Source organism: Hoplias malabaricus, chromosome 2 (genome assembly GCF_029633855.1).
Source record: "Hoplias malabaricus isolate fHopMal1 chromosome 2, fHopMal1.hap1, whole genome shotgun sequence".
Lineage (NCBI taxonomy): Eukaryota > Metazoa > Chordata > Actinopteri > Characiformes > Erythrinidae > Hoplias > Hoplias malabaricus.
Genome location: NC_089801.1, coordinates 36,597,256 through 36,741,434, shown reverse-complemented (window position 1 = coordinate 36,741,434; position 144,179 = coordinate 36,597,256). Strand labels below are relative to the sequence as shown.

The window sequence follows — 144,179 nt, the reverse complement described above, 5'->3', positions numbered from 1 at the left end:
ACCCAGTAAAAAAACAGCATCTTAAAGATTGACATTGTAGTGATTTTATATTTAGGTCTAGAAATAAAGTAATGTTCTAAAGTACATAAAAAATTATTTAATAATAATAATAAGAATAATAATATATTCTCCTTATGGGTGGCATGGTGGCGCAGCAGGTAGGTGTCGCAGTCACACAGCTCCTGGGATCTGGAGGTTGTGGGTTCGATTCCTGCTCCGGGTGACTGTGAGGAGTGTGGTGTGTTCTCCCTGTGTCCGCGTGGGTTTCCTCCCACAGTCCAAAAAAAAAAAAAAAAAAACGTTAAGTAGGTGGATTGGCGACTCAAAAGTGTCCATAGGGGTGTGTGTGTTGCCCTGTGGAGGATTGGCGCCCCCTCCAGGGTGTGTTCCTGCCTTGTGCCCAGTGATTCCAGGTAGGCTCCGGACCCACCGTGGATAAGCGGTTACAGATAATGAATGAATGAATATTCTCATTATAACAAATGTAGTAAAGATAACTATTCTAAATTACATTATAATAAAATTAGCACCTAGAATGTGTTATATTTTGAATTTGGAAATTAAATTTATTTCATAATAAATGATATTAAAATTATATTTTCTTAAATATTGACTAACTATTTATCTATAAATAATCAATAATGTTGTGGCGGATAGTTATAGAGGTCTTCCCTTTCCAGTTGTATTATATAACCACACCTCAGTCTATAATTTATAAACCAGAGGTGCCATAAACACCAGTATCTTGTGTGTTAAGTGATTCCAAACTTTTGCATGGTGGTATCTATGGGAAAGCTCCTGCGGACACAGCTCGCCGTGGGCTTATTCTCAAACTGTCGGCTCTGTACTCGTCTAAAGTACGGAAAAGAATGAGAAGGGATGAGAGGAAGGAGTGAGAAAAGAGGGAGAAGTCTCGTTTCTGCGATTACATCCGTCTCGGTTAAAGGAGCTGACGGAGCGTCGCAGGAGATGCTGTTTCTTGGTTTTAGACCTAGTTTGATGGTGGTGCTTTTATGTTTTTGTTTTATTTATTTTTTTTGCCAATGAACATCACTTGATTAGGTATTCTCACTTCTCTGGAGGCAAAAATCAGGGAAGCAATGTTTTTTTTTTTTGTTGTTTTTTTTTTTTTAGTAGTGAGAGTTTACAACATTTGGCCGTTAACTTAATCAGGGCAAGATCAGTTGCTGAAGATTTCTTATTAGCTTTCCACTGGAGCTACAACGTCAATTCATTCACCTTCTGTAACCACTTCATCCTTTTTAGGGTCCTGGACTTATTGAGAATCACTGGCACTGGGTAGAACACAACCTGGACAGGCTGCCGGTCCATCACAGGGCATAAAGGAAGGCAAAGGACACTGATTATCACTGTTCAAACAACTCCTGAGCTGCATTAGCCTAGTAGCTTCCACATCAAAACAAACCAGGCTGGCTGATTAAATCAGCGCCAAGGAGATCAATGTGTAAACTTGTTTTTTGGGGGTTGAGCTAACCTAAGAATTTATCATTGGTGTTTGCATCACCTCTGTTATCAGAGATGTGGACTAAATTCGTTCCCAGGAATTTCTGATTAAACCCTATGTGACTACATCAGATCTGACAGGATTTACCACTGCTGACCGGAATTACCTGAACTGTCCACACGCACGTACGACCAGAGGAGGTCAACAAGAACAGTTAGACATCAAAAAGAAGCAAAGAGGTTGTTTTCCTCTGACCGATCCCATCCGTTCATCTACGCTAGAGGAACAGGTGAACCACCATAAAGCCACTAAAGCCAATAAATTCATTACCACACACTCACGCAACTGTAGCTATCTGGCATAGAGCAGAGCCAAATCCATCAGCAGAGCAAATCCCACCTAATTCTATTAGCCAAGCAAACAAAGTCATATAACACAGCTCCGGGCACACGACGAAGAGATGTGTGGGTTTACCCCAGTGTATGATACTCTCATGACTGAGAGAGTCAGAGAGAGATTCACTGTCATTTGAAATTATGAGATCATACAGCGTCTATACAAACACATGGGGATAATGCTCTCCGCTTCAGGAGTGTTGTCAAAAATACATGCACCAGCCACTTTATGAAGCATTTCAACTCAGTATATTCATTCATTGTCCTTTCTCTCAGCCCCACTGACCACACAGGAGCACTTTGTGTAAACTGCATTCTAATTGTACTACACAGTGTCCACTCACTGACCATATTAGTCCACCTTGTAGATGCAAAGTCAGAGTCAGCTGCTCATCTGATGCTGCAGTTTGTGTTGGTCATCTAGTCCATCAGTGGACACAGGACGCTGTTGGGTACAAATTTTTTGGGCGGTAGATTATTCACTCCAGCAGTGACACAGAGGGTTTTAAAAACTCCATCAGCACTGCTGTGTCTGATCCACTTGAACCATCACAGCACACGTCACACGACCACAGCAGTGTCATTGCAGCACAGATTTATCCACTAGCCAAATGATACCTGCTCTGCACATGCACAGCAACAGATGAGCTAAAGTCTTTAATTGTAGAACTACAAAGTGCGTCCTTGGACAGCTCTCATAAAGCATGAATGTTTAGGCCAGTCCAGCAAACAGAGCTGAACTAGACAGAGGTGCACGTGTCCATTACATTCACTGGACACAGAGATTGTACCCTCTGCTGGACATATAGGGCATTGAAGACACACACACACACACACCCCATCCTCTCCCATTTAATTAAGTGCTAAATGTGTAGTGTGGTGGAGGAGCGTCTATTCATAGGAGTCTATTATTAGAGCTGATTAAGAGCAGACTGCGCTCCATAAAGGAGGAAGGGAAAGAGCCGTTAACACAGTCTGAGTTTCCGCCACAACACTTCAGTTACACGCTTCTCTACGGCTCTGTCCAGCATCAGTCCTTTAACCAGTCACACCTACATACATCCAGCTCTGCATATCTATACAGTGTTTGACACCACAAGACTGGTCTCAGCCTGAGAGGCTCCTCCCATACGTCAAGTCTGACATCTGACGTGGACACACTGTCAGGGCTCTTCTATTCTCATTCGCATGAGAGCTAACTTCACTTCCGGAAATACACACTTCAATGCATCCATTTATACTAGTCTCTGTAGCTGAGGCTACCAGTGCCAAAATAACATGCTTGTGATTGGTCATCGTGCATGACAGCTGAACTTCATTCTCTGTAATAGTAGGCAGTACTTGGGCATCTTAAGTTGCAAAACCTTGCAGACACGCCTGACAGTCTGGCAAATACAAAATACCCCGTAACTAAACAAACTTACACTTGACGCAATAATTAATTATTAGATCCTCCTTCCAGATTAAATGAGACTGAACCAACCAACCAATACACAACAACCAACCAATCATAAGCCTTATATTGTAGGGGCTTTGGGCCGTAGGGGAGGAGAGAAGGCTTTAAATCATTGACTTAAAGGTAAGAGTAGCAGGCCTGGGAGTGAAAGATAAAAGATCTGGTTCAATCCCCAGTGAAGCCACAGTGCTGTCTCTTCCCTCAATATCCAAGCCCGAAGTGTCCTTGAGCAAGTCGCCCAACTTCCAACAAGTCTCTGGATCCCAAAGTGTTTATTGAACCTTTAAATACCAGAAAGATCAGAAAATGTCTTTAGCAAGACAGACCTGTACAGACACGCATCACGTAAAATACAACTCGTATGGCATCAAATAAAACTTGTGTGTGTTTGAACTGACACAGATCAGATAAATTCAGAGTTCAAATTTCACTGTAGTGATGTGCAGTGATGATTAAAGCATATTTTCTGCTCCCTCATGTTTCGTCCACATCAGTTCATCAGTAGATATACAGCAACGACAGCTTAAAACATTGGTTTCAATGGGCTTTTCTGGACTTATTCTGTGTTATTTGACATTTAGTCCAAAGTATTCTTGCTTAAATTTATTACAATATATTTACTTCTTTCCCCCCAGTTTATTTTTTTTTGTAACCCTTCCATTTTTCATTCACTATCTGTAACCACTGATCCAGGTCAGGGTGGGTCCAGAGCCTACCTGGAATCATTGGGCGCAAGGCAGGAATACACCCTGGAGGGGGCCTCTCACACACACACACACACACTTACACACACTTACTTTTTGGACCGTGGGAGGGAACCCACGAAGACACAGGGAGAACACACCACACTCCTCACAGACAGTCACCCGGAGCAAGACTAGAACCCACAAACTCCAGGTCCCTGGAGATGTGTGACTGTGACACTGCCTTTTTTTTTTTTTTTTCCTCTTCTATTTTTAAAATTTCCTGCCTTTATCTGCTTCCTTTTTGTCAATCACTGTGACCTTCATTTTATTTTGAATGTATGTGCGGCTATATAAATATGTTTATTTATTAGTAGTATTATTACTTCAAGAGGATGAACTGAGTGCACTGGAACAGGTGAGGCCCTCAACTCTGTAATGTGACACCTGCAAGAGATAATATTTCAGCTGAGAGACGAGATCCTTAACTATTCATTAACAATCAGACTATCTGAAAGGCCTTTAAAAGTCTGGACTATTTTGATCCCTGGTGGACGTGCACAATCAGAGCCGATACACGTGTTAAAAGACGCACATCATTACGAAATAAAAGGGACCGTAAATCTCTACGATCACAGTCCCCTTCTGAAAGCAGGCTTTAGCCTGTACGACAGAGCCGTAGTAAATACGGTTGCTAATCAAAAGCAAAAGACTCAGTACATCCAGTCTCATTAGAGAGCCCTGGTTTGACAGGAGCGCTGGACTTCAAACAGGATTTCCCAACATTTCACAGAATTTTAACTGCTCCTGACAACGTGAAATTAGGAATTGCACTAGAAATGGTCCAGAAAAGCATAAGACATGGTCTCTCTCTCTATATCTCGCTCTCTTGCACACAATAACAGTGCCGAAAAGAAGTGAGACAGATCGACATGTTGGGGTAATACAGCGGCACGCCGGGTGACTTTGAGCGTATTTTTGGCAGGGCTCAAAGAAAATCCACAATTAATCCGCATTTATCATTTTCAAAGCGGTTCAGCAGCTGTGGATAGAGGGAGGTAGAAACGAAGAGAGTGAGAGAAAGAAAGAGAGAAACTCACTCAGAGCGCTTAAGTCCTTAAGGGTGGGGAGAATAGGCCGTCAACAGAACAGCAGGAGAAGCAAACAGACGAAAAGAAGGAATGAAACAGAAGAGTGGATTTGAGAGAGACTCTCACTCTGAACAGAGTCAGAGTGAGTAAAACAGTAATAAATTTCTGATATAAATCAGCCATTAGCTCATAAGCCAGCTGCCTAACCTCATAAATATAGACAGAAATCAACAGCAACACTGGGCAGCCCAGTCCAGCCACTTTCATTAGCTAAAGGCTAACACCAGGGTGCATCTCATCAATATTAATATACTTCTGTGTTCTGTTGTAGGAGATCAGGGTGATTTACTATACATCTGTTGCTTTTCTCTTTTCTGCAGGTAACTGAACCAGTGCGGAGAGAACTCAAGAAAAAGTTCCTCACTCAGCACAGGACCTCACCCTCTAATCCAGCCACCCAGCTGTGCCCCAGGCCGCCTCGCTCAACCAGTGTTATAAAAACTGCTGTGCTTACAATTAACGCTTCCTCCAATTTGGATCAACAATAGTGCTGTACATTCTCAGAAGGAAAAAAAAAAAGGGTACTGCAGAGGAACATTACTGGTCACTAAAGGTTCAAACAGTCTAAACGTACCTTAAAAGGGTACAACAGTGGTGTTAAACTCAAGTTGTTGTGTAAGGTACATTACATTCTCTTCTGGAGTTGAAATGTGGCATATGAAATTAACACCATTTTAAAATGTACAATTATAATAGAATAAGTACATTAGGTTCATTAAAGTGCACAGGAGTTTGTAGTGGTGTCTAGATACATCTACATGTTTAGTTTTTTTATTTTTATATTTGAATAAATCAGCTTATCTGTCACACTAACTATACCAACAGTTTCCTGTTTATTTCGTTGTGCTCACTGTCAGACATGCACGCAGACTAGCACGGTGCCGTGTTCAAAGCCAGTCGTGCTCTCTAGGACTCCCTGCCTCTGAGGCACCACTGGGATCGAACCAGCAATCTTCTGATTATAGGCCAACGCATAGAGCCACCTCACCACTCTGGAGCGCAGAGAGTTTTATTGTTGGAAAACATCTGAATTTCAGCCTCAGGTCTGTGGATACGGATTTCTGATGTAATTTGTTGTCATTAATGAGTTAACGACATGATTATGTAAATGCATGTAAATAAACTATAAATCAAGGCATACGAAAGAAATAATAACACAGAGGATGCTGTTGCCATAGAAACAGTGACGCATGGCAGGAAACCCACAATTACTGTGTGTGACTGGGTGAGTGTGTGGAATTGTCCACAGGTGTGAGTGCGTAATGTGATGTGTTTCTGCCTTGAGCCCCACGATTCTGTGTAAGCTCTGGACCCAACGCACCCCTTAAACAGAATGAACCGCTTACAAGTATGAACAAATGACTGAATTAACATATTAATTCTTTTTGTCTCTCTGTATGTGTCGGTCTCTCTCTCTGTCTGTGTCTGTCTCTCTCTCTCTCTCTCTCTCTGTCTGTGTCTGTCTCTCTCTCTCTCTCTCTCTGTCTGTCTGTGTCTGTCTCTCTCTCTCTCTCTCTGTCTGTCTGTGTCTGTCTCTCTCTCTCTCTCTCTCTGTCTGTCTGTGTCTGTCTCTCTCTCTCTCTCTCTCTGTCTGTCTCTCTCTCTCTCTCTGTCTGTCTCTCTCTCTCTCTCTGTCTGTGTCTGTCTCTCTCTCTCTCTCTGTCTGTGTCTGTCTGTCTCTCTCTCTGTCTGTGTCTGTCTCTCTCTCTCTCTCTGTCTGTGTCTGTCTCTCTCTGTCTGTCTGTCTTTCTTTCTCTGTGTAACAGAGGGAAACACACACACCTTTCGAAATGGTGGCAAATATTGCTTAGCAACATCTCAGAGACAACGAGGAAAAGCCACATGAGGACATTGATGACGACAACGACACACACAGTAGATTTAGATTCTCTGCTTTAAAGTGATTTAAAAACAGCAGCAAAAGGCCTAAAATTAATAAATGACAGAAAGAGAGAGAGAAAGCAATAAAGAGAGAAAAGCAAGATGCAGAGAAACAGGGAGCAAGACAAAGAGTTGAAATAAGAGCAAAATGATAGAAAGAGAATCTACATCAAACTTCAGAACCCCACACACACACACACTATACTTGTGTAAAGAACCAACCATTAAGGTCAGTGTAGTAACACGGAACTTTCAAGAACACCCCAAAAAAAAAAAAAAAAAAAAGCAGATGTAAATAATCCAACACACACACTTACTTAAGGGTCTGAGTCACCACTTCAAAAAGAGGCGCACACACCAATATCACACAGAAGCACAGTGATCCAGTGCTGGAGTGCATCTCGAGAAGCTGTGGAGGATAAACAGTAATCACAGCTTTTAAACTCAATTCATTCAGGCCTTTATTAAAGAAACGCCTTTGTTTTGCCTCATGATGAGGATCGGCAGCTGAAACATTTCTCCAACACAGCTTCATCAGCGAGGCTGAGTCGCCTCTTCTTACTCAAATAGAGTAACTACAGCACCACTTAAGGTGGAAGAGAAACTTCTAATATGAAGCGTCATAAAACATCACTGATAAACATAACTGTCTAAACAAAACCTTGTATGTCCGAGTGGTAACTTCACAGACACATCCTTAACTTTGAAATTCATGGAACAGGTCTAAATGTGTGTGGCTCCTTTCTGTCCAACGACCATAACGTTTTAACACATAGAAAACGACAGCGGGAAGTTTGAAAGTCTGTGAAAATAAAAATGAGCGGAGATATGAGGATTTGGTCCAACAGCAATGAATCACGCATGCTCTAACAAAAAAATATTTCTCCATGCTTTTTCACATTCACTTGGGTGTCTGAAACCTTCCAAGCCTCAAAACTAACATTGTACCAATTCTTCAGAGTATCTTCAGTCACAGAGCCAGACCCACTTTAATGGGAGAACGCAAAAGGTGGGGCTAAACTGCTTAAAATATAGACACAATGAGAGAACTGAACAAAGCTGAGAGGTAGGATAACAGAGCAAAAACAACAAAAGGAGAGCTGTGAAATCAAACTGCACAGTGAAAACAATAATAAGAACAGCTGAGAAATAAGAGAACCAAGCAAAAATGACAAAAAAGTAGAGTTGAGAAATATGAGAACTGTGCAGAGTGAAAGCTCACAGTTGTTTTTGGAACAGGATCTGGAAATGAACAAATGGACCACAGAAAACAGAGAATACATTCTTGAGCTTTCTCAGACAGGTGTGGTTCACCAGCCCAACACTCGCGTTACTGTTGGTGATTGTCTGGCAGGCTAATTAGTCCAGCAGGATAAGGTACATGGTGTCTGTAATAGTGCAGTTGGCAACATTGTGTGTGTGTGTGTGTGTGTGTGTGTATAAAATAGAGAAGTAGAAGCAGTAAAAGGACATACATTGCACAGTACCTGTCGTGCAATCCCATGGACATTGTCTCTCCTCGATGCACAGGGTAGTCCATGCTGCCTGCGCACTCAACCACACCGACCTCTACAACACACAGAAAAACACCAATGAGCATGTGCAGAAATACACTTTAACATTCTCAGTACTACCTTTTCAATAAGAGGCTGGTGATCAGGGCAAGAGTAGAGCATCTTAGTTATTGCAGTGTATCATAAACTATAGCACATTTGTAGAAGTCTTCATGAAACTGTCTGCTCTGCCTTTAGCCCCTGCATAATGCTGTGACACTCACCATCCTGGTGTTTTTCATCATCTTTCATGATTGCCATGTTTAATTTTAAAACTGTAGCTAAAATAATCTACCCAACTAAACTGGAATTAGCATGTAATGAACTCAATGTGTTAAAGCTATCTGCATTAGTCAGGCCCATAGTGCAGTACACTGTATCTGAGCCTGATCCGCCATAAAACTGGCACCTTCAGGACACGTTTAAAATAAGCCCAGCACCATGAGCCGGCTCTATAATTGGAGGCCATTATATGGAGATCTACAACCTGGCAGAGTTTAGTACTGACTCTAATGTGCCCTGACCCTCAGCCAGGTGTGGGTTAATTCAGGGTCAGTACCAGGGCAGATCTCCAGCTCTCTCCCTCTCTCATTTATTTGCGGAGGCTTGACAGCGTATGGCATTTCTATTAATATTTTGCTGCTCATATTTTTGGGCGTTGTTCGCCATCTGCGAGTCAGCGCACCCCGCCGAGTTACACGACCCAGGGTTCACCACAGGGAGCGAAGGAGGGAGGCAGAGGGGGAGAGAAAGAATGAATGAACAGGAGGAAAGCATAAGTAACTCAAACTGAGAGGAGGCCAGCACCAGAAAACAGTCTATAGTTCATGGGTCTTCAACTGTGGTCTAGGGCTTGGCTGATACAACAGCTGACGCTGATACCTCTTATGTTTTTTATTTTATTTTGCTCATTATTCTTTACAGGAGCAGGTGTTCTGAACAGGGCCAATTAGACAGGGGGGCGAACGCTGCAGTGGTGTTTGATCCTTGTGGCATTTTGAACAAAGCAGGTCACAGAGCAGCACTTGAGTTTCTGAACCCAAAGTTTACACAGTGCTCATTGGCAGAGTTTAAGCTCTTATTACCTTCTTTACTTGTGTCCTACATTAGCCTCGTGCCAACGCAGAACTAGAAACTTAAGAAGAAACTCAAGACATGTCTAAGCTGTTTAACTACATTTCAGGTAAGTTGGGATACAGTTTAAAATACACATCCGTCATCTTCTCCAGCCAGTCATTTTCATTTTCCCTCCTGGCCCTGAGCCCTTTGGATCACTGGAGGAGATGAATAATTTGAAGCCGTGTTAATGGAAGACTATAATGGACTGCTTTATTTATAACGTGTGTCTCTGGACAGTATTAGAACAAGGAAAAAGCTACCAATTTAGACTCAGAGAGGAAGCAGTCTGTTAGAAGGGTCACTAAAGGTAATTCATATGAATGCTCACTACTCAGTGCACTCAGAACTGCACTGCTAAATGTCCACAGAGTGAATCAAAAGGAAGCATTGAGGTGTTCACACATTTTCCCACCGATACTGTCAATGAGACAAATCATAAACAAGGTCCAATGTTTGTTTGTTTAGTTCTACACTGGAGCTGGGTCTAACGTAACTAACACAAAACAGAAGTTTATACCCCACAAATTAATTTATGTAAATGGCATTCCCCAACTCTTCACATACTCTTCTTCAGTAATCTCCAACAGAACTGATCATGTGGTTCCTGACGCTGTAGGACACACAGTTACCTAGAAAAACAGATCAACAGCACTCCAGATTAAGGTGGTCCCCTTGACCCACCGATGATAAAAATAGCACACTGGATGATCAAGTGGTGTGTTAACACCTAACGTCTAAAATACAGTCATAACATCATTTGTGCCCACCCTAAATATACCCCACTGAAGCATTTAACCCATTCAGACCTGAAGTGTTTTTCCAGGACACACTCGATTTTATCACGGGTCTATTCCACTTTGAAGTATAACCATAGGTAATAATCTAATGATAATGCTCTACACTGGACAACCGAGCTGTGTGTGTTACCACTTAATGTCTAAGACACACTGTCATAACATTACAAACATGCCAACAGCTCGTGCCCACTCTGGATATAAATAACCACAGCAATTAACCTTTTCAGTACGCATGATTGAGGAGACTCATGCAACAGCTATTATGGCTTTATTTCACTTTAAAATACAACCTTAAATAATACTCCAATGATTATAAAGGTTTACAAGCACTAAAAGTTTCTCATTTCTGCAGGACAACAGATGTGTATGATTGAAAAAAAAAATGGTATATGGCGCTCACAACTGATGCCAGATCTAGGTAATTTTGGTTATTAAAAAAGTTCCAAAGTTCCTTGTCCCTAATTTCTAGAATATAATTACAATTTAAAAACTGCAGTCACAATACTGATCAGAAACATGTCAAATCTTTCAGCCCTAGTCTGGAGTCCTGGAACACAGCACATCATGTTTGTACTCTCTGCTTTAAAACTAGTGAAGCAAACTTCAGACACACAAGCCTGTCTTGGCTGATCAACTTCTTTGGGGTAAAAGGGGAACTCAAATGGTTCATTTAAAAAAAGAAAGAAAAACAGACCATTCACACAAAAAGCCACTGTACTGGACTCTCTGGAAAGGGATTTGGACGCTTCACCCACATCGCCAGCTTGTGGACGTTTCTGAATCGTCTTGGCAACCACAGTGCCTTGGCAACGGGCAGAGGTCATGGCAGAACAAGGATAAGCTCCGCTAAACTAGCTGGGGCTTGACAAGCACGCGAGGCAGCGTGAAAACCTGGCTGCTTTCTCTGCTGTGGAGAGAGGATCGACTGAGTCCAACACATGTGTAGACACACACAATAAGAAACACACACACTTGATGCAACTGCTGTTTAAAACCAAGCGATTGGTCTGATCTCTCTCTTACACTGTGTTTCATGCCACCGTCCACTTTGTTCTCACTAGCCATGTTTGCACTGTCAAAACTGAGTCCCAATTAGACAAAAAGAAGTGAAAAACCAGACGTTCCTGTAATGGACGGCTCTCCAAGACAACAGAGCGACTGACGTAACGATACTCACAGGCTGAGAGTCTAAGGGAAGCTCATTAAGCATTTTTTTCCTTTTGTATTCTGATGTGCTACACCTACACAGCTCTGATTCAGCACAGGAAAAATAATACACTGCTACAATTAGGCTGCTGCTGCTATATAAGCCTATTAGCCTATTATATTTGATCAGAGTCACACTTTCAGTATATGGGGCAAGTTTTGCGTTCCTAAGCAGCTTAGCTATCAGGAGCTCTACCCAGAGCAGGCCTGCGATATGTCACAAGATAATACTCCTTACACTTCTGATGTACACTGGGGTTATGATTTTTCAGCAGAATGAGGAGTGATGGGACAGACTTGGGTAGTTCAGTATGGACAATATCAGCAAGAGTAATCTTATCACTGAAATGACTTGTAGCTCACAAGCACGCATATACCAACACTCGCTCACCCACGTTTCAGAACTGTTCCACAAGAGGGTGCTATTCATTCAGGGCTTCACATCCAATACCACTGTGTGGCCTTGTGTTTATTATATTCATGTAACATATGATTATGCATTTGTCAATAACACATAGACAAACCAATACATCTGGAGCTGTGAGTGGTCAGGGTCCTCACATAAGTCAGAATAAAACTATTTAAAACTATAAAACTATTGGTATATATAATAGCTTAGTATCTTAGGATATCATAATTGCAAAAAGGCAATATCACAATTAAATCAATAAACACAAACATGGCAAGTTCAATGTTTCTGTTGTTACACCATTTGGACTCCTACACAATGGCATCTGGTATTCAGTGACCAGCCCCTCGTTCTCCCCAGCAACACGCTGACAGACACCAGCACGTGGTCTGGGTCACGGCACCAGATTTCAACTTGGGGCAAGGCTTGTGTTTAACAGGGAGGTTTACTGGGAAGTAGTTTCACTCAAATAGAATCTCAACTATGGGACAGAGCCTGACAGTTACATATAACAACTAACCAATAAAAACAGCGTAAGGAAGGCGAGAGATTGTGGTCCCCACTATGCTTTATGAACTTCAGAATAGAAAGCACTGACTCTGATATAGAATATCATTCTCAGTGTAATTCATCACAATAACAAACCGCTATATAGTCCTCTCAAAACAAAACATGTTTCTAAATGTCATCTCCTTATGACACACACTGGACATCTAGCCTAATATTAGCAGCTTAAAAGCCAACATTATATAAATCAATATCTTAAGATTTCAGAGTTCATAGGGCTTGGTTTGCCTTGCACCGTCTACAGCCATGACTAACAAACCTCATGTTGTTCATGACCATTATTCATCTTCCTCACAGGCGACCAAGCGAAACTTCTCTAAATGAACGCAGCGCTCTGTGGAAGCACTTTCAGCAGAAATAAAGACCAGAAGAGAAAAGAGCTTTCACTCGCACGAGATCATGTGTTCGTCTCCTTTTTTTTTCTCCAGAGGATCAAGTGGCAGCGCAAACTCCACAGAGGCACATGGCTCGTATTCTCTGAGCTCGTTTGGGCCAATGGCTCTGGGTAGAATAGCTTGTTTTTAGCTTTCAGGGTTACGTTACCACCTCGTCATGCCCAAAACAACACATGGCAGACACTAACTTCCCTGCTTCAGCCATACACAGCGTGTTTACCTTTTAGGAGCCAAAACTAAGCAGTCCCACATGGATTATATAAACTAGAGATGTATGGTGTGAATATGTCTGTGTCCAAAACGGTCACATATATCACCACTATAACGGCACTAGGGTAATAACACACACTTACATAATTTTGGTGCATGTATATACAGATAAGCATTATTTAACCTAGCACATTTCTTTATAACACTAAAACAATGAACAATTTACCATAAGAAAACGTTAACATGCAATGTGACTGTTTACAGCCCACAATATAAGCACATAAACACACAAGGGTGTGTGTGTGCCGTGCTTGGAGACTGTGGCAGTAGACAATATTTACTTTAAAATAGTTGTTGTAAAAGGAAATTAATCGTATGCTGTTATCAGGATCTGAAATGTTTGCCAGTGGGTTTTAAACTGTGGTACATCATTATCAACAGTTATAATCACAAAGCTAGAGCCCCTACATAGACTTGGACACAACAAACAGATACGTCAGACTAACGCAGCCCAAGTTTTCCAAAGATTTTTTTTTACACTTAGAAATACAGCGCCGGTACTGAACCTTTAAAATGTACACAAGGCAATTTAACTCCAACACAAATTAACTTTAAAATATGAAGGACATTAATAAAAGTAGCTATTTTAGCAATGGCATTTTGTCAGAGAAAACCTGTGTGGAACACTGTACACCGGCCCCTAAATACTTGTCTTTTTTGGTGCGCTTTGACTACGTGTTGCGATTCGGGTTGCTCTAGTGGTGAGGTTGGTGAACTACAATGACACGTTGGAAAAATTGTATGGTGCTCCTTTAATATAAGGAGACAAGAGGAAAAGAACCAAAGTGTTTTGATGTGTCCCTCAAAATATAAGTACTAGCCCATCCAACACACTGGCTTCACCTGAAAACACAATAAGTGTGATTTTCCAAAGATTAGAAATCATGCTAACATTGGTGAAGTCAGACATTGTCTTGTTTACCTGATGTAGTGTTCATACATTTTACTGCATTTGCAAAACTAAAGAAATAAGGTGTTTCTCTAGCCCAGGTGGACCTAGTTCTAATTCCCAAATGATACATGTTTGTATATCAGTAGTAACACTGACATACATAAAAAATATCAGATATCAGCGTCAGTCCCCAATTTCCATAATCCAAATTCCCTAGAACGAGCCAGCCTCCAAGTTTGCATACTCTTCCAAAACTAATAAAAAGGCTGTGGGTTGGTTTCCTGGACAGGGAATAAGCCTAGTCCTGGACTAACAACTATTCAAGACAAGGATCCTCCATCAAAAAGAAAGTGTGGTTCAATATTAAGGTTAATTCCCTGTTAGTGAGATCAACTCTGCGTGTATTTAGGATTAAACCCGTCTCTTTTTAATTTTCCTTTCCAAGGCTCAACAGCCACATGACCTACTCAACCCCAGCAGCCCAATACAGGCGGTCACAAAAGGCCAGCAGATGAGCAATAACAGCAGATAGGCCACAAACATGAGTCAATAAAGATGTCAGCCTAATTCACCAGACAACTCGTGGGGTCAAACCATGTTTGTCATGGTTCTTTTTCCCACCATTGACAGTTTTTGGAGCTCTTTTATAGAGCAACAATAAACTGGGATTGCTCTGCAGGCCAAATAATTGCCGCATCTCAATTTGAGTGACTCACATGGCTTCACTATAAACAGCAGCCGGAGGGAAGTGGGCTAGAGATGTAGGCAGCACCCAGCATCCACCGATCACCACTGCACAGCATCTGCATTTAATAACTGGGGCATGAACACTTTTACGTTAATCAAACACACTTCCACCCAGGCAAGCTGAGCTTTAAATCTGGGGAACACTTTACATAGAATAGTGTACAAAAGTCAGAGACCTCTCTTCATTTCTTTAAACTTTAAGTCAAAGCACAGTAGATATTAACATAAGTAATAAATAGCAAATTAGTAATAGATCATTTAGCTTTATTTCTGCTACTTCTATATGGCAGTGGCTATCATGTCAAGTTCAGAAACACTCATAGCTGATAAGCAGAGGGACTTGGCCAGAAAGAAGCAAACAGTCGCTGCTAGTGTGAAGTCAGGATGAAAAGTTGGCTGCTTCTCACAATGCAAATGATTTGAAACTTATTCAGCTACATTCAGGTTTGGGCCCTGGCACAGCCAGCAACTTTGTCCTTCTTGACTTTTTTGCTTTGACTCACAAATGTTCAGCAAGGGCTTTTTCACAAGATCACATCCTTTCAGACCCATAGTATTGGTATGTCTTCTCACAGTGAGAGGACGGAAACAAACACCTGTGGATTTTTCTTTTATTTTAATCTGAGACACAATTTCTGACTGCTTATCAAAGATGAAAGCTTTAAGTGCTGTTTACGCTATGGGAATGGTTTTGGGGGCTGTTAGACAAAGCATGAGTGAGCTAGATAACTTAGCACTAGAGCTGAAGACTGTTCATTATGTTTTACCTCAGCTCCTTTCCTTTTGGGCAGTTCATTTCAGACTTAAGTTATCAGGCTAAAATAAATATTCCCAGTGTGGTTATTCCACACAGCTGGATTTCTTTGTTTAGCCAGATAGCAAAGACTGTCTTTTAAGAAAAATCTCATAGACAGTTCCCAATTCAGCCCACCCCATCATCTACAGTAGGTCTAGCACAGTTGTTAGAGAGTCACACTTTTCTAAGATTTAAACATTCCCTTTCCATATGCAAGTACATTGTATTATACTGTTCTCTTCAGAAACACCCCCTGGAGTATTCAACAGACGCAAGGTGCTCTCTGACTCTACCACACTGCTGTAAGGTATTTTAAAAGCCAGATTTGTCACAGAGAGCCTATGTTTTCGGACTTGCTCGTGTTTACTGGGAACTTCTCAAAGTTAGCTGGCTAGCTTAGCCAGGGCGAGAAAACAGAACAAAACCCGAGTATAGCGAGACAAACGCGTCGGGTACAAACCGTGACAAGTGTCTGAGTCAAACCACAACCGCCAACAACCCCCAGAAAATCACGGCACTAACTTTGCGAGTGCGGAGGGTTTTGAGGATAAAGCACAGACCAGGAGCACGGCTGCGTGTCTGCGCCTTTAGCCTCACAGCGCCTTCATCTCCCTGCACTTTCCAGCTTTAACTGTATATACACCTACACATGACAGTTAATGGAGCGTTTAAACATTCACCACCCGATATAACCCGGTAAATACTGAGCTGTGTTATTTACCTCCAGCGACGGCTTTTCTCTCTCCTCTCTTTCTTCTTAAACCCACAAATCCACTCCACTTATGAACCTCGCCGGGTCCCGCCCCCCACAGGCACTCTCATAGGCTACCACCGAGAGAGAGCAGGGTTATTCTCCCTGTTGATTGGTCAATATAAGCGTCATTCAAATGCACACGCTCAAAACTTCCGTTGCCAAAAGAAGTTCGTTGCGCAGCCGCGACGGAGCGCTGTGATTGGACGATTCAACAAGCGCCCAGTAATAATAATAATAATAATAATAACAACAATAATAATAATAAAAGTCGCAAATATTGATGAATACACAATACATAATAATACAAAAATAATTATATTAAAACATTCAGCCAAATGATTAAAAATACCTCCTTGTTTTCACACACACTGTTCATTCTCTCAGGTCCTCTGACCATACTGGAGTATTCTGTAGTTCTACACTTAAAGACTGTAGTCCATCCGTTGCTCTGTATACATTGTTTGCCCCCCTTTACACTGCTGCAGTGACACTGACGTGTTGGTGGTTTTAGTGTGTGTTGTGTTGGTATGAGTGAATCAGACAAAGCAGTGAGTTTTTAAGTGCTCTCACTGAGCACTCTGTTAGACACACCTACCTTGTTGGTCCACCTTGTCGATGTAAAGTCAGAGAAAGTAGCCCACGTTTCTGCACATTTACACACTACAACCACCTCAGTGTAACTGCCATGCCCAGAATGATCCACCACACTCATAATACCTGCTCTGTAGTGGTTTTGACTCTTGAATAACAGAGTGAAAGGAGGCAAAGTATGCAGAGCAATAGGTGGGTCATAATAGACTACAAAGTGCTCTTGTATGGTCAATGATGTAATTTTAATAAATACTTCTGCGTAAAGACCTTGCAATAGTACATAAATTAAACCTAATAAATCATATAACTATTACACTTCCATCAGTCTAAAGAGTTCAATGTCTTGTTTTATGATTCTTTATTTTATACTAAACATATTGTGATCATGGCTGCCCTCAAGTGGGGGACCCGTCCTGTGGGGATTAAATTGCTTTGTCCAAACACTCCAAAGCAATTGATTCTCACGTGCTTTGATTCCAATGGAGGGGGCGCCCTCTCACACACTCTCACACCGATGGGCACTTTTGAGTACCAACGTGTGTTTTTGGACTGTTACTACCCACATGCACAGCAGGTCTTGCTAGTTGCACACTTTTCTGAGGTTTAGACATTTCCATTTCATTATGCAAGTTATGTATTATAATGCTCTCAACACACTGCTGTAAGGCATTTTAAATGTCACAGAACTGATAAACGAATCTTTTCAATTTGGTGCTTTTGAACTACAGGTGAATGGTGGAGGGGTGAAGAGGACATAATTAAATATTCATAGATCAAAGTGAGTAAAGGTGAAAGTCTAGAGTTACAGCTAAACCACTTTAAGCTCCTAGGGGTATTTGTTCTTGGAAATTACTTCTACATCTGTAACTCTGAACAAAGAGCAGTATTTAGGGGCTTAATCCGTGGCCGAAGGCAGCTTAAAAACACTCTCACCAATCAACAAATGTATCTGTAAATACATCACTGATTCCAGATCAGCTGTCAGAGCCAGTGGAGAGTCGCGTACAATATCGCGAGAGTTCAGCGCTTCGTGAGAAAAATCAGTTGCCGCTCCTCTTCCTCCTGTGTTCTGCTTCGTGTTTAGGGGTTAAAAACCTTAATAGCGTCCGAATAACAGCACCGACAGCTGCTCGCAAAACCGTGGAAGAGTTTCCGTAGGGGCCGAGGAGGATTTACAGCGTCAGAGTGGGTAAATTTGGCTGTTTTTCTCAACCTCCCCGTCTGTTTGTGTTCTGTGTGCGCCGTTAGCTCTCTGCTGTCGTTCACTGGCAGAGAGGGAGCTACTGCAAAAACAGCGGACGTGTCAAAACCTGTCCTTACTCTGTGTGTTTGTGCAGTTTCTGCTTGAAGTTGGGCTCCTTCCTCGCTGTAAAACGGACCTCGGGAGTGTTTAACGGTACTCCACCCCGGGCCTGTGTATGTAGCCCCTGGCTTTAGGAGTGAGCTCTAAATGGCGTCGGATACAAGCGACACGGAGGAGTTTTACGACGCTCCAGAAGATGTCAACTTCACTCCCTCCCCAAAAGTGTGAGTAACACCCAGACGCTGAGGCACACAGAGAAAGGCTTTATTATATGAGATATTATATAATATATATAGATATTATATGAGTACAAAAATTATCGAGTAGACAGCTGACAGGTTAGGGATGTGATAAAACACATTGCTGTGCAAACCTCATTGACACTAAAGTTTAAATGCAGTAATTAGTTTGTCTTGAAATTAACATACGAGTGTTAGTGCAATGCTAATAATTAGTGATATTTTTTGTATCAATTTACGCCTGAGAGTTGTCTACGAACATCCACTTTATCTGCTCATATACTCAGTGTGTCGCTGATAGTGTTTAAAGTCCCTCTCCGTTCATCGATTAAACCCTAAACATCCTTTTCTGTCTAGAATGAGAGGTGTAGATGTTATTTCCAAGATAAATGTCTGATACCTTGGATGTTGCTTAGCTGTAACTCTACACCTTTGTCTTCATTCTGTATGTATTGCGTTTTTCTGTTGTTGAAATCATTTTTTTTTGGGCTGTTTTTTATTTATGACCCTCTATATGAGATGTCACACTCTGTTCCATCAGTACAGATGGCCTTAACATCATTGCTAACACCCTGTCATATTATGCTATTCTTTAGAATGAAGTCTTCATCTTTTTCACTCTATTTTGACGCCAAGGTCTGCGCTAGTCTCACTATAGCATGTCTGGTGGATTGTGTTGATGCCTTGACAATGGCCAGGTAGTACTTGAGTCATAAGCATGTGAGCTAAGATTAAAACAGAAGGCCTGGTCACTCTAGGCATGGCTAACTCTCACTGGAGTTGTTAATCATTGTCTGACAGTAATCTTTACCAGTACTCTGGGTAAAAGAAGATAACCTTCCACTGATTTTGGAAAAACAAATCTAGATATTTTCTTTACGATTCAATACCAGCAGCAAACCTATAGCTGTCTTTATGTAAAAGTCATGCATTTAATGGGAAAATAGTGGTGAATTTTTAATGTATAGCTGCACAATATATCAGTTTCAGCATCATCATCACAATGTGTGCATTTGCAATAGTCACATCACAGGACATGCCATGTTTCCCCAAGTTTTGTCCTTGTCCAGGTAAGAAGGTTTACCTCTAACAAAAGCTACATTCAAAATTGGTGTCTGCTCACTATTTCCTACATTACTCACTACGTAGTGCATCATTATAGGAAACTGAATTCACAAGTTTGTGAAGGATTTCTGACCATAACTCGTGTTGTTTTACCAAACAATGCAGTGTATTGTGGGAATGCATTATCTGTTATTGTATATAGGTTGTACTCCATTTAATGCAGTGCATTGTGGGATTGTTTGAGTGCACTGAATTTTCACAGTATTTTTCAAACACAGATACAAAATGGCAGAACACTAAAATAGTGCACTATATAGTAAATGTGGCACAGTTTCTGGGCACAGCAACTGTTTTGTTTCCACAGTGTGACTGGGGTCAAAGGGCATGTGATTACATGAGAGAGAGAGAGAGAGTAATGAACAAATGCCTGCAGATGTTTAGAGTAGTGGTATTGAGTATAAACGTAGTGTGTTTAGCCCACAGACGTTTTTGTGTGTACATCTTTAGCAGTTGTTTTTCAGGACTGTATGTGTTGATGTTTAAAGAAAAGCTCATTCAGTCCAGCACTTTTCAAAGAAGAAAGTAATTTAAGTATTTCTGAGTCATGCATGTTCTAACCTGCACTTAATCTGCTTTGGGTCTCTCTCTTCAGGTCACCTGCAAAGTTTGTTCTTCCCCAGCCAAAGGTGAGCTGAGCCTGAGCTTTTATAAATTTATTACTTATAAGTTTTTATTTTTTATTCTTTCCTTTACAATATTTAGTTTATGATCCAGCTCTAGGACTTAAGTACGGGTGGAAACATCATGCCAGGACTTCAGGATATAGATTTTGTAAATGCCTGTTGTTGTTTGAGGGCTGAGTCAGCAGAAAGCAGAGGCACTGCCCACAGAATACTTTAAGTTAATAATTACTTACAATTACTTCTGGAGAGCCATTTTAAAAGAACAATAGCTTGATTTAAAATTTAAAACCATGATTGGTGTTGGGACATAATGATATTCATTTTTAGGGCCTATATTGTGCAATGTAAATTTATAGTCTGGGCTGGTCACAGTGTTGAAGGGCTTAAAGGATGCAGGTATAAACAGCTATGAAACAGTGAAACTAGTTATGTCTGTCTAGCTGTTCGTCAACCAGTGCTTAAATTTAGATATGTATCTTCATCTACCAGCTACAGCAAGCTAACAGAGAAATCAAATTCTATGACAGACTAAAGTACACACTAGCATTGCACTTTTTAATGAGTAGAACAAGTGACAGTGCACGACACATTTTAGGGCACTTTAAAATAACTTCTTAAGGACTGACATATATAAAGTTAATACCATCTGTTATTTATGAACAGTCTCTAAATCTCACTAACGTAATATTGCAAATTCCATAAGCGTGCAAACCGAAATGTTAATTTTAATAATACATTGTCCATAGCCCAGACTGGTTCTCTGTCCCCTTTGTTCCTGCCTTGCACCCCATGATTCTGGGTAGGCTCTGGACTCATCACAACCCTATTTAAGATGAAGCCTTTACAGATTATCAAATGTATTTATTAATAATAGTATCCTTTATCCTGCTAGCATATTTACATCAACTGCCCTCTTGATTTAGTTTATAATCTCCTATTTGTTAGAGTATTGAGAAACACTGCTGTTGATAAATATTTGTGCCCAGTGCTGTGAACATGGAGCTGAATATGGCAAGTTTTTATAATTTGCAGTATATTATATAGTGTATATGTACATTTTAACCTGTGTGATTTGTATGTTAAGTGTCTGTAGGTGTTTCTTCTTACAGTGTCTGAATTATTTCTGTCTTGTTGGCTGCAGGCCATAGATGAGAACCTGCTCCAGGAAGCAGCAGCTGAGTTGGTGCCACCAGAGCCTCGTCAGGATGACTCTCTCCAGGTCTGTGTGTTTATGAACCAGAAGTGTCTCTCTCTATCTCTGGTATCTCAATGTCAATTTGGCAGTGCTGACAACATCCTGTTGAATCTAATAAATATGCTGCCTAACAAGTAGCTTGTTACATATAATACATACTTATAAAATATTATTAGGTATTGATACTTCCATAAAAATGATACATATGCAAAATGTAACTATTACATATACATAGCGAGCACAGGAATCACAAACAAGGTAAAAAATAAAAAAACAAGCGAGAGAAACCCACCCTTTAAACCTTCCTCTGAGATCTTTTAAACTGCTTGTAACTTTGTGTTGCTGGCTGATTTCCAGGCTTGTTCCATCAGTGCCTGTGTGCTCAGAGATCCTTCCTGGCCGTGCCAAGGAACATAAAATCCTATTGTTTCTATAGTGGCGGTCTCACGTAAACATCTGTACTGCCTTAACCAACCACCACCTCTTCACTCACATTTCACAACTTACAACATGAGCGCAGATCCACCGTCTTCTCCACTTGGCTACAATTAATGGCTGCACAGCTTCAGTTGTGGAGGACTGGGGAAAAATAAGCATCTGATTTACACCTTTTAATTTGTAGTGATTGAAGTTTACTTCTTTATTGGAGCAAATGTAACTAACATGTAATTAAGGCATGTTTATGGTCAAGGTTAACTGTGGGTTTTGGTGCTGTGTGACATTCAGTTGAAATTTTAATGGACAGAAATACAGAAAAAAAAATCTTATTTTGTCTGTGCGTTGTAATTTTGTCCGTCTTTAAAAATAACTGAATGTTTAACAGTGTCATAAATGGTATAAGCCAAAACTGCTGCAAACACTATGAGATGTAAGCTTGTGTTATTATTTAGCTAATTGAAGTGTAAAATACAAGATGTGTTTCATTACACTGAACATGTCTTGGCTGAAGGTAAGAGAAAAATGATTAAAATTTGTGTTATTTTGTTTTACATGAGACTTTGCCAGGGTGAAGCTGTACAGTCCTGGGTTATGCCCTAGGACAAATTCTTTGTCTTTTTTAAATAAAACCATGAAAATACTTAGTCAGTTTATACTTCTGCAAATATTTATATAAACCTGTGTGTTGTAACACGGGCATTTTACCATAAAAATTTAGCATGGAAGCAAGCCAACCAATTTAAATATAATGTGAGTGTGTGCACAAGAGGTCCGCCTCCAAAACAGAAAGTGTAAAAATGAGCTCTCACTGTGTTGTGCAGAATTAAATGAAGCAGAAATATATAATAGAAAATGTAAAGATTACATTTTTTTTTACAATTTAACTGGGTGTTAATTGGGTCTGTGTTACCCTCTTGTTACCCTCAGTACCTACTGTGGCACTGATCCACAAGTGTTCTGTGTTGTTTTCTCACTAGTCTGAGTTGTTGATGTTCAATCTTGACCATGGCTCTACCTTTTTGTTATTAGATCATCGACAGCATCATAGAGGAGAGTCAGAAGGAGAACGGTGAGGCTGAAGAGCTGCTCGGAGTAGAGGAGAGATGCTCAACCCCTTCTGTTCCCAATCATGGGGTTCAAGAACCAGTTGCAGTTCAGGGACCCTCAGAAGATTCTGAGACCCCTCCTGAGGACTCACAACAACAACAACAACAGCCTGGCGTCAGGCCGCGGGAACTGAGTTCACAAGATGTACAAGAAGTTGCTCCAGATGTGGCAGGTGGAGATCCTTTTTCTCAGGAGCAAAATCAGGCTCCTCCTCCCCCAGACATCACAAGCACTCTGGGACCGTCTCCGTCTCAACCCGCCGTCAGCCCAGCCGCCTGCGCCGCAGAGAGCCCGGAAAACACGATCAAAACAGCTGACATCCTAGAGCAGGTTCCTATAACAGATAAGATGCTCGAGACAGACGCTTCAGGCCCATCCAAACCTCCCAGACAGTTCACAGTGGAGCCAGATATTGTAGCTAGTACAAAGAAAACCCCACCCTCAAGGCCGCCCCCTCCCGGTGGAGCACCGCCCCCCAGGCCACCTCCCCCAACTCGCCCTACCCTCCCACCCAGCAAGAAGTCACTGGAAGTGATGCGGCCCACAGGGCTGGAAGGTGAGGCTGCATGACAGAATGTTGTATTATCTTATCGTCTTGTTTTACCTTGGTTTACCTTTTAATTAAATAAAATACATGAGCAGGATTTAGAAAAGCGTTGTAGGGAAAGGGCATGTCCCCATAATCTCTTCGTGGTATGTCCTCTATATGTTGTGGCCTTTTTTTGAAATTGGTTTAAATATCATTTCTTATTTAGCATCATTACTAATCACCTATTAATCTTTGTTAACGTATGCTGTGATTGGTTAGTTTCTTCAGAGCCAGTGGCAGAGCCGTGTGGATTAATCAGTCCTAACTCCACGGTGAGGGGCCTGACTAAAGAGATGCAGCACTCTCTGGACCTCGCCAGTGCCACCAGTGGGGAGAAAGTAGTAACTGCACAAGTGAGTGGCTCCTGCATATAATATCAGGTTCATTGAACAGCTTCTGAGTATGCAAGTTGTGATTAAAGTGCAATCTTCATATTTGTAACAGAAACATATATATTATTTGAGTTTTTTGAGAAAATACATTTTGTGGGCGTGTTTGTGTGTGTACAGGAAAATGATGAGCAAGCGTCCAGTCCTAGTGGTAGTGAAACTCCTGGACCTCAGAGACCGCGTTCAAACTCAGGCAGAGAGCTCACTGATGAGGTATTGTTGTGTACATGTATATTTGACATTATACTTGGTTCACACAAGAATTCCGATGGGACCCTGTTTGACTTTTGGCATTTGCATGTGTATCTGTGTGTGTTTGTGTTTATATAGGAGATCTTGGCGAGTGTCATGATTAAGAACCTGGACACAGGTGAGGAGATCCCACTGATCCAAGCAGAGGAGAAACTCCCAACTGGAATCAACCCGCTGACACTGCACATCATGAGAAGGACAAAGGAGTATATCACGTAAAAGAACTACATTACCCACACAGCACCAGTTTCGCTGTACAAGTCTAAAAGAACATCAAGATGTATCATTCTTTACCTAGGCCTTAGTTCTAATACTGTTCCAAAGAGGAAAGTTGGGGCCCCTCTGGCACAATAGCTTGATATGTTCTCCTTGTAAATGAAGACAATTACACCTCCACATTTGTCCACAGTTGAAAAACATGGCTTGTGATGCTGTAATAACACATAATACATTTTTTTTCCTGCAATATTAGTTTCACTTAAAATAAAAAAAAAATGATCCACCTGGAGCACTGTGTACATTGACTGAGAGCTGGTAGAACACACTGAGAACTTGAATAAGGAGAGCAGCCTTCTGCTATTGACCTTTTTATGCTTACCATTCCTTACATGATTTGAAATGCAGCATTGATTCTGCATCACTCACTTCAGCAGGGCTCCCAAACCTGTCCTCAGGGAAACACATTTGTTTTTGCTCCAGTTCTTAACAGGACTAAACCAGGTAATCAGTGTTCAGCAGCTTGTGATTACTCGTATGGGGAAGGTTCACAGTGGGAACAGAGGATCTGGGCTGGAGTCCTGAATAGAGAGTATTTTACATTAGAATTCAAAACATGAAGAAAAGCCCAGGGGTCATGGCGCGCTAGGGGTAAGGTAGTACATTGCCTTCTTGACAGAAAACAAAACAAATAAAAACGTCCTGTAGTGGCTTCAGTGAACTTGTTTTCTACTGAAGGGTGTGTGCTGTAATTAGTATCAAAGGGAGTTGTTTGTTTTAAGTGCTGTTGCTAATATAAATCTAGTTACTCTTTTTGATGCCACTGTAGTAATAAAACGTCATATCTCAGGCATCGTAACATAATAGCGGAACAAAATATTTAGAGTAGTGAGCTTTTAGTCTTGGTAATTTTGGTTTCACTGAACGTATGACATTTTTTAAAACCGACTGACATTAATGATGCATAATATGCATTAAAAATAAACAAATTCAGAATAGCTAAGTGCTCCTAATCTCTGTCCTCTGTGAGGTTATAGCAGTATATGCTGCCAAATGTGGTGAGGGGATGTTTCCTGTTGGTGTCCTTCTGATATTGTTGCTCCATGAGATTGGCCCGTGTAGTGTTGTAGATGTGGTGGTGGGCCTGGGGGCTTTCCAGGGTAAAATGTATCAGTAATCCTGTTCTCCACACTCCAATCTGTCCTCATTTTACAGCGGAACGAAACTCAGACACACGGCTGCTGCCCTCCAGCGAGGAGAAAACGGTGTTAATCTTTCTCTTGCCGCCGCAGCTCGTTTTAAACTCCACTTAGACATTCGTTTTTGTTTTAAACTGCTGTGATTCAAAGGGACATTTCGTACAGAAGTGAATTACAATGACTCAAGTGGCTACCAGCTAGCATGGTCCCACTTTATTATGTGCTAGCTGATTCATGCCATCCTTCATCATGTTCATCAGTGTTAACATTTATGGGCTATGTTCTCTTTTGTCTTTCGCTTTGTTAGTATTTTGGGTCTGTAGATGGCACCGGTCAAGGATGTGTTTTGCTGTTCCTCTTATGATTCGATTAAGGGTCAGTGGTGCTGGTTAACGTACAGGGTCACTTATATATGTTATTCCTGATGTAATTTATGTGATATATAATGTTCACAAAGTAAGCATGAATTACTCTGACTCCTTTCTCCACAGAAATGATGCTGCTCAGTCGGATGATGATGATAAGAGTCAGGCTCCTCTGTCTGACACGGATGGAGGGAAACTCAAACAGAAAACGTAAGGAAACCTGCACTGCTGTGTTTAGTGGTTTAATAATATATAAATACAAATATATTTATGAGATAATTGAAAACATAGGTCCTTCCTTATATGCCTTCATACATCCCATGTTTAATACTGTCCATTTTTCTTATCTTTATTTGTCCCTTCTTATCCCTCTCTCTCTCTCTCTCTCTCTCCCACTCAGCACTCAGTTGAAGAAGTTTCTGGGGAAGTCTGTGAAGCGAGGGAAGCACCTGTTGGAGGAGTATGGAGAACGCGCTGTGAATAAAGTGAAGAGTGTGAGGGATGAGGTGTTTCACACGGATCAGGACGAGCCGTCCTCCAGTGACGATGAGGGAATGCCCTACACTCGACCAGTGAAGTTTAAAGCAGCTCACAGCTTCAAGGGCCCCTTTGACTTTGACCAGGTCAGGGTGGTGCAGGACCTCAGTGGAGAGCACATGGTGAGCAGAACAGCTGTGTGTGTGTCTGTCTTTTGTTTTTTATAGACAAGGCTACAACCCAGATTATCAGAAGGCAATTTGGATTCAAGCCAGTGTCTGATTATTTAAGTAATCGTCATTAGTATTTTAGTTCCAGGTCAAAAGTAAAAATTGAAAGATGTCTTGGCAGATGTGTGTATTTTTATTCACGCGTCTCATGTTCAGGGAGCGGTGTGGACGATGAAGTTCTCTCACTGCGGCCGGCTGCTGGCTACTGCCGGTCAGGATAACGTGGTTCGGATTTGGGTCCTTAAAAATGCCTACGACTACTTCAACAACATGAGGATCAAATACAACACGGAGGGCAAGTACACACACAGTGACTCACAATATTGATGCAGTGCATACACGTGTGAAATAGAAAATCTATACACCAAGTGCTGAGCTTCTGGTAGCAGTTCTAATTGATCAGCTGGGAGTTAATGATATAATCAATGATTGTCAGAGCAGATTCAGGACACCGGCTGCAGGATTGTTGTCCATTTTTGTAGGTTCCAAAAGCCTTAGGTCAATGTAAGTGCTATTCATCCACTTTAAATTATGCTCAAATATTCTGCACATACCTAATTAAGAGTATTTTACATGAATATAAACACATTTAGTTATTAATTAATTATTGTTTCTAAGATTATTAGTAATAAAGAAGTGGATACTACTTTTAATAACATTCAAAAAATGTATAATTCATCATATAATATTTGCTGGCTAGCATGGGCAAGAACATTAATTCAGACCTTTTAATGGTCGTAGGTGAACGCATGTCTGAATGTATGAATGTCAATATAGGAATTTGTATGCGTTTGTTTATTGATGTGTGTCAGTCTTTTTTGCAGACTAAATTTGTTTGGTTGTGTATTCTTTCAGGTCGCGTGTCCCCTTCTCCATCTCAGGAGAGTCTGTGTTCGTCCAAGTCTGATACTGAAGGAGGGGTAAGATCATTTCCTGTATGTTATGGTTTATATATTGGTCAATCTACACCAGTCAATGTGAGAAAGAAGTGTAAGATTCTTTTGAGTTCAGTTCAGTATTGTGAAGTTTGTATTTTCACGCCATGGCTTTAGAATTATATTCATCATATTTAATCATACACTATACACAGTTATGTAACTGGAGGAGCTGTTTATACAAGTTTGAGAAAGTTATTTAGGCTACAACATACACGTACATCATGGGATGTTAACATGATTACCAATTTTTAACTTGCAGTCAGAACAATGCATTACAACTGTCTGATATGTTTTACACTCCTGTGAAATGTATCCTACAGAAGTGTAAGTTTCTTAGACAGTTGTTTAGAGTTGGAGTGGAGGGGAAGGGAGTGGTCATATATTTCTAGGTTTGTGAATGGTTGTAGGATCCTTCATTTGTCTGTTACACCCTCTGGTGGCTCTATATAGAACTTCAGTCTACTTCTGCTGTGCACAGTGCTGTATTCATTTATATTATAAAGTCATTGATTTGTGTTCTTAGACTATTCAGATTTCTAAGCTAAATCCTATATATTTGTTTTTCTGTTTTCTGCTTCTGTCTCAGCTGGGAGCGGTGGTAGAAGATGCAGACACTGAAGACAGAAACGTTCCCTTCCGGCAGGTCCCCTTCTGCAAATACAAAAGCCACACTGCCGACCTTCTTGACCTCTCCTGGTCAAAGGTGAGCCCTCCCACTCAGGCCTTATTAAAATTAAACAGTCATTGTTTTCAGATTCAAGATTCTTGGGAACGGAATTTGTGCATCATTGAGTGTTGTATTTATTATCTTTTAAAGGACAGTGATTAAGAAGATTAACCTATTAAATTAGCTACTGTTTACACATTTGTGATGCACAGGCTATTAGTAACAAGTCACAAGTTCATTACAATCTATTAAAATACATAAGGATTGAAGTTGGATTGGCATTGACAACTCTAGTAATGACCTCTGTTCATCATTCAAGGTGATTTCTCACATAATAAAATGACAGGAGTATAACAAAAGCTATGGAATTTTTTGAGAGTGCGAGAATGTTAAACTTTACTGTTTTTGTTAATAGAAGTCTTATCCCTTCTTTTTACAGAACTATTTTCTATTGTCGTCCTCCATGGATAAGACGGTGCGGTTGTGGCATATCTCCCGAAGAGAGTGCCTCTGCTGTTTCCAGCATGTAGACTTCGTCACAGCGATTGCCTTCCATCCACGGGTGAGAGAAAGAGCTCTCCTCAGCCAAAGACGGAGCCAAGCCATGGATTAGAATCATTATTTTTTGTAACAGTAGTAATGAACAGCATCTCTCTCTGTCTCTCTGCCTATGTAGGATGACCGGTATTTCCTGAGCGGCTCTTTAGACGGCCGGCTGCGTTTGTGGAATATTCCCGATAAGAAAGTGGCTCTGTGGAACGAAGTGGACGGTCAGACGCGGCTCATCACCGCGGCAAACTTCTGCCAGAACGGCAAATATGCCGTCATCGGCACCTACGATGGACGCTGTATCTTCTACGACACAGAGGTGTGTTCGTTTGTCTGTCTGCCTCTAACTTCTAGGTGGAACTGATTCTGTAAAACACACACATCATTTTCATGCAAATGAACATTCTGTGATGGATACAGTAATCCTGACAGATTACAGTGCTTTACGTGCTTTGTGGAATTGGATTAGGCTAGAACGGTGGTAATTATTGTTTTCCTTTCATTAAAAGTATTTCATTTGGAGGTAGAGTGCTCTCTTGATATGAAACAGTGGAGGTCTCGGATATAGGATATATCCATGAAAGACAGATACAAATCTCCTGATCTGTGTTTATTTATTTTTCTTTGCTTGCCCAACAGCGCCTCAAGTATCACACACAGATCCACGTCCGCTCCACAAGAGGGAGGAATCGCGTGGGCCGCAAAATCACTGGCATCGAGCCTTTGCCTGGAGAGAATAAGGTACTAACCACTTAATTATGCTTAATGCATGCATGCTTATTATTAAATAAAATAATACGAATCTTAATCCTTCCTGTGCTAAAATAAGCCACAGGATGCAGTTTATTTCGGGTTAGCGCATTTTTCTTCTGTACAACAACATGTAAATTATCAGCTCATGTGGCTAATATGTAATGGTACTTTAAGAGCGATTCTGATTGGTGAGGCTTAACTACATCAGTCTCGTCAAATCTGGAGCAAACTAAAGAAGCAAATTTCAGACATCATAACGGTCTCATGTATTTGACTCCATTTGGGAAAGAGGAAGCATAAATGTAATATTTTCCCTAACCTATCACTTAAATGTTTTTTAGAACAGGGAAAGGTGCTTTGTCTTTGGTCTGAAAAGTTGTTTTTGTTGTTTTGCAGTTTTCCTCCAATTCTTTGAAGCAGTGAAGACACAAACGTTGAAAAAAGTGCATTTTTCTTTTGACAGATTCTAGTGACGTCAAACGACTCGCGGATTCGCCTCTATGACCTGAGGGACCTGTCTCTGTCTATGAAATACAAAGGCTACGTCAACAGCAGCAGTCAGATCAAAGCCAGCTTCAGGTGAGGACAGAGAGAGATGCCCTTAAAGAAACAGTACTTCAGAAAAACAAATCTAAAAGCCGAGATCTGCACTTTTTTTGTGACTTGAAACACATTTGTATACCCTTAAAAATGGTGTGTATTAATAGCACATAAGTACAGTATGCCAATGTTATAACCCTGTGTCATTTAACCTCTTAATGTGCTGCCTTTCCTTTCACTCTTGTAGTCATGACTACTCATTCATTGTGAGTGGTTCAGAGGACAAGTACGTTTACATTTGGAGCACTTACCATGACCTCAGCAAGTTCAGCTCTGTGCGAAGAGACCGCAATGACTTCTGGGAAGGAATTAAAGGTAAAATTTAAACACATTTTTATTTCATTCCTGATGAATGGAGAATGTTGACAAGTGTGTGCATTGATTTGACATTAACTAGCATTGTGCCCTGTACTCTTTAAAAGTAACATAAAAATATGAGCCACATGCTTTAATAGAAATTATGTGCATTTGTTTGGAGAAAAGCCTTCTGTGTATTTCGTACAGAAGTGTATCCTCATAACATAAGCTTATAGTGAACACTTTTTATTAGAAAGAGAACCAAAGAATGCCCTTCTTTGAGCTTAAAGTATCCGACTAAAATACTCCTGAGACGTTCAACACAAAGAACAAGCTTTAAATCATCTGCAGGAACTGAGCGTACTCTGATATTTATGTTGCTGTGTCATTATGTTTCTCAGCCCATAATGCAGTGGTGACATCTGCCATCTTTGCACCACACCCCAGTTTGATTGTGCCTCAGGAGGCAGGGCAGGAAAAACCTGACGCCGAATGTAAGAGCAGCGACACTGACGACTCCGAGACCATCCCATCAGGTAATGGAGTAAATCCTTGGCCATCAGCTTCATAATAGAGTTACAGACTTTCCACAAGTGTTTAGGTTATCGATTAGAATTAACGAGAATTTCTGACCTCAGAATATCAGCATATGACATTAATATTATTGTAATGAGACACTGAATTTAAGATTACATCCTATATCCCTAACCATGTTAAATTGAACTAACCTTCATTTCCCTTTCCCTGTGTTTCTCAGGAGCTTTAAAAACAGATCACACAGAAGTCCTCCTCTCTGCTGACTTCACTGGCGCCATTAAAGTCTTTGTAAATGTTAAAAAATACTGAGAGCTTTTAAAATCGCTGAGAGCAAAACAAAGCCTGTAAATCGTTATGTTGTGAGAGACTGAACCAGAGACAATTATGATTATGACAGAGACACATTTCTAAGTGGAGGAAACGTAAGCTCTGCCCACAGATTCTCTTCATTGACCAATTGGCTGCTGGCGAGTGCTCTGGAGAGGAAGTCTGCCTCCTCTCTGCAGGGAACAGGGACCCAGACACTAGAGCCTGATGGAAAGGTGGAGGACTGTGGAAAGGGGGGGGTGGAAGAAAAAAACATTTCCACAACGCGACGCACTTTTCTTCATCTGCTATTTTCTTCCTTTCTTTCTGTTAATAATGGTTGTGTTAATGGAACGGCTGTGAACTGTAACTTATAAACGTGGTCATTTCGTTCAAGAAGAATTCGATTACTGTATTCGTGTGAAAAGGGTTGATTTATCGACTTTATTCACTGCCATGAGATGGTCAGCTCATACATAACACAATGCAGATACTTCAGAAATTATGATGGTATTTGAAAACGAGTCTGAATATTTGGTTGCATGTGTGTAAAGTGCAACAGCAGAAAGAAAACACAGCTAGAGAGCACAGTTCATTTCTGATTCAATGTAGATCATACATTACTACAGTTCTAATGCAGGCGTAACCAGTAAATGGAGCAAATACGTGGCCATTGTTTATCTTAATGTCTCCAGAACCTTTTCCCCCCATACATTTTCCTTACAATTGTACAACCTAAAGTTTGTAGACACATGTTGGTCCAACATTTCTTCTGATGGAAGAGTATTAAAAGGGAGTTGTCTCTGTTTGCTGCAGCGACACTCTCTACTATTCTGAAAAGTCTTTAGTCTAGAAATTAGAAATTTCCTTTGAGCATTCAGTCACAAGGCCATTAGTGAGGTCAGGTCCTAATTTAAGATCAGTCACTCTTGACCAAAGTTTGCTCCAAAGTATAATGCTATGGATTTATACCCCTGTAGTTGTTGCTTGGCATTGAGCATGGAGAATTCATCTTATAAGATTATATAAGTGGCATATGTGTCCCAAATAGTTCATTTTAAAGGTGCAGTGTGTTATTTATGGGGATCTCTTAGCAGGAATATACTTACACAGTGTACAAATCCATGTTTTCTTTAGTGTGCATTCACCTGTTTGTTAGCTTGGAATATCTACATGGATAGGGCCTTCTTGTTACAGAGGGTTCGGTGTTGGGTTGAAGTGTTTTTACAGAAGTCCAGGACAAACAAACCAAGCACTGGGCCTTTGTTGTTTTTATGTTGAAATGGACGTATGGGGTATTCAAATTGTTGCAGTGTGAGACCTCACCACTAGGTGCCACTAGATTTTACACACTGCACCTTTTAAGAAAGCTGAGTTTATACATCATAAAGATGTCTACCAACATTTACACAAAGTGTATGAGGTTTAATTGAAGACTAGTATTTTGTAAGTGTCATACAAAACCCATATCTTTATTTTATTTGTATAGCATTTCAAAATGCCAAGTGCCCTTGACATTGTCTGAACATTTCAGTTGTCTCATTGCATTAACAGGAAATTTAAAGCCTTTTAATGTGGTTATTTTTCTTAAATACAGGGTTTTGTTCAAACACCAGAAGGGTATTCCAAAATCAACGTATGATGTATGTCCCTCAGCTCTTTCCCTATTGGACAGACTTGATGCAGTTAGATTGTTCTGAACAAACTGAGAAATCTTAATTTCTGAAAGAGCCCCTAGGTGTTTGCTAGGTTTCCACAAGTTTGCTGCTGTAGCATACATCCAGAATAGTGTTGCAATATTTGCATGTGCTAAGTGTCCCTCTAAAGTAATTTCCCACCAGTAACTGCATTGGTATTGTTTTATTTCCTGTTGTATTATCTCACGTTTGTGCTTTACATTTCATATGAATGTGACCTTCTCGCTGTTGAAGCTTTCTGTTTCACACTTGTGCTGAGCCTTGTGTTATGTCTAGAGCTGACCAGCTCAAAAGATGCCCCCATCTGATGGACAAGAGCCACTGCAAACAATTTTAAAAGCAGAAGAGTGATTTATATGTTAAAACATCTGTACACACACACACACAAAACCTTCTATTTCCTGTTCTACATCAGATGTCCCTGATAATTTGATTAAAGTATAACCTTGACACTCTCCTGCTTCTACAATAAAGTCTCACAATTCTGGTTCTAGCTCTAACTTGTGTGGGTTTGATTATGTTTATACTTTATTCAGTTGTGTTTAATATTTTTATTGTAAGTTGAACCCACTGATATTTTAATGATTGATTATCTTGCTTAAGAAGAGTAAAATATAACGTTTTTCTCATGTGAGACTAGGCTGTATGACCTGAACCTGTGTGTGTACACACACTGTAACTGAACAAACTGGTTCAGTCTTCATTATCCCTTGGTCACTCCCACTCCTCTCCTCTCTACTTAATAGCTGATGTGTGGTGGATGCTGCACTTTTGTGGAGGCGACTTCCTAATATCCCAGAGAATGTAAAGTACTTTGAGGGTCTAGAAAAGTGTAATATATACAACTCTCATTCAATCCTACAAAAAAAAAGTGAGTTCCTGCTGTGTAAGTAAAATATGCACTTCCAGGGGGACTCCAGGGCTTCGTAAGTAATTAAACAAAAAAAGTAAGTTTTATTTATATAGCACACTTAAAAACAGATTTCCCATTTTCAAGCACTAGACACATACATTAACACCCTCATCAATACACAGTTCAACAGTTTAACTGTGGCTGATTGCTAAATGATAAAATAGTCACATATGGGGCATGTCTAAAATCTCATGTCCCACAAAGATTGTGCTTTTGCTGTTGCCACACAAAGACTTTGGAACGGTTCTACGTTATTGGGAACCTGACTTTAAAATCTTGAGGGAACACAAAGCATGTCCACAACATTTGAAAGTGCCCTGAAGTTCTCCTGAAAGTAGCCTGTACAATGCCAAAATATGACTATAGAGAAGTAATGTGTTCTTTTCTTCATACCAGTTAATTATCTGGCTGCACAATTTTAACTAATTGTAAGCATGAAAGATACTTTGTAAATTTCAAAATACAGTACATTACGTCAATTGTGATATAACATCTGAAACATGATAAAAATTCATATAACATTAATTTTTAATTAGAGATTATTCTAGAAGGAACTTCCTTTGACCACTGCATGTATTTGCTCAAGGCAGGAATTGGGACGGGGCCCGTGGTGTTACGCTGAAGGCTGAACAAGGCAGAGGGCGTAGTTGTGCAGTCTTCCCTCGCTCCCTCTCGGAAAAGTTGTCTGAAGTTGTCCTGAGCTATTTCGGGCTGTTGTCTGAATGTCTGACTGTCAGCTGCTGGTTCATTTTTGTCACTCCTCCATTTCTTCAGCACTTCACTCCAGAGTCGTTGTCCTTAAACTCCAACAGATTTCAGTTTTTACCGCTTTAACAAAGACGGAATAACACGGATATAAACTCACTTTTAAACCCGTAAACCTATAAACATGGGGGACGGTCAAGTGAAAGCAGAGACTTCGGAACCGATTGAGGAATCTCAGTCAAACGGAGCGGACAAAATCGACATGTCTCTAGGTTTGTTTGTGTCTTGTTGCTGTTATAGTTTGATTTTTTTTTTTTGTGTGCTTTGTTTTGACGTTTATTTCACTCGAACGAGAACCTGAACAAGTTTGCTTCTGTCAACATGCTTTTCACATTAATTTAGTGTGGTTACTGAATGTATAAAACGAGTTTATTACGAGTCTGAAGTTGACTTCACTAGATATTTAGTTAATTTCCCCATTAGACCTTAAACGAGTGCTGCGGTTATATTCTGGATGTGATAATTATCGCTAGCAAAGTTTGCTTGTGAAACGGAAGCTGACTCTTCACATTTCTGCGTTCCACCTTAAATCCTGCCACAGGCGCTGGAAGGTATCGGCCGCACCATTTAAGGTGGAAGGCAGACGAGTCGATTTGACAAACGTTTAGGCAAATACTATATCTACACTATACCATGCATACTATCTTACTAGACTGATCTTTACACATCCCATTCGTACTAACATGGCTACCCCAGCTGTGGGGACCCACTCTATGCAGCATAAACAGTCTTATGGGAATTGCACCTTAGGGGAAATAATAAATAATACTAATAATGTGCTACATTTATGAGTAAAAATGCCTCCATGCACCTTTTGTTCTCACACTGACTTGAGATAAAATTCCTCTGGGTGGATTCTTCTTAAATGTGAGGGCAGCAGCTGATAAAACAAGGCTGTTCTCTTGTGTTGTCGCCTGCTCAGTGTGAAGACACCTGTCGTAATTATTCAGTCAGCAGTGAAGACTTTTACTGTTCACAGGTCACTACAGAGACAGGGACTTTAACCTGAAAGGGGAATCCCACCCATTTTTTTTAGATTTTCTGCGTGGCCCATGGATCTCTTCTGCTGCTGAGGACAGGAACCATAGGTCAAACATAGACTGACAAACAAAGACTGACATTTTGCGTGTGTTCTCCCACTTATTGCATTTAAAGTAAATTGTAGTAACTCTCTGTAAATGTGTATCACGTGTTTTTACTGTAGCAGTAACAAGTAAGATTTAAAATATAACATTTGATTAAAATCTAAATGTACTTAAACATATAACTCTCTGTGCTAAAAATAAAATTAATAAAAAATAACATGAACCTTCTGCTGTTATATATATTCTGAAATAGTGTCTTTATTACTCTCAAAAAAACTTGCACTAATTGGCTAATTCACAAAAGCAGTCCAGATCCTATAACTTCAAGGTGAGTGGGTGGGGCTAAAGTGCTGAAGGCCGTAGGAGGATCTATGAAAAAGTCTTGCTTTTCATAACAAATTGTTCTCTTTTATAAAATTTTATTATCTATTAATGGTTACACACCACCTCATTCTTTAATTAAAACATGTGAAGACTGTTCAGTTATGCAGGATGTATTCATTCATTCATTATCTGTAACCGCTCATCCAATTCAGGGTCGCGGTGGGTCCAGAGCCTACCTGGAATCATTGGGCGCAAGGCGGGGATACACCCTGGAGGGGGCGCCAGTCCTTCACAGGGCAACACAGACACACACTCACACCTACGGACACTTTTGAGTCGCCAATCCTCCTACCAATGTGTGTTTCTGGACTGTGGGAGGAAACTGGAGCACCCAGAGGAAACCCACGCAGACACGGGGAGAACACACCAACTCCTCAAAGACAGTCACCGGGAGCGGGAATCGAACCCACAACCTCCAGGTTCCTGGAGCTGTGTGACTGCGACACTACCTGCTGCGCCACCGTGCCGCCCTATGCAGGATGAAGTATGTGTAAAATACTGCCAGTGAATATGAATATAGTATTTATTCTGCATTTTATATCCAGTTAATCAGGACTGGAGTGAAGAATGTTGTTAGTTAGACCATTTAAAAATCACTGACATTATCTCGTATCTGTTCGGATTGTCATGTCTCTCGTTCTTAATATCCATTATACAGATGTCCACTCCTCCTGAGAGGTTTTATGGATGGTGACACCCTCAGGAATCCTCAGGGCTCCAGTGCACTTCCTCAGATAAATTCCACTGAACCTGTTGAGCTTGTGTCACTGCTTTTATTTGACCACCACACCCTCAGACAATCATGATATACCATGAGTGTTATCAGTAATTTAAACTGTTTCTTATTAAGAAAACCTGCATTTTATGTGGGTAATATTCTGTAATATTCAGTCTGAGGGAAAGGTCTCGCAGTGGCGAACTTTACCTCAGTGTTGAGATTTCCTGGCTGAAGGCTGTTTTCTGAGAATGTTTCTGCTAAAGATTAGAGTGCTATTAGAGATTTAGGTCCACAGTTCACTTCAGTATGTGTACAATGCAATTCTCAGTAGAACATGTGTCATACAGTGTCACGAACCACATAAACAATTGTATAACTTAATAATTACAACAGTTTAATCTGTAGCTGATTTAACAGTTTAGCCTAATGCTAACTGAAGGAGTTTTAGCTGCTATCATTTTCTAAAGTTCCTTGTTAAATTTGTTCGCCCCTCAATCCTGTAAAACTCCAAAACTCCACTCAGTGCCCATCTTAATATTCTCCTTTCTTGAAATATTATTTAAAAATTTTAAACTTTAAAAGAGTTGTCCTGGGTTTTTTATTGCTCTGTCTCTGTTTGTCTTTTAATATAATTTATTATTATTATTATTATTATTATTATTATTATTATTGTCTTGGTATCCTAGCAACTTGAATTCTGTGAATAGGGGGCGCTTACAGAAAAAAGGTTTTTCTAACCTCTGAACTTTTCTGTTTATATATAAAATGCATACACACACACACACACACATATATATATATATATATATATATATATATATATATATATATATATATATATATATATATATATATATGTGTGTGTGTATGTATGTATGTATGTACAGGGGTGGGACAATGAAACTGAAACGCCTGGTTTTAGACCACAATAATTTATTAGTATGGTGTAGGGCCTCCTTTTGCGGCCAATACAGCGCCAATTCGTCTTGGGAATGACATATACAAGTCCTGCACAGTGGTCAGAGGGATTTTAAGCCTTTCTTCTTGCAGGATAGTGGCCAGGTCACTACATGATGCTGGTGGAGGAAAACGTTTCCTGACTCGCTCCTCCAAAACACTCCAAAGTGGCCCAATAATATTTAGATCTGGTGACTGTGCAGGCCATGGTCAACTTCACTTTCATGTTCATCAAACCAATCTTTCACCAGTCTTGCTGTGTGTATTGGTGCATTGTCGTCCTGATACATGGCACCGCCTTCAGGATACAATGTTTGAACCACTGGATGCACATGGTCCTCCAGAATGGTTCGGTAGTCCTTGGCAGTGACGCGCCCGTCTAGCACAAGTATTGGGCCAAGGGAATGCCATGATATAGCAGCCCGAACCATCACTGATCCACCCCCATGCTTCACTCGGGGCATGCAAGAGACTGGGTGGTACGCTTCTTTGGGGCTTCTCCACACCGTAACTCTCCCGGATGTGGGGAACAGAGTAAAGGTGGACTCATCAGAGAACAATACGTTTCACATTGTCCACAGCCCAAGATTTGCGCTCCTTGCACCATTGAAACCAATGTTTGACATTGGCATGAGTGACCAAAGGTTTGTCTATAGCAGCCCAGCCGTGTATATTGACCTGTGGAGCTCCCGACGGACAGTTCTGGTGAAAACAGGAGAGTTGAGGCGCACATTTAATTCTGCCATGATTTGGGCAGCCATGGTTTTAAGTTTTTTGGATACAATCCAGGTTAGCACCGGAACATCCCTTTCAGACAGCTTCTTCTTGCGTCCACAGTTAATCTTGTTAGATGTGTTTCGTCCTTCTTGGTGATATGCTGACATTACCCTGGATACCGTGGCTCTTGATACATCACAAAGACTTGCTGTCTTGGTCACACATGCGCCAGCAAGACGTGCACCAACAATTTGTCTTCTTTTGAACTCTGGTATGTCACACATAATGTTGTGTGCATTGCAATATTTTGAGCAAAACTGTGCTCTTTCCCTCTGCTAATTGAACCTTCACACTCTGCTCTTACTGGTGCAATGTGCAATTAATGAACCTCCCAAACTAAAATGACAGGTGTTTCAGTTTCATTGTCCAACCTCTGTGTGTGTGTGTGTGTGTGTGTGTGTGTGTGTGTGTGTGTGTGTGTGTGTGTGTGTGTGTGTGTGTGTGTGCATTTTATATACAAACATAAGTTCAGAGATTAGAAAAACCTAACCATTGTATTCTTCCACTTCCCTCCAGATGAGATCATCAAGTTGAATAAAAAAGAACAGAAAGCAAACAGAGCAACGATCAGAGCCAGAAACAAACGAGCTGCAAACAAGAACAATGTCCTGAAGAAGCTGAGTCAGATGCCACAGTCACGGAGAGGCCTCAGAGGAGCGCTGCTGAACCGGGGTAATGACCATCAGTCTGTACATCTGTCCATCCATCCATCTGGCCCATTGTCCATCCTAACACTCCTACTACTTCTAATACTTAATATTACTTCACTCTTATTCACTTTTTCAGCTTCTGTGCACAGTTTATCAAGTATTAACTCAGTAATGCTTAACTGATACATGTTTGTGTTGTAGGTGCGGGCAGATCCCGAGTTAGAGGTTTGGGCAGGAGAGGGTCACTGAGGGGGAGTGGCCGAAGTCCTCTCAACAGAACTGCTGCCAACACAACGGTCAGTACGAGAGACTGGATTATTGCACACATAAGTGCACACAACTATAGACTTCATACATTTCACAAAGCCATCAGTTGGAAAAAGAATGAACACATATAGAAACTTTGTATTCATTCAGAATCCAGAATGTGCATCCAGAAGCACAGCAGAAACCTAGAAATGCATCAGACACTCAAGTATATCCAGACACTAAAAAGTACACACAGACACCAGAGCAAATCCAGACTCACAAAAGTAAACCCAGCCTGTGGCCCCAAAGGCTATACATGATCTTATCATCTCTCTAGTCCGCATGGTTAGAGTCAGGATGCAGTGTATTGCCAAAAGTGAGTAAATCAGGAGCGGACTCCCATCACCTTGATGCACAAACCCTTGCCTCAGAAATCAGATGGGTGTTAAAGGTCACAGGATTCACACACAGAGACAGAGCGAAAATCACATATGAAAAAGAAAATGAATATGTTTAATGATAAAACCAGTCCAAAAGAAGAATTCTGTAAAGCTTTTGGTGATGTTTCTGTTTATTTTAGAGAGAAGAGCTGTGGGATCAAAGCACAGTGCCTCAGAGAGGAGGGTTCAGAGGCAGAGGCAGAGGGAGAGGAAGAGGAGGATTAAACAGGTACAAGGCTCTGTTTATATGAAATAAAACTGTAGTGTCTAGTTAGAAAGATCTAGCAACAGCCCCATGCAGTGAATTCCACTACAGAATCCTGTCATTATTTCAGTGCCATCTGAGAGTCTGAAGATCATAGTCAGTTCTATTTTTTATTTTTTTTTTTGGCTTGTCCCTTGCATATAGAGATTTCTCTGGATTTCCTGGATGATCCCAATATTTGAATCCCCTAAATCTTTACTATTTTAGGATGAGAAACATTATTCTTAGATTTTTTAATTATTTGCCTTTGCAGTTTTTTTCACAGTAATGAAAAAGTAAACACAGTAAACACCTCCTCATCTTTACTTCTGAAAAGCTCAGCCTCTCTAAGATGCTCTTTTTGAAACCAGTCACTGTCACTGACCTGTTGCCACTTCACCTCATTAAATTTCTTAGCACTACACAACTTTACCAGTCTTTTGTTCCCTGTCCCAACTGTTATTGGAGTGTGTTTCTGAAATCAGATTCAAAATGGGCAAATATCTTTCAATAAACTAAAACTTCCTAGTTTCCACATTTGACATGTTGTCTTTGTATTGTTTTCTGTTGTGTATAGGGCTTAAGCATTGCATTCTGTTTTTTTTTTACATTATGTCCAGCATCCCAGCTTTTTCAGAAATGCAGTTTGGATATAAAAAGTGTAAAAAGAAATATTTTTTTTCTGTTTTTAATCATATTTCAGGGAGGCTTTTACAGCGAGACATCAGAGAGGAGGCCGGCCATTCACATTAGACAGAGGGGTAAATTTGAGTATTAACCTGTTTGACTAATGTTTGTTATTCAGATTCACAGGTTTCAGGGTTTCCCGCAGAAAATCGGTTAGTCAAGGTGGTACCAGGGCAACACATTTTTAACGTTTTTTACTCTTTATTTATGAATTAACAAAGCAGTTGAAGTGCAATAACAGTTACAATGCTAGTAAACAACATCATGAGCAATAACACCCCTAGTGTGCTACAATATGGAAAGCCGTTAGTCTCTAACATGTTGGATTCTCCGTGTTAACACGTAGCGTGTAATTTTGTGTTAAGACGCTAAGGTATTTACGTGTTAATGCGTTATGAACATGTTAACACGTTAAGTTTGTGTATTTTGTGAATCATGATGCTTTACTGCCTCCTACTGGTATATGGCGTTATTGCTGAAACAACATAAAGCCTTAACTTGCCGAATAACGGAAAAATTCCAGTGTTTAATGTTCTGAACAATGCTTTTTAATTCAGATTTTTGGTTCAGTTCCATTTTGAAGGAGATTTGACATCTCACGTTTTTAATGCATATATAGAAGTAGATATACATAAATAAACAAAACATGAGTAAATTAATGTATCTTTAAACATATTATACATGTTTACAGAAAGAGGAGGATCTGGAAAGTTCATTTCACAATAGGTTTGTATTGACACCGTATGCTATTAAAAGAATGTACATAATTTATCAATGTGAATGAATTACGCCTGAGTATGTGTCACACACGTAGTGTGAGAGAATAGTGATGTTTGTTTGATATAAAATTATGAAAAGCTTTAGATCATGTTATGAAATTAAATAATAATATGCATGTTTACAAATGCTAAGCTATTAAACACCAGCGTCTTTTATTGTGATAAATAAATTTCCAGTTGCCATGGGGATCAGCTTACTAGTATTGCTGTCTTCACACTGCTCACGTAGGGCTCAGCGTAGCCATAGGGCAGCGCTTAGCTCACTATGTTATGAATAATTCAGATGAAACATAGTGACTACGTTCAGAAAGGATTTATGTTTTGTGTGAACTACAGTGTGTGATGTAAATCCTATTTTGAATATGTAAGTACGCCCGGATTTGAGGCCTCCCATTGGCGAAAACCTTAAGAAGCATGTAAACATGTCATTTTTGGTCACGTCATCACGACAAAATGTTGTGTTAACACGTGGATGTGTTCACACGTTTACCGCCCAATGGCGTTCCATACTACAACAACTTCCTCCTAACCAGAAAATCTCTAAAAAAAAAAAAAAAAAAAAAGTAAACATAAAATAGGAAACCAGTGATGTCATCAGCCCCGCCCCCACACACTCCCGTTGGGAATCAAAGCATCAGAAACGAACCGAGTCATCGTTCAGTGTTATAAAAATCTTGTGAAATTTTGAGAATTATGTGCTCTGTGTGGTGTTTGTACGCTTTGAGGAACTTACACGGAGGGTTGAGTGTAGAGTCGACTCATTGAGTGAATCGGGTTGCTCTTGTCTTGAATCGAGTGCAGATTAAAAACATTGTACGCACAGCTGCGGCTAAACTGAGACGATACACAACTCGCTTTAAACGCTGGATTATCCCTGAGAGCAAGAAGATGTTTGAGGAGATTATAAATGAGTTATGTCCTGTACAGGACAGTAATCTGAATGCTCCGATGGTGGACCATCAGTGGTCTACAGTCAGTGGTGTGCCAGCGGACCGATATATGCTCACTGTCTGGGATGCTTCAGAACACGTGTTTGTGACTGAAAACACAAAAGTACTTTTGAACTTTGAATGATCTCTTATTATTGAGTGTTTGCAATGGGGGCGGCGGTGGAGGTGGTGGACGACGTTGTCAAGGCGGCTGCAATAACTTTGAAGCACTGCGGGAAACCCTTGTTTTAAACTGAAGAGTATTCACAACTCTCATTAAGAAAGGGAGCTTTACACTTTGCTTACTTTGAACAGTTGCCAATAAATTGTCTGATTTGATGAAAACTGAAAAGATTCATTTGTGTTCAGTTTGCCGCGACAAGGGGAACGGGGAAGTTGGAAAGATATCAGAAAATAAGAAGGTATGTGGATCTCTACAGAAACCCTTCAGTGTTCCTCACTGCATCATTAATTCAGTTTTAATTAATTTGTTCCTCCAACTCTCTCTTCTTCTGAAAACAGTCAGACACCAGCATCCTCTTCTGGAACAGTGCTGACTGTGTCACTGCCCAATGCCAAATCACCCGCCTCCACTCAGTGAGTACTGCAATGTTTTCACATTATGTTTACAAGGTTTATAAGATCACAAAAGTTGGTTACAGATTCTCTCTCTCTCTCTCTCTCTCTCTCTCTCTCTCTCTCTCTCTCTCTGGGTAAGGTCTAGGCGTGGTGCTGGTGTGATGCTGAGAGGAAGGTCGTCTGCAGGGAGACTTTCACCCAAAGGCATCCAGCTCCGCTTCAATTACAAAGCCTCCACCAACCAGGTGATTGACCACACCCACAAACAACCAAACCACACCCAAAGACAACACCCAGCTTCACTAGAAACAACCAGCTCACCTTGTACAACCGCCCCCAGCCAGATTCCCCTGTACGGCTGGAGTGAGACAGAGTAGGACAGAGTCAGAGAGATCAGAGTGGATTTATTCATATCAGAGTCCTGAAGAACACTGTAACTGTGTTCCACATGTTTCTAATTTCTTCATTTATCTCCAGACTGGAGTATCTCTGCATGACCGCTTCACAAGCCTGAGGGTCAGAGGACGAGGTCAGAGAGGAGGGAGGGGACAAGGGAGAGGAGAAATTAGAGGAGGAGGAAGAGGAAGGGGAGGACTAAGAGGTGGGATGGTCACGGCACGAGGAGGAAGAGCCAGAGCTCGAGGAGGAAGGGCAGCAGCTGCAGGAGCTCGTGGATCTGGAAGAGCCGGACGAATGGTTATTCTTCAGTGATTCCCACAATCACAATAACAACAGCAGCTCTCACAAATGAAGTCATAGTTCACACAGCTCTAAAGGTGCAGGATGTGGAACAGCGCCCCAAATGGAGCACGTGTGTAATTACAACCTGGAGGTCTCTATCTGCCCCATTCTTTTCAGTTTGAATTTGAGATGGTGCTGGAAAACTCCAACATGTTGCTGTATGTTCCTCTGATGTAATGTTTCTGTTTGTAAACTGTGAGAATTTGAGTTATTTTTAAACTATTTATATTTACAAATGAATCAAATCTTTCATATAATTCTCAAAAGTGCCTCAAAGTGTAATGTACATACATTTTTATTTGTTTACATGCTCTACATTTGGATATCGCCAGTGAGACAAACAATTTTTATTACATTTTACAAAAAATATTCATATGTTAAACTGTGTGATGTGAGTACACGCCCATTAAAGTCACCTGTTTTAAAATGTGATGGTTTTATTCCTGATCTCTGTTCACTGAATCCAGTCAGAGCTGCTTCTGAGCCCAGTGCTTTTCAGGAAGGCTACAGACACACAGCGATAGACTACAGCAGTTACAGAATATGAATGAGTGAAAGAATAAATTAAAAGTTAAAATAATAATTACAGTGTTCATGTGTAGTTCCTGAAGGTCAAATAATGATCAAAAGTGTTTGTTGCTGACTGTAATATTTAAAACATCCTGCACAGTGATAATGTTATTTACTTGGTGAAGCTGTTAAACTTAGACACGACTGAAGAGAAACTTGACTGTTTCAAAGAAACTGGACCTGAATTCTTTTCACTCTGTGTTTGAAAATATTTCCTCACAGGACATGAAGAATAATACAAACAGAGCAGCCACAGACAGCTGTTATCCCCAGCACCGCACCGCAGTAACAAACCTGAATATAAATATAAAGACCACAGAGATCTGCATGATTAATTATTTAATAATCATAAAATAATAATAAATGAAAATATCATTGCTTGTAACGTAATGTTGAGAATTGCATACTTTAGTTACTTATCAAATAACTTTCCATCAAACTAAAGAATTTATTAATGGTCTATGGTCTCATTTAATGTGAAGTAATGAAGAATTTGGAAACAGGGCTAGAATTACTCTCTCTCCCTCTTTATAAATGAGCTACTTACAATCACTACTCAATGTTTCTTCATAGTGTTTTACTGTAAAATGGTGACTGGGAAACTTCCATCAGAGAAAAGAAGCATTATGTTCAATTAACACTGTGCTCTCACCTTCTGCTCCACTCCATGACGCTAGAGGGCGCAGCTCTAAAACTACTGCACGCTCTGGAGCTCCTGCTCTGAAGACTCTCCAGCTCTGCAGACAACACTATATCATTCTGATTCATGTTATTCATATTGTTATTATATGTTCCGTCGTTTCCATTGGTTTAATTAATTATATTCAAATTATAGCCATGTTTTCTCAGGACTTGGTAAAGTGTTAGTGTGGAGTCTCTTCCCCCAATCTGGCAACCCAGAGTGAGCTGCAGGTGAAAGTGAAAGAGTGCAGTGCTCCGCTCTGGGCGCTGAAATGGAGAGAGAGGTGTAAGATTTGTGGATAAAGGTTTAAACTCGGGCTTGTTTTTGTGGATCGTTGTGTTTGAGACAAAGAGCGGATTTGTTCTGCTTCAGGTTTCTCCTAAAGCAGTGATATAACTCTGAAGAAGAGCGAAGGAAAGAGCTGCAGAGGCGGAGGTATCAACTTCTCTTTTGGGGATTCGGATTATTGTGGTGGGCAACAAAAATAATGCAGTTGAATTTACATTTAGATTTTCTAATAAACATTTGTTTAATGAACTAGAGACAATCTCTCTCTCTCTCTCTGTCTCTCTCTCTCTCTCTCTCTCTCTCTTTCTCTCTCTGTAGGAGGTCATTAGTCTGAAGCTGTAGGAGGAGATGAAGAGATAAAGATGGCAACTGCAAGCAACAGTGAGTCAAATGTTCAGATATTGATCAGTGTTTGATATTGATTTGTGATTGTTTCCTGTAACAGATTTAACTGTGAACATCGTGGTGTGTGTTTTCCTTCACAGAGTTTAAACTCATTGGACCCCGTGGTAGAGATGAACAGTCCGGCTCTGCTGCCACTCTCTCCTGTCACCTGTCTCCTGAAGTCAGTGCTGTTGACCTGGAGATCAGGTGGTTTAAGGAGACGGAGTGTGTTTGTCTCTATAAGAACAGACAGGTGACAGAGGGGTGGGGCTACAAGGGCAGAGTGAGTCTGTTCACTCAGGAGCTGCAGAGAGGAGACGTCTCCTTACAGATCAGAAACTGCACACTGTCAGATAAAGGGTATTACCTGTGTCAGGTCACTGATGGAACAATAACAGAGGAGTGTACAGTAGCAGTGTGTAAGTATCTCAGAACTCCCCTCTGTATCCCCTCAGCCTCATCATCAGTGTCTCATCTCAGAATAAAACATGAAAAGACAGAAGTGAGAAACACAGATGTTGAGAAGTGAGTTGTGTTCAGAAACAGGAGGTAAATCACACAGAGGATAAATGATGTTAATGTGGAGTGAAGGACAGACGGAGCATTTCAGTAAAATAAACAGTAACTCTGTTTCTGATAGAAATCTCCACACGGCTCAGAGACTCAGTCAGAATTCTGTATATAGACTTATATAGGAAGAGTACAATAAAGAGTTTAGATTTTACTGATCACACTCAAAACAACCTCAGATACACTGACTACAGGGAAATGATTAATATAATTTAACTGTACCTTTAAAACCATTTATTGATCTAATATATCATTTTGTAAGTTGTATTAATTAATAATTATTACTAAAGTCTTTAATCAGTGAGTTTTCAGCAGGAAGGAGAATAATCTAGTGATTCTGCTTCTGTGTCAGGACCGGGCGGACTGACGGAGGCGGACACACACGCTGTAACACAGTGACTTTATTTATAACAAAAGATAAGAGACAGACTTGGAAAACTTGACAGGATCCTAAAATCCCTAGAGAGGGAAACTAATACATAGAGGTATAGACAGAGATAATGATACAACAAACTTGACAGAGGAAGACCCAGACAGAAAGAGACTTGGACAGAGAGAGAGAAACAGACTAAATCTAGATAGAGGGAGCTAAAGAGACAGAGAGAGCTAAACCGAGACCTAGACTGAGAGACAGATACAGAGAGACCAGGATAGGGAATGACTTACTGACTAGAGACAGAGGGAAATACTGACAGACCAGAGACAGGGAAATGCAAACAGAAAACCCAAACAAGTAACACAAAGCACAAGGAAGGAACGGACAGACCAGACTGACATACAAAGGGAAGCGAATCGAAGCGAGGAACAGACAAGACAAACAGACTAGTGAAAGATGAGCGAATGTCCAACAAAGGAAGTCAGAGACAAAGGAACTTAAACACACACAAGGACACCTGAGACAGACAACGAGGGGCAGGATTACAAAGGAGACACAGATGGAGACACTGGCGAGGAGGTGGAACTAAGGTGGGACTAGGACAGAGACATGAACCATAATAAACAGAACCATGTGCTCTTGCAAACAGACACATGACAGGACCAGGGCGTGAAATTCTGTCAGAAATGTAGTGAAAGAGAGGAAATGTAAAAAAAACATTTATTAATAACTTTAAACACACGGTTTAGAAAAGAGCCGAGCTGTTCCTGATCCCAGACTCAAATCTTTCACTTCACATGAGGTCACTGAGTTTAAAATCCAGTGCTGACCACAACAAACTCTTACACTCAGAGAAAACACACAGAGACCATTAACACACCACACACTGTATCTGTCATATATACGTTTATATAAAGTCCACAGTCTGTTAGAGGAGCATGGACGCTGATGTAGAGGTCAGATTTAACTGTGACCCAACATCTGTGCTGCATCTGTAAACACTTCCCTAAACCCCACACATTTAGTTCATCCAGGTGAAGACATTTCTACAGAACAGAGCAGAACCTCAGAAGCTGTTTATTCTCACACTTCCACATCTCTCAGTGACTCTGGGAGTGTTGTAGCTTTGTGTTTCTGTGAGCGGCTTTTCCTCCACAACAAGAATCTATCACTCATACGTTACTGTAGTTGATGGAGGAGCACAGGACGGACTGTTAAGAGAGAAACACCTGATGAAGTAATGAATGTAGTGGAAACAGAAACATTTCTATAAGGCTGAGAGTCTGCTGTAGGTTTAGGGTTTAAGCGTTTAGCTGAACATCTTCATGGAGTTGTAGTGAAAGCATTGGGTGACGGTGCAGTAGCGAAGGATGAGAAACTCCAGCACAGATGAATAAAGGAGATTTCTGATGAGGAAGATGAAGTGTTAAAGACTGTTTCTCAAGTAGTGTTTGTAAATGATGTGAGTGTTTTCTCATTGGGTTTTATCTCACACTGTGCTCTGTTCTTTTCCTTTACACAGATTTTGTGGTGAGTAAATCACTCCTCCCTCCTCACACTGATCACAATGTCTGCTGTGTTTATAAACGTATTACATCTATTACAGTTTAATCCAGAAATCAGACAGTGACCTCAGTCCTTTCAGGGAATATTCACCTGATAAAGTCTCCCATCACAGAATGAAGACTGTTCACATTCTTTCCCACAATGCACCTGCACCTCATCAGCATCTAACATTGCTCTGAGCAGCCAGTGTTAGCTTTAGCATTAGCTCATCTCAGATATAGCTTCCGTCTTAAAAACATTGTCTTTAGACGTGAAAACCTCCCTCTTTAATTTAACGAAACCGTTTCCCTGCTTTGATTAATGTAAACACACTCTCAATAATCCATTTTCCTTCACTTTAAATTCACCAACGTCCACATTTTCTCAGTTCTCAAACACGTCTGCACTGAACCTCCTGTAAATCCAGTTTATTATTTTAGTGAAAATGGTTCAGATCGACCTCTCTGTGTTCTTCTAAACTTTCCTTTGTTCTCCTGAACATTTTGGTCTGAGAGCACAGATGTTACTGATGACCCCAGGTCTGAACTGAAAGTCTAACGGACGGAGCTGCAGTAAATAAGAGAGACAGGACTTTCTCACACTTTACAAATAATACATTGTCTATAGTGTTTATATATTGTGTACAGTCCACATTTCTCTCTAACATTTCATCTTTTTATCTTTCTTTCTCTTTGATGTTTTAGAGAAGTTTGAAGGTAAGTGAATGTTGTGTATTTCTACTGAAAGTACTGGATGTAGTTTGTGTAGTTTATAAAGTCAGAGGAGAGTTTTAATGCAAGTCAAGCTCTCAGATAAAATCCAGTTTCATCAGTTGCTCATGTTTTAAACAAAGCTTGAAATGAGCGCTTTTAACTTCCATCTCCCACCTTCCTTCCCACAATGCACTGCTGCATAATCCCACTGCACTGCAGGAACTTAGAGACAGTGAAGTTTACTGATGAGAAAAAGACACCACAGATAAAAGCAGTGTGGACTTTGTTGGGAGTGATGTCCCTCTTCTTATGTGATGATGCAATATTTGAGGCATTACATCATCATCACAGTCCTCAGTTTCACTAATTACACCATTATCATCATCATTACTGAAAACAGTAGGACAAAAGACACATTTAAACACACACACACACACACACACTATTTGCCTGACTGCATTAGTCTCTAAATCAGAAAATCAAATAATTAGTGTCAGCATCAGTGAGAGACTTGATTCCTGAGATCCTCTCGTCTCCTCCACTTCACTTCTTACTCCTCATATTTATGACCATTGTAACGTCCAGATTCTCTGTTCCAGTGTGTAGTGTTCACATTAGAGCTGTGTGTAAATTCAGTTTCCTTTTCTGCTGTAATTCAACTGACTTTTTTCAAAGAGAAAGGACTAATGCAACAAATAAAATGTCAAAATAAATCTGCAGTTTTCATCAGAAATGTACGGAGCCCCTAAAGTCTCACGGTGGAAAAATATTATTTAGAGACTTCATCTGTTCCCTCAATTTAGTAATTGGTTCCCTCAGTTTAACAATCCTTTTCAGACAGACGTGACTAGGACACTTGTTTGATCTCTCCTGTCCATTCTTTATTCACACATTACAACCACTTTTTATAACTAAAACATTAATAGTTCAAGTCGAGGAGGGAGTGAATCTGACGGGAATCCATTTTGTTTTTAACTGAGCGAGTTTGGCGTGGCACATTCAGCCGGAGGTGGGGCAGTGGGCCCCTGTTGTGTAGCACATAGCCGCGGCCAAAATTGTCACACCTGTCTCTGTGGTAGAGGTGGGCAGATCAATCCAAATATCGATAATATCAATACCAATGCTGGTATAAGTATTGATCAATACTCGTGGAAAAAGATCGATACTCAAACTTTTTTCTCTCCCGCTAAAGTCTGTGGGTGTATGTCGTTATTTTTGTGCCACCATTCTGCACGCGCGCGTGAATATTTTGAGCAAGCAAGGAGGTTTCTTGAACGCACACTACAACCTACACATCTTGATCTCCTGTCCTGCGCGATGTCTCTGACCCGCGCGCTCGCTTCACACTTACAGCCATTACAATGTGCCTCAGTTTCAGCCAATCAGAAACGTCAAATGACAAAGGTAATTACTGATTGGATGGCTTGACCGCCAAATGGGAAGGACATACAGGCCGGAGACCAGTAAATACTTTCTGAAGGAAGCTTAATACTGCAGTTCAAAAACTGTTCATGTAGAGAGAGGAAGGCAGGTTTAAATCAACCCACCTGAGCAACCCTCCTGAGTTTTACACACACACACACACACAAAACTGAGGTCAGAGGTCAGAGACATCGCACGCACAAACTTCTTGCTCGCTCAAAAATATCCGGGCGCATGCAGAAACCTTCTTGCTCGCTCGAAATATCCGCGCGCGTGTGAAGAATTGTGGCACAAAAATAACGGGTGAGTCAGCGCAGAGCAGGCACCCCCCCCCACCAGCTCCTGTCTTTCGCTTTGGCACCAGCACGTGGTGAAGACTAGCGGTATCGGTATCAATATCGGCGTTACTGGCCCGGTTTTTTACTTGGTATCGGATCGATACCAAAACTCCCACCCATCTCTACTCTGTGGACGCCTCGCCTCCTCCCTCACTTCACGCCGCATTGCCATTTGAGTCTGTGAATTACTCTGGGGACTTCAGTTCCCATGGTTCAGCGGATAGTCACATGACTCCATCAACCAATGGGAACTCTTTGCTGCGCTCCAGGTCACTTGAGTTTTGAGTCACAGCTCGTCCACAAGAGGGCACCCTCAGATTTAATTTGACACCTCATTCAATGTAATGGGACATTGTGTGAGAATATGACACTTCGGGGATTTGTGACCGCGATTTTTACAAAAAGGACACAGTTACACACCTAGGGAGTCCATTATCGCTGGTCAGAATCTAATATTGCCCAATTTCTCATGTCCATAACACACTCCATGCAGTGTATGTTTGTAATTAATATTCAATATGCTTCCCTTTACTGTTTTATGAGAAAATGGTGGCCCACCGATGGAAGATTGTTTGCTGGATTCTCCTGCGGCCCAGACCAGACCAGCTGCTCACCTTAATATTATTATTATTATAATTATGTAGCATAATGACACGTCATTGGTGATCATTTAAAATTCAATCTATAGTTTGATCAGAGGAGGATGGGTCCCCTTTGTGAGTCTTGGTTCCTCCCAAGGTTTCTTCCTCCAGCCTCGAGGGAGTTTTTCCTTGCCACTGTCGCCTTCGGCTTGCTCGCATTGGGCTTTGATTTAAATGTTCTGTTCTGAAACTGTGAAGCTGCTTTGTGACAACGTCAGTTGTAAAAGGTGCTATACAAATAAATTTGATTTGATTTGATTTACATAAATTACACTCCTCCAATGGAAAAAGGACAGCTCCAGCTTTCATATGTCACCTTCATCTTGTATCTGTTTATTAAAAGTATTGTACCTTTATTTCGTAGGCTACGCTTTGCTGCAGACAATAGAGAATGAAGAAAATAGCTATAAACTTGACATGTCTGTTTTTCCGGCCATGTGCTCGCTCTCAGCACATGGCTCTGTTTGTTGTTTCCCTATAGTCCCGCCTTTGTTCCGCCTCCTCCACTGTGTCTCATCTGTTACCCTGCCCCCTCGTTACCTGTCCAGGTGTATCTTGTCTGTGTCTTGTATTTAAGTTTCCTTGTGTCTCTCCTGTTGGTCGGACATTTCACCTTTGTTGTGTTTCGTGTCGAGTTGTTTTATAAGTAGTATCGCTCCCGTCAGTTTGTCTGTTCCTCGCTTCGTTTCATGTCATTGTTTTGTTTTCCTGTTGTCATTTAGTCTCGAGTCTGTCTGTTTCTGCTTTCCCTCATTTTGGTTTTTGCCCCAGTCCCAGTCTCTGTTTCGTTATTCTATTTTGTAAATAAAGTTTCTGTGTTTTATCGCGTGCGTCCGCCTCCGTCAGTCCCTGGAGCTGTGTGACTGCGACACTACCTACTGCGCCCCCATGCCGCCCCTAAATTAATCAGATCATTACAAATAAGCAGCTTTACAGTGGCACTGACAGGTGTAATCCTCTACACAGCGCGCTTATTTTTCATGGTTTTATTCATTTTTAAACATTCATTCCTAAAAAACAATGACAATAGCAGGTCGATTGGATTTTACTGAATAATTTGCTTGAGACTGAGATGTGATTAAAGCCGCGGCTATGTGCCACACAACAGGAGCCCACTGTCCCACCTCCAGCTGAATGCTCAGTTAAAAACGAGTCCCGTCGGATTCAAAATACTGCCTTTATTCACTCTCTCCTCGACCTGAACTATGAATGTTTTAGTCTATTAACACATGGCTGTAACGTGTAAATAAGGAATGGACAGGAGATCAAACGTGTGTCCTAACGCAGAGCCTGTGTCATGTCTAAACTGAGGGAACGGATTAAGTCTCTAAATAATATTTTTACACCATGAGACTTTAGGGGCTCCGTAGAAATGTATTTTTATGAAGAGATTATTTCATTTTGAAAACAGTCATCATCACTTTCCACTGATTTAAATGTAATTATTAAGTTATGAAAATATTAAAGGAATATTCACGTTCTATTATTTCCTTCAGCTGCGGGAGTCGTCTGACAGAGAGTCCAGAGGTGAGTGTAACTGAGTGGAAGAGAAATGTCTACTCTGATGCTGCTGTGTTGATTCTTTATGAAGAAGCTGTTTGTTGTAGAGACTGAATGTATTGAGCTGTGCTTTGTGTCAGAGCAGTGTTCAGCTCAACATCATCAGCAGAGAGTTTCCTCACACACTTCTGCACTGTGTGTAGCTCACAGCAGCCTGGAGAGACTGAGAGGGCGTTTATACAATCACACACACACACACACACACACACACACACACACACACACACACAGATAACTGGTCTCTAAACTGATACTGAGAGAGGTTCAGAACATTTTAGACTGATCACCTTTAATAGAATCAGAACCACTGATGGTACGTGAAGCAGTAAGAGGTGGTACGCCATTGACCTCGAAATATTTACAGTGACACATTCTATGAGCCCCTATTTATAAGCCTTTAAAAGTGCGGTTATAACTCTTTATAACATGGTAATAATGCTGTGTAAGCATACATATAAACTCCAGTAATGACTCGTGGCTCTTATAATGAGCTATTATTGTTTATTTTGTAAGTTATAAACATATATTAACACAAGTCTCACTCTTCATTTTAAAACCCTTTAAATGGATAATGACTCGTGCAGAATTATAAACCACCTACAAAATGTGTGAACAATTATAAATACATTATAAATGTTTAAAATGCCATCACTGAGTGCTTCAAGTAAAGTGACTGACAGTTTATATTATTATTTATTATTTAAAACATGAGGAATAGCTAAGTAAACAATGATGGAATTTTAAACATTTATAATGCATTTAAAACCATTCATTTTTATTATAGGTGCTATATAATTATGCACAGGTCATTACCCATTTGAAAGACAGTGTAATGAATATTGACACTTGTGTTATATGTTTATAACTTGCAAAATAATAAATAATAGCTCATTGTAAGAGTGTTTTTCATGTTTTATAGGAGCTTATTATTTAATCTTGAACACATAATTTTTAGTTATAAATAGTTACAACTGCACTTATAAAGGCTTATAAATGTAGGCTTTATAGAAAATGTTACCAAATTTACTTATTACTTAATAATTTATTAAAAAGTGAATACCTAAATTATTCAAGTGTAAATTTAATAATTTTTTGGTGTTAAAAATAATAAACACGGGCTGCACATACACCATAGTTTATTACGTCTATAAGGGAAGAGGGTGGGGAAGATAGCGTTCTCCTGCTTTTTCCAGGTAGGGGCCGTGATCCTCAGTGTTTTGCTAAATCCATGTACAGAAAGCTTACTGTTTCAGCTGCTTACTTTCTGAACATAAGCTAGAGACAGATGTGAGCAGTTTGGACTTTATTTACAAAATGGCCAAAGTGGAAATGAGAAAACAAGCCGAGACCGAGCACGAGAACACACTGAGAAATACTCCAGAGTCCAGCAGTGCAACATCCAGAGACAAAAAGAGAGAAACAATGCGAGTGTTCTGTACGTGCTGAAGGTAAACTGTGGCCATTCTTCGTGTCATTAGAGTCTTAACACAGTTTAACACAAGCGCCGAGAGCCATTGTGAGACCTGCTCAGAGCTCTGTGCTGTTTTCACCTAAAGTGCATAATTGATAAATATTAAACTGAACTCTCTCTCGTTTCTCCTTTGCTTTTCTTTCAAAATGTTTAATACCTTTTCCCAAAGATGTTGTGTGTTCTCATAAATGTTTAATTGTGTTTAAAACGTTCAGTTTAGACCTATGTATGTGTTTTCTCTCTGTAATTTTTACTCTGGAGCGGAGGAACAACCAAGGACACACGTATTGCTGTGATAAGACTCATAGGTGGTACTTGGAGGTGGTGGTTTGATAATGAGTGGTACTTGGTGTAAAAAGTTTGAGAAGCACTGTCCTAACGTGTTTAACAGCAGAGACGTGTTTATGTCAGTGTTTCTATTTAATACTGTTCCATGAAGGAAACACTGTTTAATAATGAAATAGAAGCGACTGATCGGCTGAAACATGGAGGGAATGTGTTTATTACAGAGTGAAGTGAAGAAATCAAACAGGATTCAGACGACCAGAAAGTCAGACTTACTGAGGAACCCATCAGGAGAAGTTCTCTAAAGCTCCAGAGCAGCACGTCTCAAACTACACACAAGATTTCACACTCTGAGCTCTTTAGTCTGGAGCTGAGGTTTTAGTGCTCTTTACTTTTATCTCAAACTAGAAACACTGCAGAAACAGAGCAGTATTATTATTATTTTAAATACTAAGAGAGTAACAGATGTTCAGTTACAGTTCCTTAGAGCTTCTACACGTCTTCATGTGATACAGAACTTACAGGTGAATCTGTTTGTGTTATTATGTACTTTCTGTATTTAAATCTTCTAATTTTGTCTCTGATCAGAGCCCCCTCCACCTCCTAAAGTCATCATTTCTCAGGTGAGCACATTATCTTCTAATATCTAATAATAATCAGAGTTAATATTATCTGTAGACATAAACAGTGTATAAAGTGGTGCAGAGCATGTTGTTGTTCAGAGTCTTTAGATGAATGTACTTTGTTTGTTGGAGGTTCATTTCTCCTTTAAATAATTCTTTTCACTTTTTAATTTTTCTTTTCACTTCAAAATACTTTGTTACTTTGACCACAGCACAGTGTCTGTATTAAACACTGTGTTTAGATTTTATTGGCTCAGTTTGACTCTGTTGGATCAGATCGTGTTCAAATCCTGTCTGTGCCTCTCCTTTCCTGTTGCTTTAAAGGAATACAATGTAAGAATTGGCTTTTTTGTCTCCTGAGCTAATCTGGCTAAAGTTAGCAGCTGTAAACCTTGGCTCACTGCTCAGTGACTCTCAAAAACTGACATTTTCATAAACAAAACTATCAGTAGCACCACAACAAATACTTACTGCTCCAACTTGTGCCCTCAGGTATGTTTCAGCTCACTCTACTGCGTAAATTCAGTCCAGTATTAACTCTTGTACCGCTGCTCATCCTCTCTCTCTCTATCTCTCTCTCTCTCTCTCTCTCTGTGTGATGTCACTACTGTGAATACTGAGCTAGTTTTTCTTGTAGAGAGGTAAACACTCGTGAGATTTGTGCTGTAAAGTGTTACACGTTTCTTGCGAGAGCCCCCCCGCCCCGTGATTCAGAAGTTGCTTAGTGCAGTAAACCAGCAGAGGACCCGGCGTAGCCACAACAGAGGCTCTATTCTCTGTTAGTGATCTCAGCTCTCAGTGATTCAGACCCACACTTCAACAGTGATTTAAACAGAGACTCAGTTATTGTTCATATCACATCAATATTAACTTCATACAGGAACCTTCACACTGTTTTATTCACTTCTACAGAGTGACAGAGAATGGACAGAAGAGGAGAGAAAGAAAATGGAGGAATCTGCTCTGAGGACGGGTGAGTAATGAAAAGATACAAAATAAAAGTCACAGATAGTTCTGCCGTTTATTCTCTGTTTAGTAACAGAAGAGTGTTTATATCATTTTTACACTCTTCTCAAATCACATTTTATTTTCTAAGTGTAAATTACAGGGAGGGCGGCACGGTGGTGCAGCAGGTAGTGTCGCAGTCACACAGCTCCAGGGGCCTGGAGGTTGTGGGTTCGATTCCCGCTCCGGGTGACTGTCTGTGAGGAGTTGGTGTGTTCTCCCCGTGTCCGCGTGGTTTTCCTCCGGGTGCTCCGGATTCCTCCCACAGTCCAAAAACACACGTTGCAGGTGGATTGGCGACTCAAAAGTGTCCGTAGGTGTGAGTGTGTGAGTGAATGTGTGTGTGTGTCTGTGTTGCCCTGTGAAGGACTGGTGCCCCCTCCAGGGTGTATTCCCGCCTTGCGCCCAATGATTCCAGGTAGGCTCTGGACCCACCGCGACCCTGAACTGGATACAGTTTATTATTATTAGCGGTTACAGATAATGAATGAATGAATGAATGAAATTACAGGGAAGTTAGAATCTGCAGATTTAGATGCACACTGTATTTTCTTAATTGAACATATTGAATGGAGCATGGAATATAAAATATGGCATAATTTTCACATTATTATTATTGTGGTGTCTTAAATGTAATAAACAAACTGTCATTATTCCTATTTACAAATGTGTATAAATTTATGTGAAATGAGGACAATGTCCAGTTTGATCCTGAGTGTTTTTTAACGTGTTTCTCAATGTCATTGTTAAAGACAAAGAGAGACTTTTAATGGAGAGAAATGAAGAACTGAGAGAAAAATATAAACAAATTCATGAGAAAGAGAGACAGCTTCAGGAGAAAGACAGACTTCTCACGGAGGTCAGAGATGAACTGAGACAAACCAGAAGTGAATTAGAGCAGAATCATAGAATACAAATGGAAGAGATGGAGAAAAGACTTCAGGAGAAAGACACAGTTCTAAAAGAACATTTAGAGACGATTGATAAAAGAGACGCATTATTAAAGGACACAAATGAAAGACTTGAAGGTGTTAGTGAACAGTTTAAGAAGAAAGACACAGAGCTGGAGAATGTGAGGAAACTGCTGAGAGAGAAAGAGTCTCTACTGGAGGACACAGTGAAAGAGGTGGACAGCTGTAAAAATCAACTGGAGACACAGAGAAAGGAGCTGCAGGAAAAGAGCAGCACACTCCAGAAGATGAAGATCCAACTGGAAGAACAGAAAACTGAAGTGAGTGAAAAAGACAGACAGCTTGAAGAGAAGTGGAGGATTGTAAGTGAGATACACACACATCTAATGGAGAGAGAGGAGCAGGTTAAAGAGAAAGAGAGACTTCTAGAGGAGAGAAACAAGCAGCTGCAGGAAAGAACACATCCTCCATCATCAGTTCCAGTCAGGAGGAGAAACAGCAAGGAGTGGAGACCTCCAGAGTGTAAGTAACTGACCAGGTCACTTCAAATACTTCCTGCAATAAGTACATTTTCAAATTATTTTTATTACTGTGAATGTTTTATGGCACACTCTCTGTTATTAATGTAATGGAGGATTTGATTTATGATTAAAACAATATTATAACATATGTACCATATTTAATATTTTATATTATTTTTGCTCTCTTTATATTTATTTGCTAAGTTCAATGTTTTGCTCTGACCACAGTTTAGTAAATAAACAGTAGTTGTGTGTAAATAGACACTCATTTCTTCAGCATTAACTGTCCACAAACTGTCTGTAAGAACATGTGTTTATTGTGGTTCTGTGGTTCCTCAGTCAGAGAAGAGACTCCAGACCCAGCTCCACTCAGGAGGAGAAACAGTAAAGAAGACCTTCCTCCAAGCAGTAAATAATCATACATTCATATAGTTTCTGAAATATTTCTCTAGACAGACCATTCTCTCACGCTCAGTAATAAATAAACCCCTTCATTCTTGTTGATCTGCAGTGAGTGGAGAGTCTCCTCCAGAGTCTGGTGGTGTATCAGAGCTGAGGCTGGTTCTGCTGGGGAGGACTGGAAGTGGGAAGAATGCAACAGGAAACAGGCTCCTGGGCCGAGAGGAGAGGAGCAGGGCTGGAGCATCTACAGTGAGGCAGCAGAGTGAGAGCAGACAGGGCCAGGTGGCTGAGAGGCAGGTGACTGTGGTGGACACTCCTGACTATTTCAGTCCTGGACTTTCTCTGGACGAGCTGAGACAGGACGTGGGACTCTGTGTCCGTCTGTCAGCCCCAGGACCACACGCCTTCCTCCTAGTCATACCAGTGAAGCAGACCTCAGGAGAGGAGAGAGACATGCTGCAGAAAATGGAGGAGATGTTTGGAGAGAGATGCTGGAGGAACACCATGATCCTCTTCACCGTCACTGATGAAGACCAAGAGAAGAGGATTGAAGAGTTTGTCCAGTCAGGAAACCAGGAGGTCCAGAGCCTTGTGGAGAAATGTGGGAACAGGTTTCACTGTCTCAACATTAAGGAGAGTGGAGAGGGGTCTCAGGTCTCAGAGCTGCTGGAGAAGATCGAGAAGATGGTGGAAGGAAACAGAGAAGAGTTCTACAGCAGTGAGATCTACCTGGAGACCGAAGCTCAGATCAGAGCAATGGAGACAAAGATCATGAAAGAAATGGAAGAAAAGAAGGTAAAGGAAGAGAAAGAAATTAAAGAAAAACATGAAAAGGAGCTGCAGAACTCTCTGAGAAGGATAGAGGGAGCAGTACATGAGCATGAAGGAGAGATAAAACAACTTAACGACCGAACAACTGACCTAGAGAGAAGAATGAAAGAAGAGAGGAATGAAGAGAAAAGGAGAGGACTGGAACAAGAGCTGGAGAGAGAATTAGAGAGAAGGACAGAAATGGAAGAAAAGGTGAAGAGACTGAAAGAGAAGAGAGAGAGGGACAGGTGTGAGATGGAGGAGAGACACAGACGGGAGATGGAGGAGATCATGGAGACGTATGAAGGAGAAGCCAGAGCTGAAGCAGAGAGAAACTTAATGAAGATCCTGCTGCCTGAACTCCAGAGGGACATTTTAGCTTCAAAGTCCAAGATGCAGGAGGAGTTCAGCAGACAGATGGAGGAGAAGAACATGGAGCTGGAGAAACTAAGAGAGAATTATTTACAGCTCAGGAAGACTCACTCACTTCTGCAGGAGGTCTCTGAGAGAACTGTGAGAAGGAGCTCAGAGTCAGAGGGAGCTGCTCCAGCTGCAGAAGGGGGAATCTTTCAGAGGTTGATGGACCTGTTTGAATGAAGAACAGAGAGTGTGAAGGAAATGAGTTTCTTGGTCAGTTGTGAATGTTACACAGAGAGTGGTGAAGGAGGAGTCTGTGAACTGTGTAGAGGAGCTCTGAAGGAGCATTAGGTAAAAACAGCACAGGACGTTGTATTGCAGATGTACACTGTGTAAAATGTGGTAATAATCACCACTTAATGAGTGACTTCAGCAGCTTTAATGCACCAGACTGTGGACACAGGTGATGAAGTGTGCACACAATTGTATAATCTCTACAGAAAAGCCTGAAACAACAGGGGACACTCTGGAGCAGCTACACATGAGCGTTTTTTACCATGCTCAGTGCCAGGTGTCAGGATGAGTAAATCTTGTAAACTTGTAAATCTGTGTACATTTTATTACAGAAAGAGCGGTGTGTTCTCTGCCTTAAAAACTGTGTGAGTTTATTATGAAATTAAATATTGTTTCAAATGTTTAAATTCTTTGTTCAGACCCAGGAACCAGCAACTATTTTTGTTATTGTTTCTGTAAAATTAATAATAAAAATAATAATACATTATATTTATGCAGCGCTTTTCAAGTACTCAGACGTTTACACTTTTCAGAAGAAACACAGAAAAGAGAGACACGAGGACAGAAAACATCGTTATAGAATCACAATGGAGAGAAGATAATCACAGACTAACATTAATGGGAACTGAAGGCAAGAGAGAAGTAGGTTTTAAGTCTGGATTTAAATGTGGAGTTGGCCTCGTGAACTTGTGAGGGAAGAGAGTCCCAGAGACGAGGAGCCAGCCTTGAGAAACACGATCACCATACCCCTGCAATCTGGACGGTGGAATGTGGAGTAATCCAGCAGAGGAGGACCTTAGAGTACGACTAGGTTTGTATGGGGTCAGGAGATCAGACAGATGAGAAGAAGCAGTGTTGTGTAAAGCTTTGTAGGTGAGCACAAGGATTCTGAGTTGAATGCGGTACATTATGGGAAGCCAGTGGAGATGGGTGTGATGTGCTGATGTGAGCGAGTGCCTGAGGAGGCGAGCTGCAGAGTTATTAACCCTCTTTTCAAATGAAACCTTCTAAAGGAGAATTAGATCGAGAAGGTCCCCTTTCTGAGAAAAGACTCTTCTGAACAGCATCAGTTGTTTACGTGTTCCTTTTCTGATTTCCAATAAAATATTATTTATTTTTAATGAATCATATTCAATTTAATATTAATTTATAACAGTTATAATAATAGTAATTAATGAAAAACATTGGCAACAGTTACATCAACCACACCTTCACACAGAAATCTTTATGCTCCATGAGTGGATTTATTTGAACTAAATGTATTTACTGTTAAACACGTGAGTACATGGCCATTTTACACATTACACCTTTTTCTGCAGAACTGCTGCCTAAGAACATTTTTTTCTTCTGTTTTAGTCCCTCTCTCTTCTCTGTGAATTTTCTGAAAAGAAATATTCTCTTAATCTTCCCTCTTGCCCCTCAATCTCCTTTTCTTCCTCCTATACACACTTAAAAATGATGGTTCTGCAGGGGTTCTTTATTAAAGGAAATGGTTCTACACAGAACCCTGAACACTTGAAGAATATTCTGCATTATTAAAGGGTGGCGTCATGAAAGGGTTCTTCAGACTGAGGGAGAATGAGCTATAAATGGTTCTATATAGTACCTTTTAAATAAATGGTTCTGTATGGAACCATAACCTGTTCTTGTTGTTAAAAGCTTGACATCGTAACAACAGAAGAACCATTTTTGGTGCCATATATAAAACCATTTATAGCACATTCTCCATCAATATGAAGAACACCTTCATGATGCAAAGAAGCCTTTAATCATGTAAAGGGTTCTCCATGTGTTCAGGGTTCTAGATCTAGATTGTCTTTAATAAAGTACACTTGTAGAGCCGTCATGTTTAAGAGTGTATCCTTCCGCCTGTTTCCTGAAATATTCCTTGTTAGACTGCGCTGGACTGGTGACAGACTGATGACAAAGCTGTGCCTGTGCTTTCCCTCATGCACGGGAATAAGACTCGACTGATCGACCCAGCTGTACTCATACAGGATTTCACATGTGAACAAATACATCTAAAATGCAACACTAAGCTCCACTCTCCCGACTCTTCCCGCTGAATTTTCTAACATTATTTTAAGCTCAGTGTGGTGTAATAATCTTTTATTCCTCTCAGAATTATTTTACCTGTTTACAATCCTCTTCAGCACTGTACTTAACACTACACCTGCAGCTTTTTTGTTTGTTTGTAAAAGACATAGCGACTAAAAAAACTGCATCTTTAGTATGATTTGGGAATTATTATTATTATTATTATTATTATTAGTAGTAGTAGTAGTAGTAGTTGTAGTAGTAGTAGGCACCACAGAAGAAACCCCTCTATTTCACTGAAATGCTGCTGCCCTCTTGTGGTCAGAAACCAGCCTTTTAATATTCAAATATCTCTAGATGAAAAGTACCAGACTCTGACCTCTGTTCCACACTCTGAGCGGATTGTGGGCAAAATTTTACACCTTGTTTTTATCTTTGGTGCTGGTTACAACAGAACGGACACAGTGCAGTTACTGAACTTCATCAGTGGCCAAGCAAAGCTGACAATATATAACTGGAGGAGGAACAATGTGGAGGACAGACCTGGGCAGGAGGCTTTCCCTCTGTTTCTTGTTTGGTGAAATCTAGACTGAATGTGTTCTTTGTGGTGCTCCTGTGCACCTTTAGAATAATTCTACAGAATTCTCCATGCAGGATCTCAATCGGATGTTTGTCCTATTTGCCACACTCCTGATAATTAAGCGGACCCCACACTTCACTGCCATAAAGGGCAATAGGGTCAATTACTGCTTTAGACATTTTTAGTCGAGTTTGTTGTTTTATGGCGTAGAAACGCTTTGCTTTTCCTTTAAAAGTCATTCACCGCCAAGTTAGAATTTCCAGTTACAGTGATTTTAATACCTAAATAACTGTAATTATTTAAATGTTCAGTATTGTGTTTGTTATGGCAAATTTAAAATTAATCTACATATAACCAGGAAGGAAGATCGAAAGATCAATGCTCAAAGAATTCTTTGGGGAGAACAGAGGAATAAGACACACAGTCAAAGTTTCTCTCTTATCTCTCACGTTTATTGAACAAAATCAAGTCATATATAGGACCTCAGTCACGTACACCATCAACATGTCTCATTCCTTTAACCCAAACATTCCCCTATTGGTGTACACAAATCTTCAATGTCCAGATCCCCCTGAAGCACAAAATTTTATTATTCTTCACAAAATAAATTAGAGTATGAACCACTGAATTAGGGCGGAGAACAATCACACCAGCAGTGACCAGCGAATTGAACACTGATGTGATGCCCTCATTAGTGATGCGCTTGAGCGGCTTTTTCGGTTGATAGTCCCTTTTAGGATTAACTACTACAGGTTGGGCGCATATCATCCCCAACTTTATTTGCACTTTGCATATCAGCAGTCTTGGACTGCAGCCAGTTCCTCAGGAGGAACCGAAACCCATACACAGCTCACAGTTTGTGTGTGTGTTCATGTCAATTGAGAAAACAGAAACCACAGCTGTGTATTAGATGTAGAACATTTCAGAATTTTTCACCCTTTTGTTTTTTTTTTTTCACACCTCCTCCATGATCCCGCCAATCATTCAAGGAGGTGCACTTGCACTACCATGGACCCAGATCTCTCCACCCATCCTCAAGATGTTTAGACAGTGATATATGAGGCTCAGAATGCAAAAATATACTTCTCTTTTGAACAAACAGTTTAAGCAATTGCTTTTGTGAGGGTGAGAGGATGATCTGAGCCAAGGAGTGACAAATTTCCCACTAGAAATAAACAAGCTTTAGCTTTTCACTTAAAACCCATCAAATTCCTTTATGAAAATCTTAATCAGGCCCTTCATGCATGTGCACAGTGCGATGAAGGTCCTCTACTGACATGACATCGACCCAGTCTGTAAGGAGGTCAGTGGATTGCAGAAATTTAGACTTAACAGTGGTCATTAAATCTGCTGATAAAGCCAAGCTTTCCCAGCTTCCACTCATAATATAACAGCAAGCCACGTGCCTGCTTCACCATGACATACACCACTGTATCCTCCACACAGACCTCGATGCCCACATAGACTCAGTATATATTAAATACTCAAGTTACACATTAAATCCCTAAATCCCTACCCAGGAGATTAATTGGGCTAAACTTAGAAAACAAAAATGCATTTTTTTTTCTCTGTCTGCACGGAGCATCCTAAAGACTCCGTTACTACATCTGTAACTTTGGCCAGACACCCCTTATGCTGAGGTCTAATTGAAAAAACATGAAGCTCAAAAGTGGTTGCTCATGAATCTACTAAAAGCTACATTCTATCCTTGCTACTGTCATCTTTATTCTAAGCATGGCAACATAAGAATCAGTTTGTGTTAATAATAAAAATTGTTCACTAATCTATTCTGGTGTTCGTCCAGGCACTCCATCCCCGTCCAGCTCCTCCACCCCCAAGGCCTCCTCTCAGTCGGAAGGCTCCATTGCTTGGGGCCCTTGTCTCTGGTCTCCATGTCTGTTGGGACAGTCCTTTATGAAGTGATCAAGGCTTCCACAGACGAAACACCCTGCGCTTCTGCCAGCGCTGCCATGGCCTCTTCCGCGTCCTCGTCCCCTGCCTCGGCCTCCGCGCCGTCCCTCACCTTTGATCGTGGTCCGTTGCCTGCTTCCACAATGCCAGCTGTGCATCAACCAGTTTGCGCTCCTCCTTTTCTTTTTGTTTTTCTTTCTTGGCATTCAGGAGTTTTTCTGCATGTGCTGCATACTTTTCCACCTCTTTCAATCGGCCCACGTCCACATCTAAACAGTTGGTTTCAACACAGGTGCGTAGATCTGGGCATAACCCGCACACAAAGTGATATTTCAGCTGGACCACGCGGATTTGCCTGGTTGTTGTTTGCAATTTTTGGCGCGGATACCTCCCCTTGATGCGTTCACACAATGCATCAAATTTGGTGAGATACACCTGACCCAACTCTGTCTTGTTGTGTTGAATGTCCACTCCAGTCATGAGATCTCCTTGCACTCTTGTCCAGTCAACTCCTATCCGGACAGCCAGCGCTCTTCCCAGCTCGTGCAGGCTCGGACGGAAAGTCTCACAGAATTGTTTTAAGCGTTTGCAGAATTCCTCTCCCCCATCTGTGACATCGGGGAATCTCGTCTCCTTCGTCATTGTCCCTGGAGCGGAGTTTCATGCTTAGTGGCGCGACCTCCCTTTTCTTGGCTTTGGGCTTTACGCTTGCCTCTTTGATGCTCTCAAGCGTGTCTGGAGGGGGAGAGCCTGGGAACAGTGGCTCTGCTTCCTCCTCAGTCTCGTCCTACTTTGCCCTTATCTCTCGCGCTGCCTGGATGGGAGGTTCACTTGGCGTAGTCTGCAGCTGTTGTTGAGCGGTTGGTTGTGTCACGAAGGGTGGAGGGAGTGCAGGTGAATGCAGAGGAGAAGGTGGTGTTGAGGCCTGCGCTGGGCGATGTGGATTCACGTCCAGGTCCCAGTTGATCTTCGGATATAGGCCGTACTCAGGAGGGGGTGGAGGGGCCAGAACAGGCATGGAAGTACATGGAAGAACAGCACAAACATTTGCACAGTTGTTAGATATTGGTGAAACATTTGATTTAACATCCTCATTAACTTCTCTCTTTCTTGCATTTCTGTTCTTTTTCTGAAATCTTTTATCTGCTTCTCCCTTCCACATTTGTAGCGCCTGCTGGTCCACTCCAAACGGCTCTGGAAGTTTTTTACAACACCCCATAATTGTATTTTAAAAGAAAAACCAAGTTAATCGAATTATACCAACCCCAGGTTGATAAAACTCTTTTTTTTCTGTTTCTCTCATAGAAAATGCTTGTTTCTCCCATAGAAACAAACCTGCCGTCACCTGTATGTTCCTCTCTAGCGGACTCTTTCTAAAGGCACCTTACTCAATAGAATGTCCTGCCCTAGGAGCTCGTCAGCTCTGGAAACTTAAAATCATCAACACCTTACCGCAGTTGAATCGGTGTCCCGTGCCAAGTTCAATATCAGCAGTGTCGGTGGACCCGAAACGGAGCCATCTCCCCACTCTGGAGGCTTCTGGTGGATGGCTGGATTTGCTCTTTTCAATCCGCCCTTTTTCCCCCCTCGGAAGACACCAGACATATGTGATATCCCGGACAACGAGCCCGCAAATTGTTACGGCAAATTTAAAATGAATCTACGTATAACCAGGAAGGAAGATTGAAAGATCAATGCTCAAAGAATTCTAAGACACACAGTCAAAGTTTCTCTCTTATCTCTCACGTTTATTGAACAAAATCAAGTCATATATAGGGCCTCAGTCACGTTTTGTTGTGTTGAATGTCCACTCCAGTCATGAGATCTCCTTGCACTCTTGTCCAGTCAACTCCTATCCGGACAGCCAGCGCTCTTCCCAGCTCGTGCAGGCTCGGACGGAAAGTCTCACAGAATTGTTTTAAGCGTTTGCAGAATTCCTCTCCCCCATCTGTGACATCGGGGAATCTCGTCTCCTTCGTCATTGTCCCTGGAGCGGAGTTTCATGCTTAGTGGCGCGACCTCCCTTTTCTTGGCTTTGGGCTTTACGCTTGCCTCTTTGATGCTCTCAAGCGTGTCTGGAGGGGGAGAGCCTGGGAACAGTGGCTCTGCTTCCTCCTCAGTCTCGTCCTACTTTGCCCTTATCTCTCGCGCTGCCTGGATGGGAGGTTCACTTGGCGTAGTCTGCAGCTGTTGTTGAGCGGTTGGTTGTGTCACGAAGGGTGGAGGGAGTGCAGGTGAATGCAGAGGAGAAGGTGGTGTTGAGGCCTGCGCTGGGCGATGTGGATTCACGTCCAGGTCCCAGTTGATCTTCGGATATAGGCCGTACTCAGGAGGGGGTGGAGGGGCCAGAACAGGCATGGAAGTACATGGAAGAACAGCACAAACATTTGCACAGTTGTTAGATATTGGTGAAACATTTGATTTAACATCCTCATTAACTTCTCTCTTTCTTGCATTTCTGTTCTTTTTCTGAAATCTTTTATCTGCTTCTCCCTTCCACATTTGTAGCGCCTGCTGGTCCACTCCAAACGGCTCTGGAAGTTTTTTACAACACCCCATAATTGTATTTTAAAAGAAAAACCAAGTTAATCGAATTATACCAACCCCAGGTTGATAAAACTCTTTTTTTTCTGTTTCTCTCATAGAAAATGCTCGTTTCTCCCATAGAAACAAACCTGCCGTCACCTGTATGTTCCTCTCTAGCGGACTCTTTCTAAAGGCACCTTACTCAATAGAATGTCCTGCCCTAGGAGCTCGTCAGCTCTGGAAACTTAAAATCATCAACACCTTACCGCAGTTGAATCGGTGTCCCGTGCCAAGTTCAATATCAGCAGTGTCGGTGGACCCGAAACGGAGCCATCTCCCCACTCTGGAGGCTTCTGGTGGATGGCTGGATTTGCTCTTTTCAATCCGCCCTTTTTCCCCCCTCGGAAGACACCAGACATATGTGATATCCCGGACAACGAGCCCGCAAATTGTTACGGCAAATTTAAAATGAATCTACGTATAACCAGGAAGGAAGATTGAAAGATCAATGCTCAAAAAATTCTAAGACACACAGTCAAAGTTTCTCTCTTATCTCTCACGTTTATTGAACAAAATCAAGTCATATATAGGGCCTCAGTCACGTACACCATCAACATGTCTCATTCCTTTAACCAAAACATTCCCTTATTGGTGCCTCATTATCTCCAACTTTATAGTTGCCAGGGAGAAATGGTGAGAGATGTCCTTTCAGTTGTTGACTGCCTTCCTTCTAATCTGCTCAGCGCCTTCCTCCCACAGGTCACTGTAACCACACAATGCAATAAGTCCCTTCACCTTCAAGCACTAAGGCCTACATAATTTAGTAAGAATCAACCAAGATTAATCAAACCCCATATATTATGTCATTAGTTATTATTAATCATTACTCATTAGTGTTAATCTGCATTTTTCCATTACAGTGTTTATCTGATCTAAATGTGTGTTTATTTCCCTGAGATCTGGATCTTTACTGAAATGTCAAAATGTTGGTCTTGTTTAGGTTTACTGCCAGGGCTCAGTTCTGACAGTACTGCTCCAGCAGGTCCAGGTTCTGCTGTAGACCCTGCTCTGTGGGGAACAGCAGAACCAGGTAAAGCATGAATTTGATCTCTGAGTCGTGCTCAGTAAGACCGGGTGCTGCAGAGTGCTCCAGAATCATGGCAATTCATTTATGTAAAATAATCCTTGGTGCTAAATTGAATCAAATGCCTTTTGGAAATCAATTGAACAAATAGAAAAATGTAGTTTTTATTTTGGATAACGTATTTATCAATCAGTGTGTGTAGGGTGTAAATGTGATCAGTGGTGCAGTGATTTGGTGAAAATCCAGTTTGACTTTAACTCAAGACACTGTTCTTCATAAGGAAGTTTAAAAACACACCTTATATAATCAGCTTTGTAAGTCTTGAATGTCTGAATGCGTCTGTGAGCTCCGTATACCGTTAGAAAGCGCAGATCCTACCGTTTCTAAAAATAGCGCTCTCATCGCGGTGCTGTGAAGCCCCTGGGAGTAATCCAGTGTGAAAAAACACCTAAAAATCAAGGCGCTCCTTCAAAATCTTTGTGTTATGTTCTTGTCATGAAAGATTCTAATGACATTCGCTATAATCAGAAATGAAGACGCTGCAAAAGGGACAAGAAAGATGGTGTTTACTTTCAGTTTCGTTTTCAGGAACTATATTCCTGAAAGTCTGGGCCTGCTGTGACTGTCAGAGCATTATCAGTCATACATCCCAGAGCTTAGAAAATCAAGAAAAATATGTCCATCTGATGCTACAAATGTATTTTGTCACAGTAATATGAGATGTAATAAATTAGCATCAAAAAATCTTATGTTTTCAACTAAAATACACCTCACACTAACAATCTGTGTGAAGATATCTGATGTGGGAGTATGATTTCAAGGCTGTACATTGAGAAATATGAAATAAAAAAGCAGGCGCTAGGTAAAATTTTGGTCAAAACATGACAAATTTATAGAAAAATTGATTTATCGGTCAGCATGAAAACCTCAAGTGATTACATATTTGAGTAGCAAAGGGTCTTTAGAAAATAAAACAACATATTGAATATGGCTATGTCACATAATTACTGTTTAAATGCAACTGAAAGAGGCACTGAAAAAAAAACGGAATAGCAAAATAGCATATAGATAGGGTTCTTAGGGTTAAATGGTCCACCACATCCTCCAAGTGCGACAGAGTCACTGGCTCAAACTTATCAAACACAGCCAAGCAAGGGGCAGGGTCAGAGGGGTCAAAAGCAGGAGCTGTGATAAGAGCTCTTGCAGTAACAATCTTATCAATAAAAAAGTGCAGAAAGTCATTACACATGTCAGGAGATGCTTCCAAACAGACAGGCTGAGGGGCCTTAAGAACAGAGTCAATGGTTTTAAATAACAGACGTGGATTATGACAATTGTTCTCTCTTAACCTCTTTGATGGTGCTCTGGTAAGAACGCCCGCAGTCTTTTAACATTTGAAATGAAACCTGCAGCTTATCCTTTTTCCATCGGCGTTCAGCTCTGCGACACTTCTGCTTTGCTGCACGCGCTCGGTCATTGAACCAGGGCTCAGGTTTAACTTTGGGCTGTTTAGTTCTTAATGGAGCCACTGAGTCCAGTATGGTTCGGCAGGAGGAGTGAAACCAGGAGCTGAGGTCCTCCGTATTAACAGAGGCTGAGTCAGGAGGAGAACAAAGCTGGTCGAAAGCGCAGGTGAACTGACCGGCAATGAAAGAGTTAAAACTCCGACCAAGCCGAGCAGGAGCGCGAGGTTTAAAAGCAGCATCAAATAAAACAGGCATGTGATCAGAAAACCCACTATCATAGATCTCTACATTTAACACAGACAACCCATAAGACAGAACAAGGTCTAAGGTGTGTCCATGTTCATGTGTGGGCCCGGACACATACTGCACTAAATTAAAAGAGTCAGTGATGTTTACAAAGTCCTTCACCAGCGGTGTATCTGGACAGCAGACGCGAATGTTAAAGTCCCCGACGATAAGGATGCGATCATAGTTCGGCATATGTCCCGCCAGAAAATCAGAAAAGTCATTTATGAAATCCTTATTGTATTTAGGGGGTCGATAGATGACAGCACACAGCACCGGGTCAGAGCGGCCCACCTCAAATAAAGTGACCTCAAAACTGGAAAATGAGGGTGATACAGCGCGCTGTTTACATTTAAAATTATTTTTAAACACAGTCGCCGTTCCTCCTCCTCGGCCTGACGTCCGCGGGGTATTAAAATAACCACAGCCAGCCGGCAGAAGTTCAACGAGGGCACTGTATTCACCAGCACCAATCCAAGTCTCTGTCACAAAAAGAAAATCCAGGCATTGGGAAGAGAAGTCCCTCAGGATAAAAGTTTTATTTGCCAGTGATCTGGCGTTCACAAGGCCGATCCTGGCAGGAGCTGAGGCCTGTGCTTTAGTGAAATTAGGAGCACGAAGCGGCGTCCTCAGGTTGCGGGGATTCACCCCACGCTCGCGGAGCCGGGAAAAGCAGGGGCGGCGGGGACGGGACCCCTCACCCAGACCGATGACAGGTACCAGGGAGATGCCGATGGGCTCCAGGAAACGCTCACAACGAATTGAGGGGATAATCCATGTCCTGGCCGGGGAATGGATGACGATTGTGAGAGGCAGCCCTTTAGTTTCACTAGCCGACACTAGCCGAATTGTTTGGGCCGAGACCCGGCGCAGGTGAGTCGGAATACCCGATAGATGCGGGGCAGAGGATTCTGTCCACTGTGATTAAAAACACCTACATCACAGATATTATATCTAAGATCCAGGAGAAACTGGCGATCATACACCAGTGGAGACTTCATTTGTGAAGTGCCAAAGCTTAGCAACACCAACAACACAAGGCAAAGTCAGAGTAACAGACGGCCAGCCACACACACCGGTTTACAAGTGAATGTTTTTAGAATCAAATCTTTCATATAATTCTCAAAGTGTAATGTACATACATTTTTATTTGTTTACATGCTCTACATTTGGATATCGCCAGTGAGACAAACAATTTTTATTACATTTTACAAAAAATATTCATATGTTAAACTGTGTGATGTGAGTACACGCCCATTAAAGTCACCTGTTTTAAAATGATGTGATGGTTTTATTCCTGATCTGTGTTCACTGAATCCAGTCAGAGCTGCTTCTGAACCCAGTGCTTTTCAGGAAGGCTACAGACACACAGCGATAGACTACAGCAGTTACAGAAGATGAATGAGTGAAAGAATAAATTAAAAGTTAAAATAATAATTACAGTGTTCATGTGTAGTTCCTGAAGGTCAAAGAAATGATCAAAAGTGTTTGTTGCTGACTGCAATATTTAAAACATCCTGCACAGTGATAATGTTATTTACTTGGTGAAGCTGTTAAACTTAGACACGACTGAAGAGAAACTTGACTGTTTCAAAGAAACTGGACCTGAATTCTTTTCACTTGGTGTTTGAAAATATTTCCTCATAGGACATGAAGAATAATACAAACAGAGCAGCCACAGACAGCTGTTATCCCCAGCACCGCACCGCAGTAACAAACCTGAATATAAATATAAAGACCACAGAGATCTGCATGATTAATTATTTAATAATCATATAATAATAATAAATGAAAATATCATTGCTTGTTACGTAATGTTGAGAAATGCATACTTTAGTTACTTATCAAATAACTTTCCATCAAACTAAAGAATTTATTAATGGTCTATAATCTCATTTAATGTGAAGTAATGAAGAATTTGGAAACAGGGCTAGAATTACTCTCTCTCCCTCTTTATAAATGAGCTACTTACAATCACTACTCAATGTTTCTTCATAGTGTTTTACTGTAAAATGGTGACTGGGAAACTTCCATCAGAGAAAAGAAGCATTATGTTCAATTAACACTGTGCTCTCACCTTCTGCTCCACTCCATGACGCTAGAGGGCGCAGCTCTAAAACTACTGCACGCTCTGGAGCTCCTGCTCTGAAGACTCTCCAGCTCTGCAGACAACACTATATCATTCTGATTCATGTTATTCATATTGTTATTATATGTTCCGTCGTTTCCATTGGTTTAATTAATTATATTCAAATTATAGCCATGTTTTCGCCGGACTTGGTAAAGTGTTAGTGTGGAGTCTCTTCCCCCAATCTGGCAACCCAGAGTGAGCTGCAGGTGAAAGTGAAAGAGTGCAGTGCTCCGCTCTGGGCGCTGAAATGGAGAGAGAGGTGTAAGATTTGTGGATAAAGGTTTAAACTCGGGCTTGTTTTTGTGGATCGTTGTGTTTGAGACAAAGAGCGGATTTGTTCTGCTTCAGGTTTCTCCTAAAACAGTGATATAACTCTGAAGAAGAGCGAAGGAAAGAGCTGCAGAGGCGGAGGTATCAACTTCTCTTTTGGGGATTCGGATTATTGTGGTGGGCAACAAAAATAATGCAGTTGAATTTACATTTAGATTTTCTAATAAACATTTGTTTAATGAACTAGAGACAATCTCTCTCTCTCTCTCTCTGTCTCTCTCTCTCTCTCTCTCTCTCTCTTTCTCTCTCACTCTCTCTCTGTAGGAGGTCATTAGTCTGAAGCTGTAGGAGGAGATGAAGAGATAAAGATGGCAACTGCAAGCAACAGTGAGTCAAATGTTCAGATATTGATCAGTGTTTGATATTGATTTGTGATTGTTTCCTGTAACAGATTTAACTGTGAACATCGTGGTGTGTGTTTTCCTTCACAGAGTTTAAACTCATTGGACCCCGTGGTAGAGATGAACAGTCCGGCTCTGCTGCCACTCTCTCCTGTCACCTGTCTCCTGAAGTCAGTGCTGTTGACCTGGAGATCAGGTGGTTTAAGGAGATGGAGTGTGTTTGTCTCTATAAGAACAGACAGGTGACAGAGGGGCGGGGCTACGAGGGCAGAGTGAGTCTGTTCACTCAGGAGCTGCAGAGAGGAAACGTCTCCTTACAGATCAGAAACTGCACACCGTCAGATACAGGACATTACCTGTGTCAGGTCACTGATGGAGACACAACGGAGGAGTGTACAGTAGAAGTGTGGAGGGGTAAGTATCTCAGAACTCCCCTCTGTATAAACTCAGCCTCATCATCAGTGTCTCATCTCAGAATAAAACATGAAAAGACAGAAGTGAGAAACACAGATGTTCAGAAGTGAGTTGTGTTCAGAAACAGGAGGTAAATCACACAGAGGATAAATGATGTTAATGTGGAGTGAAGGACAGACGGAGCATTTCAGTAAAATAAACAGTAACTCTGTTTCTGATAGAAATCTCCACACGGCTCAGAGACTCAGTCAGAATTCTGTATATAGACTTCTATAGGAAGAGTACAATAAAGAGTTTAGATTTTACTGATCACACTCAGAACAACCTCAGATACACTGACTACAGGGAAATGATTAATATAATTTAACTGTACCTTTAAAACCATTTATTGATCTAATATATCATTTTGTAAGTTGTATTAATTAATAATTATTACTAAAGTCTTTAATCAGTGAGTTTTCAGCAGGAAGGAGAATAATCTAGTGATTCTGCTTCTGTGTCAGGACCGGGCGGACTGACGGAGGCGGACACACACGCTGTAACACAGTGACTTTATTTATAACAAAAGATAAGAGACAGACTTGGATAACTTGACAGGATCCTAAAATCCCTAGAGAGGGAAACTAATACATAGAGGTATAGACAGTGATAATGATACAACAAACTTGACAGAGGAAGACCCAGACAGAAAGAGACTTGGACCGAGAGAGAGACACAGACTAAACCTTGACAGAGAGTTAAACAGACAGAGAGAGCTAAAGAGACAAACCTAGACATGGAGAGCTAAACCGAGACCTAGACTGAGAGACTGATACAGAGAGACCAGGATAGGGAATGACTTACTGACTAGAGACAGAGGGAAATACTGACAGACCAGAGACAGGGAAATGCTAACAGAAAAGCCAAACAAGTAACACAAAGCACAAGGAAGGAACAGACAGACCAGACTGACATACAAAGGGAAGCGAATCGAAGTGAGGATCAGACAAGACAAACAGACTAGTGAAAGATGAGCGAATGTCCAACAAAGGAAGTCAGAGACAAAGGAACTTAAACACACACAAGGACACCTGAGACAGACAACGAGGGGCAGGATTACAAAGGAGACACAGATGGAGACACTGACGAGGAGGTGGAACTAAGGCGGGACTAGGACAGAGACATGAACCATAATAAACAGAACCATGTGCTCTTGCAAACAGACACATGACAGGACCAGGGCGTGACATTCTGTCAGAAATGTAGTGAAAGAGAGGAAATGTTTAAAAAAAACATTTATTAATAACTTTAAACACACGGTTTAGAAAAGAGCCGAGCTGTTCCTGATCCCAGACTCAAATCTTTCACTTCACATGAGGTCACTGAGTTTAAAATCCAGTGCTGACCACAACAAACTCTTACACTCAGAGAAAACACACAGAGACCATTAACACACCACACACTGTATCTGTCATATATACGTTTATATAAAGTCCACAGTCTGTTAGAGGAGCATGGACGCTGATGTAGAGGTCAGATTTAACTGTGACCCAACATCTGTGCTGCATCTGTAAACACTTCCCTAAACCCCACACATTTAGTTCATCCAGGTGAAGACATTTCTACAGAACAGAGCAGAACCTCAGAAGCTGTTTATTCTCACACTTCCACATCTCTCAGTGACTCTGGGAGTGTTGTAGCTTTGTGTTTCTGTGAGCGGCTTTTCCTCCACAACAAGAATCTATCACTCATACGTTACTGTAGTTGATGGAGGAGCACAGGACGGACTGTTAAGAGAGAAACACCTGATGAAGTAATGAATGTAGTGGAAACAGAAACATTTCTATAAGGCTGAGAGTCTGCTGTAGGTTTAGGGTTTAAGCGTTTAGCTGAACATCTTCATGGAGATGTAGTGAAAGCATTGGGTGACGGTGCAGTAGCGAAGGATGAGAAACTCCAGCACAGATGAATAAAGGAGATTTCTGATGAGGAAGATGAAGTGTTAAAGACTGTTTCTCAAGTAGTGTTTGTAAATGATGTGAGTGTTTTCTCATTGGGTTTTATCTCACACTGTGCTCTGCTCTTTTCTTTTACACAGTTCCTTCATACAATGTGAGTAAATCACTTCTCCCTTCTCACACTGATCACAATGTCTGCTGTGTTTATAAACGCATCAAATCTATTACAGTTTAATCCAGAGATCAGACAGTGACCTCAGTTCTTTCAGGGAATATTCACGTGATAAAGTCTCCCATCACAGAATGAAGACTGTTCACATTCTTTCCCACAATGCACCTGCACCTCCTCAGCATCTAACATTGCTCTGACCAACCAGTGTTAGCTGTAGCATTAGCTCATCTCAGATATAGCTTCCATCTTAAAAACATTGTCTTTAGACGTGAAAACCTCAATCTTTAATTTAACGAAACCGTTTCCCTGCTTTGATTAATGTAAACACACTCTCAATAATCCATTTTCCTTCACTTTAAATTCACCAACGTCCACATTTTCTCAGTTCTCAAACACGTCTGCACTGAACCTCCTGTAAATCCAGTTTATTATTTTAGTGAAAATGGTTCAGATCGACCTCTCTGTGTTCTTCTAAACTTTCCTTTGTTCTCCTGAACATTTTGGTCTGAGAGCACAGATGTTACTGATGACCCCAGGTCTGAACTGAAAGTCTAACGGACGGAGCTGCAGTAAATAAGAGAGACAGGACTTTCTCACAGTTTACAAATAATACATTGTCTATAGTGTTTATATATTGTGTACAGTCAACATTTCTCTCTAACATTTCATGGTTTTATCTTTCTTTCTCTTTAATGTTTTAGGCCCCTTCATGGGTAAGTGAATGTTGTGTATTTCTACTGAAAGTACTGGATGTAGTTTGTGTAGTTTATAAAGTCAGAGGAGAGGTTTAATCCAAGTCAAGCTCTCACATAAAATCCAGTTTCATCAGTTGCTCATGTTGACTCAGATAAAAAGAGGAAATACTGGAACCTTTTGCTCCCTGATTCAGTGGGCTGCGGTCTGATTGGTTGGTGAGAGGGCAGCGTGCTGATTGGCTTGTCGACTCACGCATCAAGACAAACCCAGAATTAGTTGTGTTTTGAGATTGGAGCTTGTATCTTCAGTGTTGCACGTAATGAAGTGTGTGTGTGTGTGTGTGTGTGTGTGTGTGTGTGTGTCCGTATCTCAGATATGTGAAACCTCACTGATGAAAATATTTCTGTAAAAATTGTAATCACTCATGCACAGCTCCCAAATGTATTTACACATGTGCAGATTGTATCTGGATGTACAAAGCTGTTTCACACATGCACTAAATATTTCTACAGCTGCACATCTCTGAAAAAGACACCTCAGATAAAAGCAGTGTGGACTCCTTTGGGAGTGATGTCACTGTTCACATGATGATGATGATGCAATATATGAGGCATTACATCATCATCATCATCATGACAGTCTCCCTCATTACATCATCATTACATTCCCCCCTCATTACATCATCATTACAGTCTCCCTCATTACATCATCATTATGGTCTCCCTCATTACATCATCATTACAGTCTCCCTCATTACATCATCATTACAGTCTCCCTTATTACATCATCATTATGGTCTCCCTCATTACATCATCATTACAGTCTCCCTCATTACATCATCATTATGGTCTCCCTCATTACATCATCATTACAGTCTCCCTCATTACATCATCATTACAGTCTCCCTCATTACATCATCATTACAGTCTCCCTCATTACATCATCATTACAGTCTCCCTCATTACATCATCATTACAGTTTCCCTCATTGCATCATAATTACAGTCTCCCTCAGTACATCATCATTACAGTCTCCCTCATTACATCATCATTACAGTCTCCCTCATTACATAAACAAACATCCTGTAAAAGTTAAAGAGGATAAAACAGCAGCTGAGCTCTAAACCTTCATTTATTTACAAAGTGGATGACCCCAGGTCTGAACTGAAAGTCTAACGGACGGAGCTGCAGTAAATAAGAGAGACAGGACTTTCTCACACTTTACAAATAATACATTGTCTATAGTGTTTATATATTGTGTACAGTCCACATTTCTCTCTAACATTTCATCTTTTTATCTTTCTTTCTCTTTGATGTTTTAGAGAAATTATGAGGTAAGTGAATGTTGTGTATTTCTACTGAAAGTACTGGATGTAGTTTGTGTAGTTTATAAAGTCAGAGGTGAGTTTTAATCCAAGTCATTTTATGTGATGATGCATTATTTGAGGCGTTACATCATCATCACAATCCTCAGTTTCACTAATTACATCATTATCATCATCATTACTGAAAACAGTAGGACAAAAGACACATTTAAACACACACACACACACACACACACACTATTTGTCTGACTGCATTAGTCTCTAAATCAGAAAATCAAATAATTAGTGTCAGCATCAGTGAGAGACTTGATTCCTGAGATCCTCTCGTCTCCTCCACTTCACTTCTTACTCCTCATATTTATGACCATTGTAACGTCCAGATTCTCTGTTCCAGTGTGTAGTGTTCACATTAGAGCTGTGTGTAAATTCAGTTTCCTTTTCTGCTGTAATTCAACTGACTTTTTTCAAAGAGAAAGGACTAATGCAACAAATAAAATGTCAAAATAAATCTGCAGTTTTCATCAGAAATGTACGGAGGCCCTAAAGTCTCACGGTGGAAAAATATTATTTAGAGACTTCATCTGTTCCCTCAATTTAGTAATTGGTTCCCTCAGTTTAACAATCCTTTTCAGACAGACGTGACTAGGACACTTGTTTGATCTCTCCTGTCCATTCCTTATTCACACATTACAACCACTTTTTATAACTAACACATTAATATCATTCATTATCAATTACCACATAAAAAATTAAATAAAACCTAACGGGGCTTTTGTGGACAGAATTAAGCCTGAAAATGAGATCAGGCAATACCTCATATCGTCCACAAGAGGGCACCCTCAGATTTAATCTGACACCTCTCTCAATGTAATGGGGCATTGTGTGATAATATGACACTTCGGGGATTTGTGACCGCGATTTTTACAAAAAGGACACAGTTACACACCTAGTGAGTCCATTATTGCTGCTCAGAACCGAATATTGCCCAATTGCTCATGTCCATAACACACTCCATGCAATGTATGTTTGTAATTAATATTCACATAACTTCACATGAACCTCCTGTAAATCTAGTTTATTATTTTAGTGAAAATGGTTCAGATCGACCTCTCTGTGTTCTTCTAAACTTTCCTTTGTTCTCCTGAACATTTTGGTCTGAGAGCACAGATGTTACTGATGACCCCAGGTCTGAACTGAAAGTCTAACGGACGGAGCTGCAGTAAATAAGAGAGACAGGACTTTCTCACACTTTACAAATAATACATTGTCTATAGTGTTTATATATTGTGTACAGTCAACATTTCTCTCTAACATTTCATGGTTTTATCTTTCTTTCTCTTTAATGTTTTAGGCCCCTTCATGGGTAAGTGAATGTTGTGTATTTCTACTGAAAGTACTGGATGTAGTTTGTGTAGTTTATAAAGTCAGAGGAGAGGTTTAATCCAAGTCAAGCTCTCACATAAAATCCAGTTTCATCAGTTGCTCATGTTGACTCAGATAAAAAGAGGAAATACTGGAACCTTTTGCTCCCTGATTCAGTGGGCTGCGGTCTGATTGGTTGGTGAGAGGGCAGCGTGCTGATTGGCTTGTCGACTCACGCATCAAGACAAACCCAGAATTAGTTGTGTTTTGAGATTGGAGTTTGTATCTTCAGTGTTGCACGTAATGAAGTGTGTGTGTGTGTGTGTGTGTGTGTGTGTGTGTGTGTGTGTCCGTATCTCAGATATGTGAAACCTCACTGATGAAAATATTTCTGTAAAAATTGTAATCACTCATGCACCGCTCCCAAATGTATTTACACATGTGCAGATTGTATCTGGATGTACAAAGCTGTTTCACACATGCACTAAATATTTCTACAGCTGCACATCTCTGAAAAAGACACCTCAGATAAAAGCAGTGTGGACTCCTTTGGGAGTGATGTCACTGTTCTCATGATGATGATGCAATATATGAGGCATTACATCATCATCATCATCATGACCGTCTCCCTCATTACATCATCATTACATTCCCCCCTCATTACATCATCATTACAGTCTCCCTCATTACATCATCATTATGGTCTCCCTCATTACATCATCATTACAGTCTCCCTCATTACATCATCATTATGGTCTCCCTCATTACATCATCATTACAGTCTCCCTCATTACATCATCATTACATTCTCCCTCATTACATCATCATTACAGTCTCCCTCATTACATCATCATTATGGTCTCCCTCATTACATCATCATTACAGTCTCCCTCATTACATCATCATTATGGTCTCCCTCATTACATCATCATTACAGTCTCCCTCATTACGTCATCATTACAGTCTCCCTCATTACATCATCATTACAGTCTCCCTCATTACATCATCATTACAGTCTCCCTCATTACATCATCATTATGGTCTCCCTCATTACATCATCATTACAGTCTCCCTCATTACATCATCATTATGGTCTCCCTCATTACATCATCATTACAGTCTCCCTCATTACATCATCATTACAGTCTCCCTCATTACATCATCATTACAGACTCCCTCATTACATCATCATTACAGTCTCCCTCATTACATCATCATTACAGTTTCCCTCATTACATCATCATTACAGTCTCCCTCATTGCATCATCATTACAGTCTCCCTCAGTACATCATCATTACAGTCTCCCTCATTACATCATCATTACAGTCTCCCTCATTACATAAACAAACATCCTGTAAAAGTTAAAGAGGATAAAACAGCAGCTGAGCTCTAAACCTTCATTTATTTACAAAGTGGATGACCCCAGGTCTGAACTGAAAGTCTAACGGACGGAGCTACAGTAAATAAGAGAGACAGGACTTTCTCACACTTTACAAATAATACATTGTCTATAGTGTTTATATATTGTGTACAGTCAACATTTCTCTCTAACATTTCATGGTTTTATCTTTCTTTCTCTTTAATGTTTTAGGCCCCTTCATGGGTAAGTGAATGTTGTGTATTTCTACTGAAAGTACTGGATGTAGTTTATGTAGTTTATAAAGTCAGAGGAGAGGTTTAATCCAAGTCAAGCTCTCACATAAAATCCAGTTTCATCAGTTGCTCATGTTGACTCAGATAAAAAGAGGAAATACTGGAACCTTTTGCTCCCTGATTCAGTGGGCTGCGGTCTGATTGGTTGGTGAGAGGGCAGCGTGCTGATTGGCTTGTCGACTCACGCATCAAGACAAACCCAGAATTAGTTGGGTTTTGAGATTGGAGCTTGTATCTTCAGTGTTGCACGTAGTGAAGTGTGTGTGTGTGTGTGTGTGTGTGTGTGTGTGTGTGTGTGTGTGTGTCCGTATCTCAGATATGTGAAACCTCACTGATGAAAATATTTCTGTAAAAATTGTAATCACTCATGCACAGCTCCCAAATGTATTTACACATGTGCAGATTGTATCTGGATGTACAAAGCTGTTTCACACATGCACTAAATATTTCTACAGCTGCACATCTCTGAAAAAGACACCTCAGATAAAAGCAGTGTGGACTCCTTTGGGAGTGATGTCACTGTTCACATGATGATGATGATGCAATATATGAGGCATTACATCATCATCATCATCATGACAGTCTCCCTCATTACATCATCATTACATTCCCCCCTCATTACATCATCATTACAGTCTCCCTCATTACATCATCATTATGGTCTCCCTCATTACATCATCATTACAGTCTCCCTCATTACATCATCATTACAGTCTCCCTTATTACATCATCATTATGGTCTCCCTCATTACATCATCATTACAGTCTCCCTCATTACATCATCATTATGGTCTCCCTCATTACATCATCATTACAGTCTCCCTCATTACATCATCATTACAGTCTCCCTCATTACATCATCATTACAGACTCCCTCATTACATCATCATTACAGTCTCCCTCATTACATCATCATTACAGTTTCCCTCATTGCATCATAATTACAGTCTCCCTCAGTACATCATCATTACAGTCTCCCTCATTACATCATCATTACAGTCTCCCTCATTACATAAACAAACATCCTGTAAATGTTAAAGAGGATAAAACAGCAGCTGAGCTCTAAACCTTCATTTATGGTTTAATGAAACCTTCATATATATAAAGTGGATGACCCCAGGTCTGAACTGAAAGTCTAACGGACGGAGCTGCAGTAAATAAGAGAGACAGGACTTTCTCACACTTTACAAATAATACATTGTCTATAGTGTTTATATATTGTGTACAGTCCACATTTCTCTCTAACATTTCATCTTTTTATCTTTCTTTCTCTTTGACGTTTTAGAGAAATTATGAGGTAAGTGAATGTTGTGTATTTCTACTGAAAGTACTGGATGTAGTTTGTGTAGTTTATAAAGTCAGAGGTGAGTTTTAATCCAAGTCATTTTATGTGATGATGCATTATTTGAGGCGTTACATCATCATCACAATCCTCAGTTTCACTAATTACATCATTATCATCATCATTACTGAAAACAGTAGGACAAAAGACACATTTAAACACACACACACACACACACACACACACACACACACTATTTGTCTGACTGCATTAGTCTCTAAATCAGAAAATCAAATAATTAGTGTCAGCATCAGTGAGAGACTTGATTCCTGAGATCCTCTCGTCTCCTCCACTTCACTTCTTACTCCTCATATTTATGACCATTGTAACGTCCAGATTCTCTGTTCCAGTGTGTAGTGTTCACATTAGAGCTGTGTGTAAATTCAGTTTCCTTTTCTGCTGTAATTCAACTGACTTTTTTCAAAGAGAAAGGACTAATGCAACAAATAAAATGTCAAAATAAATCTGCAGTTTTCATCAGAAATGTACGGAGCCCCTAAAGTCTCACGGTGGAAAAATATTATTTAGAGACTTCATCTGTTCCCTCAATTTAGTAATTGGTTCCCTCAGTTTAACAATCCTTTTCAGACAGACGTGACTAGGACACTTGTTTGATCTGTCCTGTCCATTCCTTATTCACACATTACAACCACTTTTTATAACTAACACATTAATATCATTCATTATCAATTACCACATAAAAAATTAAATAAAACCTAACGGGGCTTTTGTGGACAGAATTAAGCCTGAAAATGAGATCAGGCAATACCTCATATCGTCCACAAGAGGGCACCCTCAGATTTAATCTGACACCTCTCTCAATGTAATGGGGCATTGTGTGATAATATGACACTTCGGGGATTTGTGACCGCGATTTTTACAAAAAGGACACAGTTACACACCTAGTGAGTCCATTATTGCTGCTCAGAACCGAATATTGCCCAATTTCTCATGTCCATAACACACTCCATGCAATGTATGTTTGTAATTAATATTCACATAACTTCACATGAACCTCCTGTAAATCTAGTTTATTATTTTAGTGAAAATGGTTCAGATCGACCTCTCTGTGTTCTTCTAAACTTTCCTTTGTTCTCCTGAACATTTTGGTCTGAGAGCACAGATGTTACTGATGACCCCAGGTCTGAACTGAAAGTCTAACGGACGGAGCTGCAGTAAATAAGAGAGACAGGACTTTCTCACACTTTACAAATAATACATTGTCTATAGTGTTTATATATTGTGTACAGTCCACATTTCTCTCTAACATTTCATGGTTTTATCTTTCTTTCTCTTTAATGTTTTAGGCCCCTTCATGGGTAAGTGAATGTTGTGTATTTCTACTGAAAGTACTGGATGTAGTTTGTGTAGTTTATAAAGTCAGAGGAGAGGTTTAATCCAAGTCAAGCTCTCACATAAAATCCAGTTTCATCAGTTGCTCATGTTGACTCAGATAAAAAGAGGAAATACTGGAACCTTTTGCTCCCTGATTCAGTGGGCTGCGGTCTGATTGGTTGGTGAGAGGGCAGCGTGCTGATTGGCTTGTCGACTCACGCATCAAGACAAACCCAGAATTAGTTGTGTTTTGAGATTGGAGCTTGTATCTTCAGTGTTGCACGTAATGAAGTGTGTGTGTGTGTGTGTGTGTGTGTGTGTGTGTGTGTGTGTGTGTCCGTATCTCAGATATGTGAAACCTCACTGATGAAAATATTTCTGTAAAAATTGTAATCACTCGTGCACCGCTCCTAAATGTATTTACACATGTGCAGATTGTATCTGGATGTACAAAGCTGTTTCACACATGCACTAAATATTTCTACAGCTGCACATCTCTGAAAAAGTCACCTCAGATAAAAGCAGTGTGGACTCCTTTGGGAGTGATGTCACTGTTCTCATGATGATGATGATGCAATATATGAGGCATTACATCATCATCATCATCATGACAGTCTCCCTCATTACATCATCATTACATTCCCCCCTCATTACATCATCATTACAGTCTCCCTCATTACATCATCATTACAGTCTCCCTCATTACATCATCATTACAGTCTCCCTCATTACATCATCATTACAGTCTCCCTCATTACATCATCATTATGGTCTCCCTCATTACATCATCATTACAGTCTCCCTCATTACGTCATCATTATGGTCTCCCTCATTACATCATCATTACAGTCTCCCTCATTACATCATCATTACATTCTCCCTCATTACATCATCATTACAGTCTCCCTCATTACGTCATCATTACAGTCTCCCTCATTACATAATCATTACAGTCTCCCTCATTACGTCATCATTACAGTCTCCCTCATTACATCATCATTATGGTCTCCCTCATTACATCATCATTACAGTCTCCCTCATTACATCATCATTACAGACTCCCTCATTACATCATCATTACAGTCTCCCTCATTACATCATCATTACATTCTCCCTCATTACATCATAATTACAATCTCCCTCATTACATCAACATTACAGTCTCCCTCATTACATCATCATTACAGTCTCCCTCATTACATCATCATTACAGTCTCCCTCATTACATAAACAAATATCCTGTAAATGTTAAAGAGAATTAAACAGCAGCTGTGCTCTAAACCTTCATTTATTTACAAAGTGGATGACCCCAGGTCTGAACTGAAAGTCTAAAGGATGGAGTTGCAGTAAATAAGAGAGACAGGACTTTCTCACATTTTAAAAATAATACATTGTCTATAGTGTTTATATATTGTGTACAGTCCACATTTCTCTCTAACATTTCATCTTTTTATCTTTCTTTCTCTTTGATATTTTAGAGAGCTGTGTGGGTAAGTGAATGTTGTGTATTTCTACTGAAAGTACTGGATGTAGTTTGTGTAGTTTATAAAGTCAGAGGAGAGTTTTAATCCAAGTCATTTTATGTGATGATGCAATATTTGAGGCGTTACATCATCATCACAATCCTCAGTTTCACTAATTACATCATTATCATCATCATTACTGAAAACAGTAGGACAAAAGACACATTTAAACACACACACACACACACACACTATTTGTCTGACTGCATTAGTCTCTAAATCAGAAAATCAAATAATTAGTGTCAGCATCAGTGAGAGACTTGATTCCTGAGATCCTCTCGTCTCCTCCACTTCACTTCTTACTCCTCATGTTTATGACCATTGTAACGTCCAGATTCTCTGTTCCAGTGTGTAGTGTTCACATTAGAGCTGTGTGTAAATTCAGTTTCCTTTTCTGCTGTAATTCAACTGACTTTTTTCAAAGAGAAAGGACTAATGCAACAAATAAAATGTCAAAATAAATCTGCAGTTTTCATCAGAAATGTACGGAGCCCCTAAAGTCTCACGGTGGAAAAATATTATTTAGAGACTTCATCTGTTCCCTCAATTTAGTAATTGGTTCCCTCAGTTTAACAATCCTTTTCAGACAGACGTGACTACGACACTTGTTTGATCTGTCCTGTCCATTCCTTATTCACACATTACAACCACTTTTTATAACTAACACATTAATATCATTCATTATCAATTACCACATAAAAAATTAAATAAAACCTAACGGGGCTTTTGTGGACAGAATTAAGCCTGAAAATGAGATCAGGCAATACCTCATATCGTCCACAAGAGGGCACCCTCAGATTTAATCTGACACCTCTCTCAATGTAATGGGGCATTGTGTGATAATATGACACTTCGGGGATTTGTGACCGCGATTTTTACAAAAAGGACACAGTTACACACCTAGTGAGTCCATTATTGCTGCTCAGAACCGAATATTGCCCAATTTCTCATGTCCATAACACACTCCATGCAATGTATGTTTGTAATTAATATTCACATAAATTACACTCCTCCAATGGAAAAAGGACAGCTCCAGCTTTCATATGTCACCTTCATCTTGTATCTGTTTATTAAAAGTATTGTACCTTTATTTCGTAGGCTACGCTTTGCTGCAGACAATAGAGAATGAAGAAAATAGTTATAAACATACACCTATGCAATAGGCTAAATTAATCAGATCATTACAAATAAGCAGCTTTACAGTGGCACTGACAGGTGTAATCCTCTACACAGCGCGCTTATTTTTCATGGTTTTATTCATATTTTAAACATTCATTCTTAAAAAACAATGACAATAGCAGGTCGATTGGATTTTACTGAATAATTTGCTTGAGACTGAGATGTGATTAAAGCCGCGGCTATGTGCCACACAACAGGAGCCCACTGTCCCACCTCCAGCTGAATGCTCAGTTAAAAACGAGTCCCGTCGGATTCAAAATACTGCCTTTATTCACTCTCTCCTCGACCTGAACTATTAATGTTTTAGTCTATTAACACATGGCTGTAACGTGTAAATAAGGAATGGACAGGAGATCAAACGTGTGTCCTAACGCAGAGCCTGTGTCATGTCTAAACTGAGGGAACGGATTAAGTCTCTAAATAATATTTTTACACCATGAGACTTTAGGGGCTCCGTAGAAATGTATTTTTATGAAGAGATTATTTCATTTTTGAAAACAGTCATCATCACTTTCCACTGATTTAAATGTAATTATTAAGTTATGAAAATATTAAAGGAATATTCACATTCTATTATTCTCTTCCACAGCAGGGCGGAGGTGAGTGTAACTGAGTGGAAGAGAAATGTCTACTCTGATGCTGCTGTGTTGATTCTTTATGAAGAAGCTGTTTGTTGTAGAGACTGAATGTATTGAGCTGTGCTTTGTGTCAGAGCAGTGTTCAGCTCAACATCATCAGCAGAGAGTTTCCTCACACACTTCTGCACTGTGTGTAGCTCACAGCAGCCTGGAGAGACTGAGAGGACATTTATACAATCACACACACACACACACACACACACACACGCACACACAAACACACACACACAGATAACTGGTCTCTAAACTGATACTGAGAGAGGTTCAGAACATTTTAGACGGATCACCTTTAATAGAATCAGAACCACTGATGGTACATGAAGCAGTAAGAGGTGGCATGCCATTGACCTCGAAATATTTACAGTGATACTTTCTATGAGCCCCTATTTATAAGCCTTTAAAAGTGCAGTTATAGCCCTTTATAACATGGTAATAATGCTTTGTAAGCATACATATAAACTCCAGTAATGACTCATTTGGCTCTTATAATGAGCTATTATTGTTTATTTTGTAAGTTATAAACATATATTAACACAAGTCTCACTCTTCATTTTAAAATCCTTTAAATGGATAATGACTCGTGCACAATTATAAACCACCTACAAAATGTGTGAACAATTATAAATACATTATAAATGTTTAAAATGCCATCACTGAGTGCTTCAAGTAAAGTGACTGACAGTTTATATTATTATTTATTATTTAAAACATGAGGAATAGCTAAGTAAACAATGATGGAATTTTAAACATTTATAATGCATTTAAAATCATTCATTTTTATTATAGGTGCTATATAATTATGCACAGGTCATTACCCATTTGAAAGGCAGTGTAATGAATATTGACACTTGTGTTATATGTTTATAACTTGCAAATTAATAAATAATAGCTCATTGTAAGAGTGTTTTTGACGTATTATTGGAGTTTATTATTTATGCAAAACAAAGCATTATTTTTTTAGTTATAAACAGTTATAACTGCACTTATAAAGGCTTATAAATGTGGACTTTATAGAAAGTGTTACCAAATTTACTTATTACTTAATAATTATGGAATTAATTGAAAACTGAACCTAAATTATTCATGAGTAAAATTCATAATCTTTCACAGTTTTCATAATTATACTTTAATAACATTTGAATTAAAAATAATAAAATACGGGCTGCACATACACCATACTGTCACACCTGTCTCTGTGGACGTCTCGTTTCCTCCTTCACTTCAGTCTGTGAATGACTCTGGGGACTTCAGTTCCCATGGTTCAACGGATGGTCACATAACTCCATCAACCAATAGGAACTCTTTCGTGCGCTCTGGGTCACCTGAGTTTTAACTTACAGCTGTTCTGTATTTATCACAATCATTCACGTACTATATAAACCCAGGCTTGGGCATCTGCCAATTGCGAAGTATTGCTAACCTTATGTTACTTATGGTACTTACCGAGTGAACCTTGTTTCTGAAAGCCAACCCGTGTATGACCCTTTCTTACGTTCCTCTTGACTCTGTGTTTTTGGTTCCGGACTGATATTTTTTAGTACGTTGTGTTTTTGACCTCAGCCTGTACCTCACTATTCTTTGGATTGCCCCTTTTGCTGTGACTGCTTTCTCTTTATGGTGTGCTTTGCACATGAACATTTCTGGAGTAAACCTCTTCCTGCTAAAAACCCGCGAGCGTCTCTCTTGTTTACAAAGCCTGACAGAATACTTCGCCTTCAAAATGCAGACGGCGGGTTCTGGTGATTTAACAACTGCTATTGGTAACCAAGGACAGTTGTTAGGACAACATCAATCTATATTGCAGGAATTATCGGAGTCTGTAACTCTATTGAGGCAACAACAGAGCCAGCAACAAGAGCAAATGGCGGTTATTTCTGAACATCTAAAAGGTCTTGTTCACCAGCTACCTCCTGCCCCTTTGCTCGAACCTCCATCAGCCTCAAATGAAGTTTTACCTTCTTCTGTTCCATCATCTCCCTATAGCGTGAGTAAACCGGAGAAATATGATGGTTCTATGGATAAATGTAAGGGGTTTTTGTTGCAGTGCTCTTTATATTTTAATAGCTCCCCTCCATGCTCTGATTTTGCGTGTATATCATTTTTAGTATCTCGGTTGACTGGTAAAGCCCTTGATTGGGCTACGGCCGTTTGGCCTCATGTACAGACTCTCTCTTACGATAGATTTGAGAAAGACTTTAAAACTGTGTTTGATCGTCCTAATGAGGGGAGATCTAATGGCGAACTAATCGCTAAAATACGTCAAGGCAGCAGATCCGTGGCGGATTATGTATTAGAGTTCCGTATTCTCGCTGCTGGTAGCGGCTGGAATGAACCCGCGTTACTCATTGTGTTTTGCAACGGACTTAACGGGGACATTCAGTCGGAGTTAGCCTGTAGGGACGAAGATCTCACATTGGAGGGATTATTCGACTTGGCTATTCGTCTCGACCATCTTTTAAATACTCGTAAACCTCGCAATATGGGAAAGACCTCCCAGGGCCCCCATATTCCTATCCAGCTGCAACATCGCTACAGGGAGTTTCCGGCACCTGCTTCTTTCACTCATCAGGCATCCGAGTACCCTACTCCCATGCAATGTGATTCGTCGCGTCTGACACCAGAAGAAAGGCTTCACCGTCTACACAAAGGTTTATGCATGTATTGCGGTGCAGCTGATCACGTCAATGTCCGGCTCGTCCACGCAAATATCAGGCACCTAACCCTGGAAAGCGCGAGACGCCTCCACAGGCTAATTTGGTGAGTACAATCACAAAGGGGCTTGTTTCGAGGTACTTCACTCTTCCAGTGACTATTCACTGCTCTCAGCCTTCTCCTATGTTTTCAGCCTTGATTGATTCGGGAGCAGAAGGAAACTTCATAACTGCGGCTGTGGTGAAGGAGTTGAAGATTCCTGTTTTGTCTCTGGAAAGATCCCTACAACTATCAGCTATTGATGGAGACCCCCTAGGAACTGGTTTGGTTTCTCAAATGACTGCTCCTGTCCTGTTAGAGACCAGTGCTCTACACAAGGAAAAAATCTGTTTATTTGTTATAGACTCTTCTGACTATCCAGTTATTTTGGGGTTGCCATGGTTAATGAAACATAATCCAGTTATCTCTTGGTCAGAAAGGGGGGTTTTGTCTTGGTCTCCACACTGTTTCAAACATTGTCTGTCAAGACCACAAATTAATATTCATTCAACCTCTATTGAGAGCCCTGATATTAGTACAAGATGTGACATTCCTCATGAGTATAGAGATATTATTGAAGTATTCAGCAAGTTAAAGGCCATGTCACTTCCTCCACATCGTCCCTATGATTGTACTATAGACCTCATAGAGGGAGCTAATCTTCCTAAGACTCGGATTTATCCTCTCACACAAACCGAAAACCAAGCTATGGAAGAGTACATAAAGGAAGCATTACAACAGGGTTTCATTCGTCCTTCCACTTCACCAGTATCAGCGGGATTCTTCTTTGTGGAGAAGAAAGATGGGGGTTTAAGACCATGCATCGACTATAGAGGTCTAAACCAAATAACCAAAAGATATTCATACCCATTACCATTAGTGCCTGAAGCCTTAGAACAGATTAGGGGAGCAAAGGTTTTTACTAAATTAGACCTCCGTAGCGCTTATAATCTGATAAGAATCAAGGAGGGAGATGAATGGAAGACCGCCTTTTCAACTAGTAATGGACATTATGAATATCTAGTGATGCCTTTTGGTTTGGCAATAGCGCCCTCTGTCTTCCAATCTTTTATCAATGATGTACTGAGAGATATGCTGGGAAAATTTGTTACTGCATATTTAGATGATATTTTAATTTATTCACCAGACTTTAAAACTCATGTTCAACAGGTCCGTCAAGTTCTCCATAAATTGTTAGACAATCAATTATATGTAAAAGGAGAGAAATGTGAGTTCCATGTACCAAGAATCTCTTTCTTGGGATATATAATTAGTAGTCAAGGGGTAGTTATGGATGACAACAAAGTAGACGCTGTTCTTAACTGGCCAGTCCCCACTACTATAAAGGGTCTTCAACGATTTTTGGGGTTCGCTAATTTCTACCGCCGCTTTATTAGAGATTATAGCACCTTAGCTGCTCCTTTGACTTCACTACTTAAAGGGTCCCCTAGAAAACTCCAGTGGAACAGTTCAGCTGACGTTGCATTCCAAAGACTTAAAGAGGCTTTTACTAAAGCACCAATTCTACATCACCCTAATCCGAAAATGCCTTTCGTTGTGGAAGTAGATGCTTCCGATGTAGGTATTGGAGCGGTTCTCTCCCAACATTCAGATCTTACTAAGAAACTACATCCGGTAGCCTCTTATTCCCACAAATTAACTTCTACAGAAAGAAACTATGGTATAGGGGACAGGGAATTATTAGCCATTAAATTGGCTCTCGAGGAGTGGCGTCACTGGTTGGAAGGGGCACTATATCCATTCCTAGTTTTAACTGATCATAAAAATCTAGAATACTTACATAATGCTAAAAGACTCAATCCCCGTCAAGCTCGTTGGTCACTTTTCTTTTCGCGTTTTCAATTTAACATTACATACCGCCCGGGTTCACGTAACACTAAAGCTGATACTTTGTCTAGACAGTTTGTTACGGTAGAGGACATGGAGAAGCAAACGGAGGAGATACTGTTACCTGGGGTGGTAGTGGCTGCGGTTAGATGGGAAGTAGATGATAAAATTGATAAGGCTTTAGAATCCCTGAGTATTCCCTCTCAGTGCCCCGTTAACAAGAAATTTGTCCCTACTGAATTCAGAGACTATTTAATCACTTGGGCTCATTAATCACTTACCTCTGGTCACCCAGGTGAGACACGTACTCAAGAATTGGTAAAAGCTAGATACTGGTGGGAAAACATGTCAGCGGATATTCATCGTGTTGTTGCTTCCTGCACAGTCTGCGCACAATGCAAAACCCCAAAGACCTTGCCTGCTGGAAAATTGCTTCCATTACCTGTACCCAATCGCCCATGGTCCCATATAGCAGTTGACTTTGTCACTGATTTACCCCCCTCACAGCAATTCACCACAGTGTTAACAGTAGTAGATAGATTCTCAAGAGCTGTGAGATTTATTCCATTTTGTCAGATACCTACGGCATTTGAAACTGCAGAAGCCCTGTTCAATTATGTGTTTAGACTGTTCGGAATCCCTGAGGACATTGTATCAGACCGAGGTCCACAATTTACTTCCCAGGTGTGGGCAGCATTCTTTGAACATCTGGGGGTCAATGTAAGCCTGACCTCTGGTTATCATCCTCAGTCCAATGGACAATGTGAAAGAGTGAACCAGGAACTGGGTAAATTCCTTAGACTATATTGCCACAAGAACCAGTTAGAGTGGGCTCGTTTTCTCCCATGGGCTGAAATTCCTTAGTAAATTCAACAACTGGTATCACTCCATTTGAGTGTATTTTGGGTTATCAACCTCCTATCATGCCCTGGACAGCGGTGACTACCGAAGTCCCAGCTGTAGACAGCTGGATGAAGAGGAGTGAAGAGGTCTGGGAATCTACTCATCAATACATTGAAAGAATACTAAACAGATATAAGAACTTTGCTGATCGTCATAGAAAGGATACCCCCCTCTATCAGCCTGGAGATCGGGACTCAACTCGGGACTTCAGGTCTGAGGGGGGTTGTAAGAAACTGACTCCCAAGTATATCGGCCCATTTAAGGTTATGGAAAGAATTAATGCAGTTACTTATAAGTTGGATCTACCCAAACAGTATAAAGTTTCACGGTCTTTTCATGTCTCCCTTCTAAAGCCCGTGGTTCCAGGTCCTTTGGACGAGGTGATACCAGGCGGGGCACCTCCGTCTCCGGTGGTTGTGGATGGAGTCCCGGTTTATCAGGTTCATGGGTTGCTGGACTCCAGGAGGAGGAGAGGTCAACTGCAATACCTGGTAGACTGGGAGGGTTATGGTCTGGAGGAGAGGAGTTGGGTTCCTGCCCATCATGTCCTGGATCCTGCCTTGGTGTTGTAGTTCCACCATCTCCACCCTGACAAACCAGCCCCTCGTCCTAGAGGACGCCCCAGGTCTCAACCACTTGGCAAGGGCAGGGTTCCTACTGCTCGACGTTCTGGGGGTCATCCTGGGAGGAGTTCTTCTGTCCAGCCCCTTGTTGACTCAAGTGGTTCAGAGGGCTTACCTGCTCGTTCTGGTGCGAGTCGTCCTGGTCGACCTCGTCCTCCGACTGCGCCGGACTCCTTGGGGGGGGGGGGGATACTGTCACACCTGTCTCTGTGGACGTCTCGCTTCCTCCTTCACTTCAGTCTGTGAATGACTCTGGGGACTTCAGTTCCCATGGTTCAACGGATGGTCACATAACTCCATCAACCAATAGGAACTCTTTCGTGCGCTCCGGGTCACCTGAGTTTTAACTTACAGCTGTTCTGTATTTATCACAATCATTCACGTACTATATAAACCCAGGCTTGGGCATCTGCCAATTGCGAAGTATTGCTAACCTTATGTTACTTACCGAGCGAACCTTGTTTCTGAAAGCCAACCCGTGTATGACCCTTTCTTACGTTCCTCTTGACTCTGTGTTTTTGGTTCCGGACTGATATTTTTTAGTACGTTGTGTTTTTGACCTCAGCCTGTACCTCACTATTCTTTGGATTGCCCCTTTTGCTGTGACTGCTTTCTCTTTATGGTGTGCTTTGCACATGAACATCTCTGGAGTAAACCTCTTCCTGCTAAAAACCCGCGAGCGTCTCTCTTGTTTGCAAAGCCTGACACATAGTTTATTACGTCTATAAGGGAAGAGGGTGGGGAAGATAGCGTTCTCCTGCTTTTTCCACGTAAGGACCGTGATCCTCAGTGTTTTGCTAAATCCATGTACAGAAAGCTTACTGTTTCAGCTGCTTACTTTCTGAACATAAGAGACAGATGTGAGCAGTTTGGACTTTATTTACAAAATGGCCAAAGTGGAAATGAGAAAACAAGCCGAGACCGAGCACAAGAACACACTGAGGAATACTCCAGAATCCAGCAGTGCAACATCCAGAGGCAAAAAGAGAGAAACAATGCGAGTGTTCTGTACGTGCTGAAGGTAAACTGTGGCCATTCTTCGTGTCATTAGAGTCTTAACACAGTTTAACACAAGCGCCGAGAGCCATTGTGAGACCTGCTCAGAGCTCTGTGCTGTTTTCACCTAAAGAGCATAATTGATAAATATTAAACTGAACTCTCTCTCGTTTCTCCTTTGCTTTTCTTTCAAAATGTTTAATACCTTTTCCCAAAGATGTTGTGTGTTCTCATAAATGTTTAATTGTGTTTAAAACATTCAGTTTAGACCTATGTATGTGTTTTCTCTCTGTAATTTTTACTCTGGAGCGGAGGAACAACCAAGGACACACGTATTGCTGTGATAAGACTCATAGGTGGTACTTGGAGGTGGTGGTTTGATAATGAGTGGTACTTGGTGTAAAAAGTTTGAGAAGCACTGTCCTAACGTGTTTAACAGCAGAGACGTGTTTATGTCAGTGTTTCTATTTAATACTGTTCCATGAAGGAAACACTGTTTAATAATGAAATAGAAGCGACTGATCGGCTGAAACATGGAGGGAATGTGTTTATTACAGAGTGAAGTGAAGAAATCAAACAGGATTCAGACGATCAGAAAGTCAGACTTACTGAGGAACCCATCAGGAGAAGTTCTCTAAAGCTCCAGAGCAGCACGTCTCAAACTACACACAAGATTTCACACTCTGAGCTCTTTAGTCTGGAGCTGAGGTTTTAGTGCTCTTTACTTTTATCTCTCAAACTAGAAACACTGCAGAAACAGAGCAGTATTATTATTATTTTAAACACTAAGAGAGTAACAGATGTTCATTTAAAAAATTCATTTTTTTTTTTTTTTTTTTTTTTTTGTTCCTGTTTTGTATCATTGTATGTTATGTAGTGTTATGGATGTGATTGTCTTTATGTGTTCATCATCTGATTGTAACAGCGTCTTTGGGTTACTGAAAAGCGCTTTAAAAATTCCATTTATTATTATTATTATTATTATGTTCATTTACAGTTCCTTAGAGCTTCTACACGTCTTCATGTGATACAGAACTTACAGGTGAATCTGTTTGTGTTATTATGTACTTTCTGTATTTAAATCTTCTAATTTTGTCTCTAATCAGAGCTTTCTCCACTTCCTACAGTCTACATTTCTCAGGTGAGCACATTATCTTCTAATATCTAATAATAATCAGAGTTAATATTATCTGTAGACATAAACAGTGTATAAAGTGGTGCAGAGCGTGTTGTTGTTCAGAGTCTTTAGATGAATGTACTTTGTTTGTTGGATGTTCATTTCTCCTTTAAAAAATTCTTTTCACTTTTTCATTTTTCTTTTCACTTCAAAATACTTTGTTACTTTGACCACAGCACAGTGTCTGTATTAAACACTGTGTTTAGATTTTATTGGCTCAGTTTGACTCTGTTGGATCAGATCGTGTTCAAATCTTGTCTGTGCCTCTCCTTTCCTGTCGCTTTAAAGGAATACAATGTAATGTATTGTAATGTTTTTTTTTTGTCTCCTGAGCGCCCCCTACCTGCTGCTGCGTGTAATTCACACAAACCTCTCTCTCTCTCTGTCTCTCTCTCTTTCTCTTTCTCTCTCTTTCTCTCTCTCTCTCTCCCCCTCTGTGTCTCTCTCTTTCTCCCTCTTTCTCTCTCTCTCTCTCTCTCTCTCTCTTTCTGTTCCTCTTTCTCTTTCTCTCTCTCTTTCTCTTCCTCTTTCTCTTTCTCGCTCTCTCTTTCTCTCTCTTTCTCTCTCTCTCTCTCTCTCTATCTGTGTGTCTCTCTCTCTTCCTCTCTCTTTCTCTTTCTCTCTCTCTCTCTCTCCGAGTGGGCGGAGCGTTTGCGAGTGTGAGAGCGTGCACAGACCGTTTAGTCTGCGTGTTTATTCCCCTTTTTTCCTTCTTTTCTATTTTTTTTTTCAATATTATAGGTTTGATATGTTTAGTTATCTGTGTGTAACAGTTTTTTTTTTCGTTTATTTACTTTATTGTGAGGGTGTGGTGGTGGTGGGGGCGGGGTTAAGGTGTGCTGGGGTTGGCATCTCCCCTGTTGGGAGTTATGGCGTCCCGGGAGGGTATGAGTTTTGAACAATTGAGCCGACGGCACGCGATTAAAGTGCCGGCGGGTGTGAATGTGTCAGTGGAGGAGTGCAGCCTCGCTGTGGGTGAAGCTGTGGGCCATGAGAACATTCTCTCAGCGGCCAGAATGAACGGGTGTATCGTGCTGTTTCTGAGTGACGTAAACAAAGTCACTGAAATGATTACTCTGGGAATTGTAATTAATGACAGATTTTATAATGTTCTTCCCCTCGTTGCCCCCGCAAAACCAGTCACTTTGTCCAATGTCCCGCCGTTTATTTCAGACGAGGTGTTGTCCCACGAGCTGTCCAGGTACGGGAAAATAATGTCACCGATTAAAAAAGTCCCCCTCGGCTGCAGATCTCCGCTCTTAAATCACGTCGTCTCGTTCAGGCGTCACGTTTTCATGATCCTAAAGGACAACACTGATAATCTCAATGTTGCCTTTAAGTTCCGTGTCGACAGCTTCGATTATACCGTGTTTGTCACCACCGAGAGTATGAAATGCTTCGGCTGCGGGCGGGAAGGCCACTTGGTCCGGACAAATCGGCCGCCGCGCCTCCGCACGCCGAGACCGGCAGCACAGCTGGCGCCGAGGCCGGAGAGGAGCGGGCCGAGGGAGCTGCGCAGGAGACAGGGCCTGACAGTGGAGCGGGAGCCGAGGGACGAGCACTGTGGGCAGTACTGAGATGGGGGATGCTGTGATGGATGACAATGAGAAAGGTGCTGTGGAGGCGGGCGAGTCACAGGAGGAGCAGGCTACGCCCAGCGACGCGGCAAAACCCGTGTTTAAGACCCCATCAATAAACGAAAGAAAACCCGGCAGAGTCAGTATCAGACACGCGGTGCTGAAAAGAACATTTTCCAGTTTTTATGGAGTAACTCAGGGGAGGAAGGTTTCACTGATCAGGAAGTATTCAGGTGAAAAAAGATACTGGTTAAACTCCATCACCGGCTCAATGATGACAGCAGTGAAATGGCCTGAACCTCTCTGTAGAGTCCTGCGCGGTGTGCTGTAGTCTGTGGTGTCTCTCATGCTTTTCTTTATGATGAATACATTTAATATAGCAACATAAAATGTGAATGGAGCCAGAGATTGGTATAAGAGAGCCCAAATATTTTAACTGATCAAACTGAAACACATTGACGTAATGTTTCTTCAGGAAACGCACAGCGATGAGCAGAATGCTGTGGACTGGTTAAAGGAATTTGACGGTCAGGTGTTTTTCAGCCACAGAGTTCAGTGTCTGGTGGCGTGGCCCTGCTTCTGTCCAAAGCCTGCTCTCCTCAGTCTGTGGAGGTTGAGGAGGTGGTCAGAGGAAGACTTTTAAAAGTCTGTATTACTTTTGAACATTGTACTTTTACTTTTATATGTGTTTATGCCCCATTTGTGCTGGGGGTGGACAGGATACTGTTTTTAGATGAAGTTTGTAAGACTTTAGATGGCTGTAGTACAGATGATTATCTGGTTTTAGCAGGTGATTTTAACTGTACAGAGTCCAGTGTGGACAGAAACCACCCTGAACCACACCCTGCATCATGCAGGAGACTGGTCCAGCTCATTAACCCTTGTGTTGTCTTGCAGGTCAAAAGTCACACACTACCATGTTTAGCTGTAGAAAAAATACCTTAAACTATCTTTTTCCAACTTGAAATTTTATGACTTTTCCTAAAGAGACCCCTTCATTAGAAAAAATGATACTTTGTTTTTGTTTATGTTTCCATGTGAGCTGTACACCACTAGGGTACAAAGATTGTCTTATGGGTCATTTTTGACCCGTGAATTATAAAAGCATTTAAACACCAGAAAAAAGTTCAAAGGCCACACACAAACTCTCTCTAATACACACACACACATAAAAGAAACTCCGGCCTAATAACACATGATCAGTTCTTAGGTCGGAGTTTCTTTGATGGGACCCTGAATCAAAGTACCCCAGTTGGTTGCTTGCTGAAGCCATGAATAGACATTTCAGTGCCCAACAGGTCCTGGATGAGATATTTTCAGGAGCTCTGAAGGAACAAGAGGATGAAGATGTATCTGAAGAGGAAGATGGGGAGGAATGCAACCCAGAGGATGATGCATCTTCAGATGAAGAAGAAGAGGAATTCCCTCACGCTGACAGAGAGACTTTTTTGTCAAAGAACGGCAAAAGTGCATGGTCCTCATCAAACTCAGACAGCAACCAGGGAAGAACAGCAGCATCAAACATCATAAGGATGACTTCAGGGCCAACAAGGTATTCGGCTGCCCATGTCCAGGACATTTTATCCACCTTTCTCCTGTTCATTACACCAGCCATCAAAAAAATCATCCTGGAAAACACAAATTTGGAAGGTTTCCGGAAATATGGAGAAAACTGGAAAAAAATGGATGAGATTGACCTGCGTGGCGACATAGGGCTTTTGATGGCAGGAGATCAACCCAACCTGGATGTCAGGGAAGAAAAACAAGAGAAGGATGTTCCTTGAGCAGTTGAGAAAGGCTCTTGTCACCCCGTGTATTGAGAGAAGGGAGCGCCTGCCCCGCACAGAAGCCTCTGCAGCCATTGTGGAAGCTGTTCCGGGAGTTGCATCTTGTCCTGATCCACCTGAGTCTGCAGCTGGGTCACTCAAAAGAAAAAGGTGCCAGTTCTGCCCCTGGAAGAAGGACTGCAAGACAAAAGCTGTGTGCTGCACATGTGGGAAATACATACTGTCCTACATGTGCTGAATAGAGTTTATGTTGAATATTGTTCACAAAATCAAGCAACATTTTGCTGTTTTGTTAGTGTTATGAGAGAAATATTTTTATAATTCATTTCCTAAAAAATATAAAATAAAACTTGTTGACAAAAAAGTTCCAGATTGTTGACTGTCTTTTCCCTTTCAATATAATTAATTCAGAAGTAATAACTTCACATTTATATTATAGCAATAATAAACCTCTACTGTGTAAAAGAAAACTGTTGTGACAGTGTAATCTTTTTCACTGGTGATCTTCTTGTATTGTGTAATAAGCTTTGGTAGGGCGGGTCATTTTTGACCCATAGGACAAGGGGAGTAAACAGAATGTTAAGATCGCACAAGGGTTAATAAACATGACCTCAGTGATGTTTGGACAGTGTTAAATAATGGACAGACCCAGTACACATGGACCCACTCCAGAGAAAACTCTTTATCACTAGCTAGACTTGACAGGTTTTATTGTTTTAAACATTGTCTTAACATTTTTAGGACTTGCAAAATCTCACCAGTGTCCTTCTCTGACCACAGCCTGGTCCAGTGTACTGTGTGTGTCAGAGATATTAAACCAAAGAGTGCTTATTGGCATTTTAACACAACCCTTTTAGAAGATAAACATTTTAGAGACAGTTTTAATTTCTTCTGGGGTGAGTTTAGATCCACTAAGTCATCTTTTAAAACTTTACAGCAGTGGTGGGATTTTGATAAAGTCCAGATTAAAGAGCTGTGTCAGCAGTATACTTACAGCGTCACTAAAGACTTAACTCGATCTATTGAGATTGAAATAGTGGAGCTCCAACATTTGTCCACTGGAAATCGAGAGCATTTTGAAGCTCTCAAGTCTAAAAAAGTTGCACTGGCGACCTGATTGGTGTAAAGGCGCAGGGAGCTCTGGTTAGGTCCCGCTTTCAAACAGCATCGCAGATGGACGCTCCATCCAGATTCTTTTTCAGTCTAGAACGCAAAAATGGTCAGAGCAGGAACATGCATACCCTACGATCTGAGACTGGTGCTTTACTGCCTGACCCTGCAGAGATTAGACGGAGGGCAGTCCAGTTTTATTCTGATTTATACAGCTGTGATTACAAAGAGCAACCTGAACTGGAGAATGTCTTCTTAGAAGGTCTGCCACATTTCACGGAAGAATCCGCTTTAGGACTTGAGAGACCACTGTCCCTGGTAGAACTGAGAGATGCTCTATGGAGCATGGAAAGTGCAAAAGCACCTGGCGTTGATGGGCTCCCAGTTGAATTTTTCAAGTCCTTCTGGTCAGTACTTGGCGAAGATCTTCTGGAAGTCCTCAGTGACAGCCTGTCAAAGGGAAGGCTACCATCCAGCTGCAGGAGGGCAGTTCTAACCCTGTTACCCAAAAAAGGTGACCTACAGGAAATTAAGAACTGGAGACCAGTCTCACTGCTCTGCTGTGACTACAAACTCCTGTCCAAGGCACTGGCGGTCAGGCTGAGGGAGGTCATGGGTCGGATCGTCCACCCTGACCAGACTTACTGCATTCCAAACAAGTACATTTTTTATAACATATTTTTAATTCGTGACTTTTTGGACTATTGGGTTTAGATGCTGGTCTGATTTCACTAGACCAAGAAAAGGCATTTGACAGGGTTGAACACAACTATCTTTGGAAGTTCTTAGCAGCCTTTGGTTTCACCCCTGGTCTTATAGCCATGATCAGGGCTCTGTACTGTGACGCTGAAAGTATACTGAAAATCAACAGTGGTTTAAGCTGTCCTTTTAAAGTCCAGAGAGGGATAAGGCTGGGCTGTTGTTTGTCAGGGATGCTGTATGCCCTGGCCATAGAACCCCTGTTACACAGACTGCGACAAACCCTCTCTGGTTTTACCATACCCAATTGTTCCAAGTGTTTTATACTATCTGCATATGCTGATGATGTTGTTGTGATTTTAAAGCACCAAACTGACATTGACTGCTTAATTAACACAGTCCATGACTTTGGGAAAATTTCTTCTGCCAAAGTTAAATGGACTAAAAGTGAGGCACTGTTGGTGGGAAGCTGGTTGAGTGGGGTACTTAACCTACTGCAGGGGCTGAACTGGGTGAGGAGAGGGTTTAAGTACTTAGGTGTGTTTTTAGGAGATGTAAACACAACTCAAAAAAACTGGGACGGGATTCTAGAAAAAATCAAAGGCCGCCTTAATAGGTGTACCTGGTTATTGCCTCAACTGTCCTACAGAGGACGGGTTTTAATCTGTAATAATCTAGCAGCATCTTCTTTATGGCACAGGTTAGTGTGTTTAGATCCCCCTCCAGGTGTACTGTCCAACATACAGACTCCCTTAGAACCGACACACCATGGCGGGAAAAACTGGATTTAAAAGAACATTTAAAAAGACATTAAACCAGCCTGGAGAGCACTCTATAAACCACCGTTGACTAAGTGCTATGGTGATATACAGTGGAGAATCATTCATTGTGTTATGGCTGTTAATGCCTTCATCTCTGTTATAAATCCAGCTGTGGATCAAAGCTGTCCGTTCTGTGGCGAGAGAGAAACTGTAGATTGATGCCACTGTTCCAACTTTTAGAGCTTGTTTTTAATTGTTTTCCTGTTATTTTTACAAAAACAGGATTTAAATACACACGGACACGAAAAACACAGTGTTAACTTTTAAATTTTATTATCGGCTCTGCTAAAATGGCAATATGGATGAGTAGGAGGAGCACTATCAAGGATCTCAGTGATGGTGATGCCATAACTGTCTTTAAAAGGTTGATCAAAACACGGACCTTAACAGATTTTATGTATTACTCCACCAGAGACTTGGACAGCTTTGAAGAAGTGTGGTGTTTTATGGATATTTTATGCTGGGTCGTTAGTGATGACAAACTCAGTTTTGCTAGATTCTTGGCTTGAGCCAGTGTTTGTTTGTGAATTGTATTCTGTTTGCTTGAGAATACCTTTTTTTAATTTTATGTGTATATTTTCAGCTCACGTTTACTGTGATTTTGTATGGTGGTTTTTTAAATTTTGAAGAACTAGAGTAATAAAGTTTTGTTGATAAATTAAAACAAAATTCTCTCTCTCTCTCTATCTCTCTATCTTTCCCTTTCTCTTACTCTCTCTCTCTGTCTCTCTCTCTATCTTTCCCTTTCTCCTTCTCTCTCTCTGTCTCTCTCTCTCTCTTTCTCTCTCTCTCTCTCTCTCTGTGCTATTATGTCATTACTGTGAATACTGAGCTAGTTTCTTGTTGTAGAGAGGTACACACGTGAGATTTGTGCTGTAAAGTGTTACACATTTCTTGCGAGAGCCCCCCGCCCTGTGATTCAGAAGTTGCTTAGTGCAGTAAACCAGCAGAGGACCCGGCGTAGCCACAACAGAGGCTCTATTCTCTGTTAGTGATCTCAGCTCTCAGTGATTCAGACCCACACTTCAACAGTGATTTAAACAGAGACTCAGTTATTGTTCATATCACATCAATATTAACTTCATACATGAACCTTCACACTGTTTTATTCACTTCTACAGAGACACAGAGAATGGACAGAAGAGGAGAGAAAGAAAATGGAGGAATCTGCTCTGAGGACGGGTGAGTAATGAAAAGATACAAAATAAAAGTCACAGATGGTTCTGCCTTTTATTCTCTGTTTAGTAACAGAAGAGTCCAATGTGTTTATATCATTTTTACACTCTTCTCAAATCACATTTTATTTTCTAAGTGTAAATTACAGGGAAGTTAGAATCTGCAGATTTAGATGCACACTTTATTTTCTTAATTGAACATTGAATGGAGCATGGAATATAAAATGTGCCATAATTTTACACAGGTCATATTATAATTATTGTGATTTCTTAAATGTAATAAATAAACAGTCATTATTCCTATTTATAAATGTGTATAAATTTATGTGAAATCAGGACAATGTCCAGTTTGATTCTGAGTGTTTTATTAATGTGTTTCTCACAGAGTTAAAAGGACTGAATGTTGAAAGACTGAACATCGTTCTTAAAGAGAAAGAGAATCTTCTAATGGAGAGAAACGAACAACTGACAGAAAAAGACAAACAGCTCCAAGAGAAAGAAAAACTTCTGACAAATAACACAGAGACACTTCAGATGAAGGACAAGATGCTGGAGGAGAAAGACACAGAGCTGGAGAATGTGAGGAAACTGCTGAGAGAGAAAGAGTCTCTACTGGAGAACACAGTGAAAGAGGTGGACAGCTGTAAAAATCAACTGGAGACACAGAGAAAGGAGCTGCAGGAAAAGAGCAGCACACTCCAGAAGATGAAGATCCAACTGGAAGAAGAGGAAACCGAAGTCACTCTTCAGCAGAAAGAGCTAAAAGAGAAAGAACAGCAGCTTAAACTCACAGGTGAGAATTTACAGACACAGATTAATAAGACAGTATATTTTCTTACAATATGTTTATTGACTTGAGCAAATATTTGACAAATATAAACAGATAACCACAATGACTGTAGTTAATTTTTCACATTTAAAAATGATGAATAAAAACAGGCCTTGTCCTAATGGTTAGAGGTCTGGGCTTGGTACCAGAAGGTTGCCGGTTCAGCTGGCAGGAACATCCACGGCTAAAGTGCCCTTGAGCAAGGCACTGAACCCCAAAATGTTCCCCAGGTGCCGGGGATGGCTGCCCGTCTCTCTGGGTGTGTGTTCACAGCCCCTAGTGCACTAGTGTGTGTGTTCACTGCCACAGATGGGTTAAATGCAGAAGACACATGAATAACTGCACACTATTATTATCACATTATTATCATTGAAACACCCAGCATCTCACAGCAGTTTCAGAAAGACTGAACACCTTGACTCTAACGAAGGTACCCACACTGATTCAGATTCTCCTGCTCTTCCTCTCATGATGTAAGTGCTGTCTCTTTCACTCACACATGCATCGAAGGGTCATTTATTTACAGAAAAAGCTATAATTCTCCTGTCCTTCAGGAGTCCAGAGTCAATTAAAAGAACCTGAATGAGTTTTCCATCATGTTTTTAATTGTGGACAGTGTTTAATTGTGGACATTTTTAAAGGGGCATGTTTTGAAAAACTCACTTGTTCAGTGCATATGTGCACATTAATGTGGGAATTTGTAACCCACCAAAAACATGTTGAGGAAGAGCACCCAATGTTTATTGAGGTCTGCGTAAATCTGAAAACGTGGGATAACATGAGCCATTCTGAATTTGTGTTGACATCAGAATGACACTGCCCACACTCTGAGGATCTCCAATCACAGAACTGGACCCAGAAGCAAAGGTGGGGTTAAACTGTGTTAAACAGACACAGTGGAGACATGAGAAAACAGAGCCAAAATAAGAGCAGTAAATGTAAAAAGATGTGGAGGAGAAATAAAACTGTGTTAAAACAGACCTCATGTGTCTTGCCTGATGTAGCTGTTCCACACCAGACCAGCTGCTCACACTTTGTCTACTGCTGCCAGCCTCAGACCACTCACCATCACCCACCACCATACATTACGTTGAAGTAGACATGGACTCGGATTACTAACCCTCAGACTGATGCTTCCAGCACTATTATAATTATTATTGTCCCAGACTGATGCCACTGTCACTGTTGTTGTTGTTATTATTATTGCTTTTACCCCAGTACTTCTATCACTCTTACATCATTACTCTAGTATAACTACACTACAGCAAAATGACAGACTGAACTGGTGATACTGCCACTGTCTTCTTTGGCTGCTCACCTGGGTCCATGGGGGTACAGTCATTGGTGTGCAGTGGGGAGTGTGGAGCACTCGTACTTGTGATCTGGATTCCCAGCCTCTCCTGCTGTTCTCTGCCAGTGAGGAAGTTGGTGATCCACTGGCAGGTGAGGGCTGGCACACTGAGCTGGGTCTGTTTGCTCTGTAGGCGTTCTTGTGATTCTTGTGGTGTTTTGACCAAAGCAGGTCACAGATGCTTCATTAAATCCCAGAACTGTGTTCCCTTGTGGAAAAGGGCTACATATGTCATGTTTAACAGAAGTTTCCAGAATGTCAGGGGAGCAGTGTTTCAAGTTTAACAGGGTAATGTACGTCCACATTAACCCTTCATATTCCCCTGCACTATGTACTACCCCATGTGGGAGAAAAGAGATAAATGGGAGGAGGATGTTTAATATGCAGATGTGCTTTACTCCAGATGTGAATAGTATTTTGGGGGAAAGGTTCTCTGTTGTTCTTTTCAGATGTGTTGTGTTTGTGGAGTATAGATCCAGCTTTAATGGAGATATGGTTCTGACATCTGCTCAATATTCATATACAATATCTGTGTGATTAAATGAATGCTCTGTCTTTATCATTTCAGCACAACAGAACTCTGATCTACAAACTCAATCTCAAAGTCTGAGAAGTGTTGTTTCTTCACAGAAGACTGGTGAGTTTTTACCATTTAATCCATCAATCTCAGTCTTTATTAACTGTTAATTAATGTCTGTGAATAATTACTAATAATTGTCATTAATTGTCTGTGTTATTAGTTCCTCATGAATGTGTTTAACTGCTCTTTTCCACACGCCGTTCCTGACACAGAGACAGAATCTAAACAGTGCTCTTGTTTCTGCACTGGCTGAAAAACAGAGATGACTGCTCTATGATTGTGTTTCTCAGTGTGGAGAACATGTGAACCTGTTTAATTATGATCTAAAATGTAGAATTCATGATTCCTTACAGATTTAGAAGAAAAGGCCACACAGCTGAAAGAGAAACAGAACATTATAACAGAACGAGACACGCAGCTAATGGAGAGAGAGACACAGCTTCAGGAGAAAGACAGACTTCTCACGGAGGTCAGAGATGAACTGAGACAAACCAGAAGTGAATTAGAGCAGAATCATAGAATACAAATGGAAGAGATGGAGAAAAGACTTCAGGAGAAAGACACAGTTCTAAAAGAACATTTAGAGACGATTGATAAAAGAGACACGTTATTAAAAGAGACAAATGAAAGACTTGAAGGTGTTAGTGAACAGTTTAAGGAGAAAGACACAGAGCTGGAGAATGTGAGGAAACTGCTGAGAGAGAAAGAGTCTCTACTGGAGGACACAGTGAAAGAGGTGGACAGCTGTAAAAATCAACTGGAGACACAGAGAAAGGAGCTGCAGGAAAAGAGCAGCACACTCCAGAAGATGAAGGTCCAACTGGAAGAACAGAAAACTGAAGTGAGTGAAAAAGACAAACAGCTTGAAGAGAAGGAGAGGATTGTAAGTGAGATACACACACAGCTAATGGAGAGAGAGGAGCAGGTTAAAGAGAAAGAGAGACTTCTAGAGGAGAGGAACAAGCAGCTGCAGGAAAGAACACATCCTCCATCATCAGTTCCAGTCAGGAGGAGAAACAGCAAGCAGGGGATTCCTCCAGACTGTAAGTAACTGACCAGGTCACTTACAATAATTTCTGCATTTTCATTTTCAGAGTATTTTTTATTACTGTGAAAGTTTTATCACGCACTGTCTGTGTTTAATGAGGATTTGATTTATGATTAAAGCAATATTATTAAATATGTACTATATTTTATATTTTAGAGTATGTTTTATATGTTTTTCATTTATTTGTTGAGTTTGTTTATGGAGGATAAACAGCAAAGAAGCCATTCCTCCAAGCAGTAAATAATCACACATTCATATAGTTTCTGAAATATTTCTCTAGACAGACCATTCTCTCACGCTCAGTAATAAATGAACCCCTTCATTCTTGTTGATCTGCAGTGAGTGGAGAGTCTCCTCCAGAGTCTGGTGGTGTATCAGAGCTGAGGCTGGTTCTGCTGGGGAGGACTGGAAGTGGGAAGGGTGCAGCAGGAAACAGGCTCCTGGGCCGAGAGGAGAGGAGCAGGGCTGGAGCGTCTACAGTGAGGCAGCAGAGTGAGAGCAGACAGGGCCAGGTGGCTGGGAGGCAGGTGACTGTGGTGGACACTCCTGACTATTTCAGTCCTGGACTCTCTCTGGACGAGCTGAGACAGGACGTGGGACTCTGTGTCCGTCTGTCGGCCCCAGGACCCCACGCCTTCGTCCTAGTCATACCAGTGAAGCAGACCTCAGGAGAGGAGAGAGACATGCTACAGAAAATGGAGGAGATGTTTGGAGAGAGATGCTGGAGGAACACCATGATCCTCTTCACCATCACTGATGAAGACCAAGAGAAGAAGATTGAAGAGTTTGTCCAGTCAGGAAACCAGGAGGTCCAGAGCCTTGTGGAGAAATGTGGGAACAGGTTTCACTGTCTCAACATTAAGGAGAGTGGAGAGGGGTCTCAGGTCTCAGAGCTGCTGGAGGAGATCGAGAAGATGGTGGAAGGAAACAGAGAGAAGTTCTACAGCAGTGAGATCTTCCTAGAGACAGAAGCTCAGATCAGAGCAATGGAGACAAAGATCATGAAAGAAATGGAGGAAAAGAGGGTGAAGGAAGAGAAAGAAATTAAGGAAAAACATGAAAAGGAGCTGCAGAACTCTCTGAGAAGGATAGAGGGAGCAGTACAAGAGCACGAAGGAGAAATAAAACAACTTAACCACCGAACAACTGACCTAGAGAGAAGAATGAAAGAAGAGAGGGATGAAGAGAAAAGGAGAGGACTGGAACGAGAGCTGGAGAGAGAGTTAGACCGAAGGACAGAAATGGAAGAAAAGGTGAAGAGACTGAAAGAGAAGAGAGAAAGGGACAGGTGTGAGTTGGAGGAGAGACACAGACGGGAGATGGAGGAGATCATGGAGACGCATGAAGGAGAAGCCAGAGCTGAAGCAGAGAGAAACTTAATGAAGATCCTGCTGCCAGAAATCCGGAGAAATATTTTGGCTTCAAAGTCAACGGCTGAGTGTCCGAACTGCAAGAGTCAAGGGCCCAAATCTGATCAGTATTTTAGGACAGCAGTTGCATGTGCGTGCATAGCACATCAGTTGTTGTTATAACGAGGCAACTGTGGAGGTGTTAAGAGGAGCAGTACCTGGGAAAATGAAACAAATCATCACATTGATAACAGACCATGAATTATTGTTTATTTACTCTTTATTTAAGTGCCAGTTGTGTTCATGGTTCTGAGTTCTTTAGAAATAGACAACAACAGAAAAGGGAGGTGGTCTTTGTCGTGTTTGTTGCTGAAATCACTGCGTGCACTAAAGTTAACCAAGAGATCTGGACCTGCTCAAAGAGCAGCAACTGGTGAGAACGTGTGGTCCTGGGGTGAGGAAACTTAAAGACAACTTTTACAAATCTAGAGATCTACAGTTCTCACAGCAAAACAAACTCCCCCTGCTGTTTGTGTTCCTTTGGAAGCTCTGTGTCTTTTAAGGTGGAACAGTGTGTTTGAGTCAGAAGTGACTGTAGCTTGTTTGTAGTCGAAGTGTAACTGGTCTGTATGCCTTTATTCACTGTTTGAATTATCACAGAAACTCATTTGTAACTCAAATTGTTACATTTGTATCACCTTCGGTCTGTGTTTACTTTCATGCAGTAAGCACTCTCCAGAATGTGGAGTCGGTTCGACTTTGTGTTATGCGTCTGAAACCAAAAATAAGTCAATGTTACCCACGTATGGAGCAGGAATAAAGCAACATCCTATTCATGTTTATTCATTCATTCATTATCTGTAACCGCTTATCCAATTCAGGGTCGCGGTGGGTCCAGAGCCTACCTGGAATCATTGGGCGCAAGGCAGGAATACACCCTGGAGGGGGCACCAGTCCTTCACAGGGCAACACAGACACACACACATTCACAACTACGGACACTTTTGAGTCCAATCCACCTACCAACATGTGTTTTTGGACTGTGGGAGGAAACCGGAGCACCTGGAGGAAACCCACACGGACACGGGGAGAACACACCAACTCCTCACAGACAGTCACCCGGAGCGGGAATCGAACCCACAACCTCCAGGTCCCTGGAGCAGTGTGTACCTGCTGCGCCACTGTGCCGCCCTATTCATGTTTAATTTCATTTAAATATTTTTATACTCCCCACTGTCCAATGCCTCCAGATGCTGTTTCTCTGTTGTGCCTGAATGGTAGCAGGCTCCTGAACCATTTCAGACCGAGATAAGAGACTTTTTTTGTTCCAGTTACCTAGCCAGGGATGCGTACAAACACCAGACAGCACACAAACAGAGCAGTGAGGAAACAAACAAAAAGAAATTGTGATCATCGCCTTAAAAGATTTTTCTTTTTCTTTTTTTTTTTGTGAGGGTGTGGAGGGTCTTCTGACCAGAGTGGGCTACTCATCTTTAGCTCAGGTGTTTGTGGTGGTAAATAACCATGTTTCTTAACTATAGAAGAGGTACACATTAGGCTGTGTTACTAAAAGTGTTTATGAAGTTTCCATGGGTCAACAACCTCTTCAAGATTATTCAGAATTTTAGAAGAAGGTGGGGTTTCCTCAGTGTGTGGGGACGTCACATGATGATAAACACACACAAAATCCACTTTCCACAGTGAAACTCAGTCGTCTGTCCAGAAAACAGATTTGAATCAGATATTAAACCACCTATAAATGTGGCTCAGATTTGATTTCATCAGATTTAATGTTGCTGTTCAGACTACAGAAAAATCCCTCTTCCTCAAATCAGAAATGAGTAGAAACCAAACCTGCCCTGCCATTTGAACCAAGCCACTGTGAGAAAAGATTAAGGATTCCTCACGGTCTAAAGGAATCTCAGAGGTTTAAAGATTAATTTCACTGATGAAACAATTATACTCAGTTGTGCACAAAGGCATTTATTCAGTTTATTGTGATGATTATGGAGAGAGGGGCATCAGGAGGAACGTGTGAACTCAGTGTAGAGGAGTAATGAAGTGACCTTCTAAAAAGCCTAAGCCTAAAGATGGGAAACACAAAGTGGTTTGGACTGGATATTAAAACACTACTCCAGCCAATCAGCAACAGGTGGGTGTTCCTGGTCTTGCACAGGAGACCGGAGGAGCAGGGGAGAGTTGGACCACACTTATTGTCATAGAGATATGATTTCAAAGTGCAAGCTTGTGGAAAGAGAGACAGTTTTATTAAGACAAATGCTCTCTCCCACTCAATCAAAGAGTGTCACCGCTTTCCAGCCTGGATTTAGAGCTTCAGTGCTGCTGCGAGTAGATATTGTGTGGTGGCAGGATGCAGAAGAGGGACTGCTTCGGTCCAGATCACATCTACACAAACAGTGCTTAGAAAAATATGCAAATGAAAAGATAATTTAAGTGAATACTAAATAAGATTTGTTTTTTGGGTTTTTTTTTCTCCAGGGGCTCCCCCAAGTGTAATTCATATTTATAGCAATGTACTGAAATCAGTGGAGAGGGGGTGGTGGTTCCCTACCCTCCACTAAGAATTACATAGTGCAGTTTCTGCAGAGCTGAGCCCAGAGTAGCAATGATAGAGGCTCTGTCTACATAGAGTCCAGCTTGAGTCAAGTCGGTTAAATCTGTTCCTTTCTTGTGAAGTCAGTCTGTAAATGTGTTTCAGTTTGTGAATGTGGAAGAGGCAGATGAAAATCTTTAACCAGAAACTTTATGATGAGTTCATAATTGATGACTTTATGACTAAGGACACTTAGGAGTTGTGATTAATGTGACGTCTCACAACATTTGTTCCTGTTTTATCAGAAAATGTAGATTGAGAAACATTTGAGCAGAACTGTAATCTGTAAATGATTATTCAATTTGTTACAAACATCTGTATTTTTTACGGAAAATCATTCATTCATTATCTGTAACCACTTATCCAGTTCAGGGTCGCGGTGGGTCCAGAGCCTACCTGGAATCATTGGACGCAAGGCAGGAATACACCCTGGAGGGGGTGCCAGTCTTTCACAGGGCAACACAGACACATTCACTCACACCTACGGAGTCGCCATTCCACCTACCAACGTGTGTTTTTGGACTGTGGGAGGAAACCGGAGCACCCGGAGGAAACCCACAAAGACACAGGGAGAACACACCAACTCCTCACAGACAGTCACCTGGAGCGGGAATCGAACCCACAACCTCCAGGTCCCTGGAGCTGTGTGACTGAGACACTACCTGCTGCACCACCGTGCCGCCCTACGGAAAATCAAACAGAATAAAATATTTTAATACAAATTCTTAATTGACTCAGTTGTTGTCTGATGTTAAGAGAATGTGAGATTACACCATTAAGATCACCTCATTGTTTCTATATTCACTGTCCATTCTCTGAGCTCCACTGACCGTACAGTAGCACGTTCTACAACCACAGCACTTATAACAGCACCACACACACTAACACACCACCACCACATCAGTGTCACTACAGCACCGAGACTGATCCACCACAGAAATCATACCTGCTCTGTGGAGGTCCTGACCAGTGAAGAACAGTAGAAAGGGGACTAACACTATGCAGGGCCACAGCAGTAATATTCAGCAGTGCTCTGTGGTCAGCGTCCTGTGTCCTGTGACTAAAGGATGACAACACAAATTGTTCAGTAACAGATGAGCTACTGTCTCTGACCTTGCAGCTACAAGGTGGACCATCTACAAGTGAAACAGTGGCTTTCATAAAATAACTTAAGCAATAAAAATAACATCTAGAGGTTGAACAATTTAATATATTTTTATTTTTTAATATTTTATTTTCGAAATCACATAAAACAAAACAGAAATTAACGACAGATACACACTTGAAAAAATGTACAAACACAGACCTAACTAAAATAGAACACGTACACACCTGTACGCCACCATAATAAACAAAATAGAAAAATTAATTTAGAAAAAAAAAAAAAATTAATAATAAAAAATGTAAATAGATAAAATAAAAATAAAATATTTAGGCTGTCAGAAATGTATGAGTTATAAATAGGTTAACAAGTAATACATCCACATAGTGTATAATTCAAGGCAGGGCTGATGTTGGCTGGGCCCGCTCCAAATAGTTCAGAACCTGTCCCCACACGCTACAAAAGCGTTTTGGTGCGCTGTTGTTGAAATATGTTCTTTTGGTTCAGTTAAAAAAGATGTTTTTTGAACATAGTGCCTAAGCTGCAAATATCGAAAAAAGTGGGAAGAAGGAAGATTGAATCTTGATGTAATCTGGGCAAAAGAAACAAAACTGTTGTCTATATAAAAATCTTTAATGCACAATAAACCCTTATCTCTCCAGGTAGCAAACACCTTATCTGACTGAGCTGGAACAAAAAAAATGGTTGCATGTTAAAGGAGTATGTGTAGAAACTAGAGGCAAGGAGAGAAACCTTTTCATTTGATTCAAAATCTTCAAAGAGTTTCTGATGATAAAATTATTGCCAAATGTTTTGATGGAAGGACTTGTCATAGAGAATAGTAAGACCGGTAATGAAGATTTTGTTAGAGACTGGGTCTCTATTCTTAGCCACAGTGGAGTCTCCTCAGAAATTGAATGGTCTATAGCTCCCTTCTGCCAGTAAGTGAGAACCCTTGCTTTGGCTGCCCAGTAATACTGTTTAAACACCGGTAGACCTAACCCTCCAAGTGCTGTATGACGTTGTAAATGTCTTCTTGCTATACGGGGAGGTTTATTGGCCCAAACAAAAGCACAGATAATTGAGTCTAGTTGTTTAAAAAAGGCTGAGGGGAGGCAAATAGGTATGTTTTGGAATAAATATAGAAAATGTGGTAAAATCACCATTTTAATAGCATTGATACATCCAATCATCGAAAGGGGAATCAACTTCCAGCTCTCAATATTTGCTTTTAATTTGTCAATCATATGCAGAAAATTCCATTTAAAAAGATATTTTGGATTTTTTTGGAATTTTAAGGCCTAAATATGTGAAATGATCCTCAACTATTTTAAATGGCAAAGAATTAAAAAATGTAGGACTATGGTTATTGGTAATATTTATGAATTCACTTTTGGTCCAGTTAATTGAGTAACCTGAAAGTTTACTAAAAGCATCTATATAATTTAATAAATTAGGCACAGACAGCACCGGATCGGATATAAATACCAACAAATCATCTGCATACAGATTCACGAGGCTCTCAACATCACCAGATTTAATACCATGTATATGTGGATGATTCCTAATCCCTATTGCCAATGGTTCAAGTGCTAAATCAAAAAGAAGGGGAGACAACGGGTCCCCCTGACGAATCCCTCGACATAGATCAAATGGACTAGAGCACTCTCCGTTAGTGAACACTACTGATGTTGGACAAAGATAAAGCATCTTAACCAATGTAGTAAAAAAGTCACCAAATCCAAATCTTCTGAGCACCTTAAACATATATGGCTATTCTAACTGATCAAAAGCTTTCTGAGCATCCAAAGATATAATGGCGGCCTCTTTATCTTTTAGTTTATTTGAGTATAGAATGTTAAGAAGTAGGCGTGTATTGGCAAATGAGAATCTACCTGGTATAAAACCGGTCTGATCTGTATGAATTATTTTGGAGATATGCTTTCCCAGTCTAATCGATAATACCTTGGTCAACACTTTTTGATCGAAATTCAAGAGAGCTATTGGCCTATAAGAGGCAGGGTCAGACTCCACCTTTCCTTTTTTTAATAATAAAATAATGTTTGCCTCATACAGAGATTTAGGAAATTTAGCATTCCTAATAGAGTCATTTATCATCCTCAGCATAGAGGGGACGAGTTTTCTACTAAAAGCTTTGTAGAATTCGCACCCAAATCCATCCGGACCAGGAATTTTGCCTGATGGGAAAGCCTGGATAGCCTCTAAAAGGTCCATTTCTGATATCAGAGCATCTAATTCTTCTTTGCAAGACTCAGGCAATTGTGGTATTGTCAGATTATCAAAAAACTGGTTAAAATCTGCCTCAGTGACAAAAAGAGAAGAAGAATATAGGTCAGAGTAGAACTCCCTAAAGCAACTGTTTATTTCTTTTGGATCTGTGATTATTTCAACGGAACTTGAAATTATTTTGTGAATGGCTTGCTTAGATTGTATCCCTTTTAACTGTCTGGACAATAATCTTTCAGGCTTATCCCCCAATTCAAAATATTTATATTTTAGTTTAAGCAAATAGATTTCCACATGCTGGCTGAGAATTGAATTGTATTCATATTTTAATTTTAAAATTTGGTTGTAAATTGATTGTGCAAGAGAAGATCTGTATGTTTTTTCAAGTGCCGTAAGTTCCATTTCAATTTCCAATAATCTAATGTTGTTGAATTTCTTTTTTGTGCTTCAAATGAAATAATATGTCCTCTCATGACTACCTTCAGAGTCTCCCAAATAGTACAGTCTGAAACCTCACCATTATCATTTACCTCCAAGACTTCATTGAGCTTTGCATTAATATATTCATTAAATAGTGGATCTTTAAGCAAAAGAGGGTTAAAGCGCCATCTATATTTTTCTTTGGCCATATTACATTGGAGTTGAAGAGTGACTGGACAGTGATCTGAAATCAAAATATTATGGTACTTGGTGTCTTCGATGTTACCAATAAGTTCAGAATTTACCAAGAAATAATCGATCCTTGTAAATGATTTGTGTACATGAGAGTAAAATGAAAAATCTTTGTGAGTGGGATGCTGCAGCCTCCAAATATCTACCATATTTCTAGACTTCATCAACTGGTTCAAAACATTAATAGACATTAATGAAGATGGTGGACTCTGAGAAAGTCTGTCCATATAGGAGTCCAGGTAACAGTTGAAATCACCTCCAATTATGATGTCCCTAAACTTATCTACTGGGAAAGCATCAAACAATTTATGAAAAAAATCAGGAGCATCAAAATTAGGGCCATACACATTAACCAGAGCTAGGGGAAAAGAGTTAATATGGCCAAAGACTATAATATATCTGCCCTGTGGGTCCGCCACCATAGTTTCTAAGTGAAATGGTATATTTTTACGAAAAAGAATAGCAATGCCTCTGGCCTTAGAAGTAAATGGAGCTCAGTAAGCATCTACAAAAGAAAAGCACTGTATTTACCCTTATAGACAGGAACACTAAGCGCACAGAGATAACAATGTATCTGTGGTATATACTACTACTAAATTACACCACCTAATGAGCATCTCCGCACTTTGTTTGAATATGTACACAATGTAATACCATCTGCAATGAACGTGGAAAACAAAAACCAATTGTTAAAGAACCTAGCCGTTGAAACACACCAGAAGCTGTAAAGTACCAACAACACCCATTCAAACCCATTCAAACTTGAAGGGGATGTGAAGCTCCTGAGCTGACCTTCATGGCGAACACGGGAAGCGGAGCATGTGTGACACCTTTAGCGCACGCAGCGCCTGCATGACATCCTTGAAGCTCCTTCTCTGATTTAGACCCTCAGCCGTGTAGTCCGGAAAAATGAACACTTTGTGGCCGTTGTAGTCGAGGTTGCGCCCGGCTCGAAGCCTCAAAATCCGCTCCTTCTCGGTGTAGAAATGAACCCGGGCGATAATTGTGCGAGGTCTTGCTCCTTCTGGAGGTTTGGATTGAAGCACGCGATGGGCCCGGTCGATAATGAGTGGTTCAGTGAAGTGTGTAGCTCCAAGTAGCCTGGGAAGTAGGCCGACAACACAAACTGTTGGTTTTCCCTTTTCCTCTCCCTCTGGCACCCCGACTATTTTAATGTTGTTGCAGCGTGATCGACCCTCCAGGTCATCGAGTTTAATTTTGAGAGCTTCATTTTTCTTCTGGGTCTCGGTCAAAGAAGCCTCAAGTAAGCTAATGCGCGACTCATGATCCCGGATTTGTTCCTCTGCCACGTCCATTTTCTCCGTGACAGAGTGCAGCGCAGTTTGTAAAGTTTGAAAAGACAGTTCAAACTCATCGAAGCTCTCATTTATTGACTTCAAGATCTTTTTAGCAAATTTTTCCCAGATCTGAGGCAGGTCCTCGTCGCTTCCTTGGCTAGTTTCATCCTCCATGCTTACCGTCGCACGCTGAGGCTCTTTCGGTTGTTTTAGGGCTTTTGGTGGCATTCCGGGTGCCAGAAAGTGTAAACGGGGAAAGTTGAAATTCAGCTTATTTTATACAAGCATTGAAAAAATGATTAACAGACGGCGTTAAGAAAAATTGTAAAAAAAAAAAAAAAAAGACATTGTGTGCGGAGGAGCTCCGTAAAACACGCCTACTCCATACGACACTCATTAGTGCCCCCCATTTTTAAATATTTAACAGTTTCTAATAATGATAAATAATAGATATATTTCCTGGATATCAGATGTTTTCATTTTTTCCTCAGGGCAGCGTTTCTGAACATTATTTCTGACCCTTCTTTCACGGCTGTAGTTTATCCACTACACACTGGCACCAGGTGAATTCACAAACTACACTATAGATGTGTTTAATGAACTGGTAAATCTGTTTATAATTTATTACAGAAAGAGAGGAGTGTTCTCTGTTCTAACATCACTGTGTGTTCACTGTGTAATAATTATATATTGGTTCAGATGAATATTGATTGTTGAGGGTCAGGGGCAGAGCAGACAGTTTTGTTATTAGAGCTCTGCAATAAAACCCTGTAAAGGACAATCTTCTTAGATCAGGGCACTTCTCTTTCTGAGAAAAGATTCTTCTCAACTGCATCAGGGGCCATGTAAATTTCCAACATTTTTGCAAATATATTTATAGGTATTACATGAGAACAAATCAACAAACGAGATCAAATGTTTGTAATGTGATCTTTGATAATGTTCATGTTTATTATTCAAAAAATAATGACAGCAATAAAGATAAAGACCAGGGTGTTAACAGTTAGGTAAACTAAACACAGTTATTACAGTGATGTTTATGCTTTATGAGTCTATTTGATATAAATATGTTTATCTTTTACATGGCCATTTTACACATTATGTTTCATGTTTTTTTTCTTTCTGCAGAAACACCTCTGTACTAGAGACCTCACTAAATGTCATCACTAAATGGTCCGGTTCAAAGTTACGTATAATAAGTCTCTAAAAAAAAAAGTCCGTCTCTAAAATTTAATTATCTAACTGTCAGGATCCCGGAGCAGACTGACGGAGGCGGACACACTTCCTTTATACTTTTTATTTAAACAAGATATAACAAAACAGAGAGACTTTGACAGAAAACAGGGAACTAACAGAGACATGGACACAGAGAGCTAAACAGACTAACACAGGACAGAGAGCTAAACAGACTAAAGAGGGATACAGACAAACTAGACATACGGAAAGACTGAAGGTAAGAAAACGACAGTGATATTGGAAACGAGAAACAGCAGAGACAGACAGATTAATTGGCTGGCTGGCTGACAAACAGGAAGCAAGACAAGGGAACTTAAATACATTACACAGACAAGAGACACCTGAGACAGATAACGAGGGGGACGGATTACAAACGACACTGACAAGGACATTGATGATAAGGCGGGACATGGGCGGAGACATGGACAATAACAAACAGAGCCATGTGCCAAGTGAGCACATGGCGGGGAAAACAGACAGGACAGGACAAGGGTGACACTAACACCTGTTCTTTTAGTTGTTCCTGGTTCTATACAGAACCTATTTCTACACTTTTAGGACAGCTTTTTTTGGTTAGAGCAAAAAACTGCAACAAGAAATTGTATTTGGGAATTATCTGGATATAATTTTATAATTAAACGAGTTAAGAGATGTTGCTGAACAAACAAAAAGTACAGAATGAACAAGCAATGAAATAAACTGTGATTAAAGACTGTGATTGTAAACACTGTTATGTGTTACTTTAAAGCAGCGTTTATCAAAGTGTGGGGCTATTGCAGGTGGGGCGCAAGGAATCAGAAGAAATGAGCTTTTTATGTCTGTCTTTCCAATGTTTTGCCAATAAAGCTTACTCAATAAAAAACAACCACTGACAATGCATTCATTAATAGCCCTTAAACATACTAAAAACACTAGAGAGGAGACCATAAAAAGTAACTTACCTGGAACCAAAATATGTTTAGTTTTTTTTCCACAAACTTTTATTTTGAAAATGATCATGTTTTGGCAGTGAGTCAGACAAGGTGGGTCTTCTATGGGCCAGGTGTGCTATTTACCAGACTCCTTTCAGCTCAGGTCCTGGCACTTTTGTTTGTGTCAAAAACGTTAGTCCTTGGGTGTACGTCCGCCTCCTCGTCCTCCCCTCAGCCGTGACAAAACCAGAGGCAAGAAGAAAATGATTTGTTATCTTGGCTAGAGCTGCCTCAGTGCTATGATGTGCCCTGAATCCATTTTGGAATTTTTCATATATATGGTTCTTATGTTGATATGAACTGAGTTGTTGGGCCACAGCTTTTAATCTAAGATCAAACGGTAGATTAAAAATAGGCTTGTATTTAGACAATTTGTGGGTAAAAAGGTTTCCAGTCTTTCTTCGGCAACTACATTATATTTTATATCAATATGGAGTATTTGGGTTGAACATGTTCTTAAAGCTAGTTATATAGAGTACTACATGGAAAAATCCTTTAAAAATTAATTATAAGAAGTTGGATAAAGGAGCATTCAGCGGAACAAGCCTTTAAACTGTAAGCAGATAAAGTTTATTTTTGGGTCTAATAAACCTTTACAACTAAATTATAAGCAGTTATATCGGCGGAATAAATAACACTTTAGACACCATTTTTTTAGGTGGAATAAGCTTTAAAAATATTTTAAAAAGTTTTTTTCTGTTTAATAAGCCTTTAGATACATCGCTAATGGGGTCCTAAAGCTGCAGTCTTCTCGCCTGCTTGTACCTTTAGAGGGCAGTGTCACGAAATCACAGGGTCCTACACTTGTGATCCTGAAACTGTAGCCTCCGGTTACTGCAGGAACATGTAGTGGGGAGAGGGAGGGTCGGGACTGAGCTGCAGGAGAAACTGAAACTCAAGTGCTCTGCTCTGGACGCTGGAATTAAGAGAGAGAGGTGCGTGTTACATTTGTGGATATATTATATTATATTATTAATTAATTCATTCATTCATTATCTGCAACCACTTATCCAATTCGGGGTTGCAGTGGGTCCAGAGCCTACCTGGAATCATTGGGCGCAAGGCGGGAATACACCCTGGAGGGGGCGCCAGTCCTTCACAGGGCAACACACACCTACGGACACTTTTGAGTCGCCAATTCACCTACCAACGTGTGTTTTTTGGACTGTGGGAGGAAACCGGAGCACCCGGAGGAAACCCACGCGGACACGGGGAGAACACACCAACTCCTCACAGACAGTCACCCGGAGCGGGAATCGAACCCACAACCTCCAGGCTCCTGGAGCTGTGTGACTGCGCCACCGTGCCTCCCACTATTTTATATTATATTATATTATATTATATTATTACGTTTTTGTGGAGAGAGCGGATTTGAGCTGCTTTAAAGTGGAGCAGGTTTCTCCTGAAGCAGTCCTATAACTCTGAAGGAGAGCGAAAGGAAGGGCAGCAGAGGCCGAGCAGTTTCCCGTTTTCTGGGATTCAAATTCCTGTGGTGGACAAAAACAATAATGCCGCCACATTTACATTCAGAGTTTCCGATGAGCATTTGTTGGATGTGTTGTGTTGTGAGAAGTGCTGTAGGACTCGGTTTCAATCCGCACCGTTGACTAACGGAGAAACAAGTTACTACTCTTTTCTGTAACGGGAGTCCGGTTTAATCAACCGCCTTTTCAGAAACACAGTTACACTCGCCGCACGTCATATTTTTGTGCGCAGACACTGAGCGGTAAAACTCAGTGCGCGTGAAGAAGAAAGAAAGCCCTTAAGCGGTTTATAAAATGGTCATTTCTAATAGTTACTTAATAAATACAGATATCAGTTCAGTGTCTAACATGCTGTGTACCTATGAAATATATACTACTGTATAGAGTTTGAGTAAATGGCGTCCAATCACAAACTGTTATTTTTTGTATTAATTGTATGCTCCATAAAATTATATTTTAAAATAAGTACAGTAATTTCATTCAATTTCTCATGTACATAGAGTGGTAAAAACTGAACTGATATCAGATGGTTGTATGGGCTACTTATTAAATATAACGATTTAAAGCAGTAAATTTGACTCATCTTTAAGAGCAATAGATACCATTTACTCAAAAACAATATAGTAATATCACAGTTTGTTACTTTACCTTTAAAGTGAAGGGCTTGCTTTCAGGTCTTCACCGCATTGAGTATTACCGTCTCTCTCTCTCTCTCTCTCTCTTTCTCTCTCTCTCTATCTCTCTCTCTCTCTCTTTTTCTCTCTCTATCTCTCTCTGTCTCCCTTTCTCTCTCTCTCTCTCTCTCTCTCTCTCTCTCTCTCTCTCTGTAGGATGAGATAAAGAGATAAAATGGAGACTGCAAGCAACAGTGAGACAAAAATCCACATATTGATCAGTTTTGATATAATTATTGTTTCTCACAACAGGTTTAACTGTGAACATCGTGGTGTGTGTTTTCCTTCACAGAGTTTAAACTCATTGGATCCTGTGATGATGAATATGACTCTGGCTCTGCTGCCACTGTCACCGGTCTCCTGAAGTCAGTGCTGTTGACCTGGAGATCAGGTGGTTTAAGGAGACGGAGTGTGTTTGTCTCTATAAGAACAGACAGGTGACAGAGGGGCGGGGCTACGATCCACCTACCAATGTGTGATTTTGGACTGTGGGAGGAAACCCAAAAGGACACAGGGAGAACACACCTCACAGACAGTGACCCGGAGCGGGACTCAAACCCACAACCTCCAGGTTCCTGGAGCTGTGTGACTGGGACACTACGTGCTGCCCTGTGAATAGTCAGGAAAGCACAATGTATAAAACAAAAGAGCTCTCGCCCTGGGTCTAAAACAGCCTTTCATATCCCTTTATAATGGACTGTGATGGGAGTGGCACACAAACAGCCAATCACCGGTAGCATTCTGCTGTCTCTTAAACTGCAAGGAGTGAAAAGTGCAAATGTGGCAGTTTTCATCAGAATATGAATATATCATAGTCATGACAAAGACAGGAATAACTCTGTCTTCATGGATTCTAGTAATTGTCAAACTGCATATTATGCACTGATAGATATTTTTAATATTTTGAATAATGATAATATAAAGAATTACCCTTAATATATAATAATGTTTCATAAAACACCATTTTTATGACATCATTTCAGATATATTTTAGATGTTCAAATACCATGTTTGAACACAGTAATGGAACCTCGTGATAAACACATGACATTTACTACACTTTTTCAATGTAAATTTGTAAATCGGTCTGATTTGACTGGAACACAACAGGAGGGTTAAACAAATCTTCAAATGAGAGTTTTTAACTTCCATCTCCCACCTTCCTTCCCACAATGCACTGCTGTATAATCCCACTGCACCGCAGGAACAGTGAAGTTTACTGAAAAAAACACCACAGATAAAAGCAGTGTGGACTCTGATGGGAGTGATGTCACTGTTCTTGAAAATGGTCTTGGTTACTCTCCACTAATTTAATGAAATGAGTAACTTATGAAACCATCCATTAAATCTTCATATTCATATTGTTTACTTCCACAGGTGGCGTTGACTCATGGAGAGAACAGAGGTGAGTTTAAATGAGTGTGGAACTGCTTTGAAACTGATGGAATGTGAATGTATTGAGCTGTGCTTTGTGTTCAGAGCAGACACACACGCACACGCACACACACACACACACACACACAGATCTAAACACTGATTCTAAGAGAGAGAGGTTCTGAATATTTTGGACTGGTGACATTTAATAGAATCAGAATACCGTCCTAACGTGTTTAACAGCAGAGACGTGTTTATATTTAATGTTGTTCAATGAAGGAAACACTGTTTGATAATGAAATGGTTATTTACTGGAATTCTGTGAGGCTGCTTTGTGATAAAATCAGTTGTAAAAAGCACTATATGAATAAATTTGATCTGATTTGAATAGAAGCGATTGATCTGCTAAAGAATGTGTTTATTACAGAGTGAAGTGAAGAAATCAAACAGGATTCAGACGATCAGAAAGTCAGACTTACTGAGGAACCCATCAGGAGAAGTTCTCTAAAGCTCCAGAGCAGCACGTCTCAAACTACACACAAGATTTCACACTCTGAGCTCTTTAGTCTGGAGCTGAGTTTTTAGTGCTCTTTACTTTTATCTCTCAAACTAGAAACACTGCAGATACAGAGCAGTATTATTATTATTACTACTACTACTATAATTATTAAATGCTTAAGTGTTTAACTGATGCACAGCTACAGGTTTAAGAGCTTCTACATGATGTCGTCATGTGAAACAGAACACACAGGTGAAACTGTTTGTGTTATAATGTAAATAATATATTTTAAATGTTCTGAAGTTGTAAGTGTCCTGAAGGTTTGTTGAAATGAAGGATTGCTGCAGAGCTGTGACAATGATGAAGCTTTTTAGATTCAACACAGAATACTTCAGACAATAAGTCAGACAATTTCGCTGCAGTTTTAATGAAACAGACACAACCCTTTGCAGTGTAATTGAGGAATGCAGTGCATTGCTGATATCATAATATTGTATAGATTTAGAGAAAAAATACTCAGTCCTCTGGAACATCAGGACCACAGGGGTACGTCAGAACAAGACAAGACAGAGGCAGGACTAGGGCGGAGACAGGAACACCAAAAAACAGAGCCATGTGCTACTTGAGCACATGGTGGGGAAAACAGGACTGGGCCAGGATGTGACACCAGTTCAGGGTCGCGGTTGGTCCGGAGCCTACCCGGAATCACTGGGCACGAGGCTAGAACACATGTCTTAATATTACAATAGATAATAACCCAAACAGTGTTTCTCTAAATATTCTGACTTTATTCTTAGAATTATTCAGACTTTTTTCTTATAATTATTTTATATTAATCTCCTTTTTTACCTCTGAATTTTTCTTACTTTAATGACAGAATTTATTTAGGGTTTAATTAATAATTAATTATTAATTAAAATTTATTACTTTATTCTGAAAATTTGAGGTTGCAGAATTGCTCTCTGTCTTCATGAATTAGTTAATTCTATCTTCTTATTTCAGATTTTTAAATGCCATTATGTTCCTTACAACATTGTTCAGATCAATAGTATCAGCCTGTCCTCTTTATGTCTGAAACAACAAATTCTGGTATTGGTATTGGGATGCATTACTATACTTCATTAATTATTATACACAGATATAAAAATAAGCACACGGGTGATATGTGATAATACCATTTACTTTGCTGTGTCTCTTTAATGCTTTTTTAAAGGTATTTTGTAAAATTCTGTGAGAGAGAGAGCATTATGATCAGTGATGAAGTGGTACATGGTTTTCTAATGAACACTGATTTACCCGTCAGCTGCTTTACTCCATGAAACTAAAGGGCACAGGTCTAACTACTGCACTGATCTTCATTTTTATGGGAGAATTTGGTAAAATTGTTAGTTATTGTGGAGACTCTTCCACCACTGTGGTAACCCAGAGTGTATCTTGAACAGTAGGTGAAAGTGAAAGAGTGCAGTGTGCTACGCTCTGGACGCTGAAGTGGAGAGAGAGGTGTGTGTAAGGTTCGTGGATGAAGGATTAACTCTGGCTTGTTTTTGTGGATCTCTGTGTTTGAGACAAAGAGCGGATCTGAGCTGCTTTAAAATGGAGCAGGTTTCTCCTGAAGCAGTGATATGACTCTGAAGAAGGACGAAGGAAAGAGCAGCAGAGGTGAAACTAACAGGTTCTGGAAGGTGGTCAGTAAACATTTCCTAAAATAGTGTTTAGTTTAATTTGAGAAGAGGAAAAGTGTTACATTTATGTGTATATCTGGGTCCATTTCCTCTGAATAAGAGAAAACAATCATTAAACTAAGCATTTAAACTGACACTTTCTGTCTCTGTCTTCCTGATTCTTTCAGTCTCTCTCTCTTCCCCTTTCTCAGTCCTTCCCCTTTCCATTCATTTCTCCCTTTACAGAGAGAGGAACGTTTTTTTCTTGTTTGTGGGTCATAGTTTATGTTGGTTCCAGCTAAAACTGCTATTTATTTTAATAGAAAGAGAAAATGGGACTCTGGTCAGGACTATGATGTAGTTTGGGTTATTAAAATGTTGGTGTAGGCATGGATAAAGACGGATTATATGTTTATAATGCAGTGAAGTATCGGGATGAGTTTGAGTGTGGGATTATGGGGGTTTTGCAACATTTCTGCTGATGTCTTAACATTTATTTTGAAGCTTGAAATGGCAGCATAATTTTACCAGTATTTTAAGTGCTTTTGTGTAGCTCTCCTTCTCTCACTCTCTCTCTTTCTCTCTCTGTCTGTAGGAGGTTTTGAGCCTGAAGCTGTAAGAGGAGATGAAGAGATAAAAATGGCGACTGCAAACAACAGTGAGCCAAATCCAGATATTGATAAGTGTTTAATATTGATTAGTTATTGTTTCCTGTAACAGGTTTAACTGTGAACATCGTGGTGTGTGTTTTCCTTCACAGAGTTTAAACTCATTGGACCCCCTGATGAGGTTCAGACTAGCTCTGCCGCCACTCTCTCCTGTCACCTGTCTCCTGAAGTCAGTGCTGTTGACCTGGAGATCAGATGGTTTAAGGGGACAGAGTGTGTTTGTCTCTATAAGAACAGACAGGTGACAGAGGGGCGGGGCTACGAGTGAGTGAGTGAGTCTGTTCACTCAGGAGCTGCAGAGAGGAAACGTCTCCTTACAGATCAGAAACTGCACACTGTCAGATTTAGGACATTGATGGAACACTGTCCAGCTCACTGATGGAACAATAACAGAGGAGTGTACAGTAGAAGTGGGTGGTAAGTCAGTATTAACACAAATTAACGTGTACAGTGGTCGTGGGCAGCACAGTGGCGCAGCAGGTAGTGTCGCAGTCACACAGCCCCAGGGTCCTGGAGGTTGTGGGTTTGATTCCTGTTCCTGGTGACTGTCTGTGAGGAGTTTGGTGTGTTCTCCCTGTGTCTGTGTGGGTTTTCTCCAGGTGCTTAGGGTTCCTCCCACAGTTCAAAAACGCATGTTGGTAGGTGAATTGGTGACTCAGAAGTGAGTCTGTGTGTTATCCTGTACTGGCGCCCCCTCCAGGGTGTTTTCCCACCTTATAAATTATATATGACTGTAGGTTTTTGTAACCCCTAGATTTCCAACTGAACAAATGGTCAAGAGATAATTTTAAAACTTGCTGTTGACACACGTTCACAACCAATAATTTGACAGATTCCATTACACTCTTAGTCAGTCAGAGATGAAGGGATCCATATTTACACCAAACCCACAAACAAGTAACAGCCACATGCTCATCACAGGAATGAAATTTAATGTTCATTTTCCTAAATCTCTCCAAAGAAGGATCTGTTTTCTGAGCCTCAGTAAGAAAATCTCAAGAAGCTCAACATCCAAATCCGCCACAGAATTACACAGCCCCAAAATAACTATCTGACAGAGAGGCAAAATTTCAACTGACATAAATATAATCACATTAATTCAGCTCAATAACTTTTTTTTACTGGAGCTCACATCAGTGTAAATCCTGGAAAAACACCAGGGAACTTCTGCCACAAATTCTATTGGGCTCATTAATCACTTCAGGAACAGGAGTCAGTGTTTGTAGGAACACGTAGTGTTTATAAATGATGCTAGTGTTTACTCACTGGGTTTTATCTTACACTCTGCTCTGTTATTTTCTTTATACAGATCCTTCATACTTGGTGAGTACATCACTCATCCCTCCTCACACTGATCACAATGTCTGCTGTGTTTATAAACGTATCACATCTATTACAGTTTAATCCAGAAATCAGACAGTGACCTCAGTTCTTTCAGGGAATATTCACCTGATAAAGTCTCCCATCACAGAATGAAGGCTGTTCACATTCTTTCCCACAATGCACCTGCACCTCCTCAGCATCTAACATTGCTCTGAGCATCCAGTGTTAGCTTTAGCATTAGCTCATCTCAGATATAGCTTTTGTTGTTTAAACTTTGTTCTTAGACATGAAAACATCCCTCTTTAATTTAACGAAACCGTTTCCCTGCTTTGATTAATGTAAACACACTCTCAATGATCCATTTTCCTTCACTTTAAATTCACCAACGTCCACATTTTCTCAGTTCTCAAACACGTCTGCACTGAACCTCCTGTAAATCCAGTTTATTATTTTAGTGAAAATGGTTCAGATCGACCTCTCTGTGTTCTTCTAAACTTTCCTTTGTTCTCCTGAACATTTTGGTCTGAGAGCACAGATGTTACTGATGACCCCAGGTCTGAACTGAAAGTCTAACGGACGGAGCTGCAGTAAATAAGAGAGACAGGACTTTCTCACAGTTTCATGAATTATCAATTATTTTAATGTGAGCTGTGAATGTTTCTTCATAACCTTTCTTTTTTTAACTCTGTTTTAGGGATGTACAGCGGTAAGTGAATGCTGTGTATTTCTACTGAAAGTACTGGATGTAGTTTGTGTAGTTTATAAAGTCAGAGGAGAGTTTTAATCCAAGTCAAGCTCTCACATAAAATCCAGTTTCATCAGCTGCTCATGTCTTAAATAAAGCTTGAAATGAGAGCTTTTAACTTCCAACTCCCACCTTCCTTCTCACAATGAACTGTTGCATAATCCCACTGCACTGCAGGAACTTAGAGACACATGTTAATGACATATAGACACATTAATATTCTACATACACATAAACAATAAATTACTAGAGAGAGAGAACATAGACAACATATAACAATCATATAATTCTGCCGTTTTGTATTTTTATTTTTATTCATTAATTTATTCATTTTGAAAAGTTGGATGGTTACTTTCCACTGATTTAAATATAATAATTAACATGTGAATCCATTCATAAAATCTTCACATTATTTTATGTTCTTCCACAGCTGGGCAGAGGTGAGTTTAAAAAAATTTGTATCAATTTGCTTTCTCAAATCTTCATTTTTTCATGAAAGGTGACTGACACGAAATGTGGTCACTGTCCTCTGTAAAACTGCATAAATATATAGATGACTGCAAAAAAGGCAGAGCATGCATCGAGAGACAGGTAAAACAAAGCACAGATGAAAATAAACAGTTTATAAAAGGCTAACACACAGGTGAAATTAATGAGTAATCTTGCAAACCGGAGCATCATACACTTCTCTCTGACTGTACGGCTGTCAGTTTGAACACGTGACCCTCAGGGAATTCTGGAAGTTGGAGTTCTCCCAGATGAGTGTGATTCTTCAGTCGTGTGGGCACCGCTGTTTATGCAGAGACTGTTTGTTGTAGACGTACTCACACATTCTCTCACACACTGTCGCCTTTGGACACTTTAGAATAGCTAATCGACCTGCCAACATTATTTACAGCTTAAGACAGAAACTGATGATGTCAGATACTGTCCTTTGGAGTTCTACACAACATCTTCACATGATACAGAGCACTTAAAACTCTTTGTTCTTTGTGTACATTCTGTGTTTTAAACATCCTTATTTTTTCTTTTATCTGATTCTCTAGCTGATACAGTTGTCATTTCTCAGGTGAGTACATTATATTATAATACACTGAGTTGATATTATCTGTGGAAATAAATATTAGAGTGTATAAAGTTAAGCAGGGTGTGTTGTTCAGAGTCTTTAAATGAATGTGCTTTGTTTGTTGGATGTTAATTTCTCTTTAATGGTGTTTGATGTGGGTGTCATTAGTGTAAACGCTGATCAGAGTTCTCTAATTGATCCTGATCCTCAGCCGCTGCAGTAGTTCCACAGCTTGTCTGTTCCACCTCTTTCCTGTTGGTTTAAATGCTGTAGTTTTTCAAACACAGTCTCAGTTTAAATCAGTGAAAGTCCTCAGAGTCTGAACTGTTAGTGATCTCAGCTCTCAGTGATTCAGACCCACACATCAACAGTGATTTAAACAGAGTCTCAGTTATTGTTCATATCACATCAATATTAATTTCATACATTTTTACATTCATTTCACACTTCCGTTCACTTCTACAGATAGAGCAAGAATGGACAGAAGAGGACAGAAAGAAAATGGAGGAATCTGTTTTGAGGAGGGGTGAGTTATAAAAGAGACACTAGATCTGGTTTTCTGTTTTATTTAATATTAACACAGGTGTTCGGTGCATTAATAAAGTTTTATAAACTATATTTCTATGTACAGGTGCATATCAATAAATTAGAATATCATCAAAAAGGTAATTTATTTCAGTAATTCAATTCAAAAAGTGAAACTCTTATTTTATAGATTCATTACAAACAGAGTGATCTATTTCAAGTGCTTATTTCTTTTAATGTTGATGGTTATGTCGTACAGCCAATGAAAACCCAAAAGTCATTATCTCAGAAAATTAGAAAAATCAACACAAAACCTAAGCCTTTAAAATGGTCCCTTAGCCTGGTTCAGTAGGCTACACAATCATGAGGAAGACTGCTGACTCGACAGATGTCCAGAAGGCAGTCACTGACACCCTCCTGCTGTATCCAAGCATATTAATGGAAAGTTGAGTGGAAGGAAAAAGGGTGGTAGAAAAAGATCCCCAAGCAACAAGGATAACCACAGCACTGAAAAGATTGTCAAGAAAAGGACATAAAAAAATTTGGGGGAGATTCACAAGGAGTTGGGACTGCTGCTGGAGTCAGTGCTTCAAGAGCCACCACATACAGACGTATTCCGGACATGGGCCACAACCATGGGCGACATTTGAAACTTATATCAGGGGGGGCAAGACATCTCAGCCAACATCATTAAAATAATGTAGTTTATATATAATATGACTGACATTTGTATGAAAGTAAAAATCCTCCATTTATCGAATGATATTTAGTATATAGGTAAATACTATATGTAATATAAATGTTGTCCTGCTTTAGTGAAGTGCAAGAGATCGCCCACCGGGCACAGCATCTAATTCACTGACTGTTTTCTGCAAGTTCACTTGAATGGCCCGCTCAATATTCAGCACTGCAATGTCAGACAGTCTCTCCTGAGCAATAGTGTTTCTCGAGTAGGTTTTTAATTGATGTAAGCAAAATAAGTTCCGTTCACATGATGCGCAAGGTTACACACATTTACTAGGCTAATGCCTAGATCTGATGAATTAAAAAGTGCTAATCATTGATTGAAGCTTTCTTCTGATGGAATGGCACTGATAAGGGACAGGTCTGCATTTGTCTGCTCTTTGGGAAAACCATAGCATTGACAAACAAAGGCCAGGTCCTCCTCAATGTGTGATCTAGAGCTGAGAATGGTGTTCATTGCAGACTTTTCACACCATTTTCCTGAAACCAATCGTGGGTTTCTTGAACGGTTTTGTCCAGTACACCAAAACAGAATTCCTTGTAGTAACCCAAAGCTTAGTCAGCATCTACCAAGCTGTAGTCACGTGATTCTGCCCCTATCTGGCACATGAATGCATCCTAAAACTAAGGACGACCAAGCGACTCGAGCAGCTAGTACCAAAGAGAAACACAGCGTCTGTAGTTTGGATGTGCTGTGTTTTGACTATAATTAAGATGACAGTGCTCAAAATACAAGAGAGAATAAAGCTCCCAGCAACATCAGAAAAATATCCCATATTTAATACTGGAGCATATTTACAGTAAATGCCTCGTCACTGAACTATGAGGTTCAAAAATTAAAAAATAAAATAATCGTTCATTAATCATTCATTAATTGTTCTTTAATCATGGTAAAATGTACAATTAATCATGATATTGATTTGCACTCATATCGCCCCGCACTACTTCTTGTTTTCATCAACTCTTTTCGCATATTCACAGTTGATCTGAGATGCAAAATTACCCGTTTTATGCAACTGTTCATATCGTTTCAGCTTTAATAATGCAGAAATGTGCCTGCCACTTTTCTGGGGTTCTTTGAATCTTTCATTAGCTTTGTTCCAGTTTCCAAATCCAGTGGTTTCAAAAGTGTCTGTCTTGCCCTCCTGGCTTCCAAATGCACGACAGGCAAAACAAAAAGCCAGATCAGCTGTAGGGCTGTATTTGAACCAGCTATAAATTTCATACCATTCTTTCTTAAACTTTCGACCATCCTTTACTGGAAATGATATTATTGCTAGATATGGCCCACTCTCAATAAAGTTCAGATAGGTTTATATGCCACAAATTGGATTGAAAGTGCTGATTAGCTGGGGTTGAGACTGGAGCAGAAGGGTGTGTAAGACTGGTAATTGGCATCTCGGTGGAACTTGCGTGTTCAGACTGGTGTTTTTCATTGCTAACGTCATTTTTCGTATATTGGATAATTTAGCCATTTCTATTCAGCAACCAATGCGCCTTTTAATATATGACTAATTTCTAATGGCTGCCCACTAGTGTCATAGAGACATGCTGCACTGTATTTTCGGTAATGTTTTATGGCTGTAACAAAAAGTTACACATTCCAAAAGTTAAGTGACTTAAAGAATAATTTGTGGTGCAAATGTCCCCCCAAATGGCTACAACTGTTGCATTCCTTGTGTCAAGCCACTGATGACCCAGAGACAACGCCAGAAGTGTCTTACCTGGGCCAGGAGAAAAAGGACAGGACTGTGGCTCAGTTCAAAGTCTGTATTCAAATGAAAGTAAATGTTGCATTTCATTTGGAAATCAAGTTCACAGAGTCTGGAGGAAGAGTGGAGAGGCACACAATCCAAGCTGCCTGAGTCTGATGTGAAGTTTCCACAATCAGTGAAGGTTTGGGGAACCATGTCACCTGCTGGTGTTGTGCCACTATGTTATATCAAGTCCAAAGTCAGCACAGCCATCTACCAGAACATTTTAGAGCCCATGCTTACCTCTGCTGACAAGCTTTATGGAGAGGTCCACGCTGCCAAAAAAACAGTACCTGGTTTAATAACCACGGTATCACTGTGCTTGATTGGCCAGCAAACTCGCCTGACCTAAACACCATAGAAGATCTATGGGGTATTGTCAAGAGGAAGATGAGAGACACCAGGCCCAACAGTGCTGAAGACTGCTATCAAAGCAACCTGGCCACCTGCCACAGGCTGATCGCCTCCATGCTACGCCGTATTGATGCAGTAATTCTCATAAAAGGAGCCCCAACCAATTATTGATCATGTACTGTACATACTTTTCAGTAGGCCAAAATGTCTGTATTAAAAATCATTTTTTAAATTGCTCTTATATAATGTGAATCTGCCCCATCCCCAAGACTGGAATTTACATTAATGAATGTATGCTTGTATTATTTCTTATCTTGTGTCTCTGGTCCTGGTCCTGTTCCTGGAGGAATGGTGGAAAATTTCTGGTCTCTCTTTGTACTAGCCGAAGGGCCCACACTGAAGTATAGAGAAGGAGGGGAGGAGCTGGATCTGGGAACCTGTAAAAGAGAAAAAGTAAACAAGTTAAAAACTATTTACATATGTAAATACTCACCTGTGAAGCAGGAATAAGATGGGCATTTAAAATTTGTCAACGGTTGTATTGTTGTGCATGAATGTCCTCCTGCAGTTACATTTGTTACCCCTTAGCCAGAGTTGGGTTAGCCCAATTAGAAGAGGGGCGGGGCTAAGTTACTAAAAGGCGGGTGGTAGACCCACAGTGGGGGTAGTCAGGGTGTCTGAAACTTCAGTCTCCGACAAAGTAATTGGCTGCCATAGTCAGTGAAGGTGGAAGGGGGCTGTGGTACGGACAAATGATGTCTGTTTAGTCCTGTATAATACATGTTTCACTTTTTGAAATGAATTACTGAAATAAATTAACTTTTTGATGATATTCTAATTTACTGATATGCACCTGTATTTGCATAATTAACTGGTCCTGGTGGGCTACTGCCTGCACATTGTATAGATTCCTCTACTCCCAACAAACCTGATGCAACTCATGAGCTCATTAATGAACCTTTCCCAAGATGAAATGAGATTGTTTGAGAGATGAAAAAACCCATGACCAGGACTGAGAACCACTGGCTTAAACTGAAGATACTAAACAAAACAAAAAATATACAATGTGGCGAAACTCATGCACAAGCCATTTTATCATAATGATTTTTTGTTTGTTTGTTTATTGCACTGTATAATTTGATACCTATTTAAAGTATGAAGTTACATTTATTTAAGGAACAACAGAATAATTTGCTGTAAATTCTATACATACCTTAATCCTGATAATTTATTTACATTTCTGTGAAGATAGGTGAAATTTACATGTGTTTTTAATGTGTTTTTCACAGAAGCCAAACTTTTTAAAGACATAGAGAGTGTTTTAAAGCAGAGAAATGAAGAACGACTGGAAAAAGACAGACAATTGCAAATGACAGACAAACTTCTTAAAGAAACTAAAGAACAATTAGAACAAATGACCAAAGAGACTCAGCTACAGCTTCAGGAGAAAGACACAGAGCTGGAGAATGTGAGGAAACTGCTGAGAGAGAAAGAGTCTCTACTGGAGGACACAGTGAAAGAGGTGGACAGCTGTAAAAATCAACTGGAGACACAAAGAAAGGAGCTGCAGGAAAAGAGCAGCACACTCCAGAAGATGAAGATCCAACTGGAAGAACAGAAAACTGAAGTGAGTGAAAAAGACAAACAGCTTGAAGAGAAGGAGAGGATTGTAAGTGAGATACACACACAGCTAATGGAGAGAGAGGAGCAGGTTAAAGAGAAAGAGAGACTTCTAGAGGAGAGAAAAAAGCAGCTGCAGGAAAGAACACATCCTCCATCATCAGTTCCAGTCAGGAGGAGACACAGCAAGCAGGGGATTCATCCAGAGAGTAAGTAATTGAACTGGTCACTTAAAACACTTAATGCAATAAGTACATTTTTCATATTTATTTCACTATGAACGTTTTATCACACACTGACAAAGTTTACCAGATCAGAAAAGATGCGTGTAGTTCAGGAAATTAGGGAGCATTTAATATTACCATACAAATACAATATTGATTCTTACACTATATGTACAGTTATTTCTGTTATTGTTACACCCAGTTTCTTTTGCATATATTGCTGTAATAAAAGTTTTGACCTTATAAAATTTCAGCCACACAATTTTAGGTCTTTTTTTTCAGTACCAACATGAACTATCCACAAACTGTCTTTAAGAACATGTGTTCATTCTGGTTCTGTGCTTTCTCAGTCAGGGTAGAGACTCCAGGCCCAGCTCCACTCAGGAGGAGAAAGAGTACATTATACAGTTTCATGAAGTTTCTTATATACTTCTCCATGCAGAATACTGCATTCACTAACACTCAGTAATAAATGAACCCCTTCATTCTTGTTGATCTGCAGTGAGTGGAGAGTCTCCTCCAGAGTCTGGTGGTGTATCAGAGCTGAGGCTGGTTCTGCTGGGGAGGACTGGAAGTGGGAAGGGTGCAGCAAGAAACAGGCTCCTGGGCCGAGAGGAGAGGAGCAGGGCTGGAGCGTCTACAGTGAGGCAGCAGAGTGAGAGCAGACAGGGCCAGGTGGCTGGGAGGCAGGTGACTGTGGTGGACACTCCTGACTATTTCAGTCCTGGACTCTCTCTGGACGAGCTGAGACAGGACGTGGGACTCTGTGTCCGTCTGTCGGCCCCAGGACCCCACACCTTCCTCCTAGTCATACCAGTGAAGCAGACCTCAGGAGAGGAGAGAGACATGCTGCAGAAAATGGAGGAGATGTTTGGAGAGAGATGCTGGAGGAACACCATGATCCTCTTCACCGTCACTGATGAAGACCAAGAGAAGAAGCTTGAAGAGTTTGTCCAGTCAGGAAACCAGGAGGTCCAGAGCCTTGTGGAGAAATGTGGGAACGGGTTTCACTGTCTCAACATTAAAGAGAGTGGAGAGGGGTCTCAGGTCTCAGAGCTGCTGGAGGAGATCGAGAAGATGGTGGAAGGAAACAGAGAGAAGTTCTACAGCAGTGAGATCTACCTGGAGACAGAAGCTCAGATCAGAGCAATGGAGACAAAGATCATGAAACAAATGGAGGAAAAGAGGGTGAAAGAAGAGAGAGAAATTAAGGAAAAACATGAAAAAGAACTGCAGAACTCTCTGAGAAGGATAGAGGGAGCAGTACAAGAGCATGAAGGAGAGATAAAACAACTTAACAACCGAACAACTGACCTAGAGAGAAGAATGAAAGAAGAGAGGGATGAAGAGAAAAGGAGAGGACTGGAACGAGAGCTGGAGAGAGAGTTAGACCGAAGGACAGAAATGGAAGAAAAGGTGAAGAGACTGAAAGAGAAGAGAGAGAGGGACAGGTGTGAGATGGAGGAGAGACACAGACGGGAGATGGAGGAGATCATGGAGACGTATGAAGGAGAAGCCAGAGCTGAAGCAGAGAGAAACTTAATGAAGATCCTGCTGCCTGAACTCCAGAGGGACATTTTGGCTTCAAAGACAAAGATGCAGGAGGAGTTCAGCAGACAGATGGAGGAGAAGAACATGGAGCTGGAGAAACTGAGAGAGCATTACTCAGAGCTCAGGAAGACTCACTCACTTCTGGAGGAGGTCTATGAGAGAACTGTGAGAAGGAGCTCAGAGTCAGAGGGAGCTGCTCCAGCTGCAGAAGGGGAGTCTAAAGGAATCTCTCAGAGGTTTAAAGACCTGTTTCACTGATGAACAGAGTATGAAGTCTCCCTCGTGCAGAAAAGAGCTATTCTGTCCATTGTGATGATTATGGAGAGAGTGGAAAAGGAGGAAGAGTATGAACCCAGTACAGAGGAGCTCTGAAGGAGCAGTTGGTAAAATCACAGATGTGTGTAAAATGTGGTAGTCACTACTTAACAAGTGACTTCAGCAGCTTTAAGTGCAGCATTTTGGACACAGTACGTAAAATGTATAAAATGGGACACTGGAGTAGCTACACATGAGTTTATCATGACTATTGCCAAAACCAGCAAGAGGGATATAAAGTCTCCCAGCACTGGGCTGTGGAGAAATAGGTGTGCGTTCACTGAAGTGATGGAGCTCCATTCAAGTCAAGTGGTCTTCCAATGAAACAAGACATATTTCACTGAGTAAAATCACTTAAACAATCAAAAAACATCTAGAAAAGATTGGTTTTCTTTTAGTATTCAACAGTTTCTAATAAGGATAAATATTAGATGTATTTACTGGATGTGTACATTGTTACTGACTCTTCTTTCATGGCTGTAGTTTATTCATTACACACTGTCACCAGGTGAGTTCACAAACAACACACTACACACTCTCTGAAAAAGGCACTTCTCCAGAAGGAGAGGTGAATATTTAGAACATTTCATTATAGAACTGTGTAAAATTAAAGAACATAATATAAGTTCTGGAGTTGAAGTGGAGCGTGTGAAATCAACAACACTTTAAAATCTACAAATGTTATAGAATAAGATTACGTTCCTTGACTAAAGATACTGAATATGTATCCGTGAGGGTACCACCACAGAGACAGCACAAGGCACCACCAAAGTAACCGTTTTTCTGACAGTGTAGATGTGTTTAATGAACTGGTAAATCTGTTAATTTATTATAGAAAGAGAGGAGTGTTCTCTGTTCTAACATCACTGTGTGTTCACTGTGTAATAATTATATATTGGTTCAGATGAATATTGATTGTTGAGGGTCAGGGGCAGAGCAGACAGTTTTGTTATTAGAGCTCTGTAATAAAACCCTGTAAAGGACAATCTTCTTAGATCAGGACACTTCTCTTTCTGAGAAAAGATTCTTCTCAACTGCATCAGTTGTCGTCTGATTTTTTTTCATTTTCTGAAATGTTTTCAGATTTTTTACGTTTTATATTTGAACAAATCAATAAACGAGATCAAATATTTGTAATGTGACTTGTGTCTGAATTTCAGTTGAAATGATGTTTATTATTAAGAAAATAATGATAGTAATAATAATGATAAAGATCATGGTGGCAACAGTTAGATAAACTAATAATATTTACACAGAGATGTTTATGAGTTTGAAATAAATATAAGCCTATTTATTTTTGACATGGCCATTATATTTCATGGTGTTTGTCTGTACTAGAGACTGTTATCGTCATCACTCAGTGACATGGTTTTAAATTCTGTAAAATAAAGCTCAGTGTCAGTTTATAGCATTTTTGCTGTTCTGTAGGTTATTATTATATCTGTAAAGCACCTGCTTCTGCACTTTTAGGAGCTCATTTGTTTACATTAGAAATTGGCAACTAGATAATAAGTGTATATTGGGAATATTTTGATAAGATTGTCTTTCTGGACAATCAGTGTTCTGCAAGGTTTACACACCATGGTTTAGTCCCTACTCGGCTCGCTCTGAACCACGAGAGAACAGGGACTAAAAAAGAACCCAGTTCCAGGACCAGGACGAGATTTACCTGATGGAGAAACCTGATGGAGCAGAAAGATAGTGCAGCAATACCAGAATGGTGTTACCCAGCATAAAATAGCAAAGACTTTTAAGTTCATCATCAACCATGCATAACATCATGAAAAGAATTTTGGTGAGGTAAGGTGATCACGTTGTGTGATGGAAATTTGTTAATAGAAATGATTCATAATCAATAGAGATATTTTTAATCAGCAATGACCATGCATTCTTGTGTAACTGAAATTGTTTTATGCCTAATTCTGTGTGAAAAGGCAGACTTATGTGTGTGTGTGTTTCAAATAACAGCATATCGACACCTTCCGTTCAATCAACTCCTTTTGTCTCCAGACCACAGAGGGGAGATAACTGAGACCAAAGGGGTAGAGGGGGATGCACAGAGCACGTCTGGAAAGGTGTTAGAAATACAAAAAAGAGTAAAAAAACAAATGGCAAAAGACTTGGAGTCATGGGAGCAGGATACATTGAAAGGTGATTGAAATGTAAATGAGCAAACAGATGGTAACTTCAAAAGGAGTTCCATGTATAAGAGATGTTAGTTGAGAAATGGTCAGACAGAGAGGAACAGTGTTGCACGCAGCGTCCTCTCTCAGTTAATAAATTGTTCTTTTATTTAAAGCGGACTCAGAGACTCAGCTTTCTTATTTCTGTCCTAATTTTCCACCACAATGGTCTTCTTGACATTACTGACAGCTTGCATCTCTACTGTGTTCACAACACTTTTCTGCCACGACTAAAAGATGACCTATCCAGGTTTGCAGGTGGCTGGGATAACCATCCAATCTGAACTGAACAAAACATGACGCCAAATCAGCTGTGGCACCTTGGCCTCATGCAGAGTCCAATCAGAGAACCAGAAATGTCAGAGGTGATAAGGGGGTGAGGGTAAACAAAACAAAACAAAAAAAAAACTGCTTTTGTGATTATTAATGCTTACAAGTCAGTTATTACTGTGTTGTGCATATTTAGGGAATTCAGATTGATGCCATTGACTGGGAACATTCTGGATTAACTGTCCAAGGACCTAACCAAGGTGTTGTCTTGCCAGACATGGAATGTCCGTTGGATCCTGGGAGCCTTGAGCTGCTTACATTAGCTGTACAACCAGTTGCTTCATCAACTAACTTTGGCCATGATATCTATCTAACATGTCTGCGTCATGTTTTATATTTGTTGGAGAATCATTAAGGTATGTTTTGAAAAGCAGAGCACAGTGGTGGTTAGTGTGTTGCATATTCACTGTCCTATTAGATTTTCATATTTACATGGTCCCCCATTGTATATATTTTTGTTACATTTAGGAACACTTTTTTAACCTGTGGATATGTACAAATCCCATGCAAAATGTTATTGCTTTCTCTCTTTTCTTGTGTACAAACAGTGGGAAAGAAGTGACTTCAAAGAATGTATCCCAGGATTGTGCCTTTTCCAAGAACATGCTAGAGACAACCAGCACCACGCAAACCATTTTTGGTGCATGTTATAATATGGAAATCCCCAAACCAGACTCTGGCTTTCTAGGACCTCTGCTCTGGAATATAGTTAAAATAAGAGTACAAAGTTTAAAAAAAAAAACAAAAAAAAAACCCTTAGTGTAGAGGAAGACCCAGCTGACGTAACTCAGTTGTTCCAAACCCTGATATACATATTTCAGTTGTCTTTGCACCATAGAACCAGCTAATCAGCTCATTTAAATTGAGTGGAAGTAAGAGAGTTTGAGCACAAATAAAAATTGATGAAAACATTTTTGTTACTTTTTAGATGGATGTGAATTTTAAATTATAATTAAGTCACGGTGCACACTTTAGTCACTGCCTAAAATGTGTGACATCAAACTAGAGCTAAACCTTTTCTGACTTGAGACTTTTTTTAAAAACCATTACATGCAATACATTAATGCACATGGGGGGGGGGGGGCTACACGGGTGAGAGTTTGTGTTTTATTTTAGCTAAATAGCTAATAGCTAAATCTGCCATTTTCAGAATGGGTAAGCTTGTGAAAAATATTTAAACTGACCTTGCAAAAATAACTCATCTTTCAGAAAGGGCATTCTGCACTTTAAACAATGTTCTTCATGCGCTGGCAATTAAAAAAAGTAGTCGTTAAAACATTTAAGACAGACACCACTAATACACCCCACATAAAACTTATATCTAAATGAGCCCAAACCCAGTATGATGTGTACCAATGCATGACAGTAAATCATTTCTGAAAGATTCAAAGTCCTCATAATGTCCAGGAAGCTTGAGCACCTCAAAGCAGGTAGATGCTGTTGGGAGGCTACTTTTAACCATTTCAAAGGTGAGCTTTCTAGGTAGAACCTCACACCCTGTCCAGAACTTCAGCAGGCTTTTGACTTCAGCAGCTGATGCTGTGAATGGAACAAGTTTTTAAATCACTTGATGTTAATTTATGACCCGTGCCAATTTTTTAAATGATACCAGAGCCTTATCATAAGTGGACAGTTTCCCAAAAATTACCAGTTTCAATAAACTGTTGGAGGAATCCAGAAATGCGACATTTGGTAGCTAGTGGATCTTCAGAATCAGAATCGTCTTCCTCTCGTTGTCACGCCCTCATCTCGTCATGTCGTCTGTTTTCCCCGGCCATGTGCTCTTTTAGCACATGGCTATGTTTGTTTATGTTCTAGTCCCGCCTTTCTTCTGCCTCCTCGTCTGTGTCATTTGTTACCCTGCCCCCTTGTTATCTGTCTCAGGTGTGTCTCGTCTGTGTTTTGTATTTAAGTCCCCTTCCTGCACTTCCTGTTTGTTGGTCATTCGTTCTTTGTACTGTGTCAAGTCATCCGTGTTATCAAGTCTGTCTGTCTGTCTCTGCAAGTTCCTCTGTTATTGTTTTCCTTGTTGTCGTTTCATTTCTTCTGTCGTTTGGTTCATTAGTTTGTCTGTCCCGTTTGCCTTGTTTAGCTCCCCGTGACCCGTTTAGCCTGCTTGGCTCCCCGTTTCTTGTCCTTCTGTTAAAGTCTCTTTGTTTTGTTATTTTTTGTTATTAAAGTTTGTTGTGTTTTAGCGAGTGCGTCCGCCTCAGTCAGTCCGCCTCCTCGTGCCTGACACTCGTTCAGGCCAGCAAACAATCTGAAGGATAAACTACACAAAAAAAACTTTAAAATAAGTTCAGAATATCTCAAAAGATACATTTTTTAAAACTATTAACTGACTGATCATATTTTGATACTTTAAAAAACATTAAAAACTTAAACCACAGCAAAACAGTTTAGTTTAATTTTGAACATTAAATAGAGGAAAAACTTTGGACCAACCTCTGGGAAACACTCTAGTGATTCTCTTGGGAAAAGCAGAGGCACAGTGTCTTGGCATTGGGACAAAACAGCCCACACTGGGGTTTCCTTAAAGCCACGTCTCATTTGTTTGATTTGCCATGAGATTCGTCCAATTACCTCTTAAAATTATAAAGAGCAATACAGGTAAAATGTCAGTGTTATACAGCACAAAAAATGAATCCTGTATTAAACCATGCATATGTATGAGTGAAAATCCTACAGCATGAATGAGGATCTTTTCAAAAAGCCATCTCCTGTTTTTATCAGTTACACCAGGGAGATCCCAGGCATATGCCAAGTCCTGGACTCTCTTCTTTTCTTGCACTGAAAGTTCAAACTTCTCAAGCTTTAACACACAAAAAAAGAAAAAAGGTAAGATATGGCATGTTGACTGAATGACTGTAACAAACAAATGTTAACAATAGTACAATGAAATGACGATACACTGAGTCTCTGAAGGTTTAGCTTACAAGCCTGATTGTATCACGAATATCCAAGTCTGGACAGTCAATTAGCTGCACAGTTGCTGTGTCAGGATTTCCTCCCAGAAGGACATATACGAAAGCGGGGCTTAAACCAGACAGACGTGGCCTTCCATGTATGAATGAATGTCCTAAAATTCTCCCAGCCACAATAAACAAGTCACTGTCAACAAGAAAGTGGGAGGAAGATGGCACCAAATGATCTGTCTCTCCCTCGAAAAGTCTGGTGACCCCAGTGTCTTATCCTTTACTACAAAATGAGGATGAATTACCTAAGTTCACAGAAAACCCAGACTTCGGTCTGTTAATACAGGTTGAGAAAAAGAACCATGTAACACACTCCCCAACAGCACAATCACCTGTGAAAATGATTTCATTTTTTAACAAAACATGCATTCTTTAACAACTTATTCCTACTGTAAATGTAATGTACCTTCCAGTCTGCAGTTTAAAGGTCGAGCCCATTCCACATGAGTCTACTTGTAGAAGCTCTATCTCGTTCCTCTGGGGTGCTCCTCATATCCATGTGTAGATTCAAGGGTGCCTGTGTAGCATGATTGCATGTGTTGTGTCTCTCGAAACTGTGATATAGCTTTGATGGGGCTGGGATTGACTGCCACTCTATAGATTGGGAAATTGGGAAACACAAACACCCCATAATGACCAGTATAACATACACAAAATTAAGAGTACTTTTAATTTGTAATACAATTAAGAACCAGCCATCCAGAAGTTTGGAATTACAGCTGGGCAATATTTCTTCTGCAACTTCTGAATTATCAGCAGAAGTACATTAGCAAGAACAGAGCAAAAAATAAATAAATAAATAAATAAATAAATAAATAAATAAAGGGGGGAAATACATTGTTGCTATCAGAACAAAATCTTACATAACCAAAAAGGTAACAATTTGAAATCCATTAAAATGCAGAAATTACATTTCTTGTAATTTTTTACCATTCCTATTCCACTCCAATTTAATTTAGAAAATGTTGTATTTATGTGGAATTAGGCAAAATCAAGTAAGATTTACAAAAATGGAGATGCAGTTCTGATTAATAATTCTTTGAATACCTTTCACCGCATGAACTTGCATGTATTTCAATAGCCTCAGAAAGGAAATCTTTCAAGCATATTGGACAGGTCTGATGAATAGATGCTGAGAAAATAAAAGCACACAATTCACATTGTCACAACTGTGATTTCAGAACTATACAAAAAGCACTAACATTTGTTCTCATTTGGTTCATTAACATCACAGTCTACGTTGTCAGATGCTTCGACAACTGTGACTTCACATGACTTTACGCGTTCAGGACTTGGAGTGGGTACAATGTTTCACACTTTTTGGCATGCAGCTTTTGGCATGTTGCTGAATGCTTCAGAAGTAGGGGGCAATGGACTAGTGTCCAGCACTTCTTGAAGAGGAGTTATATAAAGGGGACCTTTACTAGCTGCTTTCAGAATTCTGCCAGTATAGCCACAATCATCTGGGGACACAAGAGAAAGCTTCCGATTACCCCATCCTCCTTAATAAAGAAGAAAAAATTAGTTATTGTCCTAAAGTTTTTCAATGGTCCTTTAGCAAAGAAAAAAAACCTCTTCTGTACAGAACTAAGAGAACCATTAAGAGAACGCTTTGCACGATTAGATGGTTCATTACATTGTGAAAGGGTTCTTTAGACTGATGGAGAGTGATGTCTATGGATTGATATGGAACCTTATTAAAAAGAGTTCTGCTATGGTTACAGTGTCTCTTCCAAAAGCTTTCACTGTCATCCATATATAATATTCTCTATCAGTCTGAAGAACCGTTTCCTGATGCAAAAATCACACAAAGTTCACACACAGTTCTATAAAGAACCATTTAAGGATAATCTTTTTAAGGGTGTAGGCAAGAAAATAAGTGTCTACATAAAACCAACATTAAATCTATACCTGATGCTTTGTAAGGAAGCCAGGAGACTAGGAAACCCCTCCCACTCCCTCCCCCACTGGGTTCAGTACAGTCCTGTACATATGAATTACACTGGGGGTGACCCAGGTGCAGAAAACCCCCAAACCCTAACTATTGTTCCTTTAATATAATGATTCAAATATTAGGTTTCTTTGGTAGCAATGCTAGGGTCTCCCTGTTTGGTAATTGGTAAATCATTCTTACAATTATTATAAATTGAACTAACTGCACATATATAAATACCAATAACAAAGATGTCTTTAGTTCATTATATGTGCTTACCTCCTCATGTGTTGCATCTTCATCAAGAGTGACAGTCCTTCTGCCTAAACCAGCCTGTAAATGCACCAACTGCTCTGAATCTTTTGGCGACTTCTCGTACATACTTGGTAAGAGATAGTAAGTGACACTTATTTTCTTAATTTTTTTTATGTGGAACTCCTGCCTGGAGTCCTCCTATACATCGTTGCTTGGCCTTCCCTTTGGAATAAATGGCTGGAAAGGCCCTGGAGAAGGAAGAAAGAAATAAAAATCAAATACATACCATCCATTATCTGTAACCGCTTATCCAATTTAGGGTCGCGGGGGGTCCAGAGCCTACCTGGAATCATCGGGCGCAAGGCGGGAATACACCCTGGAGGGGACGCCAGTCCTTCACAGGGCAACACAGACACACACACATTCACACTTACGGACACTTTCGAGTCACCAATCCACCTGCAACGTGTGTTTTTGGACTGTGGGAGGAAACCGGAGCACCCGGAGGAAACCCACGCTGACACGGGGAGAACACACCAACTTCTCACAGACAGTCACCCGGAGCAGGAATCGAACCCACAACCTCCAGGCTCCTGGAGCTGTGTCACTACCTGCTGCGTAAATCAAGCCATACATTAACATTTATGGATTAATTATATTTCAGAAATCACATTAAGAAATGAGCAACACATCTCCTTTACGTAAAAAAGGATCACTGCTTTGCAAACTGGAATCTGTTAATCAGTCTATTACTGTGTGAATATGTGCATTAAATATTTATGGCTAATGTGTGCAAACAGTCATACAGAGAATTCAGAAGTACATTACATATGTAATCTGAGAGCAGGATTTCACACTATTAAAATTTAAGTTTTTCCTTTTGGAATGTTCCTTGGTTCTTCTCCTACTGGACAGGCTTGATTTTGGCACAACAAAAAACGTTAAAAATAAATTCTGATTTATGAATTACCCCCTGGTGATCTTGTAAGAAGCTGTTAACACGGAGTCTTTAATCTGAGGAAAATTTTGAAACGTTGGTGGTAAGATAAATTATTTAGCTAGTAAACTACAAACACTATCCCATAAACGTTTCATTGTTGTGACATACAGCCTTAAGTAATAATAAATGATATTTAACTATTATCTTAAGACGTAATATTAAAATAAGAAATTTAAATGCAACATGTCCCGAGAAAAGCTGGCGCAAAAACATTTTTAAAATGACTATCAAAAACCATTTAGCCCTATGATTAGTACACAAACTTTCACATACTGAACTTCACTAAATTCAGTGAAACGGGACTAATTACATTCTGTAATGATATCACTTCTGTAATTCTGTGCTTAAAATAATCTCTCACGTCAGGTACTTCTGTTCCTTTATGAGTACTGCTACATTAATAGAATATTGCTCGATCAGGCGGTATAATAGGTGCTGTTCTCTCACAGTATAAATAAATTTCACAGGAATTTATTTGAATGATAACATGCCGTGCGACATCGTGTAGGAAAAGCGCAGATGTTAACAGGCTTGCCAGCTAACCGGTGCTCCGCCTGGCGTTCGTCGTAGAAAACATTATTTGACAACTTTCTGGGAGGTTTTTACAACGTTATTTATAAACATTCATTATCTGTAAACGCTTATCCAATTCAGGGTCGCAGTGGGTCCAGAGCCTACCTGGAATCATTGGGCGCAAGGCGGGAATACACCCTGGAGGGGGCGCCAGTCCTTCACAGGGCAACACACACACACAGACAATTTTAAGTCGCCAATCCACCTACCAACGTGTGTTTTTGGACTGTGGTAGAAACCGGAGCACCCGGAGGAAACCCATGCGGACACGGGGAGAACACACCAACTCCTCACAGACAGTCACCCAGAGCGAGAATTGAACCCACAACCTCAAGGCCCCTGGAGCTGTGTGACTGCGACACTACCTGCTGCACCACCATGCCTCCCCTTAATAAAAATTATTATTAATACAATTTATTATTACTAATAAAAATTATTGGTACCCACAAATATGCCTATTTATTAATCTTTTTTTTATTTATTAATAATACAACAAAGTAATTATACTTTCATGTTCATCAGTTTCTGTGTCTTAAATTCTAATATTGGTATTACCACTATGGTCTAATCACATGTGTACACTGAAAGTTGTTGTGTGTGAAGAAACTAATGTGATTTGGTCGTGTGTCATCTGCCTTGAAGCTGTCGTCTGTCACAGTAGTCTAAGCGCAATGGAGCTGGGATAAAACAAGTAAAGCAATGAGCAAATATCTTGTAACTAGAGTGAAGCCGGTTGTTTTTCTCAAGAAGACAAATATAAACTGAAAGTTCATGTAATTTTACTGAAACGACTAAATGATTTAATTTCACTTTTTTATGTATTTATTAACATCAACTTCAAAAAAGGATTTTGTAAAACAACAGGACAGATTTGAACTGCTTAACTGTGGGGGCTGTGCAGACAGTGATGCCGGAAGTCTGAAAGAGAAATATACATACAACCAGTGGTATGAAGCATTCTTTAAACATTTTATCTGTTTAGGTCAATGATTGGGCTGTTTATCCGGCCCTCTCAGTAATAAATAAACTGTCCTAAAACCGCATTCATTATTTTTTTTACCTGCAATGTCCTGCATTTAACTGAGGCCACTAGATGTCGTCCCAAACACTGCTGCCCTCTGCTAAAGCCGAGTCTGTTAGATCTACCTCCTGCAGTCACCGATCACGCCAGTGTTGTAACCACTCGGCTGGGTTTAGACGTCACACAAAAACTGTTAACTTTTGTTGAAAGTGCTGTTTTTAGTCTGGCATTTCACTTTTATTCGAAAATTCATAATTCATTCAATATGTTGAATCGTAAAGGTTTGAATGTGCTGATTCTGTTCGTCAGGGAGAGTGCAGCGGGAGGGAAAGGTAGGAAGGACACATTTACTGTTTCACATGTAATTAGTTCCCACTCCGCATAACCCCCACCTCTCGGCCTCCTGTCAGTTTTTAAATCCCAGTGTGGCCCTTTTTAGTTTAACCCTGGTTTTCGTCTATTTTTGTATATTTT

At 40.4% G+C, this 144,179-nt stretch overlaps 6 protein-coding genes and 1 long non-coding RNA gene across 9 annotated transcripts in view; 6 read left to right on the top strand and 1 right to left on the bottom strand.

The window, feature by feature from the left end:
- klhl13 (kelch-like family member 13) overlaps positions 1-16,599 on the bottom strand; it is a 59,685-nt gene extending 43,086 nt beyond the window's left edge. Inside the window, exons 1-2 of one of the 2 annotated variants that reach the window (XM_066658972.1) lie at positions 16,504-16,599; positions 8,507-8,600 (exon numbers count right to left, since the gene is read on the bottom strand). In XM_066658972.1, coding sequence (XP_066515069.1) covers positions 8,507-8,571 — 65 coding nt within the window. In that variant the 5' untranslated portion in view covers positions 8,572-8,600; positions 16,504-16,599. The remainder of the gene's footprint in view (positions 1-8,506; positions 8,601-16,503) is intronic. The other variant, XM_066658973.1, reaches the window with a different exon arrangement.
- A 1,513-nt stretch (positions 16,600-18,112) lies between these two features.
- On the top strand, positions 18,113-33,707 carry wdr44 (WD repeat domain 44). 2 transcript variants are annotated; one of them, XM_066658970.1, is made up of 20 exons: positions 18,113-18,312; positions 18,465-18,654; positions 20,387-20,420; positions 21,559-21,636; positions 23,080-23,713; positions 23,966-24,099; positions 24,256-24,348; positions 24,466-24,602; positions 26,294-26,377; positions 26,568-26,826; positions 27,031-27,169; positions 27,730-27,794; positions 28,399-28,515; positions 28,919-29,041; positions 29,156-29,347; positions 29,668-29,769; positions 30,245-30,360; positions 30,569-30,696; positions 31,080-31,214; positions 31,436-33,707. In XM_066658970.1, exons 2-20 carry the CDS (start codon positions 18,578-18,580, stop codon positions 31,522-31,524), a joined length of 2,736 nt encoding a protein of 911 aa, XP_066515067.1. In that variant the 5' UTR covers positions 18,113-18,312; positions 18,465-18,577; the 3' UTR covers positions 31,525-33,707. The 2 variants fall into 2 exon arrangements, with proteins under 2 accessions (XP_066515067.1, XP_066515066.1); XM_066658969.1 differs by having other exon boundaries at positions 18,113-18,316.
- A 1,040-nt stretch (positions 33,708-34,747) lies between these two features.
- Positions 34,748-44,592, top strand: si:dkey-17o15.2 (UAP56-interacting factor). Its single transcript, XM_066649722.1, has 9 exons — positions 34,748-35,108; positions 39,334-39,489; positions 39,669-39,763; positions 40,297-40,385; positions 41,104-41,161; positions 43,165-43,217; positions 43,318-43,392; positions 43,514-43,619; positions 43,852-44,592. Exons 1-9 carry the CDS (start codon positions 35,021-35,023, stop codon positions 44,083-44,085), a joined length of 954 nt encoding a protein of 317 aa, XP_066505819.1. The 5' UTR covers positions 34,748-35,020; the 3' UTR covers positions 44,086-44,592.
- An 8,411-nt stretch (positions 44,593-53,003) lies between these two features.
- LOC136686380 (trichohyalin-like) lies at positions 53,004-60,313 on the top strand. Its single transcript, XM_066660115.1, has 6 exons — positions 53,004-53,171; positions 55,549-55,583; positions 56,496-56,556; positions 57,341-58,021; positions 58,360-58,428; positions 58,532-60,313. Exons 3-6 carry the CDS (start codon positions 56,532-56,534, stop codon positions 59,827-59,829), a joined length of 2,073 nt encoding a protein of 690 aa, XP_066516212.1. The 5' UTR covers positions 53,004-53,171; positions 55,549-55,583; positions 56,496-56,531; the 3' UTR covers positions 59,830-60,313.
- An 11,821-nt stretch (positions 60,314-72,134) lies between these two features.
- On the top strand, positions 72,135-82,985 carry LOC136676514 (butyrophilin subfamily 3 member A2-like). Its single transcript, XM_066653604.1, has 11 exons — positions 72,135-72,314; positions 72,498-72,560; positions 72,665-72,988; positions 75,066-75,079; positions 75,799-75,810; positions 77,115-77,126; positions 78,469-78,480; positions 80,072-80,083; positions 81,419-81,430; positions 82,783-82,794; positions 82,971-82,985. Exons 2-11 carry the CDS (start codon positions 72,542-72,544, stop codon positions 82,983-82,985), a joined length of 444 nt encoding a protein of 147 aa, XP_066509701.1. The 5' UTR covers positions 72,135-72,314; positions 72,498-72,541.
- Positions 82,986-93,100: 10,115 nt separating this feature from the next.
- Positions 93,101-134,551, top strand: LOC136676507 (golgin subfamily A member 6-like protein 25). Its single transcript, XM_066653593.1, has 10 exons — positions 93,101-93,236; positions 94,318-94,352; positions 101,504-101,564; positions 101,943-102,350; positions 104,306-104,374; positions 104,671-104,786; positions 104,853-105,360; positions 105,705-106,465; positions 131,056-131,554; positions 132,072-134,551. The coding sequence occupies exons 3-10, from the start codon at positions 101,540-101,542 to the stop codon at positions 133,376-133,378; spliced, it is 3,693 nt and encodes a 1,230-aa protein (XP_066509690.1). The 5' UTR covers positions 93,101-93,236; positions 94,318-94,352; positions 101,504-101,539; the 3' UTR covers positions 133,379-134,551.
- On the top strand, positions 121,893-124,614 carry LOC136683096 (uncharacterized). The gene is made up of 4 exons (XR_010798750.1): positions 121,893-122,570; positions 123,142-123,204; positions 123,307-123,631; positions 124,524-124,614. It is a non-coding gene; the product is annotated as an uncharacterized lncRNA (long non-coding RNA).
- Positions 134,552-144,179: the final 9,628 nt, after the last annotated feature.

Excerpts from the sequence above, each read along its gene's own strand:
- wdr44 (XM_066658970.1), top strand. The coding sequence starts at position 18,578 with ATGGCGTCGGATACAAGCGACACGGAGGAGTTTTACGACGCTCCAGAA. Across the intron at positions 24,349-24,465 it reads GCAGAGAGCTCACTGATGAG|GAGATCTTGGCGAGTGTCAT; the intron begins GTATTGTTGTGT and ends GTGTTTATATAG. Across the intron at positions 27,170-27,729 it reads GATCAAATACAACACGGAGG|GTCGCGTGTCCCCTTCTCCA; the intron begins GCAAGTACACAC and ends GTATTCTTTCAG.
- si:dkey-17o15.2 (XM_066649722.1), top strand. The coding sequence starts at position 35,021 with ATGGGGGACGGTCAAGTGAAAGCAGAGACTTCGGAACCGATTGAGGAA. Across the intron at positions 35,109-39,333 it reads CAAAATCGACATGTCTCTAG|ATGAGATCATCAAGTTGAAT; the intron begins GTTTGTTTGTGT and ends ACTTCCCTCCAG. Across the intron at positions 39,764-40,296 it reads GAACTGCTGCCAACACAACG|AGAGAAGAGCTGTGGGATCA; the intron begins GTCAGTACGAGA and ends TGTTTATTTTAG.
- LOC136676507 (XM_066653593.1), top strand. The coding sequence starts at position 101,540 with ATGGAGGAATCTGCTCTGAGGACGG. Across the intron at positions 104,375-104,670 it reads TGTTTCTTCACAGAAGACTG|ATTTAGAAGAAAAGGCCACA; the intron begins GTGAGTTTTTAC and ends GATTCCTTACAG. Across the intron at positions 104,787-104,852 it reads AAGACAGACTTCTCACGGAG|ATGGAGAAAAGACTTCAGGA; the intron begins GTCAGAGATGAA and ends CAAATGGAAGAG.
- LOC136686380 (XM_066660115.1), top strand. The coding sequence starts at position 56,532 with ATGGAGGAATCTGCTCTGAGGACGG. Across the intron at positions 56,557-57,340 it reads GGAATCTGCTCTGAGGACGG|ACAAAGAGAGACTTTTAATG; the intron begins GTGAGTAATGAA and ends TCATTGTTAAAG. Across the intron at positions 58,429-58,531 it reads AGAAGACCTTCCTCCAAGCA|TGAGTGGAGAGTCTCCTCCA; the intron begins GTAAATAATCAT and ends GTTGATCTGCAG.